Here is a 144,179-nt window from a genome sequence, read left to right as displayed (position 1 = left end):
TGCATAAACAATAAATCTTGGAACACTGAAAAAATAAAATTAAGAAAACAATAATTTCATAAATAAATAAATAAATAAATAAATAAATAAAAATGGAAGCAGATTGTTATGCTGCCACAAGCTAAAGGTTTCTGATGACCACCAGAAGCTAAAAGAGGCAAAAAGGATTCTTCCCTAGGACCTTCAGGGGGAGCAGAGCCGTGATGACACCTTGATTTTAGACTTCTGATCTCTAGACTGTGAAGAAATAAATTTCAGTCGGCTTAAACTGACCAGTTTGTGGTACTTCATTATAGGAATTGCAGGAAACTAATACAATATGCACACCATATGACCCAGCAACTCTGCTCTTTGGATATACTGTATAGAATGTATACATATAGAAATACCATGTGTTACATATGTGTATAATGTGTAAAATGATATTTATTGCAATTATTCATAATAGCATTGGAGTGGAAATAACCCAAATATTCATCAATACTAAATGGATAAATTTTACTCATTCAGTACTGTGCATGGAGTGCTTACTATACACTAAGTGCTGTTCTAGTCCTTTGTAGAATTTATAGTCCAATTGGAGAAGACAGATGATAAAAAAATATGGAGGTATAGATCAAATTACCTGATAGAAACAGACCAGAGCTGTGGAAATAAAAATGTACAACAAGGTAATGAAGATTAGAAGTACCAGGTGGGTGCAAATTCCAATATTACATCGAGGTCAGGTGTTATGAACTTTGTGCCATCCCAAGATTTATACGTTGAAATTCTCACACCTGATAGCTAGGAATGTAACTATATTTGGAGATAGAGCCCTTAGAGAAAAAAATTTTAAATGAGGTCCTTAGGGTAGACCCTAATCCAATTTGATGGGGGTCCTCATAAGAAGGGGAAATTAGGACACACATCAAGGATGTACATGCATAGAGAAAAGGCCATGTGAGGACACAGTGAGAAGTGACCACCTGTGAGCCAAGAAGAAACCAGACCTGCTTGCATCTTGACCTTAGACTTATAGTCTCCAGCACTGTGAGAAAATAGTTCTATTGTTGAAACCAGTTGGTCTGTGCTATTATTTCATTATGGCAGCCCAAGCAAACCAATGCATCAGGTTAGGCCTCACTAAGACGAAATTTGCACAGATATTTGTAGGAGAATCTGAGGGAAGAATGTCTGAAGCAGAGGAAACAGCCACAATAAAGAATCCTGAATCAGGACCTCGCCTTGTATATTTGAAAAGCAGCAAGGAAAGCAGGTGTCTGAAGGAAAGCTAGAGTATGAAGTGGGTTGGTGGGCATTAGAAAGATTTGAAGAAACAGAACCATGAGAAACAGTGAGTAGTACATAGAACACTATTATGAGGACTTTGGCTTTTGCTCTGAATGGGATAGGAAGCCATTTCAGGAGGCTATGGAGGAATGAAATGTCTCATAAACTGCTAAAGGCAATGCATATTGTACAACCTTTTTGGTCAGACTTATATTTTAAAAGAATCTTTCTTTTCTTCTTCTTCCCTCTCCCCTTCCTAAACAATTTATTCCAAAAGCCATCAGGTAGCACAAAGCAAGAGAGGCATCCACATCAGCAGAAGAGAGGGATGGGGCTGTGGTGACCCAGAATGGGTGTCAGAGACCAAGTGAAGTGAAAAGGGCAGCCACAGAGGAAGTCAGCCCTGCCCAGGGTGTCACAGACCAAGCAGGGTGAGCATGGCATCTATGTGGAGGACTGGCCTCACAGGGGTCCCAGAGCCCAAGCAGGGTAAAGAGAAGCACCACAGGTTCTTCCATATTGGGAGACCCAATATGAAGAGTCAGAGTCTGAGGGTCTGTAGAAGGCACTTCTACAGTGAGGTGCTTTGGTGTGGGAATCAGAGCATCTGTGTGTGGGAGGCGTGGGGTGTAGCCCAGAAAGTGCTATTACAGCCCAAGTTGGGGGAGGAGGGTGTCTATGTTAGGGAGCGGGTGGTGGTGCAGATGGAATAGTGGTTACAAATAGTGAAATAAATTAGAAATAATGGGAGCCAAGTTCTTCATGGTTACGGAAGGGAGTTATAAATATGAAGGGGAGAAAATCAGAGTAAACCCTGTAGGTGTTGGAAGATAAATGGTAAAAAAACAAAACAAAACAAAAAAAACAAAAAAATAACCCTCTTGCTTTTCTATATATATAAATATATATATTTATATATATAGTTTATAATATAAATATATGTATAAAATATATACACATATAAAATATATACATATGTAATATGTATTATGTTCATATAACACATGTTCATAATTGCATTCATGAACATATGTATTATGTTCATAATTATGCTCATAATACATATTACATATGTATATATATACACTTACAGAAATAATCTAGATGTGGATATATGCGTATATACAAGCACACACACACACACCCTAACTCTGTCCACTGAGACAACTGGAACAAATGATACCCCAACAACAATTTGGCTACCAGATCACGGCTTCTAAATGCTATATTTCACCATAAGGGAATTATAGGTCCTTGGAGAAGCAGATGATTCCAAACCAAGTATAATCAATGTATATGATGAGTCAGGGACATCTCCTTGTACCAGAAATCACAGAAGTATAAAAGAATTTGTTAAAAGGACACAGAAGTTAGCTTGAAGGGGTTGCCACCAGCCAAATATGTGGCATCATTAGCATGATAATAATACAAGCCAATTATAACTCATTAAAAAAATAGGAAATCATAAGCCCATACATTAATTAGCTGTAAAGTGTGATGATAAATGGTATATTTACACAGTTTCAAAGTACCTCCTTCCTGTAAAATTCTTGATAATAACAAATAGGAAAAGAGTACACACTACCAACAGTTGAAATCATGCAACATCCGAGAGGACACAGCACCATTTCTATGATATCCTTGACCAAGATACAGAATCTGAATCTAATCACGAGGAAACATCAGACACTCTAAATTGAGGGACGTTCTAAGAAGTCACCTGCTTATAGTCTTCAAAAGTGTTACATGAGTCAAAGACAAAGGAACTGTTTCAGACTAACTAAAAAAAGATATGACAATGGAATACAACACACAATTCTGAACTGAGTCCTTTTGCCATAAAGGACTTTATTAGGACAACTGGAAAAGTCTGAGTGAGGTCTGAGGACTGGACGGTTGTAATGTATCAGTTCTAGTGATGGCGTTACTCAGGAGAATATCCCTGTTTGTAGGAAATATATGCTAAAAGACATAAGAACAGCAACACACTTTCAAATGATTCAGGACAAATGTCTTTTGTACTGTTCTTTTTTTTCTTTTTTTTTTTTTTTAAAGGTTTTATTTATTTATTTGTCAGAGAGAGAGAGAGCACAAGCAGGGCGAGCAGTGGGTAGAGCAAGAAGCAGGCTCCCCACTGGGCCGTGAGGCCAACTCAGGACTTGATCCCGGGACTCAGGATCATGACCTGAGCCGAAGGAAGACGCTCAACCCACTGAGCCCCCCCAGATGTCCCTTTTATACTGTTTTTGAACATTTCTATAAGTTTGTAGTTGTTTCAGTTTTTTTTTTTTTTTGCTCTTTTTAAATTTAAATTCAATTAATTAATATATTGTATTATTAGTTTCAGAGGTAGAATTTAGTGATTCATCAGGTGCATATAACACCCAGTGCTCATTATATCATGTGCCCTCCTTGATGTCCATCAACCCATTACCTCATCCCTCAAGCCCCCTCCCCTTCAGCAACTCTCAGTTTGTTTCCTACAGTTAAGAGTCTCCAATGGTTTGTCTCCCTCTCTGATTTCGTTTTTACTTTATTTTTCCCTCCCTTCCCCTATGATCATCTGTTTTGTTTCTTAAACTCCACATCATATAATTGCCCTTCTCTGATTGACTTATTTTGCTTAGCATACTACCCTCAAAAATTTAAAACAATTAAAAATAAGAATTAAAAACAGGTACTCAAATACTTGCACCCAAACATTCATAGCAACACTATTCACAATAGCCAAGTGCTAGAAACAAACCAATGCCCATCATTGGATAAACTGATAAATAAAATATAGTACATACAAAGGGATATTATTCAACCATAAAAGGAAATAAAACATTGGTACATGCTGTACCCGGATGAAAATTTTAAATAGTGTAAGTGAAAAAAGTCACAAAAAGTCACATACTGTATGATTCCATCTATATTGAAATACCCAGAGTAGGTAAAACCATAGAGACAGAAAGCAATTGGCAGTTTATTGGAGGTGGAAGAAACCAGGACAGTGATTGTTTAATGGGTATGGGGTTTTCTTTCAGGGTGACGGAAATGTTTGGAAACTTTAAAAAGATGATAGTTACAGAACACCTTGAATGTACTAAATGGCACTGAATAAATGGCTTTTATGTTAACTTCATCCAAATAAAAAATATTAATCTTACTCTTCAAAAAAAAAAAAAAAGATCATTCCAACTGCTGTATTGAAAAAATTCTGTGTAGTGGGTATAAATATAAACTCCAGTTAGCCATCTAAGACAGAAAGCCTTAGAGGCAGTTCAAGCAGTAGAAATGGAGGTGGTAAGGGTGGGGCAGTTGGGTAACTGTCTGCCTCTTGATTTTGTTTGGCTCAGGTCATGATCTCAGGGTAGTGGGACCATGCCCCATATTGACTTCGGCTCAGAGCAGAGTCTGCAAAAGTTTCTCTCTTCCTCTGCCCCTCCCTGTGTTCAGTGCATGCACTTTCTCTAAAATAAATAAATAACTCAAAAGAGAAAGAAAGAAAGAGGAAGGAAGAAAAGAAAAGAAAAGAAATGGAGGTAGTAAGAAGTAGTTAGACTCTGAGTGTATTTTGAAGGTAGAGCCAACAGAAATTCCTTCGGGATTAGATATGAGGTGTGAAATATAGAAAGGAATCTCCAATAACTCCAAGGATTTTGGACTTAGCAAGTGAAAGAATAGAGTTGCCTTCAATTAATTCAGAAAGACTGCAGCAAAGGCTGAATAATTAGAGTTTAGTTTTGACCAAGTTGAGTTTAAGGCGATTATAAGATAACTGGAGTAGAAATTTGAATAGGCATTTAGATGTACAAGTCTGGAATTTGAGGGAGAAATTCAAGCTGTAAGATAATAAGAATTGGTACTTATAACTGTAGTGATATTTAAAACTCTTACAGAGGATGGGAACATCAGTGAAGACCCGAAAAAGAAGAGGAATGAGGATGAAACCCTAAGAGATGTCCATATTTAGGACATTTAGAAGTGTTCACAAAGAGGGGCATCTGGGTGACTCAGTGGGTTAAAGCCTCTGCCTTCGGCCCAGGTCCTGGGATTGAGCCCCGCACTGGGCTCTCTGCTCCTCGGGGAGCCTGCTTCCTCCTCTCTCTGCCTGCCTCTCTGCCTACCTGTGATCTTTGTCTGTCAAATAAATAAATAAATAAAATCTTTAAAAAAAAAAAAAAGAAGTGTTCACAAAAATACCAAAGAGTTATTAACCTAAGAAGTATTAACCCATGGAAAACCATGAGAATGTTCTCTTGGGTGCTATGTGAAGAAGGTATCAGGGAGAAATGTATGATAATTTGTGTCAAATCCAACTAATATCACTCATAAAACAACAGAGATTTTTAAAGCTACATATTAGATGCAAACTCATTGGAGATTGTTATTGCTTTTTTAATGAAATTACCCTTTCATATTTTTGAAATGTCCTTCTTTAATTCTGATAAGGCTCGTTATATTAAATTATATTGTCTGATATTAATGTTGTCAGTTTTTAGGTGTTTGACTAGCGTAACTTTTTAAATTATTTTATTTTCAACCTATTAATGTCCTTATATGTAAAGTGTGTCTTTATAAGCAGTGCATAGTTGAATCTTGTTTTGTTATTCAGGCAAAACAGAAACTGACAACAGAGTATTCACTCCTTTTGTATCTAATGCAATTACTGATATAAGTCTATGAGCTAACTAATCTCTAGTTGTCCCTTGTCCCTTTGTTCAACTTCTCTGCTTTCAATAAAAAAAAATTTTTTTTTTCATTTTAGTTGTCCTTTTTAACTATATGCTTCTGTATTCTGTTCAGTGGTAACTCTTGACATTATTATATGTATATGCAACATTTTCAGTTTACTTTGAATTATTCTTTCACTTTACATATAGGAACCTTACAGATTATAATTTCACTAATCCCTCCTGTCCTTTGGGCTAGTTTTATCATTTTACTTTTACATATGTTATAAAGTACATCAATAGAAAATATTCAAAAGCCTTCCAAATTACTTCTTATATTACTCTTCATTTCTCTAAATCTATTCTTCAATTTGAGAATTGAACTATTTTTTATTATGTTCAGTTAGCCACTGTATAGTACATTATTAGTTTTTGATCCAATGTCCAATGATTCATTAGTTATGTATAATAACCAGTGCATATCACATTTTAAAATTTATTTTTGCTGAGTAGAGAATTCTAGGTGAGCATATGTTTTACTCAGTACTCTAAAGAAGTCATGCCATTACACCCTGGCTTCCATTGTTTCTGACTAGAAGTCAATCTCATTTATTTGTTGTTCCCCAGAATATGTGTCTTTTACCCTTTGACTGCTTTTAAGATTTGCTCTAATTCTCTGTTGTTCAACAATTTGACTATGATATCCCAGAGTGTGGCTTTCTTTGTATTTTTCCACATTGTAGGTTGAGATTTATCATTAATTTTAAGAAGTTTTCAACCATTCTCTCTTGAAATATTTATTCTGCCTCATTTTCTCTTTCTTCTCCTTCAGGGGTTCCAATTGCAACTACTAGAACATTTGTAATTGTCCTTCATGTCACAAATGCTATTTTTTTCTCCATCCTTTTTTCACCTTCTATTTCAGTTTAGATCATTTCTATTCATCTTCACTTTTATTGGTTCTTTCTTTTGTTGTGTCCAATTGACCATTAAGCCTACCTGGTGAATTTCTAACTGCAGATATTGCATTTACCAGTCCAATATTGTCAGTGTGGTTCCTCCATTGCATTTCATTGTTCTTTTAAAATTCTCAGTCTTTTCATTGATTTTTCCCATCTTTTCATGTATTTCTTTAAAAGAACTATAACAGTTGAAGTCTTCTTCATTCCAGTATCTGAGTCATCCACAGGTCAGCTTCTTTTAACTATTTTTCCTCTTGGTTGTTTTCTCATAATTGTTAGCATGTCTCATACTATTTTTACTGTATGTTGGGTATTCTGATAAAAGAACTATAGAAACTGGAGTAAGTAGTGTTTTCCACTGAAAAGGAAATACACTTTCTTGTGCCTGACAACTAGTGTGAATAACTGAGTACCTTGTTCCAAGCAGGAATAGCATTGGGTTGAAGCTGAGTTGCTCCATTAGGTAGTTTTGGTTCACTTCTGATTTCAAATGGTTTGAAGGCACGATCTGCTCCATGTGTATTGAACCCTCTCTGCTTCCTAGCTCCACTTTTAGCTTCCAACATCTACTTGTGCTCAGCAAAATGCTAGAAAGATATACAATAAGCAGGAATTAGGGAGAACAAGCACTGAATTTCAGGTAGGCCCAGGTTCCAGTCCGTCACCAGATGGTTTAAAGTTTTGCTGGCCTCTCTTTTTTATCCCAGAATGTCTATCTCTCTGTAGCAGACTCTGCTATATATAATGTTCTACCCATGTTCAGACATGACAATTTGCTCCTGAGATGAAATTGGCTTTACTTATTTAGGAAAAGTTTGCCCTTTTCTGGAATGTATTCCCTTTATTTTTCTTTGCATCCATAGCTCTCTGCTAGCTTTAAAATATATAGAGATTTTGTAGTCACTTATTCTATTATGGCAGGAGTAATGATTTGTCATGTACTTTACATCCTAGCTACAAGATAAATCTTTGACTTTTATCTTCCTATTTCACCTTCCTCCCTTTCTCTCCCAATTTCCTTCCCACAATTCAGGAAACAGAGGTGTTTTTATATACCTCCTTCTTTCCAATTCCAAATGGCTCCTAAGCATTAATCACAAATACTCATATTTTCTATGTATTCTGAGCATATTCTATTACCTGGTTTAGCAATTTATATGCCAAAACGTAAGAGGATTAGTGCAAAAAGAATTTATTAAATTCCTTTTCAACTAAATAGATAAGCTTACAAGATAATTATCTTGGCTGCAAAGACGTATTTTGAATGTCAAAAGCTGACATTATTTCTATACCTGCAACAAATCCTAATCCCCAATTTCCACAACCAGGAGATGGATGTCCCAAGCCAATTAGGGTCAATTTTGTGGACTTGAGAAAGGAAAAAAAATTTGGATTACACATTTAACAGTATTAGTTTTGTACATTAGAACCTTATATAGGGCAATAACAATGAGAATAAAAAGAGAGAGAGAGAGAGCAAATATGAAAGACTGCTTTAGTGGCATATTCTTTAAGGAAGGGCAAACTTACTTAATTCCTCCTTAAAAAACACACACACACATGAATTTTTATTTATAGTTGTACCTAGTTGAACATGTCCCCCCCCCCAAATTCATATCTACCAAGAGGCCCAGAATGTGACCTTATTTGAAAAGAGATTCTTTGTAGATGTAATCAAGTTGAGAAGAGGTCATACTAGATTAGGTTGCTCCAAATCCAGTGACTTCTAAATCCTTAGAAGGAGGGATATTTAAAGGTGCCCAGAGACACAGAGGAGAAACACAGAAGGCAGAGATCGGAGTGATAACAGATATAAAGCAAGGGATGCCAAGGACTGTCAGCAACCACCAGAAGTTAGAAGAGAAACATGGAGCAGACTCTCTCAGACCCCCAGAAGGAACCAACCTGACAACACCTTGATATTGGACTTCTAGACTCTAGGATGTTAAGAGGATAAATTTCCGTTTTTTAAGCCATCCGGTTTATGGCAATTTATTAAGGTAGCCTTAGGAAACCAATACAGATCAAGGTGATGCTGGCCTCATAAAATGAGTTTGGAAGTTTTCCTTCCATTTCTATTTTTTGGAACAGTTTCAGGAGAATAGGAATTAGTTCTTCTTTAAATGTTTGGTAGAATTCCCCCGGGAAGCCGTCTGGCCCTGGGCTTTTGTTTGTTTGGAGATTTTTAATGACTGTTTCAATCTCCTTACTGGTTATGGGTCTGTTCAGGCTTTCTATTTCTTCCTGGTTCAGTTGTGGTAGTTTATATGTTTCTAGGAATGCATCCATTTCTTCCAGATTGTCAAATTTATTGCCGTAGAGTTGCTCATAGTATGTTCTTATAATAGTTTGTATTTCTTTGGTGTTAGTTGTGATCTCTCCTCTTTCATTCATGATTTTATTTATTTGGGTCCTTTCTCTTTTCTTTTTGATAAGTCGGGCCAGGGGTTTATCAATTTTATTAATTCTTTCAAAGAACCAGCTCCTAGTTTCGTTGATTTGTTCTATTGTTTTTTTGGTTTCTATTTCATTGATTTCTGCTCTGATCTTTATGATTTCTCTTCTCCTGCTGGGCTTAGGGTTTCTTTCTTGTTCTTTCTCCAGCTCCTTTAGGTGTAGGGTTAGGTTGTGTACCTGAGACCTTTCTTGTTTCTTGAGAAAGGCTTGTTGTCAATTCTTTTAAAACAATCCAGTGGGGAAAAGAAAAAAAAAGACAGATAAACTTCTGTGTTTTTCTTCCTTTTGATTTTCTGTCTGATATTGTTAATAATTTGCAGTATGGTGAAAGGATTATTTGTATGTGTGTTTATCACATGTATCTCTAAAGGAGAGTCAAATTTCTCACTACAAAAACAAACACAAATTAGTAAAAAGTCAAAGGTAATACCAAGGTACCTGGCCAAAAGACAAGCAACAATAAAAAAAGTTCCAAAATTATCAGGTAAAAGAGACTCTCTGACAAACTAGCAGGTTGATGACTGCATCAGGCCTGAGAGGGCAACATGAAGTCAAGTGAAGAAATTGCACATGTAGTTAAAAATAACAAAAATCCAAATTACTAGTAATTACAATGATACCATTTATTTAGAACTACCCCACACTCTGCTGATTGCTTTACATCATCTTTGGGGAAAAATATCCTATAGAGTAGATATTATGATCCCAATACTCAAATGAGAAAAACCGAAGCTACCAAAGTTTAACTTGATGACACAGAGGCAAGCAGCAACCCCAGGTTTTGAATTTCAAATCCATAGGATTGCAAAATCTAGGCTTCAAATCTTAACTTATGTGCTCTAGTACCTCATTTCAGGGTGAGGGTATGGGGGGAGGGGAAGAAACTTCTTTTTTTTTCTAGAGTATTGGTTTAGATGGACATTTTGGATTCTTCTGATTTTCTTTTGGAGAATATTATAAGTGATTTGTATGATCCTTCCCTAAATCTTTCCTGAAGCCATTTTGGACTTGCTATTTGTTGTTTAACTTCTGATTCTCTTACAGAACCTTTACTTATTATGGGGCCTATCCGGAGTGTTGGATGGGTGCATTCTTAACAATAATTAGGCTGAGTGAATTTTCTCTGGGTAAGCTTAGTGAGTACTGACAAACTGATATGCTCGAGCATTTATAACTCTTATCTTTTCATCAGAGAAAAGTTTTGCAAGAAAAAGCTGCAATATTTGAAGGCAAGGAAAGATATTAATTAAAACTCAGTTGCAAAGCAACAATTCCAAATAACCTATTGGTTTGGAAATCAGATACTCTGCTAATTGATTTTCTTATTTGGCCTGAAAAGAAAAACTATGGAGCCAGGCGAAGGGCTGACTTTGGATTCCTTTACATATTCTCATCCCTTTCAGAGCAGAAATATCCTTTCAAGTTGTACAAATTACAAAATGCAATTAGGTATCTTTTGACCGAGTGTAAGACCTTCTTATGTCTGCTGAGGATTTCCCCCAGACGACTCTCATGACTGATTGTCAGTCACAAGCCCTGTCTGTACTGATTCACCGCCTCAATTGACCAGACATTGAAACCTGCCACCATCCGGCTCTGACAACGGGAGATGAATGGCTGAGTGCAGTCCGTGAGCTGATGATTCCAGTGCCAACATTTCCTCATTTCTTGAGTGGTATCATAGCACATTTAACAGGAGACATGGCTGGAAACAGATCGCCTGTGCACTCATTGAGATAGAGCCCTCTAGATCAGAAATACCATTGCCAAATGTTACAGCATCCAATTATCTGGGGGGCTTTCTCCAGAGTTGCTATTGCTGTGATACCTTAGCAATTAAGCAATTCTATTGGCGTGAAGTTCTACCATCCTTCTTGTGCTTAAATAGATGACAGAATTGATTGTCTGAGGTCACACGAAAGGTCAGCACTCAACAATCACTACACAAACACTCAATGGTGTTTGTGATGAAGTCAAGGGAGGAGCAAATTGCAGAGTACAAATCTCTGTCTTACGCTTTGCTTAGGCTTTGAGACAGACTTCCAATGCAACCCTTCCACCCGGAAGCACAGCATGAGAAATACAGCTCCAGACAATTAAAACAGTACTCATCAAATCTACGGTTATCTAAAAATTTAAGAAATTAATTTTAAAAAGTTAATATTAAGGCTCCTTTGTGCCATCTAGATTGCTGTTTTGGTCATTTGAAACCGCTAATCAATAGTTTATTTCACTTTTCTGAATTCTTATCTGTTCATTTGACATTTTATAGCTGTTGATGTTGAAGATGTTTGAATAATAGGACATGGTTGGTCTGCTTTATGTTCCTAAGAAATCACTATACTGTAAGAGCAGAGAATGGCCACATAAAATGTTAGGTCAAAATGATATGGCTGGTTATTAACTGACTATTAGTTCCTATTACATGCATTTTAATTTATCCATGAATTAGTTAATGATTATAACTGAAAGATTTACTATTAAGAAGAACACATTTTTAAAAGGTCACATCTTCCTATTACAATAATACCACTAATTTTTGTTGAGTTTTATTTAGAATAAAATTATTTCCTTACTGGTCATTTAGGACACTTTCAGCTGCATTAAACAAAAGGCAACTCAGAATAGCATAAACAATAAGGACATTCACCGCAAAAATTAAAGTCCAGGGGTGGGTCTTTTGAAGAGTTGGCTAACCTGGCAGCTAGTTGATATCAGCAAAGACCTAACCCTCTCTTTTCTAAGCTGATGAATTTGTCCCAGTTTCTCTGAGACAATCCTGGTTTTAGTATTTAAAGTTCAAAATCCTGGGGGCGCCTGGGTGGCTCAGTGGGTTAAGCCGCTGCCTTCGGCTCAGGTCATGATCTCAGGGTCCTGGGATCGAGCCCCACATCGGGCTCTTTGCTCAGCAGGGAGCCTGCTTCCTCCTCTCTCTCTCTCTCTGCCTGCCTCTCTGTCTACTTGTGATCTCTCTCTGTCAAATAAATAAATAAAATCTTAAGAAAAAAAAAAAATAAAGTTCAAAATCCTGGAAACACCCTCAGTCCTGGACAAATGTGATGGTTGGTCACCCTAATAACCCCCTCCACACACAAACACACATATAGCCCATTCTTTTTTCTTTTATTTATTTATTTATTTATTTATTTATTTATTTTTAAAGATTTTATTTATTTATTTGACAGAGAGAGATCACAAGTAGACAGAGAGGCAGACAGAGAGAGAGGAAGGGAAGCAAGCTCCCTGCTGAGCAGAGAGCCCGATGCGGCACTCGATCCCAGGACCCTTAGATCATGACCTGAGCCGAAGGCAGCAGCTTAACCCACTGAGCCACCCAGGTGCCCTTTTATTTATTTTTTTATTACCATATAATGTTTTATTAGCTCCAGGGGTACAGGTCTGTGAATCGCCAGGATTACACACTTCATAGCACATACCTTCCCCAATGTCCATAACCCCACCAATATACCCCATTCTTAAAAGTGTTAGCTTTAGTCCTCAGGCTGCACTCTTGTTCCTAAAAATAATGACATCAGCTCTAATTTTCCAAATGCATTCAGAGACAGAAAAGAACAAGTCTCTTTATTTGCCTCTATACATAAGAGCAAATGAACTCTTAGAACCTGTCCAACAGACTTCCCCAACATCCCACCAGTCAAAACTGTATGACATTCCCTTTCCTCAACTGGTCAGTGGCAAAGGAAATGGAATTGGCTTGATGGGCTTAATCTAATCAAGATTCAGCCCCCTGAGGCTGAGAAGCCCTCTTCTCAAAACACATTAATAAGGAAAACAAAGAAGGCACAGGGTGCTGATTGATGGATTTGGGTTGTGTCTGTGAAGCAGATATTACTGGATACCTGTAGATTTAATTTTTTAATTTATGCTGGCCTCTCCACCCCTGTAGATTCCTTGAGGTAAGGGGGTCCCTTCCCCATCCACATTTTAGAATATTGCGGAAGGGAAGAAATGGGACCTTCCTAGGTGATTCCGTCTTTCCTTTGCATTGTAGTTAGAAGCCATAGCAATGTAAGCTGGGCCTCCATGACTTCAGATGAGTGGTGCTAGTGTGTTTATTGGTGCCACATGCCAGGAAAATCAGATTCCAGCTTGAGGACCCTTTATAAAGAAAGGATTACTTGTTTCTTTACATTGTACCCCCATATTTTCATAGTCAGTAGCATCAGTACCCCTATCTATCATCAAAAGGTTAAAAGGTCACCCTTACTATAGGTTCAGGGGCAGAGAAGCCATGTAGAGGGGGTGTAAGACAGGGGTCTTTCACATGATCTAGTATTTCTTTGAGAAGCTACCGTAATGTTCGCATCATAGAAAGCTAGTCAATAAAAGGTTCACTAGCAGAACCATCAATTTTGTATAAAATATCCCTCAGTTGGAGGGAATATTCTGCCTTTTCTTCCAGAGTCGGCAACGCTCGTTTAGAATTCATTTTCATTTTTTTTTTCCCAGATTCTCCATAGCCAAAACATTGGATTTAAGCCTCAATGTTTTTTAGCTGTGGCATTTCAAAAAAGGTAGACTGAAGTAGCATCTAAGTTACAGGTTAAAAAAAAAATCTTAAACCAAAGGTGTCAAACATTAAAGTAAGCCATTTTTCTGCCTAAACTGCTAGGTATCTTTGTGAGATTTAAAAATGACGAAAGTAACACCTCCAATATTTTCAACGAACTGCAATACAATGACCCTGTTAGTTGCCTTTTCAGAATGTCTGCGCTGAGGATTTCTATCTACACTCATTCCCCCTCCACAGAGGACCTTATCTGTCAGGTCTGCCATGTCACATCAACAGTAGCCAACATCCTCTGCAAATGCAAATATTTGTAAAATATTCTCAGAGTAGGTGGAGACCGAGTTTGCTGATAGTTTCAAATAATTAAAGGGGCTCCATGAGCAAATGTCAAAATAGAAAAAATTTAACAGAAAATGAAGCAAAGTGACAATACAAATGGCCAGATCTCCCTATTATCACTTGCTGTACATCTCACAAGACAGCTGATTCCCCACTCGGTATGGGTTCCAGCATCCAGTGATTTATTGGGTAATTCAGCATTTGCCAGTATGTCTTGTGCTAATTAAATGCATCGCACTCTATTCAGAAATGTCACAATTGATTTGTCTTCTGCAAGCACTGACTTTATTTCAATCTTCTGAAAAAGATTTTATGAGCCCCAGATAACTTATCCTGGCACATTCATCTCCCAGGGTAGCTTCAGTGTGTGAGGGCAGTAAGAGAGGAAACCCTCCGTGAACATTCAATACAAATACGTTTGCAGACATCTTATTTATCTGTTACGTGCCATATAGCTGAGAAATAGCATAGGTAGAGTAAAATTACAAACCGCCCCATTAGCCTATAAAAGCATTTAAACATGACAGAAGTTAATGTAAAATGATATTGGCAGATCTTATTGGATGATGTTAGATCAATCCAAAAAGATGCGCTTTGAAAGTGTGTTATTTATTACTAGGTGTTTACATAGTCACAAATTGATTTTGACTGAACTTAGCTATTAACTAACTTGCATACAAGAGGAAATCACATAATGTCATTTCAGGGGCAAGGACAGAAAAGGAGAAAATGCAGTGCAGTGGAGCTCTCTAGGAGATGAAGAACATCTCACACTCACGTAACAAAGGTGGACGACTCACTAGTCACCCTTATTTCATTCCAGGTGGGTTTCCCTACTGCACTCCACTCTCTGAACCCAGATACTGCCTCCCTGTGTCTTCATTAAGGATGAGCTACTAGAAAACACCTGGCTAAGTCCAAGGGAAATAAAAATTCAGTCCCAGGCAGTTATGGTCTGTGAGTTGGTAATCTGTGACCAAAAAAAAGAAAGAAGACCATATATGTCTGATTGGAAAAGAACAATCACTGCATCCATGTGACAAGGAAAAGTTTACTCAAAGACAAGACACTATCCTATCTTTAGCAAGAAAGTTCTAGAGGGTATGTTTCTGGAAATGAGTAACTCACTAGCTTGTATGATTCCATTTTCCTCCTTGTTTATATTAACATTTGGGTTTGGGTACAAAAATGCATGACTGAATAGTAAAAAATATCAACTTTCAGAGTTAATTTACTCTTCTAGTAAAGACAATCTCTTTTTTTAAAACTAAATTCAATGCTAATCCTGATGACGGAGTTCTTAATAGGGTTCAATGGACTATTGAAAAGTCCATTGTCTTTTAGCTTCTATGTCAGGGAAAGTTAAGTCTGTGGGAGACTAATTAATTTATTAAGAAGTCCTTAGAATAACCATTTTACCCTGCTTCTAAAATAGTACAGCCAAATATTTTTAAGATTTTACTTATTTATTTATGTATTTATGAAAGAGAGAGAGAGAGAACGCATGAGCAAGGGAGGGCCAGAGGGAGAGAGCACTGAACACAGAGCCAACATGGTGCTAGATGTTGTAACCCTGAGATCATGGCCTTAGCCAAACCAAGAGTTGGATGCTTAACTGACTAAGCCTCCTAGGAGCCCCGTATTATTATTTTTTTTTTTAGGATTTCATTTATTTATTTGACAGAGATCACAAGCAGACAGAGAGACAGGCAGAGAGAGAGGGGGAAGCAGGTTCCCTGCTGAGCAGAGAGCCTGACATGGGGCTCGATCCCAGAATCATGGGACCATGACCTGAGCTGAAGGCAGAGGCTTTAACCCACTGAGCCACCCAGGCACCCCAGGAGCCCCATATTTTTAAAGTCACTCCATGGGAATGGGTTTGTAAAAGTACATCTGCAAATGACTGCAGAGCAGTAAGTTCTTCATCAAAAACACAAAAGGAATGTATAAAGTAGCAGTTCACCAACAAATTTCTTATGCTTTTAAACTTTAAGATACATAGTTGATCCTTGAAAAATATGGGAGTTAAGGGCATCCTCCACCCCCAATATCAAAATTCTGTGTAACTTTTAACTCACCTGAAACTTAACTCCTAATAGCCAACTGATGACTAGAAGCCTTACTGACAATATAAACAGCTGACTGACAAATATTTTATATGTTATATATATTATATATTGTATTCTCACAATAAAATAAGCTAGAGAAAAGAAAATATTAAGAAAATCAAAAGGAAGAGAAAATACATATATAGTACTATACTACATTTATACAAAAAAAATCTGCATATAAGTAGACTTCAAACCCATATTGTTCAAGAGTCAACTGTACAATTCTCATTGACAACAAAAGGAAATTGAGATGCAGTTTCCTTAAGTGACCCTCCTTCCAAATATATAAAGAGCTGCAAAATGGCAGAACCAGAATCAAAAACAGCCTTCTATATCCAAATTCTACCTCTTTCTATCATAGCACATCATAGTACAGTTGAACCTGTTTATAGGGCACTCTATAAACAAAATGAAAACATTATCAAGGAAGATGGATGGATTGACCCAAGTCTAAATCATTTGGCTTAATATCATATTTTCTTAAACACAGAACCATAGTGGATGTTCTGATGTGCCCTCCAGGTCTCCCCTTCACAACTGAGGTCCTCATTCCCCAGATGCTAGAAATATTGGTAACTAGATTTTTAGCTCAGTTCCTCTCCAGGAACTGCCATTAGTCCAAGGTCATGTGCCCTTCCAGAGGGAAGCCCATATCCAATAACAGGCCCAGAGATGATTTGTAAAGTCTACCACTTACCTTGAGATGAGAAGACTCTGAAAACCATTTCAGTCACAGAAATTCCTGTGAAAATCACTGAGGCCTCAGAGACAACATGAACAAATGAAAAGATATTCCATTCTCGTGGAGTAGAAGAATATTGTTAAAATGGTCACAGTACCCAAAGCAATCTACAGGTTCAATGCAATCTCTATCAAAATACCAATAGCATTTTTCATAGACTAGAAAAAAGAATCCTAAAATTTGTATGGAACCACAAAACCCCACAAGAGCCAAAGCAATCTCAAGAAGAATAAAACTAGCACTATCACAATCCAATATTTTAAGAAATACTTCAAAGTTATAATAATCAAAACACCATAGTATGTGTACAAAAACAGACACATAAATCAAAAGAAATAAGATAGCCCAAAAATAAGCCCATGTTTGTATTGTCCATTAATCTATGGCAAAGCAGGCAAGAGTATACAATAGAGAAAAGACAACCTTTTCAATAAATGGTGCTGGGGATAATGGACAGCTCTCTGTAAAAGAATGAAGCTGGACCACTTTATTACACCATACACAAAAGTAAACTCAAAATGGATTAAAGACCTAAATGTAAAACATAAAACCATAGAACTCCTAGAAGAAAACAGAGGAAGTAGTCTCTTTGATATCGGCCTTAGCAATATTTTTCTACCTGTGTCTCCTGGGGCAAAGGAAATAAAAGCATAAATAAACTACTAGGAATACACCAAAATAAAAAGCTTTAGCCCTGTAAGAGAAACCACCAATAAAACAAAAAAACCAACACACTGAATAGGAGAAACTAGATATGATATATCCAACAAGGTGTTAATATCTATAACTTTTTTTTTAAGATTTTATTTATTTATTTGACAGAGAGAGACCACAAGTAGGCAGAGAGGCAGGCAGAGAGAGAGAGGAGGAAGCAGGCTCCCCGCTGAGCAGAGAGCCCGATGCGGGACTCAATCCCAGGACCCTGAGATCATGACCTGAGCTGAAGGCAGCGGCCTAATCCACTGAGCCACCCAGACGCCCCAGGTGTTAATATCTAAATAGATCAAGAACTTAGACAATTCAACACCGAAAAAAACAATCCAATTAAAAAGTAGGCAGAGGACCTAAATAGGCATTTCTCCAAAGAAGGCATGCAGATGGCCAACAGACACATGAAAAGATGCTCAACATCACTCATCATCAGAGAAATGCAAATCAAAACCACAATGAGATATGACCTCACATCTGTCAGAATAGCTATCATCAGAAAAACAAGAGGCTCAGCTGGAAGAGCATGTAGACTCTTGGTCTTGGGGTCATGAGTTTGAGCCCCACATTGGGTATAGAGATTACTTAAATAAATCAAACTAAAAAAAAAAAAAAAAAGAAAGACAAGAAAAGCAGGAGTTGACCAGGATGTGGAGAAAAAAGAACCCTCATGCATTGTTGGTGGGAACATGACTCGGTACAGACATTGTGGAAAACAGTATTGACATTCCTCAAAAAGTTAACAGTAGAACTACCATATGATTCAGTAATTCTACTACTGGGTATATAGCCAAATAAAACAAAAATACTAATTTGAAAAGATATCTGCACCCCTATGTTTCTTGCAACATTATTTAAAATAGTCAAGATATAGAAGCAATTTAAACATCCATAGATAGATGTATGAATAAAGATTATATGGTATATACATACAATGGAATGTTACTCAGTTATAAAAAAAGAACTATATCTTGTATTTGAAATAACATGGATGGACCTAGAGGTTATAATGCTAAGTGAAATAAGTCAGGAAAACACAAATACTATATGATTTCACTTGTATGTGGAATCCAAAAAGCAAAACAAACAAAGGCAAAAACAGATCCATAAATACGGAAAATAAACTGGTGGTTGCCAGAAAGGAGAAAAGGAGAGGGATAAGTAAAAAGGAGTAAAAAGAAACAGGAAGTACGAGTTTCCACTTATGAAAGAATAAGTCATGGGGATGAAAGGTAAGGGATAAGCATAGGGAATACAGTCAATGGTATTATAACAAAACTGTTGTATATTAACAGATGGTAGCTACACTTGTGAGCATACCATAATTACACACTTGTCACATCACTATGTTGTACATCTGAAACTAATGTAACATTGTATGTCAACTATATTTCAATAATAAAAGAAAAGAAAATCACTGAGGTGTCTGTTGTCATTCCGTTACACTCAGACTTCTCCATTGATCCAATTTGGATTCCCTCACTCCTTCACAGGTAAGGTTTGTAATAAACCTTTGGCAATTTAATCTCCATTTCAAAGCCTGTTTTATGAGGGAATGTGACCTGTGACAATAACCATCAAGTTGATCCCAAAAGTCAACAATTTTACATTTTGAGTGCACACGAACTAGTGATTCAGATACAGGTTTCTCAAAAGATGATTATTTCCTTATGTTCAGTCACATCTAGCTCACACTTATTTTGTTAGCTTTACTTGTTCTAAAATTGCATACGATCATTGTTTGAGTTTTAGTTTCACAGGAAATAACACAACTCATATAAACTGTAACATTAAAAATATAAGTAGTTTTGAGAGTTTAAACCTATGTTTTGGAGTATTTCCCATTAAAGAGCAAGTAGTTTTAATCAGCTTGTAGAAGTTACAAATTGTGAATTGAATAAACATTCTTTTTTTTGTTGTTGCTTTTACTTAGACTATGAAGATAATGGTTTTCCAGAAGCTTGGGGGAAATATGCAAATAAATATAAGAAAGTATCAAACTAAACTATCCAAGTGATGGTAGAGTCATAAATAAAAGAAGCTTACTAAAAAATTAGTGAGTCTGCTAATAGCAAATCTATAAAAAGTGATAGAGAGATAATCATCTAAGTAAGTTCCAAAAGAGCCTTGTGAAAATGTAGTACTCATTCATGACAACAAAGAAGCACTTAAAAGTAAGAATAGAGGGGACTTCTCTAACCTAACAAAAAATGTCTCCCTAAAATCCTATTTAACTGTGAAGTAGTCAAGCTTTTCTCAAATCAAGAAAAAGACAAGGATGCCTATTAACAATCCTATTTAAAATCATATAGTTCTAACCACTGTGATAAGGCAAGAAAAATCAAAGCCTAAGAATTAGAAAGCAAGAAATAAGTGTTCATTATTTACAGTTAACATGGTTTTTGCACATAAAAAATGCAAAAGAAAAGAAAAATATTAGAACTGATCAGTACATTTAGCAAAGTTGCTGGTTCCAAGGTCAGTATTTTTTTTTAAGTTTCTAAAGATCTGCAACAGTAAATGGACTGTCAAACATTATACTATTTACAACAGCATGACCAAACACAAAGTAAGCTGGAGTTAAATGTACACAAGGATATGCAAGATTTCTACTCTGAAGACTATCAGACATTACAAGGAGAAATTAAACAAGATTTGAATAAATGGATAAATATGTTACATTTATGAATTATAAGAGTAATAGTAAAGAGGTATTAGTTAATAAAGCTGAACATATACCTGCCCTATGATCCATCAATTCCACTCAGATATTTACTCAAGAAAAATGAAAACAAATATCCACACAAATAAATCCAATTATGTTTATGCCATCTTTATCCATAATAACCACAATTGGAAATAACTCAAATTTCCATTAAGAGCAGAATGGATAAACAAATTATCTTATGCTTATATATTAAAATATTGTTAGCAATAAAATGAGAACAAACCACTGACAATAACATGGATACATCCTGAAAGCCTTATGATGAGTGGGAAAACAGACACAAGATTATGTACTGTGTATTTCCATTTATATAAAACTCAAGAAGGCAAAACTAATCTGTAGTGACAAAAACTACATCAGTTTGCCTGGAGTTGAAATAGGGAAGAAATAGACTGGAAAGGGACACAGAGAACTTTTTGGTGTGATCAAAATGTTCTTCAACTTGATTGTTTGGGTAATTACAGAGGTATATACTTTTATTAAAACTCAAACTATACACTTAAAATGGGTGTAATAATTTTTTTCAAAAGTCAGAATTTTTTTAAAAATCACTAACTATAACTATATACAGAATGACAACTCATTCTAAATAAATTCAGTGTGTTCATGAGATATATAGCAATGGGCCATCTCCAAAAACAGAGATTCTGCAAATTTTAAATGAATATTTTGAACTCCACATCAGGATTCCAGCAAAAGACACGATACATTCAGATAATTTGAGGACAATTTAAAAAGAGAACTTATTATCAAATAAAATAACTATTTAAAATACAAGGACAGAGGGGCACCTGGGTGGCTCAGTTGGTTAAGTATCTTGCCTTCAGCTCAGGTCATGATCCCAGGGTCCTGGTATCGAGCCCCACATCAGGCTCCCTGCTCAGCAGGGAGTCTGATTCTCCTTCTCCCTCTGCCCTCCCCCCGTCCAACTTGCTCTCTCTCTTTCTCTCTCTCTCAAATAAATAAAATATTTTAAAAGATATAAAGAAACTGTATGAGGAAGTACAGTAATCCAGAGGATTATCACCGTAAGACAAAACGGATACAGAAGAGAGTGAGAGAGTGGTTTTCAAGACAGAGAAGAGGCCCTTACGGAGAGGTTTGACTTGACTGGACATGCAGAAGGGAGGCCACCAGTTAGAAAAAACCTATAGGGATGGATGTGTTGGGGGGGTGGGGGGAGAATAATTTCCCAGGCTCACCCTTCCTCTTCCTTCCTGTCTCCTTCTAGGGCCATCCTTTGCTGAACACACCTGGAAGCCAGAAGGCAACTGTGCTCAGTAATGTTTGTACAGAACATGGATGTGGAGAGGAAAATCAAATACACGTAGTATAATTTCCAATTCCCCCGATCCTTCTCATTGCCTCCCTACTTTTTATCTGGCAGGTAAACAATGGGCCCAGGAATTTGAGTTTTTTAAAGCCCTACAGGTGATCCTGATGACTAAGAAGTATTTGAATCATTGCACACAACTACCTCTCTGCATTGATTATCAACACATAAAATTTATAATGTGGACAAGACTCAAATTTCATGAGACCACATGTAACTATAATCATCCTTTAATACTTATGTGTAGGTTCCATCCACTTCAGAATGTAAATAGGTACTGAATATTTATAATGCACACTTTCTGGGAGTCTGAAGTGACTATCAGAAAATTCAAGTATTGAAGCTGGGACACCTGGAGAGGTAGAGTTAGACTCCTCCTTCTCTGGGAGCTAAGGAGCTTACTATTCAGGCCCTTACCCTTGACGCTTCCTGGAGGACAGCCCTGAAACATTAAAAAACATAAGAAACATGAAAAAATTAGCAATGTCAAGCTATTCAACTGCTAAAGAGATAAAGTGATATAGTCATCAGATAGTCATGGGGAGGGATGTCTTCCAGAAAGGCAGCAGCTGTTGGGTGTAAGGAATCAGTTTTGCTCAGTCATCCTTTACTTATTTTTGCCTGGGGAAGTGGGGTATCCAGGAATAACTAAGACAAGTCAACTCATTTTCCTGGGTTGTTCAACTCTACCTTCTTCTCTCTAAGCCTTTCCATAGAATGAGAGAAGCCAAGAGGGAGGAGAGAAGGGCACTTGCTCTTAGGTGTTAGGCAGAAAAATTCAAGACTTTTCCCTAATGGCAAGTCACATGGCCTGCACTTAGGACTCTCCAGATGAATTTCACTGACAAAATAGAGTAAGGTGAGAAAAAGTCGGCAAAATTCAACATCAGCACAGACACTGTCACATTTTCACAGATGTATTTTTTTTTTTTTGGTAGTACAAAAAATCTCTAAAGTACTTAAAAAGAAAAAAAACAGAACTGAAATTATAATACAAATTCTGTAAAGAATGCACTTGAATTTATTTTTATCTTGAATTCATGTAATAACAGTATGATGCATACCTCATATGAGAAGACAGTTACTAATGCATCTACAATGCTTCCTTTTTCATTTAAATAGCACAGTAAGTAGATGCATAACATTTTTGTATAGACATAGTACATAAATTTGTCATCCCCAAAATGACACAAAATGTAAGCATGATTTTAGGTAAAATGACATTTTTTAAGGTTTCTAATTTTTCCCACAGTAAGACATCAATTCTTTTAGAAGAGTGGGTATTATTAATTCCACGCTCTAATTTCTTTTTGTTCTCTAAATCTATGTTTGACGTAGTTCTACCAGCAAAGGAACTGTTTCTATAGACAAAGGCTGGGGGATAGAGAGGGGTAGCTATAGAAATTTCTGAGATCAAGGGGCTTGAATATGGTACGAAAATTAACTGACACAGAAGAATGCATGAGTCAGCCTCTAGGTAAGTGTAGAGGAAGTGATTTCAGTGTGTCCGTAAAGGTCATTTCTAGAAGTCAACTCTTCTTTCATTTTAGAAGGGAATGAAAGTTATCATTTCCCTATGGAAGCTCCATTCTGCTTAGGTAGAGACCTACTCCTAACAGTAAGATGGGGGTCAAGAGAACAAATGGAGACATAAATTTGTTTGAATATTTACACATTAAAAATCAGTTAATAACTAGGAAATCAAATACGTTCTACCACCTTAAGAAATAAACCTTTGTAGTAACAAAATGGAAAAATGCATATAAAGCTCTGGCTTTTATAACACTGCAAATCAGAAAAAGAGCAAATGACTAAATTTATTTCTGTATATATCAGGATATTTTGTCAATACACCAGTGACCTTTAGATAAAGATATTTTACACATAAATTATAAATCATTCCATAAAATGTTTCTAATTGTCCTTTCCATAAATCAATAATTATGTTGTTATAATGAGGACATTCATATAATTTTTGTCAGTAATCACCTTAAGCATTATTTACTGTAGTAAATATTTTCAGTGATAAAGATTTTCAGTGATAAAAATTTGAATGTTTTCAAGTAATATGTAAATTAATGTAAATGCAAAATATCCAGAAACACTTTTCATATACTTTTTAAAATATATTTTTAATAACATTAATTAAAATAAAGGGAAAAGAGGTTACATTAATGTATAGCAATATTTTTAATTTGATCAATTTAACTGAAATACTTAAGCATAATTATTCAAACATTTATTTTTTGAAAATGTAAATTTCATTAAACATGCTTATAAAAAATAAAACTATTTATAATTTCAGGGTTCGCTGTTCATCTAATTACCATTGTAAAGAATTGGTGTACTGTATGGTGACTAAGATAACATAGTAAAAAATTAAAAAAAAAAAAAAAAAGAATTGATACCATGCTTCAGACCTAGACTTATACAAATTTAAGAGTGGTCTAGACTCATCAGTATCACAAAATGTTCCTCTGTCAATACCTGTAACTATTGTGAATATTATAAAATTTTGTGCATAAATCCAAAACCATGGATTTGAAAAGGAAGGAAAGTAGGAAACTGTAGGTTCTACTGGGAAATTACATTCGTGTGAGAATCTATTCGATTCATGCCAACCTAAAAGAAAGATGTGGTAATTTAACTCATTTGGCTTTCCTCTAATTAAGCATTTCTATTCAAAGCCCACCCCAACCCTGAGTCCATTCTGCCACCCAACATTCCAAAGTCAGTAAATCCACAAAACCTTGAGGGCATTCAAGGGCTCTCACCTTTTGTTTTGAGGTCAAAGAGCAGGAAATATAGATAAACTTTCCCTGGGACGTGAAGTGTGTGAGTCACCACAGCAGACATTGTGGATTATGGATGAACTGTGCCCTTGCTGAGCACCAGCATTTACTCCTGATAGGTATTTGGGTATTTTCAATTACATGGAGTCCCCTCAAGTTCATGACTGGAATTTAACTACCACCCCATTCAATTCTCTCTATACACACACATACACACACACACACACACACACACACACACACGGAAAAAACTTAAACTGATTGGTTTCACTAAATACACAACTTATTTTTGTATGAGATCAGGGATTGGAGAAATACAGGAAGACGGTAAAGGGTAACACAGTATGAAGGGTAAAACCTATGACAAACTAGAAAGGTCAAGCTTACCTAAAGGCATTTAAATTCAAAAGTATTTGTAAACATTTTAGTGTAAACCTTGTGTTCTCAGCACACATGTAGTAACTAAGTGAGGGGGATGGAAATGTAATTAACTTGACTGGGGTAAGCATTTCACAATAAATGCATTTACGAAACCGTCACATCATACAGCTTAAAAAAACACTTGGTACAACCTAAATATATCCAATTTTTGTCAATCATACCTCCATAAAGTTGTTAAAACAAATTACCTGGCCGAATTGGGCTCTTGGCAGCAGGTCTGAAACCACTGTGATCCGTCCTATGAGACTGTTACTGAATTATACAAAAGAATTTTCTTTACAATAACAAATCGGTATGTCACATATTTGATGTAATGCAAGATGTAGTGCTTAGAGGTGCTACTCAGGAAATAATCCCCATTTTTCTGTCTCAACTGAAGAAATACAAGAAACTAACACATATACTTCCAGAAAAAAAATGATGAATGTTTTTAATCACTGCGTAAAGTTGTGTTTTCAAAGATATTACCCAGAGGCCATTACTTCTCATTGTCAGTGCCCCTGAAATTCTGTAACGTTACTATCATATGGGCAATAATGCCCAGTTAATGACCTCATATCCTGAACTCCTCAACAAAGCTGATATAAGATCTTTTTGCATATCAACTGTCCTATAGCTAAGCTTACATAGAAGGCACTATCTAATATGATATATTATTTGGCTAAGATTTAAAAAATTTAAAAATATCCCTTTGGACTATTATCAATTTCTGTTTCTATTGACCCTCCTTATATTTCCAGATTAGGAAAGCATTCCTCTAGTTTCTCTGAAACTTCTTAATTCAAAGCTAATCAGTATTTAGCTGAGACTAAATTTCACTTAGAGTCAATGAAAAATGGTACTTCCTGTAGAGTCAGGACTGAGTTTTATCTATTACTTTTTTCCCCTATGAAGTATTATCACCTTCATTTCACAGGCAAGAAGGACAAAGCAGAGTAGTTGACTTACTTGTCCAAAGTCACATAGTTCATAAGTGGCTTAACCAAGACTCTAGACTATGCTAGATTTCAGAGCTCCTTCTCTTCATCCCCCCCCCTTTTGGCTTGAAGGACCTACCTGTGCGATTTTCAACTCAAATAGCTTCCCTCCATTAACTCCATTTCTGTTTCAACTGTTTCTCCATGCAAATTATTCTTTTTGTCATTTTTAATTTGAGTACACTGTTTGTACCTATTTTTCAAAACAATATAGCCTCCTCTGATATAGATTGCTTTAAAAAAAAAAAAAGATGAAATTTTTCTACAACCTAACACTTTAGACATATTCCAATAGAAATTAACAAGGAATTTAAAGAGATACAAACATATTTCTCCACAGAGAAGAACTCATAACAATAGTTAATATCTCCTAAGATCAAGGAATGACTTGGAAGATTAATGGAATTAACTTTAAAAAGTGATAAAATTTTCATTAAGTGGAGATTCTCATAAGGTATAAAAGAAACTTAAGTATGATTTAATGAATTATTAGAAGCGAAACTTCAGGGCTATCTGAAACTACCCTTAGCCCAAAGATTCCTTTGACAAAGAACCAGAAAGGTACATTAAAAGACAATACTTATTGAGGAGCACAAAGGTGGAGGACCACTGTGAAGTAATTTTTACTACATTGCTGGTCTATTTTTTGACCTGTATGTTACTTTCTGCAACTTGACTCAACCAGTGGGTTAACCAAGATGAAATGGTTGACCTTCACTTGAAAAGTAAATAATCATTTACAGAAGTTCTTGATTCAGAGATGATTCACTGGTGACTGTTGTCCATGAGCACTGTCCCGTATGGATGGACATCTGCTTCATGATTAACCTTTGCTATGGGCTCAGCTGACTTGAACACTGAGCAAATGATTAATGAGTGAAGAATTTGTTTTTTCCTCTGCTACTTATAGTGTCGGCACCAAGGGAGAATGCTATAGCAACCAGAATATAGAGAAGTGGTGGCTGGATGTTGCTGAATGACGACAAAAGCATTTTGCAGGAAGTACTAAAGCTATAGGAAAATGAACATCAAATAGAAATTAAGACTTAGGAAGGAAACAATAAAGATAAAAGGAAAGGAGAAGAAAAGAACTCAAGAAATCTGGACCTTCACAGGAGAAAGAATAAAACTTTAAGGCTAAACAAAATAAGAGAAATTTCTGGGTAACACAGAATAAGTAAAAGCAATGAAATCCACAATTCAAAGAGTTTTGAGGCCATCAACTAAAATTAGGTATTTTTCAATCATATTTGAACAGGTGTGATTTGTTAACTGAATGTCATAAACCATCACCATCATCTTCCAGAATGGTCTAGTAAATGTCAGTTGTGCATGATTGGTGAGATTTTGTGTTTTTTTCCAGAGAAAAATTTCATATTCTTAGTTTTTACCTAGGATGTCACTTTGGTACACATTAAGAACACGATAATTTTCTAGTTGTTTGTTAGACAAAGATTATCATAGATAGGAATACAGACTGGGAAAAAATAATCAGAAATGTCCCAAAATAGATCACTGAATAGTTAGTCAAGTGAATGTCTCTTGGCAACATGAACTAAGGCATATGTAATCAAGATGACGTCAAGCAAAGTAGCCATTAAGTTTAACATGCTCACTGTGAGGGGAAATAGGGAGCTCTATGCTCACCTCTGGGGACCCTGAAGAGAGGAGGGAATTCAAGAGCATTTTAGTGGTTGAGTGAAGGAGGAACAGCACAGTGTCCTGGAGGAGAGGAGAGCTCGAGGCAGCACATCAGCCAGCTGAAGTAGGCCATGTGAATGACCAGCCCTCCACATACATACCTGAGATGAGCAGCGGCCACCACTGGGGTCTGGGAAGATATTGGGGGAAGTGGACATAAAACTACATCAACTGCAAAAATCCACATGGGAGGAGGAGGGGCTTTGGCACTGTGGATTAGAATCTTCCAGAATGTGACGCTCCTCTTCTTTGCTGACAATGTTATTTTCTTTTGGCATGGAAATCCCAGTAGGAGAAGAACATTTGGACTTAGGGGTCAGCAAAGTTGCGACTATTTCAGGCGAGCCCAATCCATACTAAAGTTGGAATATCTGAGCAGAAAAGAACAGCAATCAAGGCACTTGAAATCCCGTGACCCTTGAGGGCATTTGGCTTAAGGGAAAAGACCTTTAATGCTAGTATTAAAGCCATTCTCGTACTGGCTATAGGACCACTCAGGACAAGTCCCTTGGGACCTAAAAATACAGCCTCCAACAGCATGCACGCATCGGCAGAGACACTCACCAAGCTTCAAGCCTGTGTCTACACCCAAGCTCTCATTAACAGCATCAATATTCACCCAGAGCGCAGTATTCAATCCACAATGGAGTTTCTGGTAGCAGAGAAGGGTTGATTAGGTAATGTGTGTGAAGACGGGGGTGAAGTTCTCAAGGTTCAAAATGGTGCTCAGGAATGGCTAGTTCTCTGTGGCAGAATCTGAACCGGAACGGAGGAGGGAGGGAATGCGATCTCCAGCTGGGCTGATGTCTAGTAATTGGTCTCTAAGAAGCAACAATTACTTTTCAGGTGTCCTGTCAAGGAAGACCTAAATATATGCTGCACTCTAAAAATTTCGCAACTATTTGTTATCTGCAAATCCATTAGTTGAAAATAGCCTATAACTTTAGGCCCTAAAACATAAAGATTCACCTCCTTCCTGCTAAATATCTAAAAAGGGAAGAAAAGGACAATGGAGCCGAATATGACTAACCCATCAGTCAGGTCACTTCTGAGACTATTTGTACAGACCCTTTGTCCCCTCTCAGTCAGTATTAACTATACAGTCCAATTAAACCCAGTGCTGGTTGCCCACAGGGATTCCTTTCATACAAAAATGCAATTCTCTCCAAGATTCTCGGCATTACCTAATGGCCTGCATAGAATCAGTGTGATGGTCTCCGGCTGGCTCCCGGGCGACAAATTGATCACCATGACAATAATCAGAGGCTCTCACCCTATAGAGGGGCAAGGTAAAAATCCACGCATAGGGGAAGCTTATCTGATTATCTCAGAAGGGCTGTCTCTTTAGAAGGCCTGCTACTGCCGATTAGGCTGTTCTAGGCAGGCCTGTGGGGCCCATGCCAGAGTGTGGAATGAGGCATATGGCTGGAGATTGGGGAGGGAAAACATGCCAACTTCTGATGCAGCCCAGCTGCCTCTGCTCAGGGGGGTCTGGGTCAGCGCTCTGTGAGTAAGACCTACTCAGCCCCACGAAAGGGTACCGACGGACACTTGCAAAAACACAACGGAACTTAGTCAACCACATGGCTCACAATATAGAAGGAGGACAACCCAGGGAAAACAGGAGCCTACAGAAATGTCAGAGAAAGTAATGAGAGCCTCACTGTGATTATAAACTGTCGGATTTTATCATGCTTTCATTGAGACCCTAACTACGGAGGGAGGAACTAGACCTAAGTATTTTTCCTTCTATATTGCCCCCGAATAGGTCTGTGACTTGTCTTTGAGACATTCTCTGACAAGAATTAGTAATTACAGAAATATAGATGAGGAGAGGAAATATATAAGAAAATATATATGTGTGTATTGTGTAATCTCTGTTGCATAATAAATGCCCAGAGTGCCAAACAAGACCAAAAACCTAGTTTGCCACTCCCGTGTGAAGTTGGTGCGTTCGCACTGCACAACAAACTGGGATAAAATTGTTCCAGGCAGAAGTTAATGTATGCACTGTAAGGCACATACATACTTCTTATTACTCTACACATTCAAAAGACCTTCAGAGGATGAACTCACAAGTGTTACTTTTCGCACTGAGAACAATCCAGGGACAGTTCTCTATAGATAATCGGGGGTGGGGGGGGAATATTTTCTAAGCCCTCATGGAAAGTTCCCACCCTTGGAAGGTCAGAGGCTGACACGGAGCCCCTTACGACAAAAAGACGTGGACTAGCAGTGAGACTACGTCTCAGGGAGAACTGTGGTCGATCCGTGGTGGCTGGAGATATGGTCCCCTCCAGGACATTAATGAGCTTACTGGAAAGCACACTGAACCCAAACACAAATGATTTCACAATTAGAAAGTGGAATTGTCTACTCTTTTACTTTTCTGTCATATTTTTGTACTGGGTGTTAATAGGTCCTTCACACTCGTTTTAACTAACCCCTGAAATAGACTGCAATTAAAGAATCTCAACCATGCTGTACCATATAGGATAAATCATATTTTATCTCTGAAAATAAAATTCATCTTTTTTCTTTTTCCCAAAACCACTGTCTTGTGTTAATTTGTATTAAAATGAGTACGCATTTGACATGGTGTTTTGTAGAAATTTTATTTTAAACTGCTGCCATTTAAAATAAGTAACCTCTTCTTTGCTGTGATAGTAGTATAGATTTAAACTATTTTCTTAATCTCTCAGTCTCAATTCCCTCAATCATTGAAGAAACTGAGATCTGTATGTTTATCCTCTGGGTTCGTGGTAAGGATTACATGCTCAGCATGGCAAAGTTTCTCAAAAAAATATGAGTTACCTCTTATTCCTATTCATTAGCAATCTTTTCTTCCAGACTTTGTGTTAAATATCCTTAAATAATAGATTTCTATTTCAGTTCTATTTGCTATTTCATGAACATAAAGTGTAAAAAAAAAAGTTTTTAAATCCTTGGACTCATAAATGTAGTGAATCTTTGGGAAATTGATAAAAGGGACTGAGGCAGAACATACCCATTTAGGAATCTCATCAAAGACATAACTTTCTTCTAAATCAACCAAATGTCCTTTCTCACTTCAAGTTCCTTCTTCTTCTTCATCCTCAATTCAGGGTGTGTGGGGACATCCAAAAGGAAGTTGCCGCCAAAACCAATAGCAACTTGCAGCCATGGGCATCTTTCATGTGAAGAGATCCATTGTTACCTGGGGGTTAAAACCTTCAGAGTGAGGTGGGTCTGGGTTCAAATCCCAGTTCTACTATAGTTGGCTGGGTGATCCGTGGCAAGGTGTTCAAACTAGCTGAGTCTCACTTTCCTCAATTGTGCCATGAGTTATACACATCTATCTCTTAGCTTTGTTGGAGACCCTCAATTTGCAGTGGAGCTGAAGAAGCTTCATCTTCAGGGCTGCTCATTCACATGGGTCTGTTCGAGGCTCCATATTCAATACTGTATTTGGACTTGTTATTCCTTTCCCTAAAGAGAACTTCTCAACTCTAGGCCCCACAAATCTTGGATCTCCCCTTGTGTAATGACTAAACATAATAAATAAGTAATAAATAAAAGGTAACTGGCCCAAAGCAATTGTCCAATAAATGTACTATTCTCACCAGACCCACAGGCCATATACTTGGAGCTGGCATTAAATAAGTGCAGAGAAATGCAAAGTGGTATTGTTGGCAGGTTCTACAAAGGTTAACCACTTCTTAAAATATGCCACATTGAAGCCTGGTGAGATACATGAACCAAGCAAATGCAACACATTTGGTTTCATCTTAATATTAAATGCATAACCATATTTGGTATATTAGAAAGTGAGGCTCTATAAACAAATGCATCACAGGACAGGTCAACTTAAACATCAAAAAAGAAGTGCAAAAGTCAAGAGCAAAGGATGTCATCTGCAAGCTTCTCAAGGGGTGGGCTCCTGAAGAGTATAGGGGAGATAATCAACAAGAGCCAAGATGGACGTGTTCCATGGTCTTCATAGACACTCTTTGTCCAAATACAGCTTGTCATCCAACTACAGTAGATACACCTAAGGAACCCCAATGAAAACACAATTTCCTCCACCCTACGCCAGTCCAATGAATCAGGACATCTGGAGGTAGGGCCCAGGATTCTACCCCCCACCCAGGTGATTCTGAATTCCAATTAGTTTAAGAACCCCTATTTATAATTGAACCTGAAACAATTGATTGGGTATCTCTCAGGATTCCACATATGTTTCTGCCTGGCTCAGAAGACAATTTTCCTACAATCCTTCCTTTCCACACTTAGAGGTAAGATCTGATTTGTACATTTTCTCACTTGATAGGTCTACTACAATTACAGATAAAAAGCATGCTGTTCACACACATATGTCACTTTCATCACGATTTCAGCAAGATCAGGTGTCTCTTTATATATCTGGGGATAAGGTAGTTTAATGCTAGCTGAAATGGGCTAGCATATAAGGTAGTTTAATGCTAGCTGAAATTGAATGCTAGCTGAAATCGACCACACAGAGGGATACAATTCTCCTGAAGAAGGTGGATTAGCAGCCACTGAAAGCTTCAAAGTTTCCAGTGGAAAAACAAAATACTTGCTCTCTGGCTCTTTCCTGGTCAACCCTGTTATTATTAACTTGGATGGAAATTTAGCAAGCATGCTTACAAATATGCAGATTATGCAAAACATGGAGGAACAAATGCTCAGAACAGGATAATGATCAAGCTACAAAGTAATCCAAACAACAGGTTGGAATGAGGATCAAGAACAAAAAAGATCATAGAGGCTATGGAAGCATGAGTGAAAAGAAAAAATCAAAACTGTTTCAGGAAGGTAACATTGCTACAAGTTTTATTTGAACCAATGATAAAATACTGTTTAATACTGTTCCTACTACTCTTACCCGTACTTTTTTTTTTTTTTTTTTTTTTTTTTTCAATTTTTGGAAGAGAATACTTCTACTCCATTCTTTGCTGGTCAAACTGAATATATTGTTTGGAACAGAGGCATTTCTGAGCATGACATTTTAAGAGAAGACATTCTCAAATTACCATATATTCAAAAGGGGATTGTTAGCATGGTGAATCTACAAACTAATATAGATTCCCTGTGATATTTAGGGGAGGCTGGGGGGAAGGATTTGTCTTTCTTCAAATAATGGATTATCTATAGACTTACACTGGCGGTGCTAGGCAAAACGCTAAGTATGTGATAACTGTAAGAAGGTGTATCAAGTTAACTGTAAGACAATGAAACAGTTAAATAGCTCCAAAAATACCATGGAGAATGGAAGTGAGCTCCCCAACATGAAGGTCATCAAACACTAAGTAATGTCATAGTCAGAATCACTACAAAACAGATTCTCTCTACTGAGATTGTTGGAAAATCAGAAATGCTTTCAACTCCAAAGAAAGGTTTCTGTGACTTGTTCTATTTAGCTAGCCCAGAGTTCTAGCAGCAAGATGAAGCAAAAGAACGTGCAGAAATCAACCACAAGCAGAGCGGGAAAACCAAAAGGGAACACGGACCCTCAGTGAATGTGTTTGGAGCACATATCTGTGCCAAATGCTATTCTAGGCACTGGGGATACAGCAGGGGAGACAAAAACCCAATCCCACTCTCTGCCCTCATAGAGCATATATTTTGCCAGGAGACAATTATGAGAGGAGTTTTGGCAATTTCCACACTATGAGAACACAGAAAAAAGTGAAAGGGTACATGGGGAGTGAAAAGGAAGCATAAGTGTGCCAAGAAGGACGTATTTGAATGAATACTTTTCAGTCTAAATAAATCCCAAGATTGCTTATCCATGAAATCCCTCCATATTAAGATTTCACTGGCTTCTCCAAAGCATTACAGGCTATCCATGTAGAAAAAACATTTTCTGGCCCCATCCCCCTTTTAAATATCCCCAAGTGACCATCTAAGTCTATCAATATTGACTTCTTCACAGGAGGTCACCACCTACCAGATGTTACATCCATCACTACAAACAACTTTCCCTTGACATATTGATTACTTCATTTTTCTTGTCTTTTGGCCAGAACCTCCTTTCCAATTAATTTATTGTTGGTGCTGTCGGTGTGTACAACTTTGATGTTCCCGAGACCAGACTGCCCACCTGAATCACATATTCAGCTGTTTAACTCACACAGGTGCTGTTTCCCATCTCTGATGAGATGACCTTGAACACCAGCCCTGCTTAATGTGAAGTTTAGGAAAACTTCACCTTGTCAAATCTCAACTCCAGTATTGCATCAGTTTATACTTGTATCTTCTAAGGTAGACCATCCCTTCCTTGCCCATAGGCATCTGGCAGAGAATGCTCAAGTTCTGAATCATACAAAAACAGATAAATGTTTTTCCTTTCTCTCTGCTTTTATTTCCAGTTTCCTGCTCAATTCTGTTCACCTCCAGGAATGGAGTTGGGCTCTGGAGGTCAACTGGGAGGGTGTTGGAGTTGTTAAGCTTGGCAAGCTGTTATGCATTGATCTTCAGTCTCCTCGTGCACTCATATTTCTCTCCCCCTAATTAGATGCTCAACTATCTGCCAGAGCAGCTCTTCCCGGACAGTCTCTGATTTGAACTACCTGAGGGCTCCTCATCAAGCTGTTATGGGAGACGAACAACCCCCATAGCTCATGCTATGTACTCCACTCTTGGGGAAGGGTGCTGCAAGCTTGCCAAGCCATCAAACCAATACCTCAATCATAGAAGATTAATGTCCCTTTGCTTATATCCTTGAAGCAGAGAAATGGCTAATGCGATTCTCTCCTTCATAAAGGCTTCTATGCAGTAAGTGGCTGGGATTAAATTATACAATCATGTCATCTATCTGTTGGAAAGGCTGTCACTCTTATGCTGCATTTGCCAACTTGTCCCTTTAGCAAAGGGGCTCAGTACTGTGGGAAGTGGAAAAGGGAGCATTATGATGCCGGGTAATATAATTCTAAATACCATCAAGGCCATAAAATGGGAAGTAAGTGATAAATAATTTATATTTATCAGAATGACTGAATCTTATTAAAAGTGCACCAATATGATATCCTCTCATACAGCACAGACACGGATAGGGAAAGAGATCAGAATTTCAATGGTTTGCTAGAGTTGGTTTGAATTCCTGTTTAAGTCCTGTGAACCTGGTGTGAACCTCGTGATTTTTTTTTTTTCACCAGTCCCTAGAAAAGAGAGTTCCATTCTTATAAGAAGGGACTAAGCAGGAGGAAAAAAGAAACCCAATTCAATAAAAACAGTCTAGAAAAGATAAGAAAGTATGACAATAAGCCACAGGGCCAAAACGCTGTCATCATTTCTGTTCTTTTCTCCATTCCAACTCTACCAACACAGAGCACAAAAATCCACCCATTCATTTATTATTATTATTTTTTTTTAAGATTTTTAAGTAATCAGCACACCCAGTACTGGGCTCAAACTCAACCCTGAGATCAAGGTTCACGTGCTCCAATGACTGAGACAGGTGCTCCACCATTCATTTACCCTTAATTTATTTCTTCATTCATTCATCCCCTCACCATCAAACACCTAGAGTGTGTAAGATGCTGTATTAGGAACTGTGAAAGAACAAAGAAGAATAGATAGGATACTCACCTTCAAGTCGTTTACACTCAAATACAGCACGCTGGAACTTTGTTAAGCTTTGGGAAATGTAACTCCGCTTTTTAAAGGAAAACTGTGAAAGAACAAAGAAGAATAGATAGGATACTCACCTTCAAGTCGTTTACACTCAAATACAGCACGCTGGAACTTTGTTAAGCTTTGGGAAATGTAACTCCGCTTTTTAAAGGAAAACCTGTCCAAGTGAAACACTAATGAATTTTCTTTTTCTTTCCCTTCGTATGTTACTATATATGTCTAAGTCAGAGCTGTTCCCACGTGAAAATGTTGTCCTGGGACCACGTACCTGGTAGGAATTGCTGAAGTTCAAGTCCCCTTTCATATCTTAAATAGTATAATCACAGAAAAGTCATTTCTCAAATGATCAATTAGACTTTACCTCATTTTTTTTTTAATGATGGACACAGAAATAACCAATGATCAGAGAGGTATATCTTTCTGGAAACAAACCTATTTCTACACACATAACCAAAATTTTGGGTTGCATTTTTATGGCAGAATGTGTCCCACATGCGCACAGTGTAAAATATACAGTTCTATTTAGTAAATACCTAGTGCTCAATTAAAAACATCAGCCCCATTTTTGCCTTTATGGCTTAAGGGTCAGAGATCTGCTTTGAATAAAGTCATAGTGTAGTTCAGCCTGTGAGAGCTCCCCTTGGCTCTCTCTTCTTTTAGAGTAGACTCCAAGAGTTTAGTTTTGGGTCCAAAAGAGTTTAGTCAATAAATGAGCACTAAGATCAGAATACACTTTTTGCAACATATCTCTCCATCCTTGCTGCGGCAAGCTGCCCTTGAAGGGTGGCCGGATTGGGAAGACGGAGGGTCATAGCACAGCCTCCAGCTACTGAATTTCAGCAACAGTGAGCCGACAGGCTAGGGTGGTCCCCTTCTCTGCAGCCATGACATTGAGCACTTTGGGGCCCATGAGAGAAGGCCATATCACTTTACCACCACAGCAGCTTACAAATACGTCCCCTGCCTCTCCACACACAGCCTACCTCATTCTTTCTCCACAGCCCTGCTTGATCAGAACCTTGTGTTACATTAGCCAGTGAGTTCGCAAATCTCCCCACATTACCTAGACACAATAGCTCTCTGTGCCTCCAACGCTCCTTTTGCAGACTTTCCTTCCCCATCCCTCTCCTGCCTCCAGAACACTAAAGTGATCTTTCAAAAGCCAGTGCAGGAACCGCCTCCCCAAGGATCCTTTTCTGTGTCTCACCCCACCTGAGAGGAAGGAACTCTTCCCCCGGTAGGCATCCTGTTGCTGCTGTAACAAATTCCGGTATGTTCTGTGACTTGCCGCACGCCAAACATCATTTTAACATTTCTGTGGGTCAGAAATCCTAAAATCAAGGTGTCAACAGGACTGTGCTTCTTCTAGAGACTTCTTCTGGAGATACTTTGTTTCCTTGCTTTGCCTGTTTTCTGGAAACAGCTGGCAATTCCTGGTTCATGACCTCTCCCTCAAATCACTCTGACCCCTGCTTCCCTCCCCTTCACAGACCCTTCCGCCTCCCTCTTTCCCTCATTAGGACCTTTCTGATGACATTGGGTCCACCTAGCTAAATCCAGTGTAAGTTCATTTCAAGGTCTTTAAATTAATCACATCTGCAGAGTCCCTTTTGCATGTAAGGTAAACTATTCCCAGGTTCTTGGGATCAGGACATAGGCTGCCTTGGTCAAAGGTGCATTATTCTGTCTACCACACCTCCTTTTATTTTGGGGGTGTGTGTGTGTTTAAGATTATTTATCTATTTTGAGACCGAACACGCACAGGCAAGTGAGAGTTGGGGGAGGGCAGAGGGAGAGAGAAAATCCTAAGCAGATTCCATGTCCCGTGGAAAGGATGAGGCAGGGTTCGATCTCATGACCCTGAGGTCATAATCTGAGATGCTGAACAGACTGAGCCACCCGGGCGTCCCTACCTCACCTTCTTTCCAAGCCCCATTTCCCTTTGCCAAATGTCCACACCAGCTGCATGACACTCACATGTGTTTTATTATAGTCACACTAATCGGTTACCATGTCCCAGAAGAAGATACTTTGTGTCTTTAAGTTATTTCCCTAGTGCCAAGAATTCTGCTTGTCACTCAGCAGTTGTTCAATAAATCCAAATGAATGTTTGCAGGAAAGAAACTCAGGGGAAAAAAAAAAAAAGAAAGAAAACAGCAAGAACAACTTAACTGTAAAGTTATTATTTGACAATAATGTATAATAAATGATATTTTATCCACCAAAACCAATGGTTGGAAAAACAATCAAATTCAACATTTTGATGTAACATTTCATAGATAATTGCAGAACAACAAAATCTGACCGGTCTAGATCAGGGGCTGGCCAACTACAGCCCGTGGCCCCCTGTTTTTGTAAATAAAGCTTCATTGGAACACAGCTGTACCCACGTGGTCACCTGTTGGCTGTGGCTGCTTTTTGTTTCAGTGGCAGAGCTGGGTAGTCACAACAGAGACCATAGGTCCTGCCAGCCTAAAATATTTCCTACTTAGCCTTTTACATAAACCATTTGCCGACTCATCTAGAAAACGAAAAAGGATGAATATCTACCATTTACATCAACGTGGATGGAACCAGGGGGTATTATGCTAAATGAAATAAGTCAATCAGGGAAACACAATTATCATATGGTTTCACTCATATACGGAACATAAGGAATAGTATGGAGGACAATAGGGGTAGGAGGCGAAAACTGAATGAGAAGAAATCATAGAGGGAGACAAAACGTATGAGACTCTTTTTTTTTTATTTTTAAGATTTTTATTTATTTATTTGACAGACAGATCACAAGTAGGCAGAGAGGCAGGCAGAGAGAGAGGAGGAAGCAGGCTCCCCACTGATCAGAGAGCCTGATGCGGGGCTCTATCCCAGGACCCTAGGATCATGACCTGAGCCAAAAGCAGAGGCTTTAACCCACTGAGCCACCCAGGTGCCCCTGTATGAGACTCTTGACTCTAGGAAACAAACTGAGGGTTGTAGAAAGGGAGGTGGGGAGGGGGGGTAACTGGCTGATGGGCATTAAAGAGGACACGTGATATGATGAGCACTGGGTGTTCTACTCAACTAAGGAATCATTGAACATTGTATCAAAACCCAATGATGTACTATTAAAAAAATAAATAATACAGAGGATATTGCCCTAAGACAAAGAAAGAAAGAAAGAAAGAAAGAAAGAAAGAAAGAAAGAAAGAAAGAAAAAGAAAAGAAAAAGATTAAATCAGAATTTTGTCCCAGACAGGCTGGATGAACCATCCTGAAACCTGAATTCACAAATTCAACCATCATGGCTGCTGAACCCCCAACTAATTGAGCTGGGCTCCCTCTTACTTATTAGATGAATAGGCTGATATTCTAATCCAGTTATGAAATTATAAAGCTGGTCAGCTGATTTATTTTGAATGTCTAAATGATAACTGAGATAAGATAGCAGTGTGTGTCCAATTTTTTAATGCAATGATCAAACTTCAAATCTCCTAATTCCGTCCTTATGAATGTGGACCGAGTCATCTTGTCAGTGCTTAACGTAAGTGACACCCCTAGAAAATTATTTCAGCATTCAAGATGTGTCATTTTTCTTTCCTACTTGTCTCTCTGAATGCATTCACTTATACTAGGGAGAAATAGTCTCTCAATTCTCCTTGTAGAAACTGACCTATTTGTAAGAGGAAATAAAATAAGAATGAGAAGAAAAGTCAGGAATTTTTTAAAAATCTGAAATACTACCTTTTAACAAAGATGGCGTTGTAAGCTAAAAAAAAAAAAAAAAAAAAAAAAAAAAAAAAAAAAAAAAAAAGGAAAAAGGAAAAAGGAAAAAGGAAAAAGCAAAAGCCATTACTTTGATATTTCCATGAACTCAGAACATTTAGTATGCCTAGTCTGAGAGAAAATAATTCTTTTTGTTAAGATTTTATTTATTTATTTGATGGAGATCACAAACCACGCAGAGAGGTAGGCAGAGAGAGAGAGAGGAGGAAGCAGGCTCCCCGCTGAGCAGAAAGCCCAATGTGGGGCTCTATCCCAGGACCTTAGGATCATGACCCGAGCCAAAGACAGAGGCTTTAACCCACTGAGTCATCCAGGCATCCCAAGAAAATAATTCTAGGTCAAATCATTTTGGCCATACTATTTTAAACAATACCCCTTTATTTTATTTTTAATAAATGTGAGACCGACCACCAGAACCCACTATTATAAAACTACTCACATTTAACCTATCTTCTAATTCCCAGGAATTGAAATTAAGAACCTCAATTCTAGTTTTGTCACTGGACTTGCCACATGTGCTACAAGTCATATACATTTCTGTGGCCTCAATTTCCCCATATGTAAAATCATTCTAACAATATCTTCCTCGCCTAATTCACAGTGCTGCTATTATGAGGAAATGTGATAACGTGTGTGAATTTGTGCAAACACTATACCCATGAAAGATACTGTGATTTTTCTGATTGTCGCCTTAATGCCTTCCCAAATTGTCTGTGGCATTAAAAATGTTATGCTCATAAACATCTATAATAATGCTCCACCATTGACTATGAAATTCTCCTTTGTGAATTCCATGGTTTAGATTTTATTTTGATGTAATAAACGAGCATAATTAACTTTTATTGCGTGCGTTATTTGTGGGAATGTTTGAACACGTTAAGGAGAGTCATCTATCTCAGCATTGCATAAGGATTACCAAATTGAGAAGTGCTATCTTTAAAAATGGGATGATTTCATTTGGAGATGTGAGTTTGGTTTTATTGCTGAAATTAATAAAATGTTTCTGTTTCAAATGAAACTGTTTTCTTTCCAGCACTTCATATTTTCACTCGGTTAAAGAAACAGCAATAACATGATTAGATGTCAGTAATTAAATACCTTTGTGGAACACTATCTTAATAGCGTATATTTAGAACACAGCCATACTAAAAACATTCAATTACATAGATCCAACTTTAATATTTAACAGCTTGTTTCTTAACTACCATCCTTCTGGTGAACCGATGTTGACTACATATAAAGGAAGGCAAGCAGCTTAGTGTCAAATTAAGAGAAGTAGAATGTATTATAATGGTACTTTTTATGTTTTTCTATTCTCACATTCAGCCATGTATAATGTTTTTATTTAATACGTTTAACTATCAAATCATCTCTCTTATTTTTAGCAACAGGGGCCTTCAATTTTCTCTAAGGTTTAACCAGGGACCAAAGGGGAGGCAAAAAAAAAGTCACTCCGCTTAAGCACCGTGGGAAAACAAACATGTAAGAAGAAATACACAATAACTCGGCTTCCCCCACCCCCAAATCCCAGAAAGGAAAATGTGCAAATCACTGAAAAACATCTCGGAAAGTGGAAAAGAAAGCGACTTTGTACCTCTCTCTCAGAGACAGGAATAGCAAGAAAAGCCAGGCTCCTGTCAGGAGTCCCTGTGTTCTGCTTTTTCATAATGTTAAGTATGAGTTTGCAAATAATGGAATTATCCCTAATTTCTTCCTGGTGCACTCCATTTTTGAAAAGAACTCAACATTTTCTCCAAATTTTAATTTTGATTCCAGTTTCATGACTCCTTATTGTAAGTCAGGGCTCAGTTCTTTTTATTTTTTAATTTTAATTAATTAATTAATTTGACAGAGAGACAGAGATCACAAATAGGTAGAGAGGCAGGCAGAGAGACGGGCCGGTGGGGGGGAGCAGGCTTCCTGCTGAGCAGACAGCCTGACGTGGGGCTCGAACCCAGGACCCTGGGATCATGACCCGAGACAAAGGCAGAGGCTTTAACCCACTGAATCACCTAGGTGCCCCTCGGTTCTTTTCACTAAAAAATTGATTAGCCATTCAATATCATTTAAGAACAGTGACTGTCAACAGTCCATGAGGGAAGGAATGTGGCTCAGGCTATGTCTAGGTCCCCATGGTGATAAGGGCCAGCATGGTTCTGAGTGCAAAGATGTCCATCAAGGACAGATTCATTTCTGTGGTGGTGGGAGAAGAAACAGGCCAGTCTGAAAAGATGCCACTGAGTTGAGTTAAATCACACCTAGTCCAGGCTAGTGCCACCACTTTCTCCCTGGGTGACCCCAAGGAAAGCCGCTAACTATACAAATTGAAGTCTCTTACCTGTGAGATGAGAGATAATAATAGCACTTCCTTTCTGGAAATGCCATAATGGTTAAGCCGAGGAGGCAATTAGTGCTCACTAAGTATTAGAAGAAGAAAGGTGTGGGCCACCTGGGTGGCTCAGTGGTTAAGCCTCTGCCTTCAGCTCAGGTCATGATCCCAGGGTCCTGGGATCCAGCCCTGCATCAGGCTCTCTGCTCAGCAGGGAGCCTGCTTCCTCCTCTCTCTCTGCCTGCCTCTCTGCTTACTTGTGATCTCTGTCAAATAAATAAATAAATAAATAAGTCTTTAAAAAAAAAGAAGAAGAAGAAGAAGAAGAAGAAAGGTAAGACCCTGCTACAGAGTGCTCAAGCAAAGGGGCTGCATCATACGGAGAGAGTGCCTGTTTGGATTAGAGCAGGTCTTCTGTGGGTAGGTGGGTAGGAGGGAGGTGTCACACGGAGGAGCAGCGAGACAATACCTTGCCGACAGGTCTGGCTCCCTCAGACCCGCTTTGGTTCACGGGGTTACCCGGAAATGAAAAGTTTCTGCCTTCAGTGCCATGAACTTCCTCTTGACCTTTGATCCTTAAAATAGTTTTCACACCTTCCGGTCCTTTGAACTTGGTTATGGCAATAACAATGGGTACAGATCTGGAGCAAACCACATCCTTTGCCTGTGCACGGTTGGGCACCATCCTCACGACTCTACTCATGAGTCAGCGCTTCATAAATATTTACCGAAAAGCTAGCTGCTCTTCTGGACACTCTTGGAGCTATTGCACACCATTATCTGCAGGGCGATCAAGCACTTGCTATAGCGACGGACGAGGCCAGAGGGACGGCTCGTGTCCCTTGTGGCCGATGAGGACAGGAGGCCCCCAGTGACACGCCACAGCATGACTCTGCTTTGTGAAGGTGACAGCTTGCCAGAGGTAAAATGAGCAACGCCACCGAGAACTGCCCCCTCCGTCCTTCTGCTCTATTCTCCACCCAAATCATAATCAATATCCTTTAGCGCTGAATGGCTAGCAACAGCTGACATGAAAAAAAAGAAAAATAAATAAATAAAAAATAAAACTTGATTTCTGCTCCATCTTTCAAGAACTCCCGAGGCGCGGATTTTGATAAGGAAGAGTGGCAAACATTCTCCGCGCCGTGGAGCTGGGCAAGGACAAACAGTGCTTTCCTTCAATCTGTTAGGATGGGAACTAGAGCCCCGCCGAAGAAGCAATATTTCTATGAAATCCTCCCTGATCATTTCCACCAGGGTCTGCCCAGCTTAAAAGCCACACTATTTAAAAAGAAATAAGAGCGGCTATTGCTATGAATAATGTGAGCGTGTAAAGGGAACAAGCAAGGGAGAATAAGTCAGAGAGATAGCATTAAAATGCCTTTTCATATTCAAGACAGAGGAAACCTTATCTTCAAAAAAAAAAAAGCCCTGATGAATATATGAACTGCTAATACTCCGCTCTAAGATTCCATCTTGGAGGGAAAAGCAATGATTTCATTGTGGTGTTTTGAAAAGAAACCCACAGAGAATGAAGAGGAAGTATCTCCACTTAAAGATTGGGTGGTGTGATATCAGGTTCTGAGAAGTTGTCTCCTGTCACCAGCCAAAATAGCAGCCCAGATTTCTATAGCATTCGGCACAAACAGAAGACGGGGTGCAGAGAAGCACTTTTTTTTTTTTTAACCTCTGCTTTAAAAACAATGGCAAGAGTGAAGATGTTCTCTTTATCACAGACAAAGCTCACTGCTCTTTTTAAGTTAGTAGTTACTTCAAAGTCATGAGGGTCAAAGAACATCGAGAGGAGATAGATTATGGAAGACTTTCTGTCTGTAGCCTAATAGCGAATCGATTATCAACCCGTCAGAAATGAACAAGCTGAAAATTGCTTCATTCATTTTGAAATAATTTAAATCCAACTCATTGAACCATAATGAACTGAAAACAGTTGGCCCCACAAAGAGAGATCAGTGTAGTGAAATGGACCCTATTGAAGCAATATTCTCCTACTCAGATACTTTCAAGTCACGCTGGCCTGGCTTTTCTAGCTATTGACATTTGGGACCAGCTCATTGTTTTGTTGGGGGGACGGTCCTGTGCCTGATAGGATATTTAGCTGCATCCTGGGCTTCTAACTCTAGATGCTAGGACCCCAGCCCCAACCAAAAACGTCTCTAGACATTGCCAATGTTCCTAGGTGGGGGGAAGGGTGAATGCAAAATCAGCCCCAGTGGAGAAGTGCTGCCCCAAACCCTACCTCGCTCTTCACTGATCTGGGTCTGTTGAGCCTTCAGAATCCATTAACACTCATCAGACATCATCACCAACTCCATTCTATCTCTGGATACTCACCCTTTATTTCCCTTTAGGTGGTCCCTGGGTAGACCATTTGGCTTCCCCAGGCACTGGGCTGATAATTCCACCAAGGTCCCTATCTAGAGGGCGTGGCCCAGGGAGGAAAGGGGGAGAGCACTTGCTGCAAAGTTTGCTGGCCCAGGTTTCAAATCCTGCTTCTGCTGCTTAGACGCTATGAGAACCTTTAGGCAAGTCATTGCTTTTCTGAGTCTTGGCTTGATACATTTACATATATACGAGAATAATTATATCTACTCTGTAGCAGTGCTGCTGATTAAATATTATATGTAAAGCCCGGTCGGCATCTGGAGGAACTTACTTCCTGATAGCTTATAGAATTGGAAATATATTGCTTAGACACCAAAGAAACAATTTGAGGCTAACATCAGGAGGTCCGTGGGAGCTGAAATAGTATTCGATTCACCAGGACAAGAATCAAACTCAGCAGTACTGGGAACGAGGAGGTGGTCGGGAAAGATAGGGCAGGGACACGGGCAGATACAGATTCCCCAGCATTTGCCAGCAGGGTAATGATGACAATGGATGGGGCCAAGAAATACCAAATTACAGCAAACCAAAATGGGAATAAAAACAGCTGGTGTTGAGAGAAAACACTGACCCGTGCCTAAATTAGACACAACTGCATCAAGGGGCAGATTGGCGATCAATCCTTTTTGTTTATTTGTTTCATTTGAACTCTTTCAATTGTGCTGATGTTCTTGCTAGTTTTGAAATGGTTACCTGTCTGGAAAAGAACTCCTTCTTTCCTTTAGATTAACTTATACCTGCTCAGTGCTTATCTGCCTGGTTCATCAACTCAAAATCAAAACAAGTTATTGATGAAATGTGACATTTCTATAGCACCTATTTTTGTAATACATGCAAAAAAAAAAAAAAGTGCCTGAAATAGTCTCAGTCACACATAGTCATTCTAGTCTATGTATTTTTTTTCAGTCTGTGTATTTTTTTAAGACTTATTTATTTTAGAGAGACAGAGAGCATGGTGGGGAAGGGCAGAGGGAGAGGGAGAGAGAATCTTAAGCAGACTCCATGCTGAGCGTGGAGCCTGACACGGAGCTCCATCTCACGGCCCCAAGGTCATGACCTGACATCATGACCTGGGATCACGACCAGAGCAAAAACCAAGACTCAGACGTTTAACCTGCTGTACCACCCAGGCACCCCCATTCCGGTCTATATTTTTAAAGGAAAGGTAAGTATTAAATACCCAATAGGAATTAGATTTCAGAAAAATAATACAAAATGCCTTGCATTGTTCAATCCATTTCTAAAATGGATTTCTTTATGTTTAGAAGAGTTCACTAATGACAATTAGGTAGGTTTGGAGGATAACGTGCATTTGCAATCTTCCCTTTAAATCCAATATTAGTATAAAATTTCACTGTTGCTTAATTAGGAGCTGAGATAGTAGGCCAATATATCCTTTTACGTAACAACGGCTATGAGAGAAATTATTGTATAACATCAAAATAATACAGCACTAGCTGACAATTGCATTTTTCTATCAGAGGCATTCCTAATAGCCCTATACAGTTGCTATTAGACCAAACCTCAGTGAAGAGTGTCAGGAAAATTAAAACAGACAGGCACCTCTTTAAGGCACTTGGTACAATTTAGTTTGACTTAATAGGGTCTTTCTTTGGGAGTCTGAAGAGAAATATAAGCAATTCCACCCAAATTTTCAGGTCTTATTTGTGTTAGAAATGTCAGCTTCCTTGGCTTGTGTGAATGATGGGGCCCTTTAATTGGACTGGTACATAGGCTTGGCTCCTACAAGATATTACCTTATTTTCTTTATGCATTTAACTACTTCTCTGCTTTCACTTCAGTGCAAACAAGTGGGCGTCCGATCATAACCCACCGAATTAGAACGTTCCTCTTGTGGGGATTCCACGCACTCCTTTTCAGGCATGCATGTCCCATTGCTATGTGTGTCTTCACATCCATTTTTAGGTTTCATGTATGTTAGCTCTGTTCTATCCACTTTCATCACCCTATTTTTGAGTCATTACAAAAAAAGATCTTGCCTCTATAAAAATTATGAATGGAGAAAACTTATTTTCCATCTCAATAAAAGAGCAAACTTTTAAATTTTACCAGCAAAAGCTGGTAAAATGTTTAGAACAGCGGTGAATGTCACTTGTATTGCATTGTCTATTTCATTTTTGAAAACAGTTTAGGGTGCATATCCAGACTGTGAAACTTTCCATAGCAACAAGATATAAGAAAGGATATGGCTTCCTTGCGCCTTTTCTAGGATAAACAGCTATGAGCTACTTTGATTTTTGTCTTTTCAGTGCATTTCCATAGCATTCACAGAACAAGCCCCCAAACTTACTGGCTGTCTCTCAAAAAGAGCTGAGTAAATTATTTCTGTTTTGTAACTACATCTTTAATTGTGACCCGTGTGAGATGTCGAATTTCGGGGAAGCAAAATCCTTATGCTGCGCACCTACGTGAGGTAAATTATTCTCTTTATATACAATCAGGGAAATGGAGAAGTTAGACAGGCTTAATGAAGCCCATCTCTCTCCCTCGCCCTCTCCCTCCATCTCTGCCCTCCCCCACCACACACACACACACACACACACACACACACACACACACAGCTATGTGATCTCCAGGATCTGAGTCATGGCTGGATGGAGTAAAGGAGCGAGTGCGGTAGAGGGTGTTTATATGTTGGGGAACATGGTGGTCACAGTTGGTGGCGTTTAGCCTTGGGGGAAAGTTCACCAGATCTAAAATCTTGGACCTTGCTCTGTTCTGTTTTCCCTACCTCAGAAGACATTTTATCTCCTATGAGCTGAGAATCCTGGCCAACTTCAGTAAAGGGGCATGATGACTAATTTAACATTTTCCAAAGCTGCAAAATCACTGATCTACCAGCAGGAGACTCCTGGGTTCAACAGTGTGGCCAAGAAATCCAGACTCAACATTCACACAACCTGGTGTTCTTTTGAAGAATAGTTCTTGCAAAGCAGTGCTTGGATAATGATATTGAAAAATGAATCATTTCCTTTATGACCAACGGGATGGGGAAGAATAAGCCATAATTTTTAATATTTGTGAAAAAAAGGAACCTGAGCTATTCAAATGGAGGGAGCTAATAATAACTCTAGAGAACGATGCTCTGGAAATCTGGCACCAAATTCCTCTGTCTGCAGAAATGCATGCCTTACACAATCCGTGTTTATACAGTTCTAGTTTACTTTAGCAAAGGTACCTGTTACATATTTGTTGATGCTCTCTTACCTTGTGTTGTTGATGCTGTTTTGTTTCTACATGAAGAACTTCCAAAGTACAAGGTTCTGTTTTACGTTTCTCATGAAAGATCTATTTACTTAAACATGGAAGTCTGTAAAGAAATCGAGCAACAGCGCAGAAACACACACAGTGGAGGAGAAAAATCTACTATATATCAAAATGTGATATGTTCCTGACTTATTTTTAATTATTTTCATTAGGAACTGATTGGATACAAAAGAATAATTATGTGTATAAGGTATGATTACAGTATGTATGATTTATAGAGTTGCCGTAAAATTGACGACTATGAAACCACTGCCCAGGATAAGAGATAAGAGTGTTCTGGGCTCTTCTGGGGGCTCCTATGTGTCACTCCACCATGTCATGGGGCTTCTCCCTAAAGAAAACCACTACTCTGAAGTTCGGGTTGTCATTCCCTTGCTTTTCTTTATAGTCTAGTACATATGGTGATATGATCAATCAGTTCAATCAGTTCAGTGTTCATTCAGATCAGTGCAGTTGAGTCTGGAATGTTCCAAGCTAATATAAATGGAATACCTGAATCCTTCTGCAACTTGATTTTTTTCCCCTCAGAGTATTATTTCATGAGCTGCATCCAACTGGATATGCATTTTATTCTTTTTCACCACTGTATGGTATTTATACATCTTTTTTTTTTTTTTTTTTTTTAATGTAAGAAGGAAAATCGGCCGTGAAGCATACATCTTCAGTATTTGCTGATTAAGGGAACATCTACCTTCATTTCCAATCTCATCTTTTGGTTTGGCTTTAGGCTTCCCCTGGAGAAAAATAATGATGTGTTGTTTATTAGTGCTCAAAGGGAACTAAGAGATTATTTGGCTCAATGGTGTCTGGGGTATTTGACACTCAGGGAAAGGAAGGGACCCATCCAAAGTTACAAAACGGTCATGTCTTTGGGCACCTAGTTCTTGCCTACATTTCACACCTCCTCAAAAGAAAGAGGGGTTCATGGGACACCTGGGTGGCTCAGTCAGTTGAGCGGCTGCCTTCAGCTCAGGTTATGATCCCACAGTCCTGGGATCAAGTCCCACATTGGGCTCCTTGCTCAGCAGGGAGCCTGCTTCTCTCTCTCTCTCCCTCTGCCTACCACTCTGCCTGCATGTGCGCTCTCTTTCTCTCTCTCTCTCTGTATCAAATAAATAAATGAAATCTTTAAAAAAAGAAAGAAAGAGGGGTTCATCCTCTGCCAATCTCTTGTACCTTCTCTTTTCTTCAGGAATAATTCATCAAGATACTGAAAGAGAGACTATATCTAGACTTAGTTCAAAGCAACCACAGGTCCTGATTTTTAGGAAAAAAGGGGGGGGGACTTGATTGTATAATGCATGTTGGATATTCTTTTTTTTCTTTTTGAAATTTTATTTATTTATTTGACAGAGAGAGATCACAAGCAGGCAGAGAGGCAGGCAGAGAGAGAGAGAGGGAAGCAGGCTCCCCGCTGAGCAGAGAGCATGATGCGGGGCTCGATCCCAGGACCCGGAGATCATGACCTGAGCCGAAGGCAGAGGCTTAACTCACTGAGCCACCCATGTGCCCCTGCATGTTGATATTCTTAAACACAGCTCCATTTTCTGCCATCTAGAACACAGGCTCTTTGTAGATTGCAAAGTCTTCTTTTACCATTTGCAATAAGAGAAACTAGTGAGAAAAGTAAGTTGAAAAAAAATTAAGTAGCTCTCAAACTTTAGTATGTGCAAGAATCTTCTGGAAATTCAGACGCTGAGGCCATACTCAGAAACCCTGATACAGAAGGACTACAGAAGGGTCCAGGAATCTTTGTTTTGAACAAGCACCCAGATGATTGACATGGTCATCCAGTAACCTTGAGAAAATACATAGAGGAAATGAGCTTGTGCACTGTGTTGGAAAACAGGCTGCCAAGAATATTCTTGGTTCCCATGAATAGAATGAAAAAAAAAAAATACAGAGAAGCAACAATGGAAATAATAAGAGGAATTAGAAGCTTGACTTCAACAAATACATGGAAGGAAGATGGAGAATAGCGAGAGTGTAAAAAGCTATTATTTTCTTTTTTTTTTAATTTGAGGTATAATTGATGTATAACATTATGTTAGTTTCAGATGTACTATGTAATGATTCAATATTTATATACAGTGTGAAACGATCACCCAGTAGGTCTAGTTAACACGGATAACCACACATAGTTATAAAACATTTCTCCTGGGATGAAAAATTTTAAGATCTACTCTCTTAGCAACATGCAAATCTGCAATGTAGTATTCTTAATGGTAGTAAACATGCTGTACATTATATCCCCATGATTTATTTATTTAATAACTGGAAATTTGTACGTTTTGACTTCCTGCACCCATTCTGCCCACCCCCTACGCCACAGCTTCTCGCAACTACCAATCTGTTCTTTGTATTTATGAGCTCATTTGGTTTTATTTTTTAGATTCCACATATAAGTGAGATCATATGGTATTTGTCTGTCTCATTTCACTTAGCATACTGCCCTCAAGTTCCATCCGTGCCGTTGCAAATGGCAAACTTCCTTCTTTTTTGCAGCTGAATAACATTTCCTTTTATATATACCACATTTTCTTTATCCATTTATCTGTTGGTGGACACTTAGACTGTTTCCGTGTCTTAGTTCTTGGAAAGAATGCTGCAGTGGCGTGAGGGACTTCTGCAAGTTAGCTGTGTAGGAAGATCCTGAACTCGCGTCCTCCCACGGAAACACTAAATCCACAGCTGCAGCTCTGAAAAAGATCTGAACACCAGATGAATTGCTTCTCCCCAACAACATCCAAACAGGCAGCAGAAGCAGAAATATGGCCTCACCAAAAATCCAGCCCTGGAGTGGCAACACACAACAGGGTTTGGTGATCTACATCTGGTACCCCAACTCCTGGGATCTGTGCTGGATACATGAGCCCCCAAAATATCTGGCTTGAAAAACCAATGGGGCTGATGTCCAGAGGACCCAGAGTACTGTAGAAAATGGAGACTGCCCTTTTAAAGGGCTCAAGTGAGGCTTCACTTGCGTTGAGACCCAGTGAAAAAACAGCAGTTGGAAAAGCACCTAGACTATATGTAGAACGCACTGGAAAGGCACTGATATGTGCTGGCATGAGGATTTGGTTTTGTTTTATCATGTTTTTCTAAATAGAATAGCTTGCTTTCTTAGAAATTTCCCTTAAAAACAATTTGAACGATAATGATAGTAACTTTATCTGCTTAGTATTTTTCTGTTTTAAAATACTTTCACATTCTGGGGCGCCTGGGTGGCTCAGTGGGTTAAGCCGCTGCCTTCGGCTTGGGTCATGAACTCAGGGTCCTGGGATCGAGTCCTGCATCGGGCTCTTTGCTCGGCAGGGAGCCTGCTTCCTTCTCTCTCTCTCTCTGCCTGCCTCTCTGCCTACTTGTGATCTCTCTCTGTCAAATCAATAAATAAAATCTTTAAAAAAAAAATACTTTCACATTCTTATAACCCATGAAATTATATGCCCAGTCTATAGTCCCTTTTACAGAGGGGTAAACTACGACTCAGTGGAATTTGTCAAAGCCATCGGTTAGCTGAGTACTACACATTTTTAAATTTATACGTAAAAGTTAAAATTTTTTAAACTCCATTTTGAAAAATTAAGTATTTTCTCTAATCTGTATTCATGAGTAATGTTTGAAATCTCTGAGCAATATTTTTTAAAAATCATGTTAAAACTAGGGAAATGTAGGGTACCCGGTTAAGCTTCTGCCTTTGGCTCGTGTTGTGATCTGTCTTGGGACTGAGCCCCTGCTAGGACACCCTGCTCAGCAGGGAACCTGCTTCTCCCTCCCTCTCAGCACTGCCCCACCGTCTGCTCATGCTCACTTTCTCTCAAGTAAATAAACAAAATCTCACCAAAAATAAATAAAGCTAAGGAAATGTAGACAAATACACCTTTTTCATTGTTTTAGGACAAACATTAAGATTCTAACGTATGTCTTTTTCTCCAACTCCTGTTTGTTTTTGTTTTAGCTGTGGTCTGCTTTTGGAGAACAGTATCTTCCCCTATAAATTCTCAAATGATGGTTTAATGGACAAATCTTCCTTTTTTTTTTCAGTAAATTCTTAGAGCATTACTTTTTTTACATAGCCATACTTACCACTTATGTTTCAACACGAAATTATGTATTCTAAGTAGTTTCCACTGAGAGCATTTATGCCTCCCTTAAAGTTCCTCCTTCCAAAGTCTCTCTGACTTAACTTATAAAGGAATAAAATGATTGAAGACATCCCCAAGAAGGTTTGGATTCACCAGGTGACACAAATCCCCAAGGTGAAGAGCTGGAGACCAGTCCAGAGCTGCTGATGGGATAATATAAAAAGATCCTAAGTGAAGCCCAAGGTTGGGGAGAGATCTTTCCCCTTGAACCCTAAATCATGCAGAGAAACTGCTCCCAGTAAAAGTAAGCCATCTCACAAGCAGGAAGACTTGGCCAGTTCTGGACCCTTGTCAGAAGCAGCCTCGGCACCCACCCTCTCTCAAGCAAATAAATAAAATCTTACCAAAAATAAATAAAGCTAAGGAAATGTAGACAAAGGGCTTCTCCAACAGAGCTGATGCCTGCTCAGTGAAATGTCTGTCTCAGTTTTCTGCACGACGACAACGAGTGATCTCTGGTCCTGTGGGATACGATTTGGTGGGAACAGAGAATGAGTTGGCAGCAGCGACGACCCTCTGACAGGTTAAGAGAAACGGTTGAAACACGGCAAGAGGAATCAAGATAAGACCTTTGTTTAGAAATAGAAAATACACGCTTTCTTTGTAGGGAGCAATACGTACTCCGGACGGGCTGCTGAAGGGGACTTCACCTGCAGCGCTGACGTCAAGAACAGGTGAATGATTCATTTACATAAACTTAAAACCGGAATTGATCCCACATCACAGTGAACTGGGTAAGAGAGGCAAATACTCATGGATGGAGGAGACGCCTATCACCCAGTGTGACTTTAGAAGAACTGAAAGACAATCTAATTCCAAACTGCTTACTCAAGGTGCCACCAAGGTATCTGAAATTTCACACCGTGGGACAAATCCCTACTCTGGAATAATGAAGTACATCTCTAAGTGTGTTCTCCAGGCAGCATTAATAGTTGTTATACTAAGAAAAAAAAAAAAACCCATACAGACAGACACATTCGTTAGTGCTCATAAATTTGGGAAAATCTCAGGTTTAAACAAATAGCTCTGTCTACTGTAGAACTTACCTGTGCTTAGAAAAACTACAAAGTGTTATGAATCTCCAATAACAGACCATCCATATGGAGTTCATATGGGGTTTTCCCAAACTTGATTGGTCATAAGACACTTTTTTTTGTTAGCAATGTAGCCTACCAAATTTTTAGTTTTTCTAGGATTAGAAAATGCATCTTTCCCAGATGACTCCTAACCATATGTAAATGTCCTAATGAGATGGACAAGTCATGAACTCATTGTCATTCATGAATACTTGAGCATGCCCCCCCCAATCAAAATAAGTAGCTTCAGAGAAGAGAAACTTGCAGCCACAAGGGATGTACCTTTGGGTGTGAAAGAGAATAAGACTCTTAACTATAGAGAAGAAACATGGTTACCAGTGTGTGTGTGTGTGTGGGAGGGGTTGTTGATGGGGAAACAGGTGATGGGGATGAAAGAGGGTACCTGATGTGATAAGCCCAGGGTGATGTTGGAAGCATCACTATATTGTAGTGAGTCACTATATTATACACCTGAAACTAATATAACACTGTGTGTTAATTTCACTGAAATTAAAACTTTTTTAAAAAAGGTATAGAAGGGAACCTGGGTAGCTCAGTGGGTTAAGCCTCTACCTGAAGCAGGTCATGGTCTCAGGATCCTGGGATTGAGCCCCACATTGGGCTCTCTGCTCAGCAGGGAGCCTGCTTCCCCCTCTCTCTATCTCTGCCTGCCTCTCTGCCTACTTGTGATCTCTCTCTGTCAAACAAATAAATACAATCTTTTTTTAAAAGTATAGAAAAAACAAAGGCATGAGTTAAAAGTGTATATATGAAATAGATAGAAAAAACCCCACAGTTTTTAATTCTGTATTTCACATGTATTCCTGTGATGAGAGTTTTTGACTCTACTCCTAGGAATATTAATTTTACTGCTTGAGATATTAATTTCTCCTGCATGAGATATTAATTTCTCCTACAAAGTGAAGTTTTAGTCAAGGCTTTGGAATTAATGCGTAAACACCCTTCTTATTTTAAAATTAAAGTTCCCAGATACTTCAAAGGATTAGGGCTTCACTTGAACCTAGAAGCGACTTTTGTGCATTGCCTCTCATTATAGCTGACCATGGTTCAAGAATGGTGACAGGGGTTCTATTTTGGGAGATGAGCATGTCAGCCCCGTAATTCCATGAAGACGTGATGCCCACGTGGACTGTTAACTTTGAACTGCATCCTTTTCCCAACAGAAGGAAAAATGTGTCTTGCCACAGCAAGAGGATTTTTTTTTCCCCTTCTTCCCACTTCAAGTCATGTTTTCTACCTTAACACTCATATTCGATGAAATATTTTCATGTGAGGTTTCTACCGCCTGTCAAAGGGGCCAATCTGCCTGTTATGTGATGTGCTAAGATATCTGTACTTTATCAACTGTTAATTAGAATGACAGCCTGTAAGATTTCTCTTTTTTAAAATTTAGTGCAGCTCTTGGCATCTAGGCTTAGGTTAAAAGTGCAGGCTGACATAACTACTCTCCATTTCCACTTACCCCATGTTCTCTGAATGCTGACAGAAATATTTTTTTATGCTGATAAGTCAGGCTGTCTTGTTATCTGAAAGAGAAAAGAAGGCAAGCAAAAAAAATTAGGGAAATAAACATTTCCATGATGTCACCCACGCCAGAAGGAAAGTAATAATCCCACCTCTGAGAGGTCTAAGTGATATCTTATTCCTACATGATTTATTTTAAAATATTGAATTTGTCTGATTTTTTTTTAAAAAATAGTATGGGTGTCCTGGGTGGCTCAGTCAGTTAAGCATCTGCCTTCAGCTCAGGTCATGATCCCAGGGTCCGCCGAGCAGGGAGCCTGCTTCTCCCTCTTCCTCTGCCTGCCACTTACCCTGCTTGTGCGCGCTCTCTCTCTCTCTTCCTCATTCTCTCTCTCACTGTGTGTCAAATAAATAAATAAATCTTAAGAAAACAAATAGTATGTTGTTTTCTATGACTATAATCAAAGGTGTGAGTTAAGAATAGCTTGTCCTTTTAGTTAAGTTCCTGATTAGTCTCAAATCCTGTATCTTCCACCTTTTTTCCTCTTTACCTTTCTGCCTATCCCTCTGACCTATTACAAAGTCATCTTAAAAAGGCTGGTTGAGGATCAGGAATCTGAGCCATAGGAAGGACTCCAGACAGGAATATCTGCGAAGTCAGGTATGAGTGGCGAAGAGTCAGACTAGGTCTCCCTGCAATTCACAGGCAAGAAACATCTCCCAGACGAGGCAAAGAGACCTCTCTCCACTCTGCTGATCAGGTAGAGGAATTTTATGGCACAGACTCAAGAGCACATGGCTGCTTTTAAGCAAAGCCCAGCATAAACAGCTGTCTTGGAACAGGCACATATTAACCCCTGGCATCTCTGGTCTGAAAGCTTGGCTAGTGCCATCACCGAACATTGTTTCCTGAGGGCACAGCCAAAGGCACCTAGAAATGCACTAAGATGTGTCACAAAGTAAGACACCTCCAACATGACGTGTCAGACCAATGATACCAGACACTGTTCCCATCAAAAGGGCAAAGCAAGTGAGTTAGCATCCTTGCCTCTGTTTGTTTTGCACAAAAACAAAGCCAGCAGTTCTCTGCATGGCCTTCTCTACTCCACTCGCTGACAAAGTCACATGCCTTCCTATTTCAAATCATCATTGGCTGCAGGGCTCTGGTTACCAGGTTTTTTTCTGTTTAATGGCCAGGTCAGAATGTTTAGTAGGGAGAAGACAAGCAAAATGGAGATGGGGTCCCTACACACCTGGGACAACGTGGAGCTGAACGAGGTCTGGCATGACCTGCCTTGGAGGTGAGTCCTTCCTGGTACCCTTCCAAGCTCAGGCTCTCCCGATCTGCCCCTGTCCTACTTCTAGCAGGGAAGCCAGTGGGGCCAGCACGAATGCTACCAACTTAGGATCCTTCCAGCATCATTTCCTCGCCCTACACCATGCAGATAAAAAGGGGTCTTTGTGAGGTGTGTCGCACAGTATCTCACCAGGAAATGCTTTCGATCCCTGATTTAAGAAGAATAGCAAGCCATGGGGTCTTCCTCTTCATCCCAAATCTGCCAAGTACAATACAGCCTTTCTCACAAATATATATTTTGCGACTTTGTTAAGCCTTGGTCTGTACACTCATGTTCTGAATGTTATAGGATTTTGAGTATTCGTGTTAAAATATGCACCGGCTGCAGACATTACTCCTTGGGGAACTATAGTCCCTTATTATAATATTGAGACCAGGTCAAGTTTATTCATTTGTTGTGGAAGTAGCATCCTACGTGCTTAATTCCATTGAGACAGAACTTTTTTTAGAGATTTATTTATTTGTTTATTTATTTGAGAGGGAGAGCACACAGTGCGAGAAGCAGGCTCCCCACTGAGCAGGGAGCCAGACGCAGGGCTCGATCCTTGACCCCAGGATCATGGCCTGAGCCGAATGCAGACGCTTAGCCAAGTGAACCCCCCAGGCGCCCTGAGACAGAACTTTTATAAGTCACTTCTACCTTACTTTTTATGTCTCTGAGAAGTATCATCCTTAGCTAATTTTCTAGACAAGTTAAATTTGGCAAAACTGCATTAAGAAGTCTGGCATTTTCTGTCACTGTGCAAGTCTGATTTATAACAGTAATACTTGCCCTACTCTTTGGAATCCTTCATCCAGGATACTGTGTGGTGGCAGTGCCTGAAATATTGAAATACTGGATGTCTTCATTGTAGTAGCAGCCTCTGGCAGGGCAGGGTCGGGGGGTGGGGTAGGGGTAATGAGATAGGAGAGGAGAGTTCATGGGGCATCTATGGTATTAGTAGTGTTGGGTGGTGGATAACACAGTTGTTCATTTGACTACCAGGCTTTATAACATCCATAATGTTCAGTGAATATATTCTTCTATATCTGGGGGCACCTGGGTGGCTCAGTTGGTTAAGCTTGAGATCAAGCCCCGTGTAGGGCTTCATGCTGGGCATAAAGACTGCTTAAGATTCTCTCTCCCTCTCCCTTTCTCCTTGTCCCTCCCTCACTTCTCTCTCTCTCTCTCTCTCTCTCTCTCTCTCTCTCTCTCTCTTCCTCTTTCCCTTCCTCTCTGAAGAAATTTAAAAAATAAAAAATACCATGTGCCTGATATTCCAATAGGACTATCTGTTAAAACTTCCACAAATTCATGAACCCCACATTAAAAGAGATAGTTCTGTATTAAATGACCACATCATCCTCACCTACTATTACCATGAAAACACCAGAAAAATAAAATGCTCTATTTTAAGGAGATTTAAGAAAAAGAATGCCAAAGTCTAATATAAATGCTTTTCTATTACATCTGTTACTATTAACACAAATTCTGACCTTAATCTCACACATATGCCATGATTATGGAGTGCTTTCTGACTCACTCACTGTTTCTCTAAAGTTAAAACCTTTCTCTAGGACCTCAGAATCTTTGAGTTAAAAGCCCTTTTGAGTTCACTTATTTCCCAGCAGTTGGTGATTTTTAAAAATCTCAGCAAATGTCCTTTGCCTCCTTCTGAGAGAAGAGAGATGGATAGTGGATTGTTTTTAAGATCTTCTTCGGACTCTAAAAATTTGATTCCTGGACAATCCAGGAAAGTGTTAACCTGCCTCTCCAGCTTCCCTGTTCGCAAACCTCTGGTTCCTTCTTTACGCAATTAAAGAAAAAGAAGAGGGCATGGAATCGGGAATTATTTTGCTCCCTGACTTCTCATTTCTTTATTTTTCAGTGGGAATCAGGAGCCGACCATCTCCTACGTTGTGAGATTTGCTCCTGCTGATGTGTGCCAGGTCCTCATTCTTTTGTCTAGACCGGAACAGCTAATGTGTTTTGTTTTGTTTTGTTTTTTAAGGTTTTATTTATTTATTTGTTAGAGAGAGACAGCACAAGCAGAGGGAGTGGCAGGTAGAGGGAGAAGCAGACCTCTCACTGAGCAGGGAGCCCAATGCAGGACTCAATTCAGGGCCCTGGGAGCATGACCTGAGACCAAGGCAGATGCTTAACCGGCTGAGCCATCCAGGCGTTCCACAGCTCATGTTTTCTGATCCCTTCTAAGTCCTGTGCTACACATTTAACTTGGATTACTGGGTCATTATTTCTTAGCATTTTGGTTTTGGAATCAGCTAGTCCTAGATTTACATCTCAGGTCAGCCCTTTATCATCTATGAAACCTTGAGCAAAAGGATTGTGCATCTCTGAGCCTCAGTCTTCACATCTGTAAAATGGGGGATTATGTAAATACAAAATCTTAACAATGCTGACAAAGGGCTACTAGAATTGAGCCTGGCACAAAGCCTGCTATAAATGTAAAAAAATGTTATTAGTTGTTATTATTACTAGCATTCCTGCCAGCCCACCACACTGACCAATATCCCTAAATCCTCTCTCCCAAGATTCCTCCCCCACAGCTCTGATACTTGATTTTCTTGCCCCCAGCCTGGGTATCAGCTCCCTTTTCCTGACCTTCCGGACCCCTGGCTCTCCGCAGGGGTGATTTCTTCGAGTGCTGCACAGAAGGCCCACCTTCTCTTCTCAGGCTGTTTACTTTATTCTATTGCTCTGACTTCTCTGTCTTTAAACCTTATGGTGCCTCCTGCCTGGCGCAGTCACCCCACCGCACCAATCTGAAGGATCCAGGTAAGACACACGCGGAGCCCTCACATTTAACCTTCCCACAAACCCCAGGAAGGTTTTCTGCCATCCTCAACATATAAAGTCCACCTCTGGTCCCAAGAGAGCCCCTTCCATTCCCATCACTTCCCAGCCGGATGGCACATGTAGCAAATCTAAGTCACGTGATCCTGCTTCGCTGCCAGAGAGGCTGCCAAGTGTGTCTTGAACTGGGCGGCCATGAGTCCTGGTGAATTATGAGTGTGAAAGCAAAGGAAGATTTTCAGGACAGCCAGCAAGCCGCCAGGGACAGGTCACAGTATTTTCATTGCACAGGTCATGATATTTTCATTTCTCATGACTCAGGGAAATCAAGAGGTCCCACAACCTAGTAGTCAAGGAGCCAGGAACTAAGGTCTCTCAGATTCTAGAGCTATGTCTGAAGGTACATGTCAGCGCTGCCCGTTTCCCTGTGTTTGCTGAGGATGTAGCTGCCTCTGGTGCTCTCTCTCAGGAGATTTGTCCCTGATCTCTACCCCATGGAAGCTTGAAGCAACCTCTTCTCTTCGATTATTTTACCTACAGCTTGGTTTTTATATCCCCTCCCATAATTTTACATATCCCAGTATACAGTTACTCCTCTTAATGTTTACTAAGTGACACAAATCTAGCCAACTACTCACGCAGAAGAATTCTTTCCTTTTTTTTTTTTTAAACATTTTATTTATTTGACAGACAGAGATTACAAGCAGGCAGAGAGGCAGGCAGAGAGAGAGGAGGAAGCAGGCTCCCTGCTGAGCAGAGAGCCCAACGCGGGGCTCGATTCCAGGACCCTGAGATCATGACCTGAGCTGAGGCAGAGGCTTTAACCCACTGAGCGACTCAGGCGCTCCACGCAGAAGAATTCTTGAAGAGCTGAAGTTGCAAAGACTGTGTTCCTCACATAGTAGAAAATACTTCAAACCATTATTTCAACCAGGTCTCTGAAGAGCAATTTAAACTAATTCCATGGGGGCGGGGGGGATTACACACACAATCAAAAACATACCTTGAAATGACAAGGAAATTATCCATATTACTTAAAGAGAAAACGGTTCAATTATTTGAATTATAAATTCAAGTCATCACTTAAATGTTTGTTTCAAGTCCAACTGCTTTGTTTTTCAATACAGAGACAACGACTATTTGGTATTCTTCACAGACACATATGCCTGGGCCTACAGTTAATGAATAGCTTCCCTGCTGATTTTTGGGGGTCTAATTTCATTCTGTTTCACTTAGCTCTCAACACTGTATTTATTAGCAATCAATAATCACATTATTGTGTGCTAACAGATGCCTCTAACACTTAAATAATTCTCTCAAAGATTTGGGAAGCCATTTCATATTAGTTATTAATATTAGCTTGCTAAAGTTGGTGGTTTTCAAGTAGCATAGGGAAACACCCGGTTCTCTTACCAGGACAAATACTGTATTTATCAAGGTCGACCATCTGCCATAATAAACAACCCCCACATCTCAGTGGCTTAAGACAGTAAGAGTAAATTTTTCCCTCCCATTTTCTCACAGTTAGGATTAGTCGTCGGGCGTTCTGCTCCCTGTGGCCCTTCAGACGCAGCTGGCTTCTCTCCTAGGGCTCCATTTTCCAGGTTCTAAGCATTCTCTCTGTCCTACCCATGAATGGAAAGAGTGGAGGGTGCTGAGGGGCTGGGAGTTTTTCGGATGGGCCCTTCTGGGTGTCACTTCTACCATATCCCATTGGCTGGCACTACACCTGACCGCAAGGGAGGCTGGGAAATAGCAGAGTTACATGCCCAGGATGATGAGGGAGCAGGAGGCTGGCTGAGGACAGAACAAAAGCTGGCGCCTTGCACCTCCTCTTCACTCGCTCCCCTCCATATGTGTAGCATTCCTCAGGCACCCTGACTGCCATAAAACGATAAATAGTTAACTTGCAGGGATCGCAATCCTGCAGAACAGGAATCTCCCTTGCTCTACAGATGTCCTAGAGACCTGAACAGGGAGGTGACCTTATCAATAGCACAAATTTCCAGAGGCAAATAACTCTCGGTTCCTGAAGCCCTAATGTCTCCCTCCCACCATACACTGGAGGAGACTGAGGTAGAAGGGAATGTAAATGACAGCCGGATCATAACACTCCACCAAGAATCTCGCAATTATCTGGATGTTAGTGCCTGGCCTAAAGACGATATTGATCAAGCTGTAAGGGCAAGGACTCCCCCCGGCACCTTGTAGGCTCTCCCTAACATGTGAGAACTCTGTTGAAATCTCCCATTCCTTCACCACCTCCCCCCCAACGGTGGGGTATCTAACATGACGACCCTCACAACCCGGGGCAGCCGCATCTCCGCCTGCCCACGGGCCCTGTCCCCCGTGCTCTAATAAATCACCTTTTGCACCAACGACGTCTTAAGAATTCTTTCTTTAGTCTTAAGAATTCTTTCTTTAGTCGTCGGCTCCGAACCTCCTCACCTCACCCACCGAACCTGACTTAGGTTCTGGGTCTTCATTAAGGAGAAGGAGGAAATGGCTTTCGTGAGCACCTAGCCACCAAATAAAATCGAGTCTCTGTCACAAAGACTGAAAGAAACTGCTAGGCAAGAAAAAGTAATAGGGAATTCAATTTAAAGGATTTTTTTTAATTAATAATGATAGAATTGAAAATTATGACTTTTTGTATACAAGCCAACCTAGTGAGAGTAACAGGTGTTCTAAATTCAAGTCAACTTTTTACAAATTATTTACAAGCAGCTGTCTAAGGGCAAATTTTTTTTTTATTATGGTAAAACTGTCATAAAATAAAGTTTAACATGGTAACTCTTTTTAAGTGTAGAGTTCAACCACATTCAGTACCCTCACACTGCTGGTCAACTGTCTCCACAGCCCTCCTCACAAGTTGAAACTCTGGAACCATTAAACACTTAAATCCTCAACCCCTTCCCAACCCCCCCCCCCCCCCCGGCCTCTGGGAACCACTGGTCTACATTGTATCTTTACGAATTCAACCGTTTGGGGTACCTGGGTGGCTCTGTTGGTTAAGCAACTGCCTTCAGCTCAGGCGATGATCCTGGAGCCCCCGGTTCGAGCCCCACATTAGGTTCCCAGCTCCATGGGGAGTCTGCTTCTCCCTCTGACCTTCTCCTCGCTCATGCTCTCTCTCAAATAAATAAAATATTTTTAAAAAAATAATTCAACCATTTTTTAGGCACCTTATATAAGTGAAATCCTACAGCATTTGTCCTTTTGCATCTGGCTTATTTCACTGAAAATAATGCCTTCAAAGTTCTTCAGTGTTGTGGCATTATCAACGCTCCCTTTAAGGCCAAATAACACTCCATTGTATGCGTCTACTACATTTTGTTTACCCATTCATCCATCAATGGGCCCTTGGATTGTTGCCCCCTTTTGACTATTGTGAATAATGCTGTTAGGAACACTGGTGTACAAATATCTCTTCAAGTCCGGCTTTCACCTTCTTTGGCTAAATACTCGGAAGGGGAGTTGCAGGATCCTTTGGTAATTCTCTGTTTAAGTTTTTGAGGAACTGCTCTGTTTTCCACAGTGGCCGTTAGAGACCAACTTGTAATTGGCTTCAACAAAAAGTTGTAAATGACTCATTTGTAAAAGTAGTCCCCATTAAAAAGTTTCCTGAATTGGGAGATTATGTGTTTTCAATTTAGCTGGGTAAGAACTAGAAAGGTTTTAATTTCATTTTTCTTTCACCTCTAGGTGAAGTAATAAAATATACTGAGTAATTAGTTGTATTCTCTGGGAGGTATAAAAAAGAGGAATTTGATCAGAAAACGTGTGTTGAAAGCTCCGTCCTGGCCCTCTTGTGACACTGGTCTCTAATAGATCTCCTGGAAATGATGGGACTAGTTTATCACACCACAACTAAAAATTAAACCGAGAAAATCTCTGCAGCGCTGTCAGTTTTAACTTCCAATTAACAATTAAAATCTGACAGCCACACAATTTACGAACTGATATTGTCAGCTGTGCTCTGTATCTGAGGCTTGTCTGATAATTATCTGGATTACTTCATATTTTGACCTCTTTGGATTTTTTCTTTCCCATGGACTATTTTTGTGTAAATATTTAAAACAACTAACTAGAGTAATGAAGACCTGAGTGCTTTCCAGAAGTTTCATCCAAACAGCGAGGGGTTTTGGATGTTTGGTTTTGATTTCATTCTCTCTGCCAATTTCGGGTTTCTGAGTACAAGTACTGTCAAAATTCAAAGATACTATAAAAATGAAAAGCGGGTACCGCGGAAATGAGAGCACATTTGAACTAAACCCTTCTCTGAGAGATTGATTTGGAAACCTTTGGTTCCTTAATAATATGATTTCTAACTTGGCTATTTCATCATAGGCATATGGCCATTGATATTCAAGGTTTCAAAAAATATCTCCAAGTTCGGCTTTTCCTGGACGAAAGACTGAAAAATGAAGTTGGGCATGAGGTTTGATACCAGATTATCATTTTTGATGGCAGAACATCCTAAGAGACCCCTTTTATCCATTCTTGTCTGCGTATCCCCAGGGCTAGCGGGTATTGGAGGCCAGCAGTGGAGAGAATGCTTATTTTAATTACTTTTTTCCATAGGAGAGCATTTGATTCTTAATCAACAATAGTGCTTAAATTACTTATGATGGGAAATGGAATTACACAGTATATACTCCCTGCCACCAATACTATATGCCACCAACATTTTTCACCGTGGCACACTGGATTTGCATGGATTTCTCTCCCTTTGAGCACAAGTGTTCACGATAGACACCTACAGTATTCATCTGAAGTTTCTCTGAAGGTGTTTCTTTCAAAGAGAAATAAAATCTAGACTAGTTTCCCTTTAACGCTATGTTTTAAGAAGTAAAGCCAATGAAAGGAAGAGCCTGCCTGTGAAATCTATCACAGATCTTGCAATGACGGATGCAACCGGAGCAGTGGAGACTTTAGTAGCTTCCATAAAGAAAAACTGACGTCACTTTTAAACATGGATCTTGCGTATAATCTCACATCTGGCAGTACGGACTAGCAAGATGCATAGCATTATAAATAACAGAATTTTAGGTGTTTCCTCAACAGCCATGGTCAGGTACACATTTATAAGGCTTCATGGTTGCATCATGAACAAAGTGTTAGCCAGCACTGAAATCACTCTAGAAGCTTCTGTTGATCCATCTATGCATTATATAATCTCAGTATGAGCCCCAGACATTCATTCCTAGTGATATCCAGCTCTCTCAATACTTACCCCTCCAGAGTTCTTTTTTTTTTTTTAGGATTTTTATTTATTTGACAGAGAGAGATCACAAGTAGGCAGAGATGCAGGCAGAGAGAGAGAGGAGGAAGCAGGCTCCCTGCTGAGCAGAGAGCCCGACACTGGGGCTTGGTCCCAGGACCCTGAGATCATGACCGGAGCTGAAGGCAACAGCTCAACCCACTGAGCCACCCAGGCGGCTCATCCCTCCAGAGTTCTTAAGCTCTCCATTTACTCTTGTGCCTCCCACTCTTGGGCCCTATTTTTATCCCATTCCCTGTTCCTAGGATTTGAGCAGCTGCCACCTTAAGGACCACTGTTCTCCTTCAGTTCTGTCTCCTTGCCTCACCTCTACCAACCAGCTTCTTACAGTTTTACCTTCCTTAAAAAATGAACACACACACACACACACACACACACACACACACAACTTCATCTCCTTTTGTCTTCTTTTTCTGACTTAAATAAATCGATTAACTAGCCTCCTATGAAACTGCCCTGCTCTCATCTAAGAAGGTGTGGTGTACTGACATCAACCAAAGTAGGTTCTAACCCTGGCCGGGCACAAGGTACTTCTCTCTTGGGATCTGTTTTCCAATCTGTAACTGGAGGAGAAAATGATCCTACCACATGTAGGTTGTTCTAAAAATTAAGCAAGATAACATATGCGCATCACCTAGAGTAGCGGAATTGGCTTCAGGAAACACTATCCAAGATTATTATTATTAATTATTATCATTATCATTATTATTATTAGATGTTTACCTTCCTTTCACATGACACTTGGAGATTCTTCCCATTTTAGTCCTCATCCGCTTTTTCCCAGAATTCAGGATCAAATGAATTGAATACAGTGTAATACTTAAAGGAATTACTCTGTGTCACGACAACTGTTCCTAGCTCTTTTGGGGGGACAGATGCTCTCACTTTCACTAAGCCGGCTGCCATAGGAGGTATTAAGGCCATCTCATGTGCTACTATTCGGTAAAAACTCTGTAAAGATGAGAAACCTCAGACCCAGGGACATGAAACAGTGGAGAAATAAACCCAAAGTTGCTTTGTATACAAACGATGATCCAAATCCTGTTTGAGATGCCAAATTGCCAATGCGTCCCTCTGATTAGCAATCCTTGGAGGAAGCCGAAATCTCTGCCAAAGGAGTCTTTTCTATAAGACCTGCGACTCTTAAGGACTTTTAAGGAAAATGCAGCCGCTTTTTTTTCCCCTTGGGGGATCTAACTCCTAGTCCTTTTCCTGCTAGGACATTTGGGGGGTACCTACAATGGACTCTTACGCAGAGAAAGTGGGCTCCCAACCCAGCCGCTGAACGGATCCTGCGGCTTCGAGCTCTTTGGCCGTTCCAAGGTTAGGGCAGGCCACCCGCCAGAATGATCGCGGACTTGGCCTGGAGGCGGGCTGGGCGGGCCCTGGCACACATCCTAGCCCCCCCGCTGGGCGTGGCGTAGGGCCAGATGGGGCGTAGCTGGGGCCGCAGGGCGTGACCGGATCCTGCAAAACTCGGCCCAGCGACCCGGGGGCGGGGAACAGACGAGGCCCGAGGGTGGAGTGGGAGCCGGAGTGGGGGAGACGTTGAAGTCCCCGCAAGCTCGCCCTGCTGAGGGTCCCGGGGGAGAAGGTGGAGCGCAGCGAGCGGAGGGAAGGTGCGCGGGAGCCGGAGCGGGCGCGGCAGCTGTGGGCAGGGTCGGAGGGGTGAGGTCCGCGGGGAGCCGCTGCGGCCGCGGTCGGCCTTGCGGCCGAGCCTTTCGCGCTAAGCCCTGCGGGGAGCCCCCGCGGAGGTCCCCCTGGGGAAGGGAGGTTTCAAGCTGCCCGCGCTTTGGCAAGCTGCTGCGTTTCCCCAGATGCGCCGGGGTAGCTGCAAAGACGGGGATCGCGAGGCTGCGCGAAGCCCAGGAGGCTGGCCTGGGCTTAGACGCAGCGGGTAGCCCCAGAGTCTAAAAGTCCAGCGAAGCCTGGCTTGAAACCTGAGGCCGAGAGTGCGGCGCGGGCCAAGGCCCGAGGGCCCCGCGTGGCGCGAGCTCAGCGTTGCTCGACAGAAATGCTTCGGAGTTGTCGTCTGGCGGCTGCGCTGGGCTGGGGGCTTCTCTCCCATATCCGTTCTCCTTTAATGAGCTTTGAAGTCACACCTCTAAGCCTTGGGCCTTGACCTTGCCCTTTGTTTTACGGTCTCCTGGTTCTTCTATCCTAAAGATACTCGAAGCATACTTAAGTGCGCCTGCCTTTTGGATAAGAGCTTGGTATTTACAGCCGCAGTGCTGTGATATTTGCGAAGACGCCTCAGGTGCAGTGACACCTCCGAGGGGGACACATTTACAGAGAGCTTCTGCCTTGTATAAAAACGTGTCCATTCGTCCTTAAATCACCGCCACGGCGGAGGAAACTGACAAACATTTACTCCTCTCCTAAAGGATCATCGCTTTCATTGTCAGATAGAATGAACGTCAGGGAGAAAAGAGCCCCAAGACTAATGACATCGACTTAGCCCGTTACGTTTTACTTTGCATAGACAGCAGGGGTGTACAGCAGTTATCCGACCTGATGTGATTCCAGAAATAACTCATCCCTTTTAAAAAGAAATCTCCGTGCGCACTGCAAAGAGAGATCAGACAACTTGCACTTGATAGCAAGATAGCAACTTAATTTTAAAAAGGATAATTCGAACACAAAATTCACAGCGTGCTGCTTTATGAAATTATGTTTTTCATTTGTGGAGGCTAGATGTTGTCTTATTATAAAAGTTACAAAAATATCTGTAATATAGATTTGGGGCATAAATTAGCAAAATGCATATTATTTTCATTCCTTGATCTTAGAGTCATGATAGGAATATATATATATATATATATATATATATATATATATATATATATATATCAGTTAGTAAAAGCGAATCACCAGGGATCTTCTTTTAGCTCTGTGCATCTAACATTGCTCTATGTCAGTGTTCTCCTGTTAACAGCGGAGGAAGGTAAGGCACAGAAGGGTAAGCCACACTGCTGCATAGTTTAGAAAAAAATCCATGTCTTTCCAATTCCAAAACCTGTGCTCTTACCACTTAGCCACCCTGTACCTGTGTTTTTCACAAGTCTGTCCCTGTGTAACAGGAACTAAAGGTACTCTGGTAGAGGGGGGCAGGAAGCCAGATGGCTGGCTTAAAGAACTCTCTGAGGATCCATGAGTGGACCCTAATTCTATTTCTGATTCCAGCTCTGTGACTTTGTACAAGTTCCTTATCTTTTCTGGCACATTAAAGTAATTGATCTCTAGGTCTCTACTAGATCGAAAAACCTATAGATTTTTGAAAACAAGATTCTGCTTTTACTGTAATGATATTTTTGGTCACACTTGGTGTCGAAATTACAGGGTGGCCAGGAAAGGTTGGTTTAATCCATTCAGTAAATGCATGTTGTATAGCTGGACATGCGGTGGGGCTGCTCCGATAAGGAACAGGACACATGAGGTTTCTAGCCTCCAGGAGTCTATATTCTGTTTGGAGGCAGAGAGACTTCAGGAAATTAAAAAAAAAAAAATCAACAAACAAGTGAATTAACCAACAGACACAAATTGTAAACAGAAGGCTGTGATAAAGGAAAATGGAACTGGTAGGGTTGGGGATGGTGAGGGGGACACTTTGCATGTGTTTGTGAAAAGGAGTCCTCACCAAGACCTAATTTAGAAGGATGAGAAGGACCTAGCGATGTTCATTACTTTCAGTGGGACCTGCTCAGGCAAGGGAGCCCAGAAGGATCTTGGCATGTTCTAGAAATTGCAAAACATCTTTGAGACTGGAGCTGGGGCGATTGGTTCAAGATGAAGTTGGAAAGACGGTGGCACCAGGTCCTGCAGGGTGTTGTGCAGCCTGGTAAGCTCTCTAGATTTTCATCTAACAGCAGTGGAAAACCACTGAAGGGTTGTGGGCAGAGAAGCCCCTTGGAGGTGGCCATGATGTAGCCCCAAATGAAGGATGGGGGTAGCTCAGGCTGGGGTAGTGGCAGTAAAGCAACAGAAGGTGGAATCTTTAACCGTCACTTTATCAGCAGGGCCTTCCTAACAACTATATTTAAAATAATATTCTAGGGGCACCTGGGTGGCTCAGTGGGTTGAAGCCTCTGCCTTCAGCTCAGGTCATGATCCCAAGATCCTGGGATCGAGCCCCGCATCAGGCTCTCTGCGCAGCAGGGAGCCTGCTTCCTCCTCTCTCTCTCTCTGCCTGCCTCTCTGCCTACTTGTGAGCTCTGTCAAATGAATGAATAAAATCTTTTAAAAAAAGATCCCCATCCTCCCTTCCTTTAGTTTTCCTGCATACAACTTCTTCCCATATGACATATTGTATCTTTTGTTAATGAATTCTTTACTCCTTCCTAGGAGAATGTCAACTGTGTGAGGGCGGGGTTGGCATGTTTTATTTACTGCTGTTTCTCCAGCATCTGATGCGGAACCTCATGCGAAGTGGGCTTTTAATCCATATTGTAGGGATGGATTTGATAAATGCTTTGGATTTTGATTCTCTAAAACCTACTGATGAATGGCAGGTGGTGGTGAAAGGGAAGGAGAAGCCAAGGGTGATTCTCAAGATGCTGGCTTAGAAGCTGGGCAGACGTAGATGTTAATTAAGAAGAGGAAGGCTAGGGAAAGAACAAATTGGGAGTTGGGGTAAGGGAGATGGAAAGTTCCATTTGGGGTGTATTAACTCTGTGATGTGTAGATTAGTTACCTATTACTGTCTTTTTAAAAATGCCCTAAAATCTAGCTGATTAAAACAACAGCCCTTTGTTATCATTCTGTGGGTCTGAAATTTGGGCATGGGAGAGTTGGGTTTGTTCTGGCTCTGAGTCTCTCATGATGTTAGAGTCAGTCCATTAGCCGGAGCTGTGGTCATCTCAAGGCTTGACTGGAGCCGAAAGTTCTGCTTCTTACCTTCTTCACAGGGCTGTTGACAGATTTCGGGTGGCTATTGGCTGGAGGCTAGTTCCTTACCATATGGACCTCTCCATAGGGCTATTCACGATGTGGCTTCCCCCAGGGCAAATGTTCCAAGAGGGAAGGAGAACCCAAGAGAGAAGTCGGTTTTTAAAAAACAAAAACAAAAAGCCTGATCTCCGAAGTAGCATGCTGTTACTTCTGTTGTTTGCTGTTGATTACACGGACCAGCCCTGGTGCAGTGTGTATGTGTGTGTGTGTGCGTGTGTGTTGGGGAACAACAAGGGGTGTGAATACCAGGAAGGATGGTGTTGTTGGGTGCCATTGTACATCTGCCTTACCACAAGGTCTATGTGATGTCCAAGGGGAAATGTCATATAGGCTGGTGGGTATATTATACCGCAGCCGATGGGAGAGATCTGGGCTACAGATAATTATTGGGGAGTCATTGATCATGATATATGAAGCAGTTGGAAGTGTATAACAGGACCTGAGGAGAGAATATAGGTAGAGAAGGGAGGAGGAACCTGGACCCAGTACCCAGGACCCAGGACCCAGGACCCCAGTACTTAGAGATCAGTGGAGGAGGAGCCAGCAAAGGAGGAGGGTGAGTGAGGTGGGAAGAGAGCCAGCCCAGTGTGTGTTTTAGGGTGACTACACTGAAGGACAGGTTTCACTGGACAACTTTCCCCTTCCCCATGTAGGGGCAGATGATAGCTTGAATATGGCTGAAGTGAAAAGAATTTCTGAAAAAATGCAATTTAATATAGTTTGCAGCGTGAGTAGTTAAATTTTGACCCAGATAAAAGCAGAGAAAAGGAGAACACATATATAGGTTAGAACATTTAGAGTCTCGAGAAATCTATGTCTGTATCGTCGGTGCCCTCTCGGTGTGGGATTATGGTTGGTAGAGAGCCCCATGTAAGGATTTTCGGGGTTACTTTCAGAATTAAGTCTGAAGACAAAATAATGAACTGAATAACACAGGAAGAACTACTGACCTTGGAAAACACCCATCTTTCCTTCCATATGCTTTACAGCGTTTACCATATGAGGACTCTTACTCCTCAAATATCTTAAATAGCCCAGTGAGCCATCCAGTAACAATGGGAAAATTAATTCCTGATTAAGTTCTGCTCAGTAGCCCTATGAACTTCACTGTTAACAGGAGGACCTAAGATGGTTGAATATATTTTTTATACACCAGATGTTCTTTAGGGTGTATTTTCAGTAATCCCAAGTTTTTCTAAAAAGACTTTCATTTTTTAAAAAAAGCTTTTCTCATTCATAGACATCCTCCCTCACTTAAAAAAAAAAAAAGAAAGAAAGAAAGAAAGAAAGAGAAAAGAAGGAAGAAGGAGAAAAATAAAATACCTGCTCCCACCTGGCCACCTGGCCTAAACCAGCTCAGAGTGCCTCTTCATGGAATTCAGTGAGAAGTATCTGCCTGAGTTCACATGCTGTGTGTGGGAGTCTCTCTGTCCCCTTCCAGTGGGGTATGGCTATGTGCCTTGCTTTGGCCAATGAGATGTAAGTGGAGTGACGTGTCACTTCCAGGTAGATGCTTTAAGAGCCAGTGAGAGGTCTGTCACACTCTCTTTCCTTCTGCCACAGTGACCACAATTTTCTAGATAGTGGCTGTTTGGTCCGCTTGGACGTGACAGGAGGACACAGAGCAGCGCCCCCTGTCGACCTGTGTTAGACATGTAGCGAGAGCTAGATAACAAGCTTTTCTTATGTTTAGGCCCCAAGATTCGGGGATTTGTTTGTTACCGCAGCAGAAGCTAGCCTATCCTGACTAATGGACTTGGGAAAGAGCTGAGCCGCATGCATCCAGGGATTACTGATTTCCAGTCTAACAGACACCCTGGAAGCCTGTGAGGGAAGCTGCTGTAGAAGGCTTGCTGTTGTGCCTAACGCTGCCCTTACTGTTAGGGAGACAGGCCTACTTGTTTCCACAATAATCAGCTTCATGATTTTAATCACAGGGGCAAAATGGTAGTTAGCTGTTTCATTACACCCTGTAAGGATAGCTGTTGTTAAAATGTAAAATACAGAAAGGCTCAATGTGGGGACACCTGGGCAGCTCAGTCAGGTAAGCATCTGCCTTTGGCTCAGGTCATGATCCCGGGGTCCTGGGATTGAGTCCCACATCGGTCTCCCTGCTCAGTGGGGAGTCTGCTTCTCCCTCTCCTCCTGCCCCTCCCCCTGCTTATGTGCTCTCTGTCCTCTCTCTCAAATAAATAAATAAGATCTTAAAAAAAAAAAAGATGATTCTTCCCAAATATGATTATCCACGGATGCATCTCAGAAATGATCTTGTCACCAAAGGACATTTGAAATGTGTCGTCCATAAGCCTTTTTTCATGCAGTTTCAAGGATTTTAAATATGGTTTCCTGGCTATCTTATTTTTGAGCAAAGGGCATCAGACCTAGGTTTTGCTCTCAGTGTCCTGGAGGCAATGTGTTCACACTTCTACTCTGAGTCAAACAGAAGCGAAGCAGGGAACATTTTGCTTCGGGCAGAGCCATGCTGTATTCTTAGGGATGTTGGCTATAAATCCATTCTCCCTAGAGGTTAACAATCAAAGTTCTCCCCCTCTCTTACTCAGACAAGTGATATGATGATGATAAATTGCTTGGACATGACTGCCCCAAGCACTAGCGTGATGAATTAGGTGGCTGAGGGCATGGCCACAGATTCTCCATTGTCAGTCTGCAACATCGAATATTGGCAGGATTCATAAATAGCCTTCTGCCAATTTTGGTCACCGCTTTGCATATTAAGTTCTCTGTTTTCACAGGTCGTGGCTCTTAGTTCTTAATCAACTCTGTCTTTCCCTGAATTCACTTAACTAATCAACCTTTTGTTTTTTTTATTCTGTTCCCTACTTGCCAAATGAATGGGGTGTTCGCACAGTGGTTTTCGGTAAACATGGAGGCTTTCTTCACAGAAACTGTTAAAATAGTAATTATTAGTCCTTTTCACTAAATCCAGAGTAATAACAGCTTATCTTGCAGTGGCTTAATTGGGTAATTATTTAGTGTTTGAAAAGCACTTAGAAGAGAATATTGGTAAATATTGTCGTCAATTTAAAGCTCTTTTGTGTGATTCCAAGTCCACTGCAACCAAAAACTCCTTGGTATTACTGTGTAGTGATAATGATTTCTTGATATTGCTTACTATTTTCAAAATTGTATATATACTGATTTGGGGATTTTTTTTTTTTTTTTTTGAAAGAGGAAAGAGAGCCTGGGGGAGGGACAGAAAAAAAAATGGAGAGAATCTTTTTTTTTTTTTTTTTTAAAGATTTTATTTGTTTGACAGAGATCACAAGTAGGCAGAGAGGCAAGCAGAGAGAGAGGAGGAAGAAGGCTCCCCGCTGAGCAGAGAGCCCTATTCGGGACTCTATCCCAGGATCCTGAGATCATGACCTGAGCTGAAGGCAGCGGCTTAACCCACTGAGCCATCCAGGTGTCCCCAGCCCTTTCAACAAAGTTTCTCCCCACTCTGTAGACCCAGATCCTCCACATGTAATTAAAGGCCACCTCCATAACTTGGCTTAGATGACCTCCATCACTGATGGTATTGGTTTGCTAGGACGGCCATAACACAACATCACCAGTGGGGTGACTTAGACAATACACATTTATTTTCTAACAGTTCTGGAAGCTGAAAGACCAGGGTCATGGTGTTGGTAGATTTGATCTCTTATGAGGCTTCTCTTGGCTTGCCAGTGGCTACCTCCTCTGTGTGTCCTTCCACAGTCTTCCCTCTATGTTGACTGTGTCCTAATCTTTGTTCATAACTACATAAAATAGTCATATTGAATAAGGGCCCACTGCCCCAACCCCATTTTAATGTAATTACCTCTTTAGAAGCCATATGTCCATATCCAGTTACATGCTGAGGTACTGGAGGTTAAGACTCCAACTTATGAGGTAGGGGGAACACAATTCAGTCCATACAACTCAACTGTAATAATAATGATCTGTGGAAACTACCATTTTTGGAGTTACTTTCATTGATTATCAAATGTGAGCAACCAAGTGATGACTGCTTTAGAGGGTCTACTCAGCTCGGGAACTTCTTAGCATTACGTGGAGGAGACTTTTATGCTTGTGACTTAAAACAGTGAAGTAATTAGATAAAAATTGTAGCAACATGATTACCTGAATCCTATGTACTTTATTAAGTGGTTAACCATAAAATGTACATAGTTAAGTACACCTTGCCATCTGAACTCCCGCCATCCAAATATTTCTTATAACTCGCCAATATTTTTTCCTCAGAATTTCCTCTTTGAATCCAAACTTGTGAATATTAGTCCACATACTTGTGTCATCAAAAAGGGCAACAGGATGTGGAGGACACTGTGATCCTGTAGTTGAGATATCCCCCTTAGAGGTCAACATCTTGTGTTGCCGTCTTGTCATCAAGTGAAAATGTTTAAGAGAGGTGATGAACATAAGAAGCCAAAAAAGCTCTTACATTTGAAAAAGTATTGGGACTCTGAAAGCCTCCAGTACCTCAGTTTGACTGTCCCCTCTCTACATCTACTATGGGTACTATAGTTGTTTCTGGAAAGCTTTACCGTCTGCCTTCAGAATAGAATAATTACTTTTTTTTTTACCCCCTCCAAAAAAAGAGTCTTTTTGCAGCTCATTAATTGCCAGAAATCCTTAGAAGATTGTTATTGTGTGGGTCTATAAGAGTATTTTAGTAATATTTGGAATAACTGGTTGGTGGTTTTGAATGAGCTGTGAAACATTCATTTTCCCCCTGAAAACTGTTTTTATTGGAATCTATCATTGAAGCTGGGTGCTAGATACCTACAGGTTCCTTACACTATTCTCCCCACATAGGCAAGCTTTTGAAAAATGCCCACATTAAAAAGTTGAAATGAAATAATTTCAATAAATAAATAAATGTAATATATACAACCTTCTGCAATGCAAAATTTGGTACCTATCGTGTTTTCAGGGAGAAATGACATTTGGATAGGGAGGTATGTGTGCAGATGTAAGACAATACATGTGTAAGTAGAGTGTGGCTTTCACTACCAGTTGCTCCATAGAAAAATATTGTTGGTACTCTTATCCAGGGAAAGGCTCCAAGGGTGTCTTTGCTAGTTTTGACCCAGATTATTTGACATGTTTTTATTAACCACTCCCTGGCATCTGGCATATATCTGTCACTTCATGAGTCTGCCTTTCTACCAGTCACAGAATAGAATAGCTAACAGAATAGAATAGATTAGCTAATAGAACAGAATCGCTGCCCAAGCTGCATTTTCTCCAAGTAGAGTCTTTCACTTCAGACACTTTCCATTTACAGTTGCACAAGTCCATTTCACACGTGAATTCAAAGAAAAGGGTGCTGGCTTCCAATCAATGCACCACTCCTGGCGAATGCCTTCTGTCTAGTACTTTCTATTAAAAAAAAAAAAAAAAAGTCCTCTGCTACTGCAGGAAGGGTCTTTCCACATTGCCACTAGGCAAGAAAACATCTCTGCTGAGTGTGCTTCAAGGTCTGTTACTCCAAAGCCCTGTCTCCATCCTGTCACTGCCATTATCCGTTCAAGTTCCCGAAGCTTCCACAGGTGGGATTAGGGACTGTCCTGGGCCTCTCCTGCGTGAGTCTCACGCACATTGCTGCGTAAGTCAAAGACCTGACATTGATTTCCTTTGGCTTCTGGGTTGCTTTGAACTTGCCCCCTCCCCAGTCTCATTCAGCGAGATGCATCTTCAAGGTGGTTCCTCTTTGTCCTGTATAAATACTTGGGATCATCTTAGGGTATAAGAAGTAAAGAATCTGCTGTTTTTAGCACTGACTAATGACTAATTTAGCACTGACTAACTGAGCTTTGACCTTACAGCCGTATTTGATCTGGTCGGTGTTCCAGGGTAAGGGGTGCAGGGTGTTTTCGTACATCCTGCTCTGCCACTTTTCTCTTTTTTGACATAATCCATTACTCCCACGCATTCTTTTTTCACTCTTTGTTTATCAGTGTATTTCAGTAGAAAGACCAAAATATTCAAGTTAAGAGACCCAGGTTTAAAATGATCTTTGTGAAGATTCTACATAGTTTATTTATTGTCTATTGAATACATATACAATATTTCTATTCATTTAATTGTTAGACTTAAAATAGATAAAAGAACATACACAGTTTCTAGCATTAGGAACACTTCCCTGAACCTTTGCTACTACTTAATCTTGCTATGGTGAAGTTGAAAGGATTAATTTCTAAATTTCTTTGCTTTTTGATAGACAAGATCAGAATTGTAAAAGGTTTTTTATATGGAATTTGCACAGTGCATTATGTAGGGATGGTGTAGTTTTTTGTGAACTCGTTTTCACTTACTTTTATCTTTGTGTTAGGAATCCCTCAGTAAAATAAATTTTCATTAATTATTCTTACATAATGTGATGATTTTTATAGCATTAGCAAAAAGGAAAGTTTCTTTATCTATATGTTGTTTCTTTACAAAGAATGATGTATTCAACTTCAGAGTTTTATTCTATGAAAATTGGAAAGTTTACTCAATAACTGTACCATGTCTGACTGTAATGTTTCATCTATATTCTTGACACCACGTTTCATATTTTTTTGAAGATTTTACTTATTTAATTGAGAGAGAGAACAGCAGGGGGAGAGGGAGAAGCAGGCTCTCCACTGAGCAGGGAGTCCAATGTGGAGCTTGATCCCAGGACCCCAGGACCATGACATGAGCTGAAGGGCAGACGCCCAACCGACTGAGCCACCCAGGTGCCCCAACACTGTCTGTCATACTTAATATCTTTAAATCAACATCATTTAAAATGATGTCAACAATTATCAGACCAACAAAAAGTCTGAGAGTTAAAATTGGATGACAGCTTTCTCTGCCTAATTAGAAGTCATGATTATATTTCTAATGAGTTAGGAATATGTTATCCCCAGAACAGGAGATAGATCTTGAATAGATCCGAGAAAATAAAGGTGATACAAGATATTGTAGAGATGCGAAATGCCTTTTAATTTTCACAAACTCAGCATAATAGTCATCAGAATGAAATAATTCATCACACATTAATATTTCTCAGATTTGTCAAATTTGATTCATTCTCCTATCAGTTTTAAAGCATGTTTGCAGGGCGCGTGGGCGGCTCAGCCGATCCCTGGATGGAGCCCCTCATTAGGCTCCGTGCTCAGTGGGGAGTCTGCTTCTTCCTCTCCCACTGCCCTTCCACACCACTCGTGCTCTCTCTCCTCAAATAAATAAATAAAATCTTAAAAAGATAAGTAAAATAAAGCATGTTAGCTATGACTAGGTACTACCTTCTCTAATTAATATTTTTCTTTAAACTAACCCACTTTTTTACTTCAGCTTATTCTAAACAATAATATCCATAAAATCAGAGGCTTGCAACATTTATTCTAAAACACATCAAATAAACAAATATGTGTCTAAGACATTCTAAATGCCCATATATCACCTAAAATTGGTTTGAACCACCCGTGGGATATATATCACACCTACTGAAAACACTGACAAAAAAAAACAAGCAGATGACTTTTTTTTCCTTATCTCACTGTCCACTAAGACATCAAATGATTCATGGCTATAATGTTGGCACAAAAGAATTTCCAGAATAGTTTCTGTACTTGCACTGTGATAATTAGACAGTGTGAATACGGATATGTGTGTGTATAAAAAAAAAGTACACATATATGCCCAGATACATAATGGATCATTGTAGCTGTTCTTTGGGAAAGAGCCAAGACTTTTCAGTTGCTTAGATAATCAGCATCATTTTTTTGAGGGCTAATAAGCTGGGATTATTTTATAATAGCCTCTATTTTAGTCATAAGCAGTATAGACAGTGATATAAGAAAGTCTTAATCTGCGTTGTGAAGTATTTTTATTTAATTCATCTGTTAGTAATAATCTAAAGTTTATAGTAAATACTCTAAAGTGTAATATGTAAAAATACAGATATATGTAAATGTATATATAATTTTTATATAAAGCATATATAAATATACATGCATATATATGTAAAATATATAAAATATAATATAGTTTGTTCGAGAATGGTTCAGAAAATGAATTAGAACAGTATCAATAGAGTTTTCATTTCTTGTATAGAAATGTTCTGCCTGATTGTCTATACCTTAATATCCCCACTTATCTAATGTCTAAACAGCGTGAGCTCATGGGGAGCCACTGCAGAGGTCGGTTAGAGGTCCATTACTGCCTTTTTTGCCTAGAATCATGGAATTTGTACCTGGAAGGAAATGTGGAGGTCACCTTGTTTAACTCCTTTGTTTTATCTGGGAGAAAACTGAGGCTCACGTGCTAAGTTCACCCAAAGACCCCCTTTGTTTGTATCAACCTCTTGAAACCTTTATGCTATTGGCAAAGTTCTAGCATTTCTCCCTGTCGGGGAAATAGTGGTGTGTTCGTAAGATAATTCTATTGTCCCGTCTGTGTGCATTCATCCATTTTTGAAACACAGCAGTTCAGCATTAATGTTTGGTGGCACTCCAGATACTAAACTGCTATTGACTATTGTTTGTATCAAATACAAGCGTAACCCCATAGAACACCATCAGGACTATTTTCTGTTGCCTTGAACACATTTGAATGAGAAAGGAAAATGAGGACATTTTTCTAAGCAGTGTCAAGATATATTTTGCCAAATAAATAAAATTGTATTCTTAGGGGGAGAATTTTTGGATTCAAACATCCCATCTTTGATTCTTGACTTTTCGTCTGTATGTCTAATGGCAAAGCAAATAAACACGGGTAACCAAAGGCAGTAAGAGTCAGTTTTGATAGGACTTCATAGTGGCAGATGTCACTGTGAAGAATGAGCAGGAAGAGTTTAATTATACAGGATGCCTAAACAAGATCTCAAGGAAGAATAGGGTAGCAGGTGCCATAGACTTTACCTATGAAATTAAATATAGCTTCTAAAGGAAGGACAGCTAATTCTGTGTATGTAATAAGTTTATATGGCTCCAGAGCTTGTTGGTAAAAGTAGTTTTAGCACTTAGAAAGCAATCTTTACCCTCATTGTGTTCCAATTAAAAAAGCAGTATTCCTTCTCTTCAGAAAGGGAGCCACCGAGCCGTTCTGAGATCTCCCAGGCCCAAACAACTCAAGAAAAGGGAAATTAGCAACCCTGACTCCACAGAACGCTGTCATCTACCCAAACAAGAAGGCAAGCAGGTCTTTAATAATACAAGAGACACTGCCAGTTGTGAATGCCTCCGCTGTTCACGCTGTTGGAGCGCACGAATTCCCAGACGGACCCACGGCAGCTCTGAAGCCTGCGCGTTGCTGTTAATTCACTCATCCACCCATACTAAGCACTTATCCGGCGCCTGCTCTGGGCGGGTCAGGGCGCTGAAGGCTGGCCGTGACACTGTGCTCGCTCAGACGCTGAGCAGAGAGGATTCCTTGAGAGTCAGGATCCCCTGTGCGCAATTCTCCTGTGGGGTCCCCAGACAGCACCAGAAGATTAGACGCCCCTCACTGGAACACAATACCCTGCCAGTCTCTGCAGCCTGTGCCATTTATCACTGACACAACGGAGTCATTTTACACGTGGCTTCGACCCAGGGAGAGTATGAGGGGCCGGCAGTGCTTTTCTGCGCAGACGTTTCCTTTTTCTAGGAAAAAGGATCTGCTGCTTGGGTAGCCGCTCTCTGCTCACTCTCTTAGCCATGAGCAACGAGGTCCCGCTTCCACGCTCCCACTTAGATCAGGAGAGACGCGTGCAGGGAAGGCGCTCCTGTCCCTAATCTGCTCTTCCTGCTTGCTCCGTGGGCTGGGGTGGTGGCCGGGGCTCTGTCCGTGTCCATCACGGGTAACTAAGGTGGCCTTCCTTCTGCGCAGGCTCAATGAAGACAAAGTCATCAGCCAGATTCTTGTGAACCCAGACAAGGCAGCGCTGAGTCTCTGCCACACACTCCTGCTTACTAGGTTTAACCCTTTGTCATTATCAGCCATTTCCTTTCAGGAACGCCTTGTGTGGTTTGCTCTTACATCGGCTTCATGCCAGTTACTTTCAAGTACTTTTTAATCCTGACCTGCACTGACCTATATGCTGTATATAACTTGTTGCAAACCTGATTAAATTGTAAACTCCTTGAGGACAGGACTAGGGCTGTTTCTTTTTCTGGCACAGAGAGGGCCTGACCTAACCGATGAGTGTTAAGAGTCCCAAGCAAACAAACACAAAGAAAAACAGACCAAGACAAAAAAAACGTCCATGATGTGGAAGGGCATCTCTTCAAAGAAGGGTTTTGTGTCACAAACCTTAGTGCAAAATGCAGTGACCTTTGAAAACGTGAAATGCTTTATTGCTGAGCGTCATCTTTTTTGTTTTTTTAGGATTTCATAGCACAATTAATCTTATATGATAATGCAGTGACAAAGAGATGATTTCTCCGGAGAATCTATGCTAATACTATTAAAATGCTCTTACAATGTCAAAATGATTGCAGTGGAAGCATGTGGGGACTGTGCTTATGTGATTATGATATTATAGTGATGGGCGATTACCATAGGAAACTACTAATTCAACCCTGTAGGGACTTGCATTATGAAGCCATTATAACATGAGATTATAATGACACAATAACTTGCATGCACACTCGTGATGTGAAAACTAAAGGCTAATTTGAATGCGAGTAGTATTTCCATTAAATTGTAATTAAACACTGAAAGCAATGCTTGTTTAAATTTAAGACGGAGACCTACCATCCAGAAATGGAAATTGTGGGCGAAAGATGCATGCAAGGGACGAGCTGAGGATGGCGAGAAACCATTCCCAACTCTGCCCTTTGGTCCTTCCTGGGTATGGGAAGCTCACGACAAAGTGGCCTCCCCAGACTTCCTCTGTGTGTACTGGCTGTCATTACACAAAACCACTATCCATGCACGAGGATCTTGGATCCTGCCACTTTTCTAGAAAGACCACCACTTCATGTGGCAAGCCGTCCTGTTTCATTCTTGAAGTGGGCAGAATAGTCCCTCACTGCCTCCACACAAGAGACTCCAGGAATTTCTTCTTCCCATTAAAAGTAACTTCCTAGGGTGCCTGGATGGCTCAGTGGGTTAAACCTCTGCCTTCAGCCCAGGTCATGATCTCAGGGTCCTGGGATCGAGCCGTGCATGGGGCTCTCTGCTCAGCGGGGAGCCTGCTTCCCCCCCCACCCTGCCTGCTGCTCTCTCTGCCTACTTGTGATCTCTATCAAATAAATAAATAAATAAATAAATAAAATCTTTTTTAAAAAGTAACTTCTTTAAAAAGACAACAAAATTGATTTATGTTCTAAACAGATAAGCACGAAGGAGAAAAAGAAAAAAAAAGTGTTTTAAAATTCCATCCCCTAGAAATGACCCCTTATTAGTATCTCTGGGTATTTTCTTTCTGATTATTCTCTCTGCAAAGTAGATACATTTTCTTCTACAAAAATTTGGGTTCTACAACACTTTTCAAGGCTACTTAGTCATTTGCTAATTCTCTCCCAGTTGCAAGATCTGTTTTTTAATCCAGGAAAATCTGGGTGATAAGTTTTTGTTTGTCTTTTAAAGGTCAGCTCAGGCTGGATGATATTATGTGTCACCCAGGAAACTTTATTCTACTGCTAGGGCATAGTATTTGGTAGTTTATGCTCTGCATATATCAGTTACAGGATGATTCTGTAGTCAAACTTTCTGATTCTGTTAGCAACCCTATAAGTAGGTAGTTCGTTGACACTTCTCTCTGCTAGGAAATTAGTGCATTTCAGAAGTCAAAGACTTCTCATTTATTCTCAAGTAATAATTACTATCTGGCTTAGGTCAACATAAAGAGGGATTATGAAAAGCTAGGAGCTACTGAACTTGTTAGATATACCACTGCATTAACTTGTTCAGATGTTATAAGGACACACCACAGCTAATACATACTCCCTCCTAATTACGACTGAAAGTGGTGATTACTCCTTGGTTTAAATATAGTGCAGATGAGTTTTTGCTATTAAGTATTTTGTTTGCACTTAGATATGCTGTATGCTTTAGAGTTATTTTTATTACTACTTATTGCAACAACCAATTTAAGTAGGGAAGTCTAAATTACTGGAGCCCTTATTTTTATAATTAGGAAGAGGAAAGCGCTATGCAATTAAATGGCTTGCTTGATGACATCGAATCAACAGTGGCGTTGGGATAGGATTTTCTGGTCCTAGATAATTGTAGCTTCTTCCTTAGGCCAATGAGTGATGTTACCTCTGAATAGTACTTCCACACTAATGGACACAGGATAATGTAATGTGATGTTTACAGTACATATCTGCATGGCTAAAGAAAAGAAATGCTTCCCTGACAAGCTGGGAGACTGGTTCTAGTCCCAGCTGTCTGGCCTTCAAAAGAACAAGCATTAGTGTTCGCACCTAGAAAGGAAGTCATCGATTTCAATGATCTCCACGGTCTCTTTCTGCTAAAAAATTCCGAGGTCAAATAGCATTTAATATTAACTGAAATTTATGTATACTAATTAAAAATATAATATTTAATAAGTTGTTGATTTTACTCTAAAGCTATTAATCTAAATTCAAAACTGTACCTTATTTAGGCGCGCCTAGATGGCTCAATCTGTTAAGTGTCCCACTGTTGATCTTGGCTCAGGTCTCAGTCTAAGGGTTGTGAGTTCAAGCCCAGTGTTGAGCTCCAAGGTGGTGGGCATGAAGTCTATTTCAAAACAAAACTAAAGTAAACAAAAACAAAAAAGCCCATACCTTATTTAGATACATTTGATAATTTGACATTTTTAGCAGATTTGTAATTTGACTTAAAAATGTCTTTTTTTATTTAGGGAATTTATTGAAATTATTAAAGCTACACATATAAGTCTATCCAAAGAGGAGATTAAAATTATAGTCCTTTGGTACACTGGCAATGTTGTTAAAATAGATCAGAACTGCAGTAAAAGGAAACTTTTGGGGGCACCTGGGTGGCTCAGTGGGTTAAAGCCTCTGCCTTTGGCTCAGGTCATGATCCCAGGGTTCTGGGATCGAGCCCCGCATCAGGCTCTCTGCTCAGCAGGAAGCCTGCTTCCCTCTCTCTCTCTGCTTGCCTCTCTGCCTACTTGTGATCTCTGTCTGTCAAATAAATAAATAAAATCTTAAAAAAAAAAAAAAAGGAAACTTGCTTGCACAATTGTAAATAAATACGTAAATACTCATGTTGGACAATATTTAAAAGACATGCTTTCTGTGAATTCTTTTTTTTTAAATTAACATATAATGTATTATTAGCCCCAGGGGTACAGGTCTGTGAATCACCAGGTTTACACACTTCATAGTGCTTTCTGTGAATTCTTAGGAAGCAGATGAGTGTAATGATTGAGATGCCAAATTAAAATATAGTGCTGGGGTCCCTGGGTAGGTCAGTGGGTTAAGTGTGGGAATCTTGATTTCAGCTCAGGTCATGATCTCAAGGTCATGAGATCCAGCACCTAGTTCGGCTTCTCAGTGGGTGTGGAGCCTACTTAAGATTCTTTCTCTCCCTCTGTCCCTACTCCGACCACCCTGCTCATACATGTGTATGTATTCTCTCTCTAAAAATAAAAATAAAATAAAAATCAAATTAAAAATATAGCACTAGACAAACCTTTCTAAATCTTTTAGGGCTCCTTATTTTTATAGGGAAATTATATAACAATCACATAGTCCTTTATATGTAAATACAGATATGTGACTAGGCATTGGTTAATTAAAAATGTGTTGTTTGACTATAGAGAATTTTCCTAATTTGGTGATGCTTTTTATCTAGAGAATTCCATTAGAGCATTTTCCCCCCTGCCATCTCAAAGATTGGGAAGGAGAGATTATTGCTCTATGATCCATGAAGTTATTAGATTTTCCCTTCATCCCATTGTAGTAAATCTGCTTTCTGGAGTAGAAATAAGCCATTTGTTATTTTATTTTTAGTACATTGAATACTAGTCTTTCCTACAAAAGAGGTTGCCGTGTCAGGTGCCACACTTCTTTAGGACTAGGCAAAATTGGTCGTCTTGCCTTCTTCCCTAGTTCCATTAAAAAAGGCTGTCTTTGGGGCACCTGGGTGGCTCAGTGGGTTAAGCCTCTGCCTTCGGCTCAGGTCATGATCTCAGGATGCTGGGATTGAGCCCTGCATCGGGCTCTCAGGAGGGGAGCTCATCAGGCTCTCATCGGCAGAGAACCTGCTTCCCTTCCTCTTTCTATGCCTGCTTCTCTGCCTACTTGTGATCTCTGTCTGTCAAATAAATAAATAAATAAATCTTTTTAAAAAATAAAAATAAAAAGGCTGTCTTTTAGAGACATTTTCCCCCAACTTGAGGGTCCACGGGTTCTCATCAAAATTTTTAATTTTGCCTTTTCATTTTTATGAGAAACCAAACAATTTTAAGCACAGTCTGGATGCATCTAACCATCTTACAACCAATTATTGCCATAGGATTTCATTATTCATATTTTTGTTTTTAAGACCTCAGTGATGGGAAATTATTGCCTAAAACAACAGCATTTACCTTGCTCATTATTTTTTTTTTTTTCCAAATTGGGATTTCTGTTTTTCTGGGAGCCATGACTGCATTTTCTGGGCCATCGGGAGGTGGTTAGATTGAGACAGTGGTGTCATGGTCTGATAAAGTGGTATGAGTGCTTTCACCTCCTTTATTAGAACTGAAGTTGATTTGTAAACAGGATCCTATATGATAGTTACATGCACGTTTGCTTTACACCCTCTGACTTTGGAATCTATACCACTATCCTAAGGGTAGAACCAAGAGTCAGTACTTGTTCTGTTTTCTACTCTTTTCAGTTTTTTTTCTAGCCCCGCAATTTGTACTGTGTCTTCAACCTAACCTGCTCTACTCCCAGTATTATCTCCTAAAGACTAGTGTCCACCCTTCTTTCTGGTGTTGTCTGGGGAAGCTTGGGGATATAGAGAAAGAAGCTATGGAAAGAACTTAGCCGAACTTCTGGTCAACCAGTCCGTTAAAGCTAAGAGGTTATACATCATGATAAATTGGGATCCTTGTCTTGTGTTCTTTTGAGAGAAAGAAAGGGGCAATGCATATTCTCTTTGGTGCATGTTTAGGTTGGTTGGCTCTCAAAGGAGAAACCTCAGAGGGCATGGCTCTTGTACTATTTTTAAAGGTCTCCCAGCAAATGCTTATAGAGACTACAGGACTGTATTTTGCCTTTAATGAAAATGGAGGATAGCCCATCTTCCTTCTCTGAATAACAACTCCATTTCCTCACTGGTGAAATGGGAACAATAATAATAAAAGTGGTTTTCATCTAAAAGTAGGTCCTCTGGTCCAGTCTTTTAGTCAGATACTTTTCAATGACCTACCTTCGGCTGATCCCTTGCCAACTTTGCAAGGACATTAGGAGATTTAATTAAAGTAGGTGCACTGCCTGACGCTCTTTAGAGAAATAAACAGCATTATTATTGTAGATATACTTTTGATATTCCATAATCTCTTGAAGGTAATGATACCAGCAATACAGAAAGCTAGGGCTTCAATACTGTCAGAGTTATATGAAGACCTCCCTACGATGTTATACTAATCGTAGTCATCACCTGGCTTTCAGAGCAGAGTTCAATTACTGTCAACTTTCTAATTGCAAATATTTTGATTTAATGTTTGCTCACCAAGAACTAACATACTGAGAGGTGGAAAAAGTAGTCTAGTCGTGCTGGTTATAGTCCACTTTAAAGACTTCACTTTTATTTAAAAAAAATTTTTTTTCAACATTTTATTTTAAAGTGTGATTATGAAGAGTACTTTACACAGCTACCATGATAATACTTTTGTATATGAGCGCAGTGGGGGAAAAGAGAGTGTTGTTCCAGGCTTCCTTGGCCCTGAAATGTAATTCTCTGGCTCTTAAAAGCCCCAAGGAACAATGAAATTTGCTTTAGTTTCCTAACTCCTCCCTGGCTTCGTCTCTCCGGCATTCAGCCTATCCTCACTCTGCCCATTTAATTACCATCCAAACACAGGTCTCTTCCTTTGGGCCCAGTGCATGTGTTGTGCTTTCACTGTGGACCTTCCATGCATCCTGTCCATGAGCCTCTACAGACTGCTTACACATCCCAAAAGAGGCCCTTTCTCCCCTATGCCACCAGGATGCCTCCTTGGAAAAATCTCCTTTCTGCAGCTTCACGTAAATGCCACCTCCTCCTAAAAGCCCTCCTGACCCCTCCAGTAACACTGAATGTTATCCAGGTGCATCTTCCCGGAACATTGGCTTTGTACCTCTTTTCCAACATTACTGCATTCACTTTAATAGCAAAGGTGTCTCACTAATACATAAAAAATATCAGCCCCTCCATTGAATGCTTACCATGAGCCAGGCACCGTGTTTGGGGCCTCTTTCAGCTTCCTGCGATAAGATTTTTCTTTTTCATCTTTGTTTCTCATACTATCCTCCTTTGGACTTACTAGATCCTCAGCAAGTATCTGCCACGTTGAATGGGAATGTCGTCAGGTGAAATTTCCGGGTGCCTGGAAAGCAAATGTCTTTATGTTAACTTCCTGTGCTCTGAGAATTTGAAGTCCAAGCTCTCCCCCTCGAACCTATATAAGTAACTCTTCTTAATGTTTCAAGGAGAGTCACAATAGCTGGTCACAAGCCTGTAAAGAGGCCATGATGCTAATGAAGAGGTCAGAGTGCTTTTGGCTGAACTTGCATTTCATCAGTGTGGACGTGAGGGCGGGTAGGACACAGATCGCTCATTGGCTGAACAGATGCTCACTGAGCATTTACTTCTTGCCAGTTTCTCACGTCGCTCAGGTGGTACCTACTTGCCCATGTGTGGGGGTGGGATCAGAGAAGCTAGTTATACCTATGCCTCTCCTTTTCATGGAGCATGGCGTGCACTTCTCACCCAGCGGATCATGTTTTGGAAGTCACTAGAACAAGACAAGGTGGGCCGGCCTCAGGCTCGCGCTCCTTGCAGTAGGTCTCAGCCCGTCTCCGGCATATCCTTCTTCACACCCAACAGGTGAGGCCCGACCACGTGACAGCACATATACGACGCTGACTCTTCGTAACTCTGAACCAGCCAGACAGGGTGGCCAAGTTAAGGCTTTTCTAAGTGGGTCTACTGTGTGGTCTTCAAAATAAAGGACCTGACGTGATTCTGTGGGGAACACCTTGTAGGGATGTATTTATCTGTGCAACTGAAAAGCTCTCTGTGATTCAAGGAAGCGTGTTTTAAAATTAAACTGCCTTGGAAAGAAATTAGTGTGGAGAGTCGATACATTTGAAAAATGAGCCTTACCAGTCAGTCCTCACCCAGGTTTAGTCCTTGTAAAGGAAGAGCTACTGCCGAGAATCACCTGCGCTAATTTTACCAAGTGCTTTTAGTTTTCTGATTTATAATTGGCTTCTACCCGTTGAAATAGGAAATGTCCTTGAAGATAAAGTTGCTTGTTGTTGTATTAATATGCTCAAGAATCTTGCCCTACGGTGCCGGGCTGGCTTAGTCAGTGGAGCCTGCAACGCTTGATCTCTGGGTTGTAAGTTCAAGCCGCACACTGGGTTTAGAGATTACTTAAAAAACAAAACAAAGCGGGACGCCTGGGTGGCTCAGTTGGTTAAGCAGCTGCCTTCGGCTCAGGTCATGATCCCAGCGTCCTGGTATCGAGTCCCACATCGAGCTCCTTGCTCCGCAGGGAGCCTGCTTCTCCCTCTGACTCTGCCTTCCACTCTGTCTGCCTGTGCTGGCTCTCACTCACTCTCTCTCTGACAAATAAATAAAAAATTTAAAAAAAAAAAAAAGCAAAAACTTAAAAAAAAAACGATTCTTGCCCTTATTTAGTAAGGGAAAGTTACAAACAACAACAACAACAAAAAACTTATGTATTCCTATGTAGCCCTGCTAGGTGCAGATGAATTCGCTAAAACGGCATGTTCCCTATCTTCTGAGAGCTTGGAGTGCGAAAATAAAGGGAAAGTTGTAAAAAACAAACGTGGCTTCAAAATCCCAAGCCCAGAAACTTTCAAGAGACCATTTCCCATGCTTTTCAATAATAATTTTTAGCTGTTTTGATTTAGGAAAATAAGGCGATGTACCCTAAAAGGGGTGTGCTGTGATCTCTGAATTATCTATAGTCAGAAAAACAAACATCCTTTCTGGTCCTTACTCTGCTTCAGTTTCATCATCTCCTTGCTCCTGCTTTAATATTTTTTTCTTCACTTTATGTGTCTTTTGTTGCAAGTTCCCTCAAATCCTTTGCGGAAGAAGGCTGGCTCCAAACAAGCCAGCATGTGAATGGTAATTAGCTACTAACCACGGGCCACCCTGGTGGGTGGCTGAGGACGGGCAGACATAGCTTTGGACTCTGCCCTTCAGGAGGTCACAGTGTGAGGGAGGGACATGAACCATTAATATAAGAAGGGAGTTTCAAAGTAAAAGTCTGAGGGCTAGAAGAGAACCTAGAATCGGCATGTGACCCAGACTTCTTGAGCAACAAGGAAGAACATCAAGAAAAGCTTCTCGTGATGCCAGAAGCTCCCCCTCATTGCCAAGCAGCAGTTAGCCAGGACAGGAAAAGGGTGGACAGGTTGGGTTTGTAAGCTCAGGAGAGACAGGCAGAGACACATTCAAGGACCTGGAGACGGGTGTGAAATGCTGAGCCCAGAGAAGGGCAGCCGGCTGAACTGGGCCCCAGTAGAGTGGCTTGAAAGGTGTCTACTGCCTTCCAGGTGCAGATTTGCCTCTGAAGGTTGGAAGGATAACTCTGGGGGAGACCTATTTGAATCCGTGTTTTAAAAAGAACACTCTGGGGGCACTTGGGTGGCTCAGTTGGTTAGGCATCTGCCTCTGGCTTGGGTCATGACCCCAGTGTGCTGGGATTCAGCCCAGGCCTCAGGCTCCCTGCTCAGCAGGGAGTCTGCTTCTCCCTCTGCCCCATCCCCTGCTCCCGGTGCACTCTCTCTCTCTGTCTCATGCTCTGTGCTGTCTCTCAAATAAATAAAATCTTTAAAAGAAAGAAAGAAGGGAGGGAAGGAAGGAAGGAAGAAAGAGTGCTCTGTAGGCTTGGTGAAGGCAGAGCAGACTGTTGGGGAGACGGGGGTTAGAAGCTCTTACCGGGAGTCACCTGAGAAAGGTTGGTGGTGGTTGCACTTCAGTTGTGGCTTTGAGGACAAAGATCTCAGGAGAAATGAAGGAACTAGTGAAGTGGGGGTGAATCTAGGATGACCCTTGGATTTTGGGTTGTTTTTTGTTTGTTTGTTTTGTTTATACCTCAACAGTTGGCTAGATTAGTTGGAGAGAGTGTAGACAGACCTCTGAATCCTGCCCGAGGACTACGTAGGATTGGTGTAGTAATCATCCACTTAGGGTTGCTATCATTGTATTCATAGGCTAAACTCTGATTCATTCTAACAGAGCTCTCCAGGAAGTGCCGTTCGTGATCGATATTTGGCATTCTCTAAGCAGACTGGTTCAAATCGCGGCTTTTCGGCTCTGTGACTTTAGGTGTCTTCACTTTTCTTGGCCTCACCTTCCTCCTGTAGTGTCAACTTGGCAGTGTTTTAGCGAGAATCTGAGATAAGAGAGACTAAGTGCTTTGCATGGCCATCTGATGCATAGTCCGCTTAGTGAATGAATGAATGAATGAATGAAGCATCACTGTTGCTTCACAGTCTCCAAGTGAGGCTGGGGGTTCCCTCTTACTGAGAGCGCAGGGTCTTATGTTTAATGGATGGCCAATAAGTACTTATTGAATCTATAATATTGCTACTTCATCTTTTCTGATTGTCTTTCTCCTAACCTGCCAGAGGTTGTGTTAACCTTCTTTTACAAAGATTCTTTCTATGCTTTTGTCCTTGTGTGGTTTACTTTTACTTAAACCTTATTTCATTTGATCCCCTTTTCACTTACAGAGATGACCCACACTTCATAATTTCTGACATTTTCCTATAAAATGTCTCCTTGGCAATTCTCCATTTGCACGCCTAACCTCACACAAGAGTGCTTTCGATAGTAGGATCTTGGTCCTTGTGTGACTGGACTGTGATAAGAATTACTTGGAGTGCTGAACCTTTTCTAAAATTCTCACTGGGTCCCAGGACTTCGACTAACAAAGATCAGTCCATTAAGAACCTGATGAAATAGCTTGAACCACAGTCACTGCACTGAAAAGACATGTAATTTGATCAGAAATATTTGTACACGAAGCTATCAATTCTAGGCATGGCTAGAAATTAGCAAATCTGTAATAATAAAGAAGAATTCAAAATAGCTCTTGAGTTCATAAATCTCTGCCTGCTGTCTGCTTTAGTTGGAGGATTCAAAATATATATTCTATTATTTTACATGTAGCATTAGTATAAGCATTGGATAAGTTTATCCCGGTGTCATTGATCTTTTCCCTTTTACTCCCTTTTACCGGTTATAAATGAAAATAGATAAACATTAAAAAAAAAATAGAAAACCAGAAACTTGCCCTGGAAAATACATTAAATTGTAATGAAGAAAAAAATTATCTATTTTGGCTCCTTCTACCACCCAAAAATACACATAACATTTTACTATTTTGAATTAAGCTCTACCTACATGCAGATGAATGCACTCTCCCTAAATTTATAGTACTTACAATACGGTTTCATATTTTGCTTTTTTCAGAAGTTATAATAAGAGCATTTTCCTGTGTCATCAAATAGTCTTTGAAAGTAGAACTCGAACGTTTGCATAATGTTCCAGTATGCATGTAAACATTCCCATACCATGAGATATTTTGGTTGCTAGTCTCAATAAGGCCATAATGAAATCTTTGTGCGTAAATATGTCTTACATGTCTCTAAATATTTCCTTAAGGCAGATCCTCAGCAGCAAAGTACCATTTTGAGACTCCAGATATATACTGCTAAACTGTTTTTCAGGAAAGTTGAGCGAATTTGCACTCTGGCCACTGTTCTGTCTTGGCTGGTCACCAGATCCCCAGTCACTCTGGATCTATCTAATTTTTCACAGACCAGACAATGCACTGGTTGATCGGATTTGTTTTCACTGCCTCCCAAGTGGTGCTTTCTGTCCTATCCCTACAATGTGACTTTTGGACACTTTTAGGACTAACTTGCTATTTAAAGGGGAAAGATTTTTCCCTGAAGCGTAAAGCTAGATTTCTATTCATGAGACATTTCAAAGGGTTGTTTGATGTTTACAGTGCTGCGAGTAAAGTTTGGTTCCTTAAATGTGGCATCCATTTTAGCACTGTTCACACAAAACTAAAGTCAAGCATCCCTCTTCCCCATGGTGTTTGGGGGCTTATCTAGCAGCAGTAATTCCAAACAAATATCCCAGTTAGTTGATCTTTGGGCGTTTGGAAAGCTATTTGAAATCTGGGCAGTTTTCCATTATGTTATACCTTCTGAAAATTATTTTTAAAAAATAAACCACGCTTTAGTTTTAGTTTGTAGACAGGAGAATTTTATGTGTGTAGCCACTGCTTTCTTCATTTATCACTAAAAATGAACATTTTAAACTAGACGGTCACATTTGTTTCTTTTACATATGTAAAAGAAGATGTAATTATTTGTAGGATATTCTAATGCAGTGGGATTTGGGTATAGTTCTTCATTTGACATGCCTGTTCCACTTTCAAACTTTGACCAAAAAAAAAAAAAAAAAAGAAAGAAAGAAAAAAAGTTTAATCTTACTGGAATTTTAGAGTTAATGGCAAATTTATTCATTTCAGAATGAGATTTTTGACTCCCTCATTCTTAAATAAGGCATAAACGAATTACTTTCTTTCTCTCTACTCAGTTCAGTTCAGGTTCACAGATGAGAACCAAATGCTAGATATTATGCAAGTGCACACACACACACACACAACATAGTTGAACAGAGACTGATCCCTTACAGACCAATGCAATACAACATGATGCATGCTAAACACACTTTTGATCACCTTATGTGATATACTCACTAGGAGAGCCCCTTCCCCCAAGGAACAGCTAACTCAGAAAAACCACACCTGTGCTCTTAGGAACTGACCATTCGACAACCAATTTCCATTCAAGCATTCCTATTTCCACATGCGAATTTTCTGTGCCTGCCTCATATCTCAGCATCTTTTTCTTCATGTCTTCTTGGTGGTTGTAAATATAGATAAATATCAAGAAATAGGATGCAAGTAGATTGCAAAGTAAAACTGAAAACCTTAAAAAAGAAGATGCAGTTGTCGTGAAGTCGATGCAAGTGATACTGGAGCGAAGCAAAAGCTCCCTACAAAGCCCTGTGAGGATGTGACAGAGTCGGACCCTCAACACAAGAGGAGAAACTGACAGAGATAGTACATCAGGATAAGTGCTTCACAGAAGCACAGGTTGCCTAACAACAGCTTAACAGAGGACCTTGGTAAAAAATGATAAAGCCTTCAGAAATAATTTTGCAAAAATAGCCTTCTTCATCATCGGGGTGCAAAAGTCAAGGAACAATGTCATAGCACAAAATTTTGTCACCCCCAAATCCAACATTCAGTTACTTCTTTGTTCTAGAATTAGGACATATTTATAATATGACTTATTTTTTTAAAATGATGACTTATGATATTTTATTTCCTAATTTGAAACCTTAATCATGTCTTTTAATATAACATTATTCGATGTTGGTTTCTGTATATTTTGGTTATCTACTGTTGTGTAACAAGCCAGCCCAAACCACAGGTTTCAAACAACCATTTTATTACGTCCCATAATTCTGTGGGTTGGCCAGATTCTACTGGGTTGGCTGCAGCTGTGCTTGCAGTCATGTGGGATCTTGGCTGGGTTAGAATGTTCGAGATGACTCACCCATTCATCTGGTACCTTCTCAGGGACAGCTGCAAGGCTGAGCTCATAAGGAATGTGGAGGTGACTGGCTCTTATATTCCCCATGTGATCTGAGGGCCTCTCTTTCTCCACAAGAGAGGTAGCCAGACTTCTTACATCACAGCTCAGGTTTCTCTGAGGCACGAAAGCAGAAGCTACTTCCAAAGACTTGGGTCCCGGACACATGGCATCACTTCCGCCCCATACTATTGGTTCGACTGAGCCACGGGCGAGCTCGGCTTCGCTTAGAAGGGAGGGAGCACACAGACATGAGTGTGGGAAGGCACAGTCCACTGAAGGCTGTCTATGGATGCCAGAAGACACACTGTATTAAGTGCATTCATTTAAAAAGGCATTTCCAGTACCAGTTACCCATGGAAAATGAGGACCCCCCTGTAGCTGCAGTCGCTTCGGTGGGTCATTTCCAAAAGCCTAATGAGCTGTGATGTCAATCGCAACAGTCAGTCTGTTTTTAAGAATCACAGGTCTCAAGTGAAGGAATTCGTCTATAAGCAGATTACAGCCTGGGTTTGACTCATAAACTTCAGCCCCTTATTGTTAGGTTTATGAAAGAACAAGTGTAGGTGTATTTGCCTAGGGATACTCAGCAAATGTTTGGAAAATAATATAATGTTTGGTATATAATAATAATTTTGAACATTTGTATGTGGTTTTTTTTTAAGATTTTATTTATTTATTTGACAGAGAGAGAGATCACAAGTAGGCAGAGAGATAGGCAGAGAGAGAAGAGGAAGCAGGCTCCCTGCTGAGCAGAGAGCCTGATGTGGGGCTTGATCCCAGCACCCTGGGATCATGACTCGAGACGAAAGCAGAATTTTAACCCACTGAGCCACCCAGGCGCCCCTGTATGTGTTTTATAATTTAGGTAGTGCTTTTAGGTGTCACCTTATTTGCATTTCATTTCAAATCTTACACGCGAGATCCGGCAGATATGATTCCAGTTTTCAAGTGAGGAAACTAACTCATGGTAAAATTTAAACTTTTTAAAATGTGTATATTTTTCAGTTACACAGGTAGGAAACATTGGAGCCAGAACTCCAGGGTTCTTTCAGACCAGCTGTCCCTCCTAGAGTTCTTTTGAACTGAGAAGGATCTCAAACTGAAACCCATTCATTCTCTCTCCATGTACATGTGTGTATGTATCCACATGTATATAAACTGCACATTAAAAAATTCTTAATATGTACAGCCTTCACTGATAGTTAATGAATGAAATTGGTAGGTAATGAATGAAATTCATTCTCATTACATATATATGCATATAATATACAAATGTACATATATGTATATATTATATATACATATAAGTGTATATATATTATATATATAATATATGTATATGTATATAAGGTATATATAAAATATACATTTTGGGGTGCCTGGGTGGTTCAGTGGATTAAGCCTCTGCCTTCGGCTCAGCTCATGCTCCCAGGGTCTTGGAATCAAGCCCCGCATCAGGTTCTCTGCTCAACGGGGGGCCTGCTTCCTCCTCTCTCTCTGCCTGCCTCTCTGCCTACTTGTGATCTCTGTCAAATAAATAAAATCTTTATAAAAAATAAATAAATATACATTTTAAAGTACACCTTCATTGATGAATGAATATTCTTCATTGAATGATCTTTAGAAGGTCATTAATATCCATTTTCAAGCTAAAGGATATTACAGAACCATAAATGCCATCTGGAAATCATCTGGTCCAACCCTTTCATTTCACAGATAGGAAAAGAGGCTCAGAGTGGTCAAGGTACTTGCTCCAAATCACACAGCTATTTATTGGAACAGCCAAGAGCTCTTGACTCTGAACCTACCATTCTTGCAACTACATCAGGCCACCTCAAGAATAGTCTTCCAGATGAAATTGTGTGAGGAACATGATGCTTTATATGTTTAAAACGTTAACCTACGATTCACCTGGAATTCAAAGGAACACCAATTGTAAGCTCTTTAAGGGACTAAAGATAGTTAAAGGACCAGTGGTGCAATTTGCTGCAAATACCGGTGTTTCTGCAAGACAGCCTAGTGCTAAGAATCTGTGGAAGAGAAAAGGTGAGAACCAGCTGCAGTGTAGAGAGCTCTTTATGAGGAAAAAGAAGCCATAATCATTGTGTCTAATAACTTGTTCCTTGTTCCACTGCGAGGAATATGCTAGTAGCAAAATCAAGGAATTTACATCAAATAGTCTCACAGAAGTGACTGTGGAACCTTTTTCTGAGAATGAGGGATTGAGATGAGCTAAATCCATAAAGGTCAGTTCTGTAGACAGCATTTTGACAGCATCACACTTGTCCCCACTCCAATGTTACTGTGACAAGTAGTGAGTAATGTTGCTTTTTGACCTGAATAGAGATCGAGGGCTTTTTTCCCCCTCTCCCTCCTCCTCTCCCTCCTTCTAATTCCCTTCCCTCCCTTCTTCTATTAAGGAAAAAATGTTTTCAATTTGTGGACTAAACAGATAAATTACAGAAGCCAGTAGTAATATTAATAGCATTTACCGAAGTCCTAGTGTATGTGACTTGAAGAGCTGACCAGCTAGCGTGTGTTTGACTAAAGAGTCAATTTAAAAATGGGCAGAGGACCTGAATAGGAATTTTTCCAAAAAAGACATACAGATGGCCAACAGATGCATGAAGAGATGTGCAGTATCACTCATCATCAAGAAAAGGCAATCGGAAAAACGATAATGAGATCCCCTTATACCTGCCTCCATGGCTGTGATCAAAAAGACAAGAAATGACAAGTGTTGGCGAGGATGTGGACCAAAGGGAAGCCTTCCTCACGATTGGGTGGGAAAGTAAGCTGATGCAGCCACTATGGAAACAGTCTGGAAGTTCCTCAGACAACTAAAAATAGAAATGCCATATGATCCAGTAATTATACTTGTAGGTGTTTACCAAATTAAATGAAAACACTAATTAAAAAATACATATGCACCCCTGTGTTTACTGCAGCATTACTTACACTAGCCAAGTTAGAGAAGCAATCCAAGTGTCCATCAATAGAGGAAATGGGTAAAGAAGATGGGGTACGAGGGAATATTACTCAGCCATAAAAAAGGAGATCTCGCCATTTGCAAATAGATTGACCTAGAGGACATTATGCTAAGTAAATAAAACAGACAAAGACAAACACCATAAGATTTCACTAATTCTGGAATCTAAAAGACAAAAACAGAAACAGACTCACAGATACAGAGAACAAACTGGCAGTTGCCAGAGGGGAGGCAGTGGGAGGAAGGGCAAAGTAGATGAAGGGGATTAAGAGATACAAACTTCTAGCTATAAATCCCAAGGATGAAAAGTACAGCATAAGGAACATAGTAATACTGTAATAATTATATGGTGACGGGTGTTAAGTAACTACACTTACGGCGAGCATTTCAAAATGTAATAATTGTTGGATCACTAGATTCAACACCTAAAACTCATATAATATTGTACATCAAGTGTACTTCAATTAAAAATAAAAATTTTAAGAATAAAGTCAATTAAGCTACAAACTCTACCCCAACAGCTGAACAACCCAATGTGATTTCCGATTTTAATAATTACTGGACTCCCCTGATCTATAGATTTTTGATGAACTCAGGGAAGGTCTGAGCTAACATAGTGGAAGGGACCTTTCCCAAGTGCACCCATCTGCCAATGCCTTTTTCAAGGAGTGTCACTTCCTGGGTACATCTTCATCACCATCTTCATATTTATTACTTGGAATTTGGAAATATCCTCGGATGTCTATCCAACTTCCTTAGTCAAATGGCGGGGGGGAAGGCAAAAAAAAAGCTTGGAAATGAAACCTACTTTTTTCCGCTGAATACAAGAATCTCACTGTTCATTTATATCTTTGAGTGGTTTTGTTTTATTTATGTCACAGTTTGAAGAACTCACTGGGTCCCATTATTGCTCTGTGTACTGAAGCGGTCAGATTGCATCCTCCTTATTCAGGCCTGGTTATTGATTTTTTTGACGATGCTTAATATGAAAAGTCATAAAGCTCCATGCTGTAGAGCCTTAGAACCATACATATCTAGGCAGGTGGTGGGTGTGAGGCCGAAACTCTGTGTCCCATTGTTCAGCCACCAGACCGACACTGAGAGAAGACATGTCACAGGTTTGAACCTGCACATGATGGAAGTATTCAAACAAGCTTTAAAAAATATTATGTGGTTTTAAAAATGTTTGGTCACAAGAAAGGGGAACCCTCCCACACTGTTGGTGGGAATGCAAACTGGTACAACCACTCTGGAAAACAGCATGGAGGTTCCTCAAAATGTTGAAAATAGAACTACCCTATGACCCAGCAATTGCACTACTGGGTATTTACCCTAAAGATAGAAACGTAGTGATCCGAAGGGGCACGTGCACCCGAATGTTTATAGCAGCAATGTCCACAATAGCCAAACTATGGAAAGAACCTAGATGTCCATCAACAGGTGAATGGATCAAGAAGATGTGGTATATATACACAATGGAATACTCTGCAGCCATCAAAAGAAATGAAATCTTGCCATTTGCGACGATGTGGATGGAACTAGAGGGTATCATGCTTAGCGAAATAAGTCAAGCAGAGAAAGACAACTATCATATGATCTCCCTGATAAGAGGAAGTGGAGATGCAACATGGGGGGTTAAGGGGGTAGGAGAAGAATAAATGATACAAGATGGGATTGGGAGGGAAACAAACCATAAGTGACTCTTAATCTCACAAAACAAACTGAGGGTTGCTGGGGGGAGGGGGGTTGGGAGAGGGGGGTAGGGTGATGGACATTGGGGGGGGGGGGTATGTGCTATGGTGAGTGCTGTGAAGTGTGTAAACCTGGCGATTCACAGACCTGTACCCCTGGGGATAAAAATATTTTATATGTTTATAAAAAATAAAAAAAAATGTTTGGTCACAGATCAAATGTCAGCAAGGGCAGTGTTTATAGAGTACTGCTACTCAGTGTGATATGCCGCCCCCACCCCCGCCCCGGCAAATAGAAGTGCCTGCCTATTTGTACCAGAAGACACTTTTTTTTTTTTTTTTAGAGACCCATTATTTGGGGGATACTTTTATAGAAGCAGCAAGTCCAGTTAGAAACTTCCAGTATCTCGTGCCACTTCTTCTTTCTCACCATCTCCACTGGCATCTTCTCAGACCAAGCCACCACCTGACTTTTTCCCCAGGTTCTAGCGATGTCCCCATTGGTCTCTGCAGATGCACAGGCTCCCCTTCATCCATTCTCCATGGGGCTACTAGTTATTCAGTTCATACCTTCTCCTGCATGAAACTCTGAAATGCTTTCCTGTTTTTTTGTTTGTTTGTTTGTTTTAAAATCAGGTAGGGGTTTGATCAGGGAAAGAAAACAGCTATAGGTGAAATGGAATAAGGATTTATTACAGAGATTCGAACTTACGCAGTTCTTGGGGAGGTGAACTGAAAATCAATTCACCCAACATCAACCTGCCAGTTTGACCCCTGCATCTAAACTTGCAAAGCAGGCACCTTCAGCCAGGTCCAGGACCAGGTGTGGGAGAGGCAGGGGCAGGAAAAGGGCTTGAGTCTAAAATCCTGGAGGACAGGAAGTCCCATCCTCTGAAATGAGAAGTGTAACCAAAATGGATATTCAACTCAGGGGGACAGAAAAATCTTATGCATAATGGCCTGAGTGAAATAACTGTGGCAAAATCTTGGGGAAACAAAGTGAAAATTGCCCTCCAAACTCCCCACCCACCACCAAATCTCCAACAGTTTGGCAAATTTATAAAAGGTAATTGATGCGTGTATTTTAAAAAATGACACATCCTACGTATTGTCTCTGGTTTCCAGCTCAACCGTATAGTACTGGTTTTCTTCTCTCTTTTTTTTTTTTATTTGAAGTTTGTGTTCTTTTCTGATTCCATATCCATTGGGGTTCAAAGCATTGTTTCCTTTGACCAGCTTATACTGGTAATTGCAGACTAGCCTCCGTGTCTCTGACTGATCAGATTTCACATTTGAAGTACAACAGAGCTTTTGGCAACTGCGTTTATAGCTCCTCTGTCGATTTTCCCACTACCTTCCATGGCAGGTGTGTGCAATGCAGAAGCTCCCGTGGATGCCTGCAAAATGCCAGAAGCCTGCTTTTTTTCCATGCGGGTTGCCCCTTTCTGTACACTGGCCGCTGTCATTGTCCATTCCCCTCCCCCACACTGTGAACTCTTCACTCCATGGTGGAAGCCAATGGTAGCCCCTTGCCTGTACCTTGGAAAGAGAACAGCTTTCAGGCTGAATGTGGGTGGAAGAGCCCTACAGAAACAGCACGTAACTAGGCAGAAACCATGAGCGCTGTATACAGACTCTGTCTGACCAAAGCAAACACTCCATCCTAGAGCAACGTCCGCTACAGTTTCTTCTTTCATCCTTTAAGTATGGGTTACCTTGTTTGTGATCATAGGAAACAGCAACTCCTTCTGCCTCAGGAATTTCCCAGGAGAGATGACATTTCTTAAGTTGTTTTTTTTTTTCTTCACAGATTCACAGGTGGTGAGTTTGAAACTTACTAATATTGCTCTTTCAAATCTGTATCAATTAACTATGCAGTTTGGTGCTTTTCTAGTAAAACGGCTAGTGTTGTTGCTTTTTTCCTTTTTTTTTTTTTTTTTTCCTTTTTAAAAAATTGAAGCCTATGGGGTGTCTGGGTGGCTCAGTGGGTTAAGCCGCTGCTTTCGGCTCAGGTCATGATCTCAGGGTCCTGGATCGAGTCCTACATCGGGCTCTCTGCTCAGCAGGGAGCCTGTTTCCTCCTCCTCTCTCTCTCTGCCTGCCTCTCTGCCTACTTGTCATCTCTGTCTGTCAAATAAGTAAGTAAAATCTTTAAAAAAATACAAATAAATAAAAAATTGAAATCTAGTTGACATGCAATGATAGTGATAGCGTTTTATCAGTTTATTCAAGTTCCTGGGCCCCCTCGGCCAAAAGAAATGAAAGAACAAATGAATCCATATGGAAGATTGAATCGATCATGAATGGAACTGTGATTTTTGTCAACAGAAAGAACTAGTGACATATCCCTTGCTCTCAGTAACAGGGAATAAAGCATCGAACAGTGTGGTCCTAGACATCGTCAAGGAAAATCATTGCCCCGTGCAGTGACTGGCAGGCACACAGTGACTCTCTAAACAGACACCAGCTTCTGTCACATGTGAATCATTTAAATGATGGAAGAAGAGCACTACCAACCGAAAACTAATGGCCATGCTAGCCACAAGTCCTACAGTTGTCTGTCAAACAGTCGGAATCAATTATTTACACATTCTAGGCCAATATATATCCCACCCCTCAGTTCCTGATAATTGCAGATAAAAGCTGTTTTAGCCTCCGAGCGCTTTTTCTGCCATCTCTGCTCTCTTCTCACCGTGTCTCTTGAATGTACCACTGTGCATCGTCCTCTGCCTGTTCTCCCCGAAATGATCTCCTCTCTACCCAAACGCTTCCTCTGAAAAAAATCATCTAGGGAATACACGGTAGTTCCTCCTGCTAGCAGAACAGAGCTGTCATTTGTTAACCACGGGCTGTGTGCTAGACCTGTGGTCGCTTTGATACTTGGTAGCTCATTTCATTGAATTCCTTTGACCTTAGGAAATGTGCTTTGTTATTCTAATTTACAGAGAAGAAAAAGAGAGGCTCAGAAGGTCAGAGATTTCAGAATGTCTTTTTAAGGAACAGCTTGGGAGCTCTGGAGGCATTTTCCTTTACCTGGTTCCCAGGCAGTTTGTCCCGGCCCTCCGAATGTATGCGGCCAGCACTCGGTGTAGACCACTGTTTCTGGCAGGGGTTCCGCTCTTGGCCATGAAGGTGTTTGTCTTCACCCTTTCAGTCGTGCCTTCTTCTTTCCAAGAGAATCCCTTCGTTTAGGAAACATACGGACGCATGAAAGCGCTGGAACTGGGATTCTTGTCAGTGATGGGAACTTGGTGACTACTTAGTTTGATTTACAAATGAAAATAAACAGGATAAATAGAGAGGATTTTTACTCTTTGGAAGCAGCACTTTTCAGTTTCAATCAGAGTCACTTTCATTATAACAAAGGATTTTTGCTTTTTTAAAGATTTATTTATTTGAGAAAGAGCGTGTGTACATAGGCGGGGGAGGGGCAGAGAGAGAGAATCATCAGGCAGACACGCCACCAAGCACGGACCCCTTCACCTCCGACACTGGGCTCAATCCCAGGACTTGAGCGGAAACCCATAGTCAGACGCTTAACCAACTGCACCACTCAGGAGCCTCGGAATTTTTGCTTTTAATGATTTTCCAAGTATTTCTGACTATGTGCGCTAGACCAAAGAAAACATCTACAGCAAGGAAAGTCTTTATTCTTGTTTTTTATTAGTAAACCTAGGCATGCCCCCTCCCAGTTGTTCTTTGGGGGGAATAACCTGTTAAATCATCAAGGTCAGAGATTTTTGTCCTACGTATTTAAATCTACAATTTCTGACACGTGATGGACCTTTCAACAGAAGTTTGTTCACTTGTGAACAAAGTGAATGAGTAATGGAACGATCAATAGCCTCAGTCTATTTAATTTATTTGAAAAGCAACAAATGAAAAATTTCTGATACAAGGCTGGTTTTGACCTAAGTTATTGATTATGAAGAGTTTTTTTTTTTTTTAATGGAGATTATTGTTGAATTAACCAAGGAAGTACAGCCGTGACTAATGAGATAAAATTAAGCAAAAGGAAACTCTGAACTGAATACCAAGAAATACTTTCAGTATTTGAGGCTGGGGATTAAATCAGGTGAAGGCGTCCCAGTGGAAGTGGCCGGGGACATTTAACACCATGCATGTCACTGAAGGCTGCAGTGAACTTCAACAATTTACTAGACACTGACTCTGGCTTTGGCAGGATGATAAGTGGGATCATATCTCTAGTTCCATTGATTCTCTTTCTTACACAGGTATCCGTTCACAGCCCCCCCTCCCCAGTGGACGAAATTTATGTGTGTGTTACATTTTCTGATTATAGTTTTCTTTTCTTTTCTTTTTTTTTTTTTCCAGAAAACACTCTTTTTAGAGCCTCTTCCTGGTATCACCAGAAATGTCTTCCTTAAGTGGGAAAGTCCAGACGGTGTTGGGCCCCATAGAGCCCAGCAAACTGGGCCGTACCCTGACTCATGAACATCTGGCGATGACCTTTGACTGCTGTTACTACCCGCCTGCCCTGTGTCATGAAGCCACGTCTCGGGAACCTATTATGATGAAAAACTTATTCTGGATTCAAAAAAACCCTTATTCCCATAAAGAGAATCTTCGGCTGAATCAGGAGATGGAAGCCGTAAGGGAAGAACTGTTGTATTTTAAAGCCAAAGGTGGAGGGGCTGTGGTGGAGAACACGACCGTTGGGATTAGCCGAGACATGAAGGCTCTGAGATGGTTTGCGGAAGAGACAGGCATCCACATCATAGCTGGAGCTGGGTTTTACGTGGAGGCAACTCACTCCCCGGAGACCAGAGCCATGTCGGTAGAGCAGGTGAGAAGTCCTGAGGACGTGGGCAATACTTGCGTATCAATTCAGAAAGGCCAGAACCTCAGACACTGGATTTTCCCTCTGTCATCCCCACTAAGGAATGTCACTGACTCAGAGGTAGCATGCTACAGAAATGTGCTAGCTAGCAAAGACATCTGCCAGTGGAGACCCAAATTAGGAACATTTCATCTCCTAAAGAAAATAGCATCAAGGGAGGAGAGCTTAACCCTCTAGTCACTGAAAACCCCCAAGTGTTAACATTCAGGGATATGTGGTATTCCTACTCTGTAGTGGTACCACAGCCTATTTGTAAACCTCATTTTCCCATTATAAACTTCAGTTACATAACCCCGATTTCCTTTCTGGATTTTATCATAACCAGCAATGAAAATTCACGGTAGGATGAAATCTGGCAGGCAGAGACTTGGCACATGGGCGAGTATGTTTCCTTCTTTTACAAAACAGGAAGGGTGGCAGAAAATCCATTCCTGGTTTTGTTATCATAGGATCTTAAGCAAGAATGGGCAGAAGGAAAGAAAGCTTTCAGAGAGAAACGGAATGAATCAGCCACGAAGCTCCTTTGCATATATATGTGCTCCCTTTCTGAACATGCCTGGATGTGTTTATACATGTTTATACCTATTGTCTGTATGTGTATGTATCTTCCCTTGCCTGCTTGCTAGGCAAAGAATGTCAGTTGCAATGCCAGTCTTCGCCATGATTCAGTTAATCGTTAAAATCTTTGTATCACAAAGCTTTATCTGTATCATTTTCCAGTCAGGTCTTTACCTTTTTATATGCATATATTGTTTGAAGATTACTCTGAAGTCAGCATTACACCTTCTTCCAACCACTCTTAGTAGTAATATACCTATGAATCAAAAAATGCCATAGGAGTATTGTGTGCTGTGAATCTTTTGTGCTGCATGGGATTAAGGACTGCATACATTAGGGAGAATTAAAGGATTAGTTGATATAGTTGACGTAGTTCAAGGGCAGTCTTTTTATGTTGTAGATGTTTCTCAGGTTAAATTATAGATTTTTTTTTTTTCTCATCTGAATGTCCTTTCATGAAGTCACTTTTCCCCCCATAGCTTCCTAAAGCCACAGATTTCTCATCAAATAATCACAGTAAGATAATATTGAATCTTTGATTTAGAATAATTTGCTGAATTTGAGATTTGGCCTTTCTCATTGACTCATATTAATTGAATGGATGGCAGATACATTTTTAAAAGAATGAATGACCAAAGGAATAAATCCATTCACCTACTGTGGTGACTCTGGGTTGATCAATTCCATAGTCTATAAAATATTTTCTTTCCTGCTCTTCCTTAGCTTACTGATGTCCTCGTTAATGAAATTCTCCATGGAGCTGATGGAACTAGTATCAAGTGTGGCATCATTGGAGAAATTGGCTGCTCCTGGCCTCTGGCTGAGAGCGAAAGGAAGGTTCTTCAAGCAACAGCTCATGCTCAGGCTCAGCTAGGCTGTCCTGTTATTATTCATCCTGGAAGGAATGCAAGTGCACCATTTCAGATTATCCGAGTATTGCAAGAAGCAGGTGTAGACATCTCCAAAACGGTTATGTCTCACATCGATAGGTAAGCCGACTCTCTCCAAATGAGTCCAAGTCACCAGATGATAATGGATGGTCAAATAAATAATATCATCAGATTAGTGGAATACTAATCACCTACAGAAAACCACTAACCACCTGGATGAGAGTATCTTACAGTAGACATTAGTAAAAGTCAGTGCTGCCAGTTCTGTGTCCTGACTCTGGGCTGTTGGTGTCCTAATATTTTGTGTAAATCATTTCTTTTCATTTACTTAATCCTTCATAACCTTCATAGGAGCTGTCCCTGTGTATTTCACTTCTTTGCCTCAAGTTCTGATACTACAGTAGCTGCCAAGTCTCCTTGCTCAGTATTTGTCCGTAGTTAAAGTGATAAATTTATCTGCAAATATAAAGGGAATGGAAAGTGAACGGTTTCACCCTGAGAAGAAAACCACAAATGTAAATATTCAAATGTGCTGTTGTGACTGGTGGTTTGAGTCATCCGAATTTGGGAAAATGCAATTATAAAACACAATACTGGGGCATAAGCCTGGGTGGCTCAGTCAGTTAAGCATCCTACTCTAGATTTTGGCTCAGGTCATGATCTCAGAGTTGTGAGACTGAGCCGTGCATGGGACTCCAGGCTCCACAGTGAGCCCGAAGTCTGCTTCAGATTCTCTCTCCCTCTCCCTCTGCCCCTCCCCTCCTCTCTCTCTCTCTCTCTCTCAAATAAATAAATCTTAAAAAAAAAAAAAAAACCCATAATAGTAATGGGTATATTATTTGGTAGTATTCTTGGTTTCCCATAGCAACTATAACAAATTATAAGAAACTGGGTGGCTGAAAACAAGAGATTTCTTATTCACAGCTCTGGAGGCCAGAGCTGCACTTCCTCCAAAGGCTCTAGGGTAAAATCCTACCTCCCTTCTTTCACTGTCTGATTGTTCCAAACATACCTTGGCTTGTGGCTACATAACTTTAATTTCTGCCTCTTTCTTTACATGGCCCCCTCCTGTCTGTCTGTGTCTTCTCCTCTTTTGTTTCTTAGAAGGACATATCATTAGATTTCGTGTCTACCCAGATAAACCAAAACGATCTCCTTTAAGATCCCTAACTTCATCACAACTGCAAAGACTCTTTCCCCAAACAGGATCACTTTCAGAGATTCAGAGCGTTAAAACATGAACATATCTTTTTGGATCTCACCACTCAACCCCCCCCAACTCATGATATTAGATATGTAGGGGTCCACAAAATAAGTGACTATCTTGTTTGAACAGATGTTGGCTGCAGTTTGTTTCTTGAAGAAACCTAACAGTATTACAAAGTCCAGACATTAGCCTTTAGATGAAATTGGTTAAGAAATTAACACAGGACAGAGGTGCCTGGGTGCCTCAGTGGGTTAAAGCCTCTGCCTTCAGCTCGGGTCATGATCTCGGTGTCCTGCGATCGAGCCCCACATCGGTCTCTCTGGTCCGCATCGGTCTCTCTGCTCAGCAGGGAGCCTGCCTCTCCCTCTCTCTCTGCCTGCCTCTCTGCCTACTTGTGATCTCTGTCAAATAAATAAAATTTTTAAAAAAAGAAATTAACATAGGAAAATGAGACTAATAACACATTACAATTACTTCTATCTTGCCTATTGGAGTAAAGCCATATTAACAGACTGGTAGTCCCTCATCGCCACACCTGGCATTCTGCTCTTTGATAAACTAATAGTTCTACAGGATGCACTGATAATATGCTTCTACTTAATATAAATGTTATAAAATCCTGTGCTGAAAAGAAATTAAAAGTTACAATTGTGGCAGAATGGAGGGGGTTGTATTAATGGACTGACAGAACATCAAGGTAAAGGCAATTTTCTGGCAACTGGGTTGGTATCAAGATCAATACGTGGCTGTTTTGAATATCTTCCGGTTGTGCTGATGCTTCTAGATCCCCATCTTAGAGGTAGTGTATCCTAATATGAAGAATAGAATCTTTGGACCCAGAGACTCCTGCTTTTACATCTTGACTCTACCATTTGCTGTAAGATTTAGGGTAAGTTCATATGAATTTAAAATAATGTATTTGATAATGTTACCTTGTATGGTTTTGAACATATGTAGCATCTTTAATCCAGAAGGATGATTTTTTTAATACCTTTTAAACAGTGTGAAGTATGGCATGAAAATGAGTAAGATAGTATACATTTTTAAATTTTATAAATATTTCTCAGGTTTTTGAAAACATTGTATTCTGTTGTTATTAGGTTCTCCAGAGGTCCATTAGACTACAGTTAGTAAACATGTTCAAATATTCTGTCTTCCTATTGACTTTGTGACTGCTCAATCTACTGGTTACAAAAAAGAAAAGAAGTATGTTAAAATCTATTATGGTGGATTTTTAAATTTCTCATTGTACATATTTCAGGTTTTTTTAATATATATATAATTTGAAGCTATACCTTCATGTGCATATGAAGTTGTTTCACTTTCCTGGCAAATTGAAACTTATTTCAACATATATTGAACTGCTTTATCTCTAGTAATTTGAGAAATGCTTTTCGTTTTTAAGGCTTCTTTATCTGATATTAATGTGACTATCCTGATCTTTCTTTGTTAGTTTTATAAATTAGATACATTCTACACACACCTAGCATGTGGCTGGGTTTTGGGTTTTATCCAGTCTCTTCTCCTATACGAACACTTCAGGTGTTTTTTTACATTGACTATGTAATTTTTTTTTAAAAAAATATTTATTTATTTATTTATTTGACAGACAGAGATCACAAGTAGGCAGAGCAGGAGGCAGAGAGAGAGGGGGAAGCAGGCTCACTGCTGAGCAGAGAGCCCGATGTGGGGCTCAATCCCAAGACCCTGAGACCATGACCTGAGCCGAAGGCAGAGGCTTAACCCACTGAGGCACCCAAGTGCCTCTAATTTCTAATGTTTTTCTCCCCCTGATTTTATAGTTTGTTGGTTCTTTGGGCTCTCATTCATGTGAAGTTATTTTCTCATACTAAAAAAAAATGTTATTGTGATCTGGAAATGATTATGAGTCCTAGGCAGAAGGATTTTTCCCCCTGTTCATTTATTGGCTTGTTTTATTTATTTCTTGTAGGCAGTTAGAGGGCACTACCAATCTGGGACTACTTTAAACTCAATTTCTAAAAATTTAAAAAAAAAATTATTTGTTGTGGTAAAATAGTCATAATATAAAATTTACCATCTTACATCCATTTTGAAGTATAAAATTCAGTAGTGTTAAATACATCCATGTTGTTGTGCAACCAAACTCCAGAAATCTTCATCTTGCCAAACTGAAACTCTCTACTCACTAAACAACTCCCTACTCCTCCTCCACACTGGCCAAGACAACCACCATTCTACAGTTCACCTCTATGAATCTGACGATTCTAACTACTTCATACAAGTAGAATCATACAGTATTTGGGTTTTTGTGTGACTCTTTATTCTTTTTAAGATTTTTATTTATTTATTAGAGAGAGGGGCGGGGAGAGGGAGAGAGAATCTGAAGCCAACTCCATGCTGACTATAGAACCCGACGTGGGGCTTGATCTCACGACCCTGAGATAATGACCTGAGTCAAAACCAGAGTTGGACGCTCAGCTAACTGAGCCACCCAGGAACCCCTTTTTGTAGCTCTTTAAACTTTTCACTTGAGGGGTTTAGAATCACACAAGGTCTATGAATTTTGGCTCCTAAACCCAGTGAATGCAGGCTTGCAGCTGTGGATTCTTACTGGAGATGGTTTTTCCCAGTCTGCTTCCCTTTCACCAGAAAACAAGACTGAGAAAGGCATATAATCTCCAAAGACTCCCGCTGTGGACCAGATTTTTACCTCCTCCTCTGCCCCCATGGGTGTTATGTGGGGTGAGGTCACACTCCCTTTATGTCCTGATGGAACTGTGTCTACAGTTTACCTCCTAATTATCCAGGCTGGGCTCTGTCTCGCCTTGGCCCGTTAACTGACCCCACACCAGGCAGATGGGTGCTCTAGGTCTCCCCTTAGCTCTCACTTTCTCTGTTCTCTTGTTTCTGCACCATGTGCAAGTTCTTTACTTCCCCACCAGCCTAACCAAGCATTTAAAAATATGATTTTTTCCCCTTTCATTTTATTCAGTATTTTACATGCGCTATGTAGGAAAGGCTTTTTGTGAATATTTCATCCAACCATACTGCTTGAACTGGCTCATGATGATCCTTAAAGAAGAATCTTTCTGATTCTTTTTAGAGGTAGACATGTAGGGAAGTTAGAAAATTACGCTTGTTAATAGAAAGGAAGCTTTTGTTGGAAACGGTGAAATAACTCTTCACTCTAAGTACAGCAGAACACCCTGGCTCATAAAACCAATATACTGTATACATATGTGTATTTTCTTTTGAATAACAAAGCTACATTATCTGATTTTCAGTGGCTGCCTTTCCAGTGCCTCCCTCTAGACTGGCTCAGGATGGAACTAAGAGGTTGGCCCGACATCAGACAAATTCAGAGCATGCTGGGAAATCCCGAGACCATTCTGAGAGCAGCCCACCCATTCTATACCTATATTAAGGACAATGTGGGGTTCCAGTGCCTGAAGAAATAAATATGTAGAAGTAGGAACATTTCAGGGAAGAGGCGACTGGGCAAAAATGGCTTCAGGAAAATAAAAAAAGGTAGTGCATTTGGAAAAACAAATGGAATAAAGTAAAATAATAATAATAATACTCAGGAAGGCAGATGCTGGCAACTTTGGCTTTTTGACGTGGGTGTTCACAGCAAGACAGTCACCAGGCTGAAGTGTGACTAGGTCAGCCTTTCACAGACTCCTGAGGTCTGCCAGGCTGCACACACAATCTGATCTGTATTGAAAGGGCAAGGATTTCAGCTTTTATAATGGGGACAAATCATAAAAGGGCATGTATTTCCTGCAAGGAAATACACAGACAGCACATCAAAAGTAGACCATTCGGAAAACAAGACCTTCAGGAAAAGCAAACCCAACAAAACACAGAGTCATCCCGCCATGCCTTTTCAGGCATCCAGGAGAAGGCTCTGAACCCCGGGCTGTTGTGGTTGTGAGATGACGGGTCCAGACATTGGCTTTGCCCCACAACTGCTTTTAGAACACTGGGCTCTCATCAGGACCGATGCTCAGATTTGACTACCTATCAGAAGGGTGCTTTTATCCCCTTCAAGGTAGGACTTCTATCATTTGAGAACACAAAATAAAATGCTCCAGGATGTCCACAGTCACGTTAAAGCAGTGAAATATTTTGAAGGTAGATAAATCTTCACTAGCATTCATGCATAAGGCATTCTCTCTTTAAATACATGTAGACACATGCACGCACATACACATACACACCCCCAACAGCAGCAACAGCAAAATTGCCACTACTGATCCAAAAGGAGCAGTTAGAAGGCTGAGAAGGAAGAGTTAATGAATGGCGGACACCTCAGGACACCTCTGAACCACACTGTTGTCATGTGACCATGTGCGACCCGCTTAAGGTCGTTTACCTAGAGATAGCAACCTTGACAAGATAAATCTGCTTCTGTGTCTAGGCCCTCCCCTCACCATCTGTTCTCTTCAAGAAATATGGGCCTGTGGACGTGCCTGTGGACGGCTGTGAATTTAGCCCTAGGGGACAGGGCAGGGGGCTGCCCTTCACAGTTACAGCCACCCAAAGTCAACAGTTACTGCAAAATAACACCAGCCCTTGGGTGTCCCTGTTTGGGTTGTTAATCTACAAAGGCTTTATGCCCTTTTTATTATAATTATACTACCTGCTAAAACTCTCCCTACCTTTCCACTGAGCATAGAATCCCAGCACAGTCTCTGCCCTGGTCTAACACAGGGTGTGTGGGATTCAGGAAGATAGCCCACGCATGGTCTTTTCGCAGTTCACCTCCAAGGATATTTTATCCATCGTGTACAATAGGGTAGCTGTAGGTATTTTTGTGACAGTAAGATTCTTTCATTACCAGTGAAAGCTGGGTGAAAAGGACAGGGCTGGAAAGCATTGGGGGTACTATTTCCTGATTAAGTTTTGAGTCTCTTGGAGGGCAAAAGACAGGTGCTATGTCTCCATCTTTTTTCTATTTGGTTATCTAACAAAACACAGGGCTTTGATGGAAATCTAGGGCCTAGAGTTTGATGAGAGGCACAGTAATAGTTAGGCACAGGAATATAGCCCACCTCTCTCTTGGAAAATTGCTCCCTGTGGAGGGTAGAAGTATTTGACCCAAGCGTTTTGAAAGAGCAGTGAGAGCATAAGGAATGGGCTAATAAGCCATTTTATTGTCTGTACCGCTGATTATTCATTCCAAATTCACCTAACTCTTTTTTTTTTAAAGATTTTATTTATTCTTCAGAGAGAGAGGGAGAGGGAGCGACCACAGGCAGACAGAATAGCAGGCAGAGGCTGAGGGAGAAGCAGGCTCCCTGCTGAGCAAGGAGCCCGAGGTGGGACTCCATCCCAGGACACTGGGATCATGACCCGAGCCGAAGGCAGCTGCTTAACCAACTGAGCTCTTTAAAGGATACAATCTTGATACATTTTTTCATGCTTTCAATTAGATGAAGGAAGAGGGTAGAATATTACTTCATTCATTCATTTATTCATTCAACAAACATTTATCAAGTGCCTCATGTACCAGACACTGGGATAGAGCAGGGAACACGACACATTTTCTGCCTTCAAACTGATAATTGGATTATAATTGTGGTGACTTTTAACTTTACAGTTGTCTTTGAAAAGTCACCAAAAAATTATTATCTGGTATCCTCGGAACTGCATGTTTTTTAATTCCTTTGAATACTAGTGAATTAACATGGGATCACTCAAAATCAATTCCAGGCAAATATCTGGCCAAAGGTAAATGGTTCCGAACATCTTTATATCCTTAAGTAGTAGGATGGTAGGATTTTAAAGAATGAACAATTGGTATGTCATGCACGTGAAATGGTTTAGAACATCTAGAATCCTGTATGTACAGTGCCGTAGTTCTTGACAGTTTTATTATTAGCATTATGCATATGCATGCATTATGTGCATAAGGAGAGTATGTCTGAGAGGAATGAGTACACATTGTAGAGTATATACATTGTGCACATTATTTATAGTAAAGACAACTTATTTAGTCATATTGGCTCAGATCCTACCATGGAGTGAAAAACTAAAGAAATCAGTTCAGGCAACAAAGTAGAGAGAGGTCTGGTAAGCAAGTGAGAGTCTTTAAAAGAAAATAAGTAATAAGAACACTCCCCTGTTCAAAATTTACTAATGTCCACTGACATTTCTTCTGCTCTCGCTATGGCAGATGATAGGAAAGAAAAACTAGGGGGAAAAAAAAGAGCCTAGATGCTTTTAAACATGTCATTATGGCCGCTTGTCTATAACTTGTCACACTGTGGCCAAATTTTATATAAAGATCTACGTTGGTTTCTGGAGAGTTCTCACTGACATAGAAACACAAACTCTGAATACATTTAAGGTTAAAATTGTGTGATGATATTGGCAGCAGCTATTCCTTCATCCGTGTAATGTGCCTTCCTTCTAAGTGTGTTCTACACACACGTGGGATGATGGAGAAACGGGGTGCTGGAGTCATGGGGCTTAATTTCTGGTAATGACACCAGCAATTTTGTGTGATCTTGAACAAGTCACTTAAGCTTTTCCAGTCCTCATCTGCCAAAAGGGGTTAAGAAAAATTACTCCTAACCCCTAAAGTGTTATGTGGATTCCCCCCATTATTGTTGATCATGGATTTCCTTTCATTGCAGGACCTGTATATTAATAATTTTTTTTAAAAAGTTCCGACAAATGTGTGACAGACTGAAAGGCAGCAGAACATCTTAAAATACAGAAATAATCCCAAATAAAATCCCAAATAAAATATAATTAAGTTATGCTGGTAATTGATATTTGTGGAGTGTCCCAGATTGTATGCTATGCTTTAGCAGACATATGGGCAGACCACCCCATACGGGGGCCAAAGAAGGCACTGGTCAGGTATTCTCTCCAGTGCATTATACCCACCCAGTAATTTTTTTTCTAAAGAAATTTTTCAGGTATTCTCTCCAGTGCATTATACCCATACCAGTAATTTTTTTTCTAAAGAAATTTTTCATGAGTCTGACACCATTCCCATGGAATGTGACATTTTAAAAAATAGGATTTTTATGTCTATGAGATTTATCTTCACTCTTCTCAATACCATCATTCCCTGAACTGTGTACCGCCTTACATGAGAAAATGCAAGCTCTTTTGTGCTATGTGGCAGCTGGAAAGTTCATATGGTAAAAAGCTCTTCCTAGGGTATATAAACTGTGAAATGTATTTTAAAATAAAGTTTTAATTACGCTTCACAATTCAGAGCCAACTTCTGGTTTTAGTCTAATTTAAACAAGGGTTTTTCTCTCTTGCAGCCATCTGTTCCTTTTGCGTAAGCCGACACTTAAGTCATAATATTGAAAGTGTGACATCATTCCTTCTATGATGTCATTAAATAATCTCTGTAAGGTGGGGACTCGTGCAGTCAGGGAAGTGAATAAAGTAGGAGGAAGATCCTTGTTCAACTGTAGATAATGGGGAATAAAATTAATACAGAGCAACCTGAATTATATTCTATTGCTTTTCATTCCCAATGGTTTTCTTATGTTGGAAAGACTGTCCCATAAAAGCAATGTCTTAATACTAAAAGACAAATGAAGCTTTAAAATGCTTACATATACATAAGTCAGTCAGAGAAAGACAAATATCATATGATCTCCCTGATATGAGCAAGTGAAGAGGCAGTGTGGGGGGTTTAGGGGGCAGGAAAAGAATAAATGAAACAAGATGGGATCGGGAGGGAGACAAACCATAAGAGAGACCCTTAATCTCACAGAACAAACTGAGGGTTGCTGGGGGTAGGGGGGTCAGGAGAGGGTGGTAGGGTTATGGACTTTGTGGGGGGGTTGTGATGTGGTGAGTGCTGTGAAGTGTGTAAACCTGGCGATTCACAGATCTGTACCCCTGGGGCTAAAAATACATTATATGTTTATAAAAATTATTTTTTAAATTTTAAAAATGCTTACATATATGGAATTAATGAGCATGTTCATGTGACTGCACCAGTTCTAACTGCAGGTCTGACTTTGTGTGAAACCAAAGTTTCTGGGCAATATTTAATTGAAATAACAGGTTATACTTTCTATCCATCACAGTGTTTAGACTGCACATTAAGAACTTACCTTCTTCAGGGGGAGGCTGGGAAGATGACAGCCTCAGTTCTGGGAAAGCTGAGAGGGGAATAGGAAGCAGAATGCCTGCCTTTAAAGAGACACACAACAAAGAGTCCATGCCGATACAGCCTAGAAGCAGCAGTTTGAAAAATGCCTGGAGTATATGGGAAGGAAAGCTATTTACTCATCTCAGAGCATGTGTGGAGGAGCAGGGATCATTGGAAGACCCCTTCAGGAATAAAAGAGCTGTCAGATGTCCTCTCCCTCCCTTGTCCCTCGGCATAAACACACAGCCACCTATGGGAACCAGAGGGCACCACCATCTATCTACTAACTGAATTGTTTACACCAAGCCCCACTCACCTAGGCTTCAGTGGATCTGCTCAGAGGTCCATGCCAAGACACCCGGTAAAAATGGTAAAAAGTACTGATTTTTAAAAAAAAAAATCTTAAAAGCAGCAAAAGGGGCCACCTGGATGGCTGTCAGTTGAGGTTCCAACTCTTGATTTCAGCTCTGGTCTTGATCTCAGGGTCCTGGGATGGAGTCCCATGCCAGGCTCTGTGCTCAGTGGGGAGGAGTCTGCTTGAGATTCTCTCTCTCCCTCTTCCTCTGCTCCTCCTCCCTCCCTGAAATAAATAAAAAATTTTTTTTATAAAAAGCAGCAAAGGAAGACAGTTATATATAAGGGAAACCCCATAAGGCTATGAGTAGACTTTTCAACAGAAACTTTGTAAGCCAGAAAGGAGTGGCATGATCTATTCAAAGTGCTGACAGGAAAAAGTCTGCAGCCAAGAATATTCTATCCAGCAAGTCTATCATTCAGAATAGAAGGAGAAATAAAGAGTTTCTCAGACAAGCAAAAGGTAAGGAGTTCATGACCACTAAACCAGCCTTATAAGAAACATAAAGGACTTTTCGAGTGGAAAAGAAAGACTATAAATAAGAGTAAGAAAAGTAGGGAACATAAAAGCAGTAAAAGTAAGTATATCTGTAAAAATCAGTCAAGGGATTCACAAAATAAAAGTATGTAAAATATGATACCATATAACCAAAATGTGGGGAGGAGGGAGAGGAGCAAAAAAAAGAGTTCAAACTTAAGCAACCATCAACTTAATATAGACTACTATATGCAGAAGATGTTATATACAAACCTAAGAGTAACCACAAGTAAAAAAAAAACCTCAGTTTTTCTCAAACTGTTCCCCCCAAAAAATAGAAGAGGAAGGAAAACTTACGAATTCATTCTGTGAGACCAGCATTACCCATAAATGAGATAAAGATACCACAAAAAAAGGAGAACCACAGGATAATATCTCTCATGAACATAAATGCAAAAAACCTCAGCAAATGTAGTAAGAAACTGAATCCAACAATACATTAAAAAAATCATTCACCACAATCACATGGAATTTATTCCTGGGATGCAAAGGTGGTTCAGTATTCCCAAATCAATTAATTTGATGTATCACATCAATAAGAAAAAGGACAAAAACTATATGATCAGTTCAATAGATGCAGGAAAAGCATTTAACATCCATTCATGATAAAACCCTCAACAAAACAGAGTTAGAGAGAACATACCTCAACAAAATAAAGGCCATGTATGAAAACCCCACAGCTAGCATAATACTCACTGGGGAAAAACGGAATGATTTTTCCTTAAGGTCAGGAATAAGGCGAGGATGTCTACTCTTACCACTTTTATTTAATATAGCATTAGAAGCCCTAGCCACAGCAATCAGACAACAAAAAAAATTAAAAGGCATCCAAATTGGTAATGAAGAAGTAAAACCATCACTCTTTGCAAATGACATGATACTATATCTGGAAAACACTGAAGACTTCACCAAAGAACAATTAGAGCTGATAAGTGAATTCAATAAGGTTGCAGGATACAAAAATAATATACAGAAATCCATAGCATTTCTATACACTAATAATGAAGCAGCAGAAAGAGATATTAAGAAAATAATCCATTTATAAGTGCACCAAAAACAATAAAAATACCTAGGAATAAACTTAGCCAAAGAAGTGAAAGACCTGTACTCTGAAAACTATAAAACACTGATGAAAGAAAATGAAGATGACACAAATGGAAAGATATTCCATGATCATGGATTGGAAGAGCGAATATTGTTAAAATGTTCATATTACCCAAAGCAATCTACAAATTTAATGCAATCGCTATCATAATACCAACAGCTTTTTTCACAGAACCAGAATAAGCAATTCTAAAATTTGTATGGAACCCCCCAAATCCTAAATAGACAAAGCAATCTCGAAAAAGAAGAACAAAACCAGAGGTGTCAGAATTCCAGATTTCATGTTATATTACTAAGCTGTAGTAATCAAAACAGTATGGTACCTGCACAAAAACAGACACATAGATCAGTAGAACAGAATAGAAAGCCCAGAAATAAATCCACAATCATCTGGTTAATTCATCTTTGATAAAGGATAAAAGAATGTGTAATGGGGGAAAAAAACAGTCTCTCTAACAAATGATGTCAGGAAAACTGGACAGCTACATGCAAAAGAATGAAACTGGGCCACCTTCTTACACCATACATAAAAATAAAATCAAAATGGGTCAAGGACCTAAATGTGAGACCTGAAACTATAAAAATCCTAGAAAAGAGCACAAGCAGTGATTTCTCTGACATTGGTCATAGCAACATCTTTCTAGATATGTCTCCTGAGACAAGGGAAATAAAGGCAAAAATAAAACACTGGGACTACACCAAAATAAAAGCTTCTTCACAGCAAAGGAAACAGCCAGCAAAACTAAAAGACAACCTACTGAATAGGAAAATATATTTGTAAATGAGGTATCTGATAAAGTTTTAGTATCCAAAATATAAGAAGAACTTACACAACTTAAACACACACACACACACACAAACATACACACAACAATCCAATTAAAAAATACAAGAAATGAATGGACCTTTCTCCAAAGAAGACAACCAGTGGCCAACAGACGCATGAGAAGATGTTCAACATCACTCAACCATCAGGGAAATGCAAATCAAAACCACAATGAGGTATCACTTCACACCTGTCAGAATAGCTAAAATCCCAAAAGTCAAGAAACAACAAGTGTTGGTGAGGATGTGGAGGAAAAAAAAAACTCTTGTGCACTCTTGGTGGGAATGCACATTGGTGCAGTCACTGCGGAAGACTATGGAGTTTCCTCAAAAAGTTAAAAATAGAACTACTGTGCACTCCAGGAATCACACTACTGGGTATTTACCCAAAGAATACAAAAATACTAATTCAAAGGGATATATGCATCTCTATGTTCATTGCAGCATTATTTACAATAGCCAAACTATAGAAGGCGCCCAGGTGTCCATCAATAGATAAATGGATAAAGAAGAAGTGGTACCTATACAACGGAATATTATTCAGACATAAAAAAAAGACCCCACAAAATCTTGCCATCTGCAACAACATGCGTGGATTTAGAGAGCACAATGCCAAGTGGAATAAATGATGAGGAAACCAAGACTCAGAAAAGCTAAGTAACTCAACTTCCCAAATGACAGGTTGAGAATAAAGCCAGTCAGAGAAAGACACATACCATATGACTTCACTCATATGTGGCACTTAAGAAACAAAACAAACTGGGAAAAAAAAAAAAGAAACCAAAAAAAGAGACTCTTAACTAGAGAACGAACAGATGGTCAGTGGGGGAGGTCTATGGGGGGATGAGCGAAATAGGTTAACAGGATTAAGGACATACTTATCTTGTGAGCACTGAGTAATCTACGGAACTGTTGAACCACTACGTTGTACATCTGAAACTAATATAACACTGTATGTTAACCACACTGGAATTAAAAAAAAAAAAAAACAAAAAAAAACAAACTTGCCTCTTTCTATTTAGTTTCTATTTTGGCATTAAAAATAAATTAATTGAAATTTGTCAGTTAAGAATTTTTCAGATTTATAAGATGCAACTGCTATTGGAATATACAAGAATAGTGTTTTAGAATTATGTTAATATTGAATTTATTAATTTTCATATTAATTTGTTTGAAATATTCCATGATAAACATTTTTAAAAGATTTATTTATTTATTTATTTATTTGACAGAGAGAGAGAGAGAGAGGTTGCAAGTAGGCAAAGAGGTAGGCAGAGGGGGAGAGGAAGCAGGCTCCCTGCAGAGCAGATAGCCTGATGCAAGACTCGATCCCAGGACCCTTGGATCATGACCTGAGCTAAAGGCAGAGGCTTAACCCGCTGAGCCACCCAGGCGCCCTCCATGATAAACATTTAAACATTCAAAGATTATTACATGGATAGTTAGTTCTAGGTGAGTTTAAAAATTCTCTTAAGCAGTTGTTGAAAAACTCCCATAAAATAATAAAGAATCTTACATAACATTATCTGTACAAATATCCATTGGTTTTAAACTGAAGAATTCACTAGGGAGAGAGGCAGTTTTTCTTGGGAATTACTTGGTGATAAATAATTTTTAAAAGAATCAGTCTTTGAAATTCAACACTGTTTTTAATAAATCAGTTGTTTACAGATCCATTTCTTATTGTATTTGTATGCCAACTCTAAAAAAATCTCTCGGTCAAGTTCATTAAGTTTTAGCAATGAATAAGTCCTGTGCTTCTCTCTGCATCAGGCCCTGAGCTAGTCTGATCTCACATTAGCGCTGCTAAATCATGGTGCAAAGTCTCTAGGCCCAGGAATTCACAGATTGTAATGGCAGATGGATTACAGCACGATCACAGTCCGTGTAATGGAAAGGGCACTAGGAGTAGGAATATCTGGGGTTTCCATCACTTCAGAGATCCAAGCTTTCGTTTCTTCATCTATGCGATAATGATACTATGTGGCATAACTATTTTACCAATGGACTGTGAGTTTCAGAACAGACTCGTCTCATGCTCTTGGTATCATTCAATGACACCAGCATCTAATCAACTGCCCAGGACAGGCCCTTGATTCTCCTTCTCTGTAGCTGTCACTATGGAAATGGTGACTCATCACTTACTCTTCCTGCTGTTTGCCCTAGTCTTCTCAAGGACGGCATTATTCACCCAGATGTTAAATTCCTCCCTTCCCTGCACTCTCACATGATGAAACCTGTCTACCTCACGAAGATCTCCAAATATGATGCCTCCTAGCCAGTCCTCTGTTGTTAAGTCAGGCCCTCATCTGCCATCTGAACCACTGTTAATAGTCTCCAAACAAGAATTGCTCCCTTAGCTTTGCCCATGGGGACACCATCTTGATCTTTCCAAGTGCAAATTGGATTACATTCCTCAACCCCGACTTGTAGGTCTTAAAGGACCCCTTCAGCTTCGGCACAAAATCCAGACGTCCTGATCATCTGGTCTACACCCATCCCTCCATCTCATCTCCCACGATCTCTAGCACACGCGCCCCATTCGGGTTAATGCCACACGGGCTGTGATGCTCAGTGCCCTGTGCTCATTGTTCTTACATGCTTCTCAATCTGCAGCCCACGAGAGGTTTTCTTTTTACAAAGCTTTTCCTGAAGGAGCCAAACAGGATCTGTTATCCCTTTCTCTGAGCCAGCGCAGTTCCTAGCAGTAATTTTATTATTATCCTTGGTAGGTCTGTAAAAACAATTATTTATCTCTTTTTTTCTAATAGACCCTGAACCTCTTAAAGGATGGGACACTGTGTTATTCGTCTTTGTTTATCCAGTGAATATCTCATACTATAAGTTGATGATCAATAATTTCTTATAGGTGGTCGCATAGATGGATGTTTGCTTCTACCCTCATGCACTTTAGCTCTGAAAATCACAGCATTGTCTTCAGTAACAAGATTCTTTCTTCTTTTTTTTTTCCCTCTCAACAGATGTTCTTTATCATCCATCCTTCAACACCTGAACGCCCCCCCCAACTTTCTCTGAACAGTCTTCTTTTCAATAAACTCCACTCAAATGAATGTCTCCTTTTACTGTCCTTTCATAACACTTCATATTTAGTTGTACCAAAAAAAAAGTTTTCAACACTTTTAATTGTCATTATTAGTTTAAATGCTTATCTCCTTCCCTTGGACTTTACGTTCCTTAAGACAGCAGCTCAAATTTCTTCCTCATGTCCGTATCCCCAGCGGAGGCTAGCACAAGGTAGGTGATAGTACAAGATAGTAGGTGCGTGCTGAATTAATTCAGGAAGGTGTGCCTGAATATAGGAAATGAAACAATGTATTTGAGAGTTCTCTGAAACTGGAAAACCCAAGACAAATGTTAGATACTGCTATCATCTTGATCACACCCACGAATCATATCCCTTCCTCTGTTCCTTCCTTCTTTCTACCTAGACAGCCCACAGACCCTCATCTAACTTATCACTTCACGCAGACTTCCTGGCTCCCACTCAAAATACATTTTGACATTAAACCAAACCCCTCAGCACTTGGATAAGATCTAGAATATAAAGAGTTTTGAAAAACAGAATCAACTCTCCTGCGATTTAGTACCAGCCTTTAAATGCTAGTAAATGATAACCATATTCTGAAAATGAAGATTGCCAGATCATTTTAGGTACCTTTTTTTTTGGGGGGGGGGGCTGATGGCAGTATGTTTGTCCTAAATGTATGCCTGTTCCTTATATAGAAAGAATTAGTTTAATAGTTAGGCGGCAAAAGTATAAAACATGTAGTAGAAGAAATAATATATATAAAATATGAATGACAAGAATACTTGATACAAAATTTTCAGCTTCTTCCCAGGAAATCCCAGGATATTTTACAAATGACATTGCAATCACTTCATCCACCTTGAAGAAAGTCACCAAGGGACTTTCTCCAGTGTGAAAGGCAGTAGGCTCTTTGTATCTCAAAATCACCCCAGTGCCTGTTAGGCCAAGAGGTGAAAAATACTTACCTTAAAGGCTGGGGAAGACCGGAATAAGAAAGAAGATAATTTTCATGGATATAGAATATGGAATGAAGAGAACTGGCTGGAGTTGACACCTCCACTTCTATAAGAAGTGCCAGGAGATCACTGATGACTGGGAGGGGCAGGACCTCTGCTAATCCTCATCTGAAAGGCGTCAAGCAGAGTACATTTTCCCAGGGTACCATTCTGACATTTGGGGTCAAGGCTTCCTCCAAGTGAAAAAAAGTCACTTGCATAAATGCAACTTCAGTAGCACCTTGACAGTCCGTGGAAGTCATCCAAATGAATGCCAGTTTAATGTGGTGAAGTCACCTTGTTAGACAGGAAGGGTGCAGGGCTGCTCCAGGATGTCTTTGTGGGGAGGGGGTGGGGGGTGCACGACTCATAGCTGCTTGCTGGTGAGAAGTACCTGGGGGACACTCCCATCCCAGAAGGGGCAGCGTGGCCTAAGCACATGGCTTCTGAGACAAACAGGGTCTGGCTTTATTCTCAACCTGTCATTTGGGAAGTTGAGTTACTTAGCTTTTCTGAGTCTTGGTTTCCTCATCTATGAAATGGGGATGACCCCACTGTCCTCATACAGTTTTTGCAAGGATTAAATGAGATAAGGCTATTTTAAATACTTGATGATTATTATGTGGGGTTTTTTGGTTGGTTGGTTGGTTTGGATTGGTTTTTTTGCTTAACCTCTCTCTCCCATCCTATCCCCGATTAACAACTCATACCAAATTCTGGGTTTTTTTTCCAGGACTTTCTTTTGAAAATTGTGTATGATCACTGACGATATTTTTTCCCCATGGATTTTGCACATCAGTAAGGAGAATGAAAGTGAATTCATTTCTCAGTTTCCTTCACACTAATGTTCAGTTATCCAGAGGGTGTCATATCACCAAATGTCAGTAAAAATAATAATATACAATGCATAATATATAGTATATAATGTATAATGTATGATTTCATCTATCTGTCTCCTGGCTCTTTAATGATAGCAAATTTGTCAGCTTCATTTTTTTAACTGCACTTTCCAAATGTCCAAAATAACAGCTTTTACTCTTCTTCTGAAGACGTCTTCTCCTTTCCATGTGACTATGAAATTTTTAAAAGGACCAGCACCCCCCCTCCAAATCATACTGCTTTCTATGTGCTGTTCTACAGAATAAGAATTCCCAGGGGTTGCTTTTGAAACTTACATGTGCTGATGAATCTTATTAAACATGTTAGCCTTCCTCTAGAAAAATATCTTCACCTGTGGTGATATTCTCAGATAACATTTATAATATTAGAAGCACTTGTATAAAATTGACATCGGGAGAATCAGATCCTTATTATTCCCCATTCCTCTGTTAGATGAGGCTGTTACAGGACCACACACGGCCTCATGGGTCATTGCAAGGCCTTAGGTTTTTCTCTGTGGGAAATGGGAAGTCATCGGTGAGTTCTGAGCACATGAGAGACCTGATCTGACTTAGTTGTAGTGATAGCGCTTTCGTCGCCATATTTGACTAGACCACAGTAGAGCAAAGGCAGAAGAGTGAGGAGAGCAGTTGAGAGAGAGATGGTGGAGATTTGGGCCAGAGCATAGCAGGAGATATGGTGACATGACCATATTCTGGTCACATTTTGGAAGTTGAACCAAAAAGCTGTCCCAATAGGCTGGATGTGTAGTGCGAGACCAAGGAAGCAGTCAAGGATGACTGTAAGTTGTTTAGCCTGAGCAAATGGATAGATGGAGTTGCCACCAACAGAGAGAGGGAACCTTGTCAGAAGAGCTGGTTTAGGGTGGTAGATGAGGGCTCTAGTCAGAGACATGTTAAGTTTGAGCTGTTTATTAGACACCTAAGTGGAGAAGGCAAACAGGCAATTAGATACGCAATTCTGGACTTCAGGACAGAGGTCTGATCTGGTGTTAGAAGACCCTTAATATGTGCCCCTGAGAGCCTTAGAGCAATATCACATTCCCAGTAAGAAAGTAAGCAGTGGTCATCATTAATTCAATTCCTTCTCCTCCTTTGACCAATGTCATTTGAATTGTCCAATACAGCTGTAATGGTCAACTCCTGCCTCCCATATGTATTTATCCTCTGAGCTAACAATTACAGAAATGGACAAAGTAATCCTTTCTTACTTTTTGGGTTTATCACTGCCTTGTCCCCATGCTACCATTTGATGGGAAATTCCCCATTTTTCAAGTGCATTTTGTGGGGAGGGAAATCAAGTTCAAAGTAAAGATTAAAACAACACTTCATGTGCTATCACCAGTATAATTCTGGACAAAGTCCTTTGACCACAAACTGTTTGGCAGTAGGAGAAGTCATATAGAATGATGGTTCAGATAGCTGATTCTAGCATTGAAATGAACTCCTATTCTAACACATCACCTTGAATAAGTTTCTAATCTCTCACTTCTCCAATTCTCCATCTGTAAAATTGAGATCAGTAGAATTATGGAGAATATTAAATGGGGTAATGGATAATAAAGTGCTTAGCAGAATGCCAGACACAAGTAAGTTCTTATAATCTTCAGCTCTTATGATGCCAAGCAACTTTACTTTTTGTTTTCAGTTGTAACGAAGACTAAAAACTCTCCTATGGCTTTCTTTGAACATAGGCTTTTCATTGGATACCTATTTCAAAATATCACTTAAAATTTACAAAACTTAGTCTCAAAGCATTAGGCCAAAGGAAAGAGAAAGACATTAGGAGCTGAAATAGGAGTGTGATCCTATTTGATCCAATGAAGGGATCATTGTCACCTTCATCCCCTGCTTGTCTCCTCATCCACCCCCAGCACCTTGCCCGTATTGGTAATTAACAAACTGAAGGAACTGACTCAAGAGAAACATGCTAAACTTCCCTCTTATGTTATTTTAATTGTGTATATTTTGTTTTTAAGCCTGGTTCTTTGGGAGAAAACACAATGTGTCTACTATAGAAAAACACATACTCTTTTAGGCAAGTAATTTTGGAAGCATAAGACAGTCTCCAGGGTAAGAAGATGGAAAAGGAGTGGTATTAGCAGAAGATAGCACAGAACGAATGCACATTTTATAGTGTAAAAGAAAGATATTCTGGCCTCCCTGCCTAAAACAACACTGTGCACTATCAGTTATGCTGAATTGTTGAATGGAATAAAACGGAACGAGCTACAATACGACTGCTTAGAGTGAAAGTCAATAGTCACCTCCTAGGTAGCATCCCAAGACAGCAGAAACCTCTCGCACTCATGACACACAGATGCTTAATTGGTCCTCCTATGGTTTGGAACAAAAACCCTGAACATACTTCTGACCTCTTCGAAGCAGATTTATAGACATATAACAGTACTTTAATCCTTGTATCCTGGAATTGCCGAGGTAATAGAATATCAGTGGATAAAAGCCTAGTAAGACAATGATCATCTAATATTCCAACTCTGTGCCAGGCCAGTTTGGAATTTCAATCACTTCCATTCTCTGCACCCTGACCTCCCTTCACACAATGTCTAAAGGGTGTGTTATTCACTCACATTATTTCCATGTTGTCTCCTGATTGATTGATTGATTTCTCTCCCTCCTTCTTTCCTTCCTTCTTTCTTCCTTTTTTCTCTATGTGTTTGAATCTCTACCATGGTAATTTTTTAAAGATTTTATTTATTTATTTGACAGAGATCACAAGTAGGCAGAGAGAGAGCGGGAAGCAGACTCCCCACTGAGCAGAGAGCCTGATGTGGGGCTCAATCCCAGGACCCTGAGATCATGATCTGAGCTGAAGGCAGAGGCTTTAACCCACTGAGCCACCCAGGTGCCCCTCTACCAGGGTATTATTGGGGTTAACTTCACGTACCCCTTTTTTACCTGTTAAATTTACTTGTTAAAAATTCTTTAAATTTTTACTTGTTAAATTTCTTGAGACCATCTACTCTTGCTCTGGACTCTGCTCCCCTGTTTGTAGCTGCAGCTTCTCTTCTCCACCTCTTCTTTCCTGTTCATTTACGTTGTCTTACATCATAAAACGGTGCTATTCTTACCATGATGTCTAAAGAAATGAGAAGACATCCCAAAAAATTCTCATGAAATAATAAATCCTATTTAAAAACTGGGCACACCAGAACACAAACAGCTGTACGAGTGTTGCCCTCTTTTTGAGAAGTTGCAGTGATGTTCACAGATGACGAGGAAGCCCAAAATGATACTGGAATTCATTTTGGAACCCCTTTATGGTCTTCACAAGAAAATCACCCTATTACTTTATCTTAGCTTCATATTTTACCCAGATTAGTAATACTCACCTAATGTACCAAACGGATGCCAAATTTCCTTTGTTAGCTTCCAGAGTTCAGAGCTATCCCACTTCTATGAAGAATTTTCAAAAGAATATGGAACATATCCTGAAGACAATTCTGAAGGAGAATTAAAAATTGTTATTGAGTAATGGCAGTATCATTAAAATGTCTATAGCTCCCAAGTACTTTAGAAGGGAAAGCTCCCTTTTAGATAAGGGTAAATTTCTTTATTTCTGGTAACAAATTGCATTGACTATTTTATAGCTAAACTGTAAGAGCCAACTCAAAAGTTCTGTTACTTCCATTATACTTCGGTACATAGTACACTTAGAACTTTTAATCTGTATACGTGGAAGATGTGCTCTTGACAATAACAGTGTGTCTCTCTTATTGTCTCTAGGACTCTACTTGATAAAACGGAACTACTAGAGTTTGCTCAACTTGGCTGTTACTTGGAATATGATCTCTTTGGGACCGAACTCCTTCATTACCAATTCAACCCGGATATCGACATGCCCGACGATAATAAAAGAATTAGAAGGTAAATACGATGAAATCTCCGATAGCATTCTCTTTTCCCAGCCCATTTTGACTCATAGCTGGAAGGGTATTAGCGAAGATTCAGAAAACAGTATGCAGGCAGAACCAGAGACTTGCAGAAAAAAGTATCAATGCTATTGCAGGGAGAAAATCTTTATATATTATTTCAAGAAGGAAATGAGTCATCCTAAGTAGGCAAAAGCTTAGCGGAGCCTTAGAAGTTCAGTGCAGATGGGCAGCTGACAAGAAACAGATAATATTTAACCCCTGCCACAACAATAAGAGAACAAAGATGTTTTCCTCTTTTTATCCCTAACGAAGTAAGCAGTTTCTTTCCCATGTTGCTGACGCTTAAATCCTAACCTCCTACAATGAATTTCTGAAACGCTTTATCAAAAATACTCACTATGGAGATGATTGAAACTTAAATGCTGTAAGTAGAATGTCTAAAGACCAACCATCATAAGAAGATCTCACCCCTTCCAAACTGTCTAAGCGAATAATCGTATGAGTCATTCTCGGCAACCAAGTGGAAAATTTGGGGAGGTAAGGGCGGGTAGCTACCTGGTTTGTCTTGGTTACACGGTGACGTGAACCTGGAATGCACCAAATTAGGGAATCTGAGAGGAGACACAGATTCGGGATTAACAAAGATGACTGGTTTGGGAGTATCTAAGAGTTGCTTTCCAGGGGAGCAAAGGGTTAAGGGTGGGACGATCAGGGCAGGGATCGGAACTGAGACTAAATGTGGGCGTCTTCAGTCTATATGTCATGGTTGGTGGCGTGGGAACGAATGAGATCACTCAGAGAAGAAAATGAGGACAGAGCCCTGGGGAACACTGATATTTAAGGGATGGACTCAGAAACCGTCACTCAAGGACAGATTGAAAAGTTTTAATCTCAGGGAAATGTGTTGCGGTGAGAGTCGGTGCAGGAGAATACGTAGAGCAGAAGGGCTTGGACACTGGACAGGTGGCAGGCAGGCATCGAGCATGGTCAAGGCTGAAAAGTGTCCGTTGGATTTCATGGGCTGGAGACTGTCTTGCAGTTAGTAATTGCCGTCTCCACAGTCAAGGCTTGAGGAAGGAGGAGGGGGTAAGGGAGAGGAGAGAGAATGTGGAGAGTATTCTTTCAAGAAGCTTGGTAGTAAAGGGAAGCAGGGGTGTAGGGCCAAAGCGAGAAGCCACGGCAGGATCCTGAGGGTTTGTAGAGTTGAGCGTGGTTATGTGCCTGAGAGCAAAAGCAGAGTGAGACGGAGACCGAGACCAGTCCCGGGAAGCAGTACTCATTCTACAGGGCTGCTATGGAATTTATATGAAATAAAGTATGCAGAGTTTTTACGTGAGTGTCTGGTGCAGAATATGAAAATAGTCAATCGATGCTAAGTTAAAACAATCTGGAGAGAGGAGCTACAGAGCGAGGCTTCTAAGGAGACAGACAGATGGAATCTGGGAAGCAAACGGAAAGTCGGTTGAAAGGGATAAGGCGAGCAATGGGGTGAATGCAGAGAGATGTCGTGGTGAGAACAGGAAACTGAGGACATATGGTCGCACATGTTTGGTAGTGTCCCTGTGAAGTAGACATGGTTATCGTCTGAGAAGGAAGGGAAAGATTCAGGGCAGGACCTCGTGGAAGAGGAGGAAGCCTGGGAATGGATGCTCAGGGAATGAATGAGACACGGATAGGACGTGTCGTGTGTGAGACCCACGTGAGACTCAAGATCTTTACAGACTGCAGAGTGGCTCCAGTGCACGTGATGTGGTGATTGTTTCCACCCAAAATGTTGTGTATTTTGGCAGTAAGACCAAGGAAGCTTTGAGGAGAGGCAGAAAATGTGAACAGTGAGAGAGACTGGCGGTTGGGATTCTGTCTTCAAAAACATGGCTGAGAGCCCGGGGAACCGGGGTGGGGTTGAGTGAGGGTCATGGGGTCCAAGATGGAGGAAAGGGAGTGTGGAGAGAACTGGGATACAGGAATCATAGAGCAGAGGCGAATAACCAGAAGCCTGAGTGAAGTGGGGTATGTACACAGGAGGAGGTGAGAGGAAACATAGAGGGATGTAACTTGTGGTCAGAGTGGGAAACCCAAGATCGAGATTTCAGAGAGGAAGTAGTCTTCCATGATGACAAGAACCAGAATGTGGTTATGGGTATAGAAACCGATTTGGAATACAAGTAGAGAGAAGTGACCTACAGAAGGGACATCCAGAAACTGAGGTTCAAGCAGCAATAGTGGGATATACACACCCGGGGGCTGAGGGAAAGATCTCGAGCCGGTGGCCACAGTTGGGGCAGCCCTCAGCTCTTACCCTGGGCAGTCAACCTTTACATCTGCGTGCCTTCTTCTGTCCCTGTGTGTGGTCACTCCTTCTTGATGACCTCAGTAACAGTAAAAGATGCTTCAAGTTTAATATCGTCAGGGAGAGCTGGTTGACCCATCCCAATTGATCCATATGTCAATATGAAGACACTTGGCCAAACGTAAGCAATCTAACCTGACCAGTGAAGCTAGGTCTTTAAAAATTTTTTTAAACCACCAAAATCAGTTCTTTGATACACAGATTTATTGTTTTGTGTGTGTGTGTGTGTGTGTGTGTGTGTGTGTTCATCTTGTGTTATGATTTTTACTTGCCCAGGAGCACCATTTAGTAGGCGCAAACGTGTGTACCTAGGGCCCCCGTGCCATACTCAGAGGAGAATATTCCCTGGAATTTAAAGTGGGCAGTGTGGTAGGGCTTTTTCATCTTCCATGATCTCAAAACCATGATTTCCTGAGGAGGAAACAATTCAACTTGCTTTGAGGACTTGATTCCTTTCCCTAAGCTCCTTTGTGGCAGTGAGCTGCGTCTTCTGTATCTTTAGGAGGAAGCCTACACGATTCATCAGGCTCTTGGACCTTGAATAAGAGGGCAAGGATCTGTAGAGGGGGTCTACAAAGGAGATACGGGGTGGGGAGGACAACCAACACCTCGTCTCATAGCCCTTCTTAGCAGCTTTTGGCTATTAATTCAAGAACAGGAATTTCATTCTGGTCAGCTTTCCTTGAACCAAATATAAACATTCAGGACATATGGAAATACATCAAAATTTATATGTAGTATACGTGTGTTTATGTATATCCACATACATATACTTAATTGTCCTTAAATGAAAATCACACATTAGGTCACTTGACTCAAATACAGCTCACGGTAATTACTGAATGACCTTTTATGCTCTGGTACCCCTTGCGCCCCCCGCCCCTTTGGGCACCTGATTTTCATCATCCATTGGCAGTCCTTTTCCGAGCCTTAGTCATCTTACAGCTCTGAACTGCAAGAACAGAGAAGCACGCTTCTGCCTACCTCTGGTTTTCAGCACCAGAAATTCTGTGTCTAACACCTGTTTTCAATCTTATGCTCCATTTCTCAAATCTTATTATATCTCTGCCTTTTCACACTTTGTAGTCTCTCTCTAATATTTGTTTGCAAAACACTAACTCATTTGTATTTCTATAATTACTGTCATATTTGTCTTCTCATCTACAGTGGTTCCTTCCTTCTGGCGGCATCACTGGAACTACTGTTCTTCCATACAATGGCACAGCACGAGAGAGAAGCTTTTATTCCAAGAGTGGCCAAGTTAGGGCTCCTGGGTGGCTCAGTTGGTTTAGCATCTGCCTTTGGCCAAGGTCATGATCACAGAGTCCTGAGACGGAGTCCCACATCAGGCTCCCTGTTCAGTGGGGAGGCTGCTTCTCCATATCCCTCTGCCCCTCCTTTCTGCTCGTGCTCTCTCGCTTTCTCTCAAATAAATAAAATCTTTAAGGAAAAAAAAAAAAAAACTCTAAAAAAAAAAAAAAAAAAAAAAAAAGAGTGGCCAAGTTATATCTTGGTAGTCAGGAGATAACTATGTTTGAAGTGCCACGGCAATATTCTTCTCGTGAGGGAACTGGTCTTGACTTAATGAGTTCTATGGGTTTTCACTTTTCAATGAGTATCTTATCCATTATACTCTTTCCTTACTATCTCACAATCTGATAACTTTGGGACGGCACGAGGCCATGTACAGGTATTTGTTTCTCCATACGAAATGCCTCTGTAGTAACGTGACACCATTTTTTTTCTCAGAAACGGAAAAGAGACAAAAACTTTAGGAAATATTCAGAAAATATAAGGGGGGAAGCATACCCTAAAATTTCCGGGAACATGATACTCCTTTTCAGTTGGGGATCAAGGTTTGTTACGCTAAGTTTCAGCAGTGCGTAAGCATTCTGTTTAATCTTCCTCTTTTCTCATAAATGATCATATAACTCAGAGCCTTCCCTTAAAGAGATCCCATTCCAAAAGTAACGTCAGACAAGAGTTTTTGGACGCTATACAAATTTTTAAAGAGGTAAATATCCACGGCGGCACAAACAGAAGTCCAAGATCTTTCAGGACACGCTTGGGTACGTGTGACACGAATACAGATTTCTAGACAAAAAGGCTCGGGGTGGCTCTTCTCTGGCCCTTGCCTTCCTTTGACCTACAAACACAAGATCTCATCTTCAATTATAATTTTATTTTAAAACATCTGTTCTCGGAGGGCAAGGCTTTGTGTTTGAGGTTTCTGTGTGGTGGTCCACAATTTGCTGATTTTAGTCATTATTAAAATTGACTTATGCACCGGAATGGCAAAAAAAATGTCCTAGAAACAAAAAGGATACTTTTTAAATAATTAGTCTCTGGGAAGAAGGTGCTGTCCAACCATCTAGATTCATTTGGGAATCCAGAGACTGACAAGCCCGTGTAGAGAATGCCAGAGAAGAACCACTGTCTCCAAGTTGCACCTCCTGCTATCAGCGACTCGTAGAAGTCACGACAGACAGTGCCCAGAGTCCAGACACACACAGATGGTAGCTGTCAGGAGGTGACTCACACTATAGATTACAGCATTTAACAAAGCAAAGAGGATTAGATGTTTAGACAGAAGTTGGAAAGCCATTCTCGAGGCAACTGGCTATAAATTTAAAGGAATATCTCAATATTTACAACAATCTTATTGAAATAAAAGGAAGACAGAATCAATTGTTGGTTGATTTAATCCAATGCTCTGAGACAACTACTAAGCCAAAATTTCCATAGTTACTTCGAAGGGACCAATGCTCGAACTACAGAGGTACCTTTCCTGGCCTTTTTTTTTTTTTTTTTTTTTTTTTAAGATTTTATTTATTTATATGACAGACAGATCACCAGTAGGCAGAGAGAGAGGAAGAAGCAGGCTCCCCACTTAGCAGAGAGCCTGATGCGAGGCTCGATCCCAGGACCCTTAGATCATGACCTGAGCTGAAGGCAGAGGCTTTAACCCACTGAGCCACCCAGGTGCCCCCTTTCCTGGCCTTTTTAAAATGACCATCTAGTTGATAATATGCCCTTCATCTTCAAAACAACAGATTTTACTCTCGGAATGTTTTACTTGTATGAAGATTCCTTTTGTTTCCCTTTTTAAATCACAAATTGCCATTGATTGTATTTGCTAGAAGAATGGAGAGAGAAAGAGAGAGAGACAGAGAGAGACAGTGAGCCAGAGAGACAATGGAATCTGGAAAATGGGTCCACTAGGAGAGGGATTTTAGAGCAGAGAGCTGGCTACAAATCCAGAACAAAGTTACTTTGTGAAATGCCAAGTATTTCTTTCTGAATGACTGGCACATTCTATTAGAAACTGTTTTTAATGCAGTATTGCTGGCGTTGTCATAAATACCATAGGCTAGAATTTTCTCTGTGCGTGGAGTAAGGACCAGGCTCCTACCAGGATGCAGTGCTATCTTTATCACTACCGCGGAGTATTTAATGAGGGCCTCCCACTACCCGTGCCATAGCGGAAGGCAGTATTTCTACAGCAAGCATAATACGTCTATGAGTAAAACGTTTGAAGCACCCCGGTAATTTAAAATATGAGACCAATGCCATTTAATGAGTTAATATTTTTCACAGAGTGCGTCTTCTGGTGGATGAGGGCTATGAAGACCGAATTCTGATGGCACATGACATACATACGAAGCATCGGCTAATGAAATACGGAGGTCACGGCTATTCTCATATACTCACCAACATTGTTCCTAAAATGTTGCTTAGAGGTATCACTGAGAATGCAATTGATAAGATACTGATAGAAAACCCTAAGCAATGGCTAACTTTCAAATAGGAAGGTTGTTTATGAGTTCATACCTTGAGTATCAAGCTTGCGGAGAACATTTTTCAGTGATTTCCAGTGCATTGTGAGATATTAATCAGAGCCCTGTAGGACCAATAGTGGGCCCTTTCCTTTTCATGAGAATTAGAAGAGTTTTGCCTTCTCAGAAACTGCGGTCGCCCCTGTACCTTAAGAAGTTACTAACCTAATTCTGCCCTATTGTTTTGCCTCCACAAAATAAATACAGAAATACCTATTTCCAAACAGCGATTTACAGTCTGTGTCCCCTTAGTGGAGTTTTGTTTTGTTTTGTTTTCTTAATCTATCAGCTGCACTACTTGAGAAAATTTAAAGTGTTTCTAGTTAAATTACCCCCTTCTGGAGCAATCTAATGTTACTTGTAATATTAATGATCCTACTAATTATCCTGCTGTTCTTTAATTAATGCTTAATGAATAATACCGCACTTTAAAATAGCTTCGGCAGCAAAGGAAGTTAAATTTTGAGGCTTTTTTCCCCCCAGAGGATACTGTAATACAATTACCAATTCACAATGGTAAAAAAGATTGTGTAAGCTTAATTATATGCTGTCTACCTTATCTATATTTACTGATAATAAATCAGTTTTGTTACCTGTGGCTTCCTGGTATCCATTTTTGCTGTAAAACTTTGTTGTTTTAAACCTGTATAAGGGAGCCTGAACACCTAAAAGTGAATTGTAAAAATTCAATCATAATAATAAAAATATATTACATAATATAGTTTAATGAATCATTATATCTATAACAAAGGCCACAGTTTAATTAATAATATGTAATGCAAAAAAAGAGAAATGTTTGCCTTATATGTATTCCCTTTAATCCCTTTACCTTTTATTTGTTTTTTCTTGGGCCTAAACAGAGAAAATAATGCTTAGTTATCTGAAGGAAAGGTCAGATCTATTAGAAATGACATTCTGATTCTAGAGCCTGCTCTTCAGAAGGTACCCAGCCCTGATGTTTGTGTAAATAAAGCCTTTTTAAAACCCATAGAAGATGTGCACTGCTGCTTACAAATTAATCTTTTGGTTGATTCCTCGTTATACTATTTGTTAACTGCCTCCCCCAAAACAAATCTCCAAAACCTTGCTACCAATTTCTCTTTGATAAATACATATTGTTAAACAGACATAAATCCATTGCAACTCCTTCATGACTTATCCAACGTATTAGAAAGGCCAAACAGAATTAGTCACTACTCTTGATGAATGGGCTAAGTGTTTTTAATCATAAAAATCATGACAGTTACTCAGACCAAGGCATTTAAACCAAGCCAACAGCACCTTCAGATGGGAACACCATGCGTAACTCTTTTGCAAAGTTGAGGTTTTCTAAATACGAGATATTTCTGTGTATCAAAGATGATCGAGTTTTTTTTGTGTATTAGAACAGAAAGTACCCACGAGGAACAAGCCAGGAGAACAAACTAATTCCTTTAAATGAAAAAATGCAAATGTCCTTCAGTAAAACAAGCAGATTTTTAAATCCCTGTTTTTCAAATCGATTTGCTCAAAGACTCTTCAAAGGCAGCTGAGAGGGGTGCAGATTTTTAATCGTTATAGTGGAAGTTGTCTGATAGTTAGGACCTATCAACATGCATTTTTAATCTTTTTCTTAGATTAAAGAGATGGCTTTTGGCAATGTATTTTAGCCAGAGAGAAATGATATACACTACTCTCAACATCTACTTTACCGTCAGCTTTAATCCACCTGAGAAAAAAGGGAAAAAATGGATAATTCAAATGTATATGATTCATAAACATTGCAAAAGAGAGCCACTTTGTTTCTGCAGTCCTAATATTAACAGTCTGCCACAGAATCCAGTGGAAATATTGATTGGCACATGGTAATAAAGAAGCCAGAGGCATAATTTACAGACATGTGATGTATAGGGCATTTTAACCGAATAAAATTTAATTTTCTGGGTAACTCTTAAAAGAGAAGCCACTTAAATTATTTTACTCTTCCATATGCCTTTGTAATCCAAAATATATTTTGATAAAAAAAAAGTCGAATAATTTATGAGTGTTTGTGTGTATATATACACATACTTTTTTTTAAATTAAATTTTTGAGGCTATACAGCCACTGTGCCTATGGTCTGAAGCCATGTATATATTATATTTGATCTAACATATGTGTGTGTGTATACACACAAATACATGTATATGTAGCAGGTATTTGTATAAAATATATACACTTTGTTGTCTTATTGGTTATATGTGAAATTGCTCATTTTGAAATAACCTCAGGCCGTGACTTGTAGTAACTATTTGAAGGCCTTACTTAGTATCCCTTTGGTGACCCGTGCAGTAGCTCAAATTAAACCATTGTTCATTGGGTTATGAATAATCTTTTGTTCCAAAGAAGGCAAAAGCCTCAGTCTGATTTAACACCAAAGAATAAATTTCTCTGACTTTCTAAGTAAATCTAAACGCATCCTATGGACAAAATAGACACACAAGGGATTTTCTAAATACCATACATAATTACACATTTTCACACTTAGAGGGTAATCCTATGATACAGTTTCGATCTCTATTTTTAAAGACTATCACTGGGAAAGAGAAAAAAGAAAATTCACAAGAAAAAAGAAAATGTGAAAATGATCATAGGCTTGGGAATTCCCTCAAATCCAGAAAATTCCAGGTTAAGGCTTGAAGTTGAATCATTCCCAGGACTAGCTCTAAAGTTAACAAAAGTACAAGGCAAACAATTTCTTTGGGGACAAGCAGCATTGTTTCAATCAGACCTTCTCCTGCAGGGTAATATAATTCTCCCCACACTATGAATGGATTCCAGGTATCATAATAAGCAGGTAAACTCACAAGAACCAAAGCTGACATATGGATAAAAGCAGCAAGATCACAGTACACCAAAGTTCAGATATATTGGAGAAATAATTCAGTGTCTTAGATTTTTCTATAAAAATTTGTGATCTATATAGGACTTCATTCACATGGACACTAACGATAAGGAGGAGTATTTGCTTTGGCGGTAGTGGATAACACATCTGCTTATCTTGCTTTTAATTTTTTTTTTTTTTTTTTTTACATAATGTTTCTGCGTATACAGATGTGAGTCAGGTAGCATTTGAATTCCCCACATATACACAACTGAGGTGCCCCGCAACCGGCATCCCCTGGGATCCTTGATTCACGGACGTTAGCCATACGAATCCAGTGTTCAAACTCAGAATAATAAGCTTAGTTTCAGCGTGATCAGTCAGCGTAAATAATAAATCCAGAAAATGTGCTGTATTTGTTGTTATTCCCTCCGTGGGCTTTGCCGCCATCTAATTTGATGTAGACTTCATCTCCCGGCTCCAAATGAAGAACCACACTGTTACTGGCATAGTCGTAATTCTGATCAGCGTCTTGGGCAATGGCGCTGGCTCGCACCTGTGTGAAGCAAAGGAGAATAAGAATCTGGAGGAGAGAGCTGTCGGGTTTTCCTCTTTGCCATTCACTCAGCATCGGAAGCCAACCTGCGCCACAGCACAGAATTCAGCCTGGGAGAGTCCACCAGGGCCTAGGAGCTCTGGGAGGGTATCTTTGTAACAGCTTCAACTGTGTCGCTGGAAGGGAGGAGCAGAAAGATGAAAAGGTCCTATGCAAGGGTCATTCCAGAAGGTTTTTTTCCTACTGTGGGCTGCAAACCACACACACATCACTCTATTCTCTTCCTAAATCAGCGCTTTTCCTCATTTCTTGAATCTCTAGGCCCAGTCACTTCTTGGAATGGAAAGAAGGATAATTTTTTTTTTTTTTTGCATTTTAATTTAAGCCAATTAGCAATATTCTAAGCAGCTGTTTACGAGGACAGAGGTTCAATCTGAACTTCAGTGGGTCCCCACGCTTATTAGAAAATGGAGAGCCATAGCAGTGGAGACGTCAGAGAAATAATACGACTCCAACTCTACTATATAGGGAGGAAAAAAAAAAAAAGGGAAGGTAGTCATTTGATTTGGGGCTTTCGAAATCTAATTCAGGTAGAGCATTTTTTTTTTTTTTTTTTTTGGCCAGAAACCTCATTTAAACATCACCCAAGTTTGCAGAGTTCATTTTTCTAGATGTGCCTTTTTATTACCAACCTGTGATGTGTGCACTTCCACATTTAATTTCAACATATCTAAAAGTTATAGAAAGAACTAAGCTTTGAGGTCTCTCAAATTTCTAAACATTTTTAGTGATCTGATTGAACACTCTTTTTCACTTGGGTGATTCTAAAAATGTGTGGTTTGCTTTGAGGATGGAAGTTGCCTATAATCCTCTCGTGTTGAGTCTGTGATCTCATTAGTGGGTTGATAGACATTTGCAAACGGTCAAATTGCCTATCATTTCAAGTAATATGGACATTCTGTCACTTCCTCAACTCAAATTAGGCTTTATATCCATTTAGCTATATTTTGGTTCTGCCTTGGAAAAAAATTTTCAGTAGGCACACTTGTAATTTGATTTATTTCAGTAAAACATCTTCCACTCTGTGGCTTGTTTCTATTCCACTATAATGGTATTTCCCTGAATAACATAGCAAGTGATTTAGTGGTTTTGTAAACCTGCATTATGTAATAATGCATGACTTGGGGTATAATATGCTGAATTTTATCACTTGGTAAAATGAGGGAACTGAGACATAAGTCAAGAATTTCCATGCATTTCTTTCAAAACTTAAATGATAGGTTTTCAAATTAAATTTTCATGTGGTATGTTCTCACATTAATGCTGAAATGTTAAAAAAGGAGAAGGCTCTTTGACACTGCTGAACTTGTAAAGTAATTTGAGTAGTATTTTAAAAATTTCTTTCTGGATATTGTATAGCAAAAGGAGAAAGGGACTTAAAGGATTTATAATTGCTTTAACACTGTGCTAACTGACGCTAACTAATACAGTGAAAGCAATACACCATGCAATTAGGCTCTGAAACATTGACTCAAATGTATACACCAATTCAATGAGGTGATCTGTTTGGACTGTTAAGTAATAACACAATTTAATGTCATAAATGTTTCCTAGAAATTAATCATAAGTGTGTAGGAATTGAGTGCTTTGATTCACTAATTTCATCCAGTCATTAATTCCCTGGGAAAAAAATCTACAAGGAGGATAGTGCTGTTATGACCTCATCTTTTTTTTTTTTTTTTTAAACACGTGAACTTTTAATGGGTGAGAAAAATTAAAATACAAATTAGCAATTAGCTATGTCAGTAATATATTAATTAATTAGCCATCCATAAATATACTTTTCAGCTATTATTAATAGGCAGAAACATTTTTTTTAGTGCTTTAGATGTTTAATATATGCTCTATGGGTATTGTGCTGTAACACTGCTTTCTTTATAAAGGCATCTGGGAACCAGTACTCATTAAAATCCCTTGATTTAGAGGCAATAGTCTTATATATATATATATATGAATGATGCAGTTTTTATTCTACAGGGTATAAAGAGAAAACCCTGTAAATGTGACCATTTTTATTCTGTAGGTATGACCACAAAACCCTGCAAATGCATTAGGGTGATCCCAAAGACTAGAAGGTTACCCTTACGGTTTTTCATTTCCTTTGTTGTGTGATTGCTTTTTAATGAAAGTGATTCTCTTAAGATTTTACTATACTGTACCACAAGACTCTCTCAATTAAATAACTGCCACACTCCAATGTGCTTTGCATGATTTTAGCCTGCCTGCTCACCTGATCCTACTACTCTAAAGGTATAATGGAACTTGAAATTTCAAGCTCTAGTAATCAGCTCGGTGACTTCCAACAATTCTCCCTTTAAGCCATCGAACTACTGAGGAAGGTAATGCATCCGCCTTGGACGCTATTTTCAGGTTCCTAAATGTACACCGATTTCAGCATTTTCTCTGGGAATATGATGCATCCTTTCCTTAGCCTGAGCTCCCCATTTCTGCCTGAATGTACTCTAATATCTTTTCAAATTTTAAGTTAACTATTTAGATCCTGCTTGATCTGTTGTGCGTGTGTCACCGCTTTTAAAAAGATAATATTAATTTGACATTTCATTAATCTCTCTAATGAATGAATTATCAACCCACAAACTCTTGTCTCCAACATCTCATGTTCATTGGTGCTGTAATTAATTAATAGATTCTTAAAATAAAACTGGGTCTTTAATTATTTTATAGTTCTAATCTTGAGCCAGTTTTAGCTTTTAGTATAGTTGGTGTCACAGTGACTGTGTTCAAAGAGCAATTTTTGAATTCAGGTTTTCTGCCAAAGGTATACGAACACATTAAAATTATATTTCCTGTCTCTCTGTAAAGCCACCAGAGTCCAACTTTTACCTTTCATATGCACTGTCATGGGCTCGCAACAAATGATACGATTAAATTTGGACTGATGGTTTCATGGGGAATATGAGAACTGTGATCCTTTTACTGGCCTGTTTGTGAGAACCTGGGAGCTTGTGTGGCTGTAGCATTATCTTATTAGGGAGGGTTTATCATTGGAGACAATATTTATGGTAACATTTGCTAATTTAATTAATTGCTACTGATGCTCTCATAATTTCATTTTCATTGTACTTCTGTGGAATCATAAACAAAAGGTTAAGTGGTGCATCAGGTTAATTTACTGGCCTTTGATGTTTCCATCTGTGATCCTGCATTCAACACAAAGCATAAATAAAATGGTTCTCATATGGTTACGGTCCAGAGGCATTCCTCTATCCTAGAGTGCACTGCATTTTTAGTTTAATTTTTGTGCTTCTCAAATCCACTTAATCCATAGAACATTACACTGACATGGATCTCTGAGTTTCTGTTTTATGAAAACAAATTAGGTCTGCCCGGGGGGAAACTGCCATTCTAAGAAGTGATCAGACAAGAACGTAACTGAAGATCACTGATAAACTATTTATTTAATATTAATAAAATAAACTTTGTAAAATATATCTCATTTGGAACTGTCTACAGGTCAGCCTTTATAAAATCTTTCTATTCTAGGGATAAAATTCCTTAACAGTAATATTTTAATAACCATTTTCCAAAATAGTCCATGCTTAAGTTGAAAATATATTGTTTGCTGCTATGTATATTTTTCAGAATTACTTGTTGCACACCTTTTGAAGAAGTAACAGCTTAATAATGCCAGTGGAGAGCTTTATACATGATAAGGTCAGCTGGTTGCCTTATTTTTTTTTTCCTGATCCTCAGAGAATGTGCAAGCTAGGAGGACACAAAGAAGCATTCTACTCTCCAAACAATGGAATAATTTTAAAAACAAAATGCACCTAGAACAGGTATATAAAATGGTTTTCCTGGAATCAGTTCAATATACTTGGGTTCGGCAGTTGAGACAGGAACCTTTAAACTAATTTAAATGTATCATTCCCTGATTTTTCATGCAATTGCAATTTCCAGATCTTTAAAGATGTGAGTGTTTTTATTCAGTGGCTGATAAAACTTGAATATTATTCCATCTTAAGTAATACCACTAAAAACAATCCTTCAGCCTGACATTATTTTCTAGACCTAACCTTTGAGTCAGAAGAGAGCCAGTTTGTGAGTAAATGGGTGCCTCATTGCTGTCTGCTAAGGGGCTCTTCATAAACCATTCTGTAAAGGTGATCGAATAGCTCTATTTTGGTACAGTGAGTCATGCCCTTTTTAACCATACACCTATAACTATCTAACTCCTCCGTAAATATTTATTTATCTTAATATTATTTTGTGCATAATAACTACAATAAACAACCCTGTCAGTGCCTCCTGGTGGCCATTTTTTCTTTTCTTTCTTTCTTTCTTTCTTTTTTTTTTTTTTTTTTTTTGCTTCTACCTGTCCTGTGGGGTCATTGAGCTATTTACTTCTAAATTCCTTTAGAAACGAGGGGTGGGAAGAGAAAGGAGGGACAGGATATTTTTGTCCTTTCTTTCATATACATTTATACTATTTGTCTTTCACTTTTCAAAAACAACAACAACAACAACAACAAAACACTTCTGTTCCTGAATTGGGTCTTTGGAAGAAATCTTGCCTTAATGCTGCTTGATAGAAACCTGGGTTATAACTGAAAAGGTCTGAATTCAAGGCGCGGGTTACCTGAAGCCCAGTAGCCCTTGTTAAATCTAAATTGGCTGTTCCCTGTACCACCCAAGAGGCGAAATTAAAGCCAGAGAACTAGCCCAGACTGCAGGCTTCGGGTTGCAAGGCCTGGCCCAGAGCGCTCCTGCTGATTCGGCGCGTGCCTCAGGTCCGAGGACACTTCTGGGTAGTTACAAACACAGTTTTCCTCTTCTAAGAGATCGGGCACACCTTGGTTTTGCAGTGACTGCGAGTTTCTCAAGCAAACGATAAAGTGGCCCCCACATAAAACAGACCCGTGGCCCTGATGGCGGAGCCATCCAGCCCAGGAGAACAAATCCTGGGGCTCAGGGCTAATCTCAGGATAGGGCACAGTCAAGGCCAAGGCCACTGCCTTGTGAGAAGGCAGGGTTGGAAAGACCCTCACGCAGGCGGCCCGGGGGCTCCCTGGCAGTGAGGCCCATAGCCCCAGGGCCGGCTCTGCCTCTCGCCCTCCTTGCTACCTGCCTATGCGGCCTCCTACTTCAGCCCCTGGAGTCTGGGTTCTGTGTTTGGGTGCGTGTTTTGCTGAGTGCACCCATGAGTCCCAACTTTTCTCTTTTGTTATCAGCACTCGTTACTTCTCCCCCTTCTTCTCCTTGGGCTGAAATCTAAACTGGAGTCTGTGCCTTGAATTTGACGGTATGCTCGTTTCCCTGGGCTGGGTCGTCGCAGGGGCCTTGCGACCGCGAGTCCCCCGGTCCCTCTTCGGCCCTGGACGCGTCACATTTGGACTCCCTCTTTCGGCTCCCTTCTTTCTCCCGCGGGCCCCTTTCTCCCCCGAGTTTGTCACCCTGGCACGCCCATTTCGGGGCTCCCCCAGCCCTCCTCTTCCAGGCAAAGCCTGAGAGCGACCCTGCCCTGCTGAGGATCCCTCAGGTGGCTCCCTGCCCGGGACTGCCTGGTGCACAAGCTGTCCGAGGGACGGAGCTCCCGGCTTCCCTATCCTCGAGGGTCGAGCTCGCACTCGCGCTTTGAACTGCAGGTCCCAGCTTGGGAACCGCGCTCTCCAGGCCTCCGCGCGCCCGCGCGGGCTTACGACCCCTGCCTCGCCAGCGAATAGCGGCGACCCCTCCGCTCCGCTCCCAGGAGCCCGGCTGCCGCGCCCTTCCTCCGCGGGCTCCCACCCCCATTTCCGGGGTCTCCTCCCTCTTGCCCGTACCTTCCCGCGCTCCCTCCCCGCCCACCCTGCTGCCTGCCGGCACTCACCTGGTTGTTTTTGCAGAGATCAGCCCACATGCTGGTGCCGTCTCCTCCGCGCATCAGGACGTGGTAGGTGAAGAAGTAGATGCCCGGGATAGAGCAGGTGAACTTGCCCGTGGTGGGATCGTAGTGGTTACCGAGGTTGGTGACCACGTCGTCGAACTTGAGCACCTCGTAGCCTTCGTGCTGCCGCTTGAGGCCGGCGTAGAAGGCGATCTTGGGCACCGTGCTATAGGTGGCGGCACTGATGGCCCCGGCCGCATTCAGGCCGGGCGCCCCGGGCGGGCCCGGCAGGCCTTGGCGGCCGGGCTCGCCCTTCTCGCCCGGAGGGCCCACGGGACCCGGCGGCCCAGGCTCGCCGGGGGGCCCACGCGGGCCCGCCTTCCCCGGCCTGCCGGCCTCGCCTTTGGGGCCCTGGATGAAGGTGGGCAGGGACTGCATGAGGCCGCGGTCGGGCGTGGCGGCAGTGCTGGGCGCCTTCGTGCCCCCATAGGGGTCGCAGACCATGCGGCAGGTGCCCAGCATCTCGTAGTGCGCCGACGTGCCGGCCGAGCTCACCAGCACCGGGATGAGGATGACCAGCAGCAGCACCATCACCACCCCCAGCGCCCCGGCGGCGATCAGGCGCCTCCTGCTGCCCACCAGCCGGCTCAGCGCGGGGCGATCCTCTTGTCTGCTTTTGGACAAAATTTTGAAGGTTGGGCGGGGACCTCCTCAGAGCCGAAAACAACCCCCTGCGAACCCCAACTCCCCTGGGCGGGCGCGCGCCGGCCGCTCCCCGCCTGCTCCCGCTCCCGCTCCCCCCTGCCGAAGCTGCGGCTGGGGAGGGAGCTCAGACGCCAAGTGACTTGAGCTGAAGTCCCGGGCTGGGGGGTGGGGGCTGGGGGAGGGGTGCACAGGGCGCCCTCTCGCCTCCCGCGAGCCCCTTCGCACCTGTGGCTGCCGCGGGCGCCGGCGCGGCCACCCGAAGGGCAGAGCCTGCCGCCGCCTCTCGCGCTGGCCCGGGCAGCTCACACTTTTATGCAGCCGCCGCCTGCGATCGACTTTTCCGTTTTTGCCGACTGCGCCAGTTCGCACCAACTTTCCGTCTGAAGTTGCCTTTTTCTGCCTCCTTCTTTTCTTCTTTCGTTTGCTCTGTTCGCCCTTCCACTGCCTTTCTCCCCCTCCTTTGCAACCACCACAACTCTAACAGACGCGCACCCCCAACGCCCGGCGCTGGCGGCGCGAGCTCGGGACAGCCGACCCCCGGGTGCGCGGAGCAGCGGCGGCGGGCACGGTCAGCTCGGCGAGGCTCCGGGCTGGAGCGGAGGAGCTAGTGAGCAGCGGCGAGCGCCTCACGGCCGGGAGCGGAGCGAGAGAGAGACTGAACGCAGAATTCTGCCTGGGTACCACCTGCCAGGAGAAGAGGAGGCTGACAAACGCGCGCCGGAGCAATTTATAGGCACCCAAGGCACAGAGGAAGGGGAGCCGCTTTGGCATCTCACTGCAGCATCTGCTCTGCTCATCCCACTCAGAGAGAGTTTGGCATTACTCTGACAATGTGGGATTTTTTTTTTTTTTTTTTCCCAGCCTCTCTCTCTCTCTCTTTTTTTTCTTCCCCTCTGCACATGGATGAACAGTGAGATCGTGAATACTCCCTTGCCGAGCCCAGGTGATGGCAGCGCTCTCGCTGGACACTCCTGGGGGGAGGGAGACAGATGTGCAATAGCCTTGGGCCCTCTAAGGTCACACCTAAGCCCTCTAGTTCCCACTGCGGCCGGCGGCGCCAGTTGGAGGGCGGAGGTGAAGGTTGAAAAGAGGGTGGCTCGGTTGACAAGATTTCTCTACTGGCTCACCCACAATCAACCCGTGCTTCAGGTGTTTTTTGAAATGCCACTTTTAACATAAGAAGGGCCCTTTAGAATTTTCCAGATGGGTTTTTTTTCTTTCTTTCTTTTTTTTTTTTTAACCTTATGGTTTTCCTCTCCAGCCTCCTAAGATGAAGTAAGATGTTACCCAGAGAACATTTAAGGCACATTGAAAAGCCACAGGACGTTTTGAACGATTGTGAGTGAACAGGCCCACCACCTAATGGCGAGGGGGTGGGGGTTTCTTTTAACCAATGCTGTGGATGGTGAGTATATACTTTGTCCTTCACTTACAGGATTACATTTCTAGCTACCTTTCAGGAAGGACTGCCATTGGACCTGAAGTTGCATTTACTTACACTACATAAATGAAAAATAATTACTTGTTAAAAATGTCTTTAAAAGTCTTAAGACAAGTCAAGCAGCCTTTGCAAGAGTACTGGGCAACATCTTTTGCTAAGGTATGGAAAGTGTCCTCTAGGCTTCACGGCACATTTCCTGGATGTACATTGAGGCACGGGACAAAAATTAAAAAAAAAAAAAAAAAAAAGGTGAGAAAGAAGAGCCCCATTTGCAATGAGAGAGCGGGAGAAGGGAAAGCCTGTCTTTGTAATAATAATGTAAAACCCCCAGAGTAGATATCAGGCAAGTTATGGCACTAACAAATACATAAGACACACAAGAACAGCTTTAAATAAACAAGTGGAATTGATTTGTAAATCATACTTTTGCATTCAGGAGCAAAGGATGTCAATCAAATGCGGATGACATTTGCTTGTCAATACTGGGATGATGGCTGGGAAGACGATGACTTATTACATCAGGGCTAGAATCTGAAATGAGAAGCAAGAACAAATAGGGCGAAGGCAAGAGACAGTACCGCCCTGGGGTGACAGTCCTCGGCCTAGGATCCTGCCTGAGCATTTCCTTGTCTGTTCCTTCTGCCTAACTTCCACCCCACGTCAATTTAGTTTTTTCTTTCCTTCTTCTATGTTTCAAACTGAAATAAGGTCAAATGAGCAGACAGAAGAGAACCACATTGATTCTTTTAAGAGAAATGTCAGCAGCTCCTTTAGGTCTTTCCAGGGAGAATCAAGAGTGAGCCCCTGGCCTTTGGGGCTCAGCTTGGCCAAGGTCTCTGTATTTTCTCTCCCTCTGGCTGCAACTGGCTAAGAGTTCTTCCCGCTCCTCGAATCTTTACCTTTTAGGGTAGTGGTTTCAGAAGTGTGCGTCTGTGTCTTGGGCCTAAGACTTTGGTTCACAGGAGGTACTTATTTTCATATGTTTGAGCATCAGACACATAGAAAGTTCTCCCCCGTCCATAATACCTATTTTCCTAACACACCATGTGGGTTGCTTCTAAAAAAGTCACCTTTCTTTTGGGGGACAAGACAGTAAAGTGTGGGAACAGCCATGAAGGTTAATGTATTAATCAAACTCTTTTAGAATGCACCAAGTTATCAAAATTCATAAGACTTCCTCATTGCCAAAGAGAGTCCAGCGGGGGATACACGGGGACTTTTCAAAAGGTAGAGTTGAATAAGTAAATTCTCATTGAAAAGCTCAAGATACACTTCCACTGAAGGCTGCTCATCTTACAGAGGAAGCCAGTGAGGATATCATGAAACGGTAGAGACGGAATGAATGCTAGAAAGCTCGCCTGTACTTGCTCACTCTCTCCTCTACACCACATTGTCACACCTCTGGGACCAGCCCTGCAACGGAGGCGAGTCTCTTTCCACCATCTCTAATGCCAAAGCCCAGCTTGGTTTTGCAAGGGAGGGCACCAACATTTTAAAAGTCTGCTGAGATTTGGAAACGTGCTCTGTGGGCATTGTGCACAACGCAGTCAACATTTCCCAGGTCACATGGCTGACCCCGTTCTTCCAGTGAGGGGACAAACCTGGTGGCGCATGGACAGCTGGCTTTTGAGTGAAGTCAATATACGTTATCAGTCTCCTCCCTCTTCTCCAGAGGTGTCCTACCATGTGCTTTGGGAGAAGCTTTTTTTTTTTCTTTTTGGTTCAGGGATGACTGGGTAGTAGATGAACTAACGGCTGGTGGCTGCCACTTTCCACTGCTTGAATTTCTCAGAAGGTTCTCTGGAAAGTTACTCACGCTTCAGCCCTTATTCTGACAGTTTGAATAAGCCATCTGATATGGCATATTACTCATCATCTCTATATGTATATAATAATAGAAAATGTGTCAATTAAAAAAAATATTTGATTCTCTTCAGTCCTCATCAGAGAAGCAAGTTTTCTCTCAAAGTTGATATTAATCTTGGAAGCAAGCCCTGCGATCTAATTTCCCCCATCACGTCTCAAGAAAACATAAGGCTCTGTGTTCCCATTTCCTTCAGCACCTGGGCCTCTGTGACCATTCAGATCATAAAGTCCAACACAGAAACCCAAGATCTGGGTTGGGTGATAATCCACTGATTTTCATCTTCCCGCATCATTTCTGTCTCTTTCGGAGAACCGAGCAGATCCGAAGCCACACAACTCCCACACAGACGTGCACCGCCATCCATTAATCTTTATCGAGCGCCCACTGGCAGCACAGCCCTACACTGGGCTCTTACGAGGCAAACAAATCTTTAGTCATGAGAATGGTTTCCAAATCCAGCAGTACTGAACCAAAAATAGCATTTATAAGAGGAAAATAAGATGAGTTAACAAACCCAAGGACTATCTACAGAAATGGAGATAAAAAGAGTAAAAAAAAAAAAAAAAAAAAAAAAAAAAAAAAACACCAAAAAACAAAAACCAAAAACCCCCCCCCTCAGACTGGGATCAGCTATTTACCTTTGATTCCTCGATCTCCTAATTATATTTCAGAACATACACCCCTATGATGAAGAGTTCTAGGTTTCTAGCCAGAAAGGGTCTGCTTGGAGTAATGTAGGGAAGTAGTATATCCTTACAGCTTTCGAATCAGATGGGTCTTAATTTGGATCCTGGTTTCCTCATTGAGTTGCTATAAAAGTCACTAAATCTCCCCGAGGCTTCATTTCTTTTTCTCTAAAATGGGAAGAACACTAACATCTAACTCATGCAGTTGTTGTGAAGCCTGAGCAAGTTAATGCATCTAATGCTAAGGCTACCCAACTCACACCCAGAGCCCAATAAATGTCCATTTCCATGTTCATATGTTGTAGGACTTCTGAACAGCGCATGGGCATAGGAGCTGGATGGTAGGACACATGCTCAGTACAAGAAGCTAAAACGTCAGACTTAAGACAAATAACATCAAATGGATACTAAATGTCATAGACTTAGACAAAATTAGAACACCCAAGTTCTACAGGAGAGCTGCCTGTGTGTACTATTGTGTAATATAAAACAAAGTAAGACAAGACTCAACACAAGGATCACTTCACACTTCTCCAAAGTAAGAAAAAGAAAGTTTTATACCAAGATAATTTGAATTCATTGCAGTTTGACAGACCAAGATTTTGGATTTACAACCTGGGAGGAAGCATTAAAACCTGTTTTCTCCTGCTCTGGGACGTTCCCCAAGTCAACAAGTTGCAAGTGTATTTAAAAATCAATGAGATAGTTACTCAGGAAATTTTCCTGTGGATGGTGATTCTCGGAAAAAGGGAACATAGGAGAGAGGGCTGCTTTGAGTTAGCCAGAAGAGTAATCAATCACTCTGAAGGACACCTAAGTCATAACCCCAAGAAATAGGGAATTTTCAACAAAAAATTCTCTATGGAGGATAGTGAGTTGGAAAAATAGCCTGGCAGGTCTATTGGCAGAAAATTACTGAATAGTCAGGAGGAGATGATAATGAGCACATTATAC

At 40.4% G+C, this 144,179-nt stretch overlaps 2 protein-coding genes across 2 annotated transcripts; one reads left to right on the top strand and one right to left on the bottom strand.

Annotated features, from left to right (window-relative positions):
• Positions 1-64,798: 64,798 nt before the first annotated feature.
• PTER (phosphotriesterase related) lies at positions 64,799-129,839 on the top strand. The gene is made up of 5 exons (XM_059184043.1): positions 64,799-64,932; positions 100,102-100,573; positions 101,909-102,174; positions 122,907-123,047; positions 129,003-129,839. The coding sequence occupies exons 2-5, from the start codon at positions 100,142-100,144 to the stop codon at positions 129,211-129,213; spliced, it is 1,050 nt and encodes a 349-aa protein (XP_059040026.1). The 5' UTR covers positions 64,799-64,932; positions 100,102-100,141; the 3' UTR covers positions 129,214-129,839.
• Positions 129,840-130,444: 605 nt separating this feature from the next.
• On the bottom strand, positions 130,445-142,494 carry C1QL3 (complement C1q like 3). Its single transcript, XM_059184045.1, has 3 exons — positions 139,457-142,494; positions 138,530-139,196; positions 130,445-132,639 (listed from the first exon to the last, which is right to left on the bottom strand). The coding sequence occupies exons 2-3, from the start codon at positions 139,115-139,117 to the stop codon at positions 132,460-132,462; spliced, it is 768 nt and encodes a 255-aa protein (XP_059040028.1). The 5' UTR covers positions 139,118-139,196; positions 139,457-142,494; the 3' UTR covers positions 130,445-132,459.
• Positions 142,495-144,179: the final 1,685 nt, after the last annotated feature.

This window comes from Mustela lutreola, chromosome 8 (assembly GCF_030435805.1).
Source record: "Mustela lutreola isolate mMusLut2 chromosome 8, mMusLut2.pri, whole genome shotgun sequence".
NCBI lineage: Eukaryota > Metazoa > Chordata > Mammalia > Carnivora > Mustelidae > Mustela > Mustela lutreola.
This window is presented reverse-complemented; position numbering and strand designations above follow the sequence as displayed.

Bases quoted from the DNA above. Each gene is read 5' to 3' on its own strand.
- C1QL3 (XM_059184045.1), bottom strand. From the start codon at position 139,117: ATGGTGCTGCTGCTGGTCATCCTCATCCCGGTGCTGGTGAGCTCGGCC. The intron at 132,640-138,529 runs GTGAGTGCCGGC...TGCTTCACACAG, and splicing joins ATCTCTGCAAAAACAACCAG to GTGCGAGCCAGCGCCATTGC.
- PTER (XM_059184043.1), top strand. From the start codon at position 100,142: ATGTCTTCCTTAAGTGGGAAAGTCCAGACGGTGTTGGGCCCCATAGAG. The intron at 100,574-101,908 runs GTGAGAAGTCCT...GCTCTTCCTTAG, and splicing joins GAGCCATGTCGGTAGAGCAG to CTTACTGATGTCCTCGTTAA. The intron at 123,048-129,002 runs GTAAATACGATG...TATTTTTCACAG, and splicing joins GATAATAAAAGAATTAGAAG to AGTGCGTCTTCTGGTGGATG.